Source organism: Bacillus rossius (assembly GCF_032445375.1).
Source record: "Bacillus rossius redtenbacheri isolate Brsri chromosome 4 unlocalized genomic scaffold, Brsri_v3 Brsri_v3_scf4_1, whole genome shotgun sequence".
NCBI lineage: Eukaryota > Metazoa > Arthropoda > Insecta > Phasmatodea > Bacillidae > Bacillus > Bacillus rossius.
Window position 1 is genome coordinate 8861058 of NW_026962010.1, and position 144179 is coordinate 9005236.

The following is a 144179-nucleotide window of genomic DNA, read 5'->3' on the forward strand; positions in this document are numbered from 1 at the left end:
GAAAAAACGCTACGGAAAATGGAGAAGTATAGGAACTCCAAAATTCTACGCTAATATCATTTATGCAAATCAGGAACTCAGGACAATAATAATATTTGTTTCATATAAACAGGTGCTAAATATGTATGTTGTACAGTAGATGATTTCATTTCATTATTTTTTTATTGGAAGAGAAACAATAATTTGTGCCTATTGACATTTTTTTTGTAAATAACATTTTATTTTATTTTATTTTAAATAAATACTAACACATGCAGTTGTACACCTACGATGTTAGAATCCAAATATTAATGGAAAACGTGATATTAATTTTTTTAAATTTATATCAAACTGCTGTTTATCCATAATTTATAGTCAAAATAATCTTTCTTCATGTTTAAGTAACTAACATTTCTTAGAGTCATCACATAAATATTACGTTAGTAGTTTATAATTACTATAAATATCTTACATTGTAATATACATTCGTTTGTTTAATATACAGTTTTTGGTATAACCTGATAGCAGTTATAGGTCTCTCCTGAAAGATCAGATTTGTGGAGAAAGTGCAGTTTAGTTCTAGGCAACTCATATATTCTAAAATAACGGACTGGTCCACTAACACCTTTAAAACACATCTAACTCTTACAACAATGCAATGAGATTAAACTTGATTTAAAATGTATAAAATACGTTACTTTTATGTACAAATATCAACATACTCAAAGTTTTCCAAATGGCTGTGTTTGGCAAACTTTAAGTTTTATACAAAATATATCTGGATACTCAAATAGTGCATGTGACCATTTACCACTCGAGTTTTTATGTACATTAGAACACTTTACAGTACTTTGGTATGTAATTTAAATACATAACATACCCCGACGTTTTTAAATAATCACTGGTTTACATAACTTTTACATAATATTTTGAAAACACAGACATTTATCGTACATAAAACAACAAATTATTAGTTCTAAGTTAACACTCCTTGCTATCTCATTTACAGATACTATGCTATACGTATTTGAAATATTTTATTCACAGACAAAGAACTCGTGGCAATTGTTAAATACAAAAACAGTTTAGATACATACATTTGATATTTCCATAGCAATCAATGTTTTACTGGTTAATATAGATTATTATTACACAAATATATATTTTGAGATCTTACTGCAACTAACTAATTCAACACACATATTATATGTAACAAAGAGTCAAATATACTGTATTATATGGAAATATATTTCTTTAAAATTGTTATTCTATAACATATATTGTGGTATATAATATTTCATTATTATATTCGATGTTAGCAGGAAACATTTAAGTGCGGTGCGACTTATTTCCATAGGCTATGAATTTTATAAAATGAATTAATACTTACACGATTTAGACACAGTAATTATTCCTACTTGAAAACACATGCATTCTAACTAATAAATCAAACCATTATACTGTTATTTAGACAAACTGCAGCTGAATAGACACTTATATTTTACTACTATTTCTTACGCGAATATATTCCATGAATTTAATGCTAGGGGTTGATTGTTTAGCAACGAAAAACTATGGGATAACATTATTTTAATGAATACAGAGTCAAATTTAAATGTTAATGTAGTCACACACTAATTTATAACGGTGGTACGTAGGTAGGATGGACTCTGAAACAAAACAAAAAAAGTGAAAATTTGATTGTTACAAGATTTTTCACTGACAGAGTTTATTTGCCTATATTTCACAAGTATTTGCATGCAGTCTACTTTCATACTTAAATCAATACCACCTGCTTAACAATATACATTTGCAGTTAAGGCAAGGGTGCAATCTATTTATTCAAATTACAAAAAAAAATCTGCATTTATATTAAATGAGCACTCTGCTGTGGATTTCACTTAGGTTCAGAAATTACATAAAAGGAGACGTAATATAATTAAAATAATATAAAATTATTATTACATTTTGTAAAAAAAAAATTGGTTGTCTGTAAAGTCGGTTTACGGACGATAGTTTAACGTGACGTCATAACAAAACATTGATGAAATGATTGCATACTTTTATGAATAGAATTGAATAATTTTTATTTTAATAATAAAAGAATAAATGCTTGAAATTATACCAGTAATCAGATTTTTAAAATGCCGAAATTTTTGTTGTAATAAGCAATGAAAACCACATTAACTTTTCACTTCACTTTATAAACAGTCGACGAAGCAGTTCACGTGTATATGACTTGTAATTAATTTAAAAACTGGCGATTAGCTATAAAGTTTAAATATAATTATGAACAAGTTTTCATATAAATAAACTGTAATCAAATATCTATCATCAATTATATGAATCACAATAATTTTTTAGTCAATTGTAACATAACCTATTATTACTGCACTCGCCGACAGCGTAACGGAACACAGCGTAACGGAACAATGAGCGTAACGGGATACAACGTAACGGAACAATGTGCTTAACGGGACAATTTTTCGTGCGTGCAGCCGGCGTTAAGCGATTTATTAGACGTCACGTCAAAAAACACCATGGAGTTCCCGGTTTTAACCCGACTAGGTCATTCGATTAAAAATGGTGACGGTTCCTTCTTCCACCGAAACCACTAGCAAACTGACCTCCCACCACCAATGCCAAGGGATATATTACATCATACAGTATGACGTCATAGTGGCCATCTTGTTTCATCTGTTGGAAGGTGCTGCCGACAAATAGTTTTCTTCTAGAGGCCGTGTGCCTTAATATTTTAATTTTTATCATATAGAGTGCAAAACTATTTTATTTCCAGGGCACTCGTCATCTTTAAATTTTTCGCCATCTTGGAAATCCGAAAATTTAAGATATAATTCGGAAAAAATTCCATAAATAATTAAAATTTACTTATTAAAATAACGATTGGTTTGACCACCTCGGTTCAATCCTTTCTGTTGGTAAAAAAGGCAACTTAAGGAAAAATCACTTATTAAAAATACACGGTGATACATCCTAAAAATTGGCAAAATTATTCATTTACCAGACTCCAGTAAGCCGATGGTGACCCATTGACCGCCTTAATGGAAATTCGTAATATTTGACCTAGAAATTAGGAAAAAAAAATTCCAAAATCATTAAAAAAAAATCACTCATTAATGTACTAATTGATTCGAACTATTCATGTCCTGTGTTCGAACCTTGACGGATGCAAAAAAGTTAAATGTCAGAAATCCTTGGGTCGAAGATATTTCTTGAATAAACAACGCAAGACCTGTACAACCAAGCTGACCAAAGATAATGAGGACGGGTCTACAACACCGTAGAAGTGGAAATAATGCAAAATATTAGGCAATTACAATAATTACGAAGAATGTAAAAATGCTAGTGCTATAAATACTATCTAATATTTTGCTAATGATTTAAAATTGAAAACTAACGGATAAAGTAGCATCTTCATGGGAAATAAAAATATATCTACACCTAATTATAGTTGAGTCCATGTAATTATGAACAATAGAGAACGACCTGAGGCTGACAAGATCGAAGATTGCGATGACACTTTTGAGGCTGACACGATCAAAGACTGTGATGAAGCCCTGATACCAAAACGATGGAAACGTCGTGATAAAATAAATTATTTTTATAATGCTTACGATGATCACTGGGTCGATAATGGTATTAAAACTATTTATAATAAACCTGCAAGGAAGATGACAGCAGCATAAGAGATTGTTTGTACATCATGGGAAGATACTAACACATTGGTTGACCATCTGAGACTACTGATGGCTTCGCTATGTGCAGGAAACTATTCGAACCTCAACGATGTAGTCATCATACTCAAAGATTTGAGGGAAGCTGTCTACATTCAATAATGACTTGTTTTACTTTCATGTGAATAAAATTGTGTATGTGTGTGTACATATATATAATTGATTTAAAAAGTAATTGTTTTATTTCACGAAATCTGATTCGTAACTAATGCTGAGTTCTAAACATACATATTTTAACTTAAAGAAGAATATATCATCAACAATGACTAACTAAATGGAGAGTAATAATAAAGACAATCAAACAATCGGGGCAAGTTTGATCTAAATTAAATTGAATTTATTTGCAGCCAAAAGCAATTTGAGCTGTTGGAGCATTTAGAGATATTGGAGCATTTGCAACAATTGAAGCTGTTGGGGGCACTTGGAGCGATTGGAGATATGGAGCAATTGGAGCTGTTGGAGCAAAATACTTTTGGATCCAATGCCTTTTGTAGCCAACGACTTTTGAAGTCAATGAATTTTAGAGCTAATGACTTTTGGAGCTGAAGACTGTTGCAGCCAAAGACAGTTGGAGCCAAATACATTTGGATGCATGTATCATACTGCATCTTGCGCCCGAAAGTATCCTACTAATGAGATCGTATCCTACCAAGTTGAATTTTCGTACAAAAGTGTGCCTTTTTCGTTAAATGTGCTTCCTTTTTTTAATGTACTTTCTTTTTGACGAATGTTCTTTCTTTTTAGAATGTACTTCCTTTTTGACGATGACTGAGCATCGATAAGTCTGTACTCAGGAAACAAACTGCCTCGTGGTGCTGAAATGACTGGTATATACACCTAACATTAAACATGATCTTTTTAAAATATTGATCGCATATCGGTGTGTAATAACTCTTGGTTCGGAGATGCTTGACTCGTGCGCATGATTCTGTACATGAACTGTTTAAAATGTGTGCCGAGTATCGACGAAACATACCTCTTGGCTACTGACTGTATGTGTTTGACAACCTACTGGGCGCCTGGCTGCCAACTGAATGTGTCTGGTCACCTACTGGACATGCGTTCCTGGCCACTAGGTTACTTTTAGACATGGCTGGCCACAGAGTGATGTGCCAACAATTGTGCTTGTCTGTTCGCTGACTGGACATGCCTGGCCACCAACTGAATGTTTCTGGCCGCTGATTTAATGCCTTGCAGCTGTCTGGAAGTATCTAGTCAACAAATAATAATTGTGCCCTGTTAATCGACTGCAATTTAGAACTGCCCTAAAAACACATGTCAAGGCATGTAAAAGTCTCGGTTCGCCTTCTAAGAAGACTGCAGAAAACGAGTAACGATTATGTTTTGCTTGTTTTTTTTTTTTACTTGTAAAAATAATATATTAATTTTCTTTTTGTAATTTGTTGTTTTATTTCTTGATCCTTTCACTCTAATGGTATTTTAAATCTAATTAACTTTTTTTGCATCCGTCAAGGTTCGAACTGAGGACAATAATACATCGAATAAATTAGTACATTAATGAGTGATTTTTTTGTTGATATTTTGATACTTTTTCAGAATTTATAGGTAAAATATTGTGAATTTTGAAAACGGTGGACAATATGTCAACATGGCTTACCGGAGACTGATAAATGAAAAAAATTAAGCCAGTGTTTTAAAATGTTTCACTTTTTTTTAAATTTATGATATTTCCTAACTTTACAATTTTCTCACTTAAAAGGGTCTAACCGATTTGATCGATCAATCGTTATTTTAATGAGTAAATTTTAGGATTTTTTTTTCGAATTTATATCTTCAAAATTTTTAGATTTCCAAGATGGCGAATAATTTCAAGGTGGCGGGCGCCCTGGCAATAAATTATTCCTGCACTCTAGAGAGTAAAAATTAAACTGATATGGCACAGTACCCTCCAGCAGACGAAAACAAGATGGCCACCACGACGTCTTACAGAATGATGTAATATATTCCTTGCCATTAGTGGTGGGGGATCAGTTTTCCGGTGGCTTCCTTGGAGGAAGGATACGTCGCCATTTGTAATCAAATGACCTCACTGGGTTCTAATAGAGGACTTCATAATGTTTTTTATCAACATTTTATTAATACATTTTTTTTAATTTAATTTTTTTCCCGAATTTCTAGCATAAAAATTACGGATTTTCATTATAGCGGCCGTAACCAAAATTGCAACGATACTGGCCGAGGTCAAGGTCGAGGTAAAAGCTCCCCTCCAGATGCTTATTGGAGGCTTGACGACGGGTCATTTAGTCCTCAATGGAGAATTATCAAGTTCTGAGGCTTTCTTCAATGGGAAATTTTTCCTCAAAGTGGGAATTATTCAACGGAATAGGGACATTAAAAAAAATTTCCTATTTTTTTGTTCAGTTTTTTTTTGGTGAATAATTTTTCTAATAATTGGAAATTTTTGGCAAATTTTGTAGAATTTTTAGCAAATTTTGGCAAATGTTGAGTAATATTTTGGCAATTTCGGCAAAAATTTCAAGCCATGTTGAAAGGTTAAGGTCAGGTAAGATGGCCGCCGTGGCGTTACAATCCAAGATGGCGGCAGCTCCTCGACCGAACTTAGCTTTTCGCGAGAAAGCAGCTTCCGGAAATACTATTATATAGTACTAATTATAATTATTTTTCGTAAAAAGTATCGAATTAACTGTATAATTACTGTTCTTCTAAAGTAACACATTGCAAAATTATAATAAATTACTTATAAGATTACCTTTAACGGAAAAGTTCACAGGTTCTTTTTTTATGAAATAATGTATGAATTAATAAAAATAATATTTTATCAACTGTATTGCATGGTTATGAGAACAGCTATCTGCTTTTCGTAGTATAGCAAAAGTTGTACCTCAAAGTTTTCACTTATGCAGCTACGATTTGATCGGAGACACAATCCGCCAGATCTAAATAACATTTCCACTCCCGCTCTGGCTGCATTGAATGTTAAAATCATGGATGTTACTGTAGGCAGGGAATTGAAAACATACATACTGCAATCTTTACTTTGATGTAGGATGCATGATGCAGGAGGCAGGAGGCAGGAGGCAGGAGGCAGGAGGCAGGATGCAGGAGGCAGGATGCAGGAGGCAGGATGCATGATGCAGGAGGCAGGAGACAGGATGCAGGATGCAGGATGCAGGAGGCAGGATGCAGGATGCATGATGCTTGATGCAGGAGGCAGGAGGCAGGAGGCAGGAGGCAATATGCAGGAGGCAGGAGGCAGGAGGCAGGATGCAGGAGGCAGGAGGCAGGATGCAGGAGGCAGGATGCAGGAGGCAAAATGCAGGATGCAGGAGGCAGGATCCAGGAGGCAGGATGCAGGATGCAGGAGGCAGGATGCAGGATGCAGGAGACAGGAGGCAGGATGCAGGATGCAGGATGCAGGAGGCAGGAGGCAGGAGGCAGGATGCAGGAGGCAGGAGACAGGAGGCAGGAGGCAGGGTGCAGGAGGCAGTATGCAGGATGCAGGAGGCAAGATGCAGGTGGCAGGAGGCAGGAGGCAGGAGGCAGGAGGCAGGAGGCAGGAGGCAAGATGCAGGAGGCAGGAGGCAGGATGCAGGAGGCAGGATGCAGGAGGCAGTCGGCAGGAGGCAGGATGCAGGAGGCAGGAGGCAGGAGACAGGATGCAGGATGCAGGAGGCAGGATGCAGGAAGGAGGAGGCAGGATGCATGATGCATGATGCAGGAGGCAGGATGCAGGATGCAGGAGGCAGGATGCAGGATGCAGGAGGCAGGATGCAGGATGCAGGATGCAGGAGGCAGGAGGCAGGCGGCAGGATGCAGGAGGCAGGAGGCAGGATGCAGGAGGCAGGAGGCAGGAGGCAGGAGGCAGGATGCAGGAGGCAGGAGGCAGGATGCATGATGCAGGAGGCAGGAGGCAGGAGGCAATATGCAGGAGGCAGGAGGCAGGAGGCAGGATGCAGGAGGCAGGAGGCAGGATGCAGGAGGCAGGATGCAGGACGCAAAATGCAGGATGCAGGAGGCAGGATCCAGGAGGCAGGATGCAGGATGCAGGAGGCAGGATGCAGGATGCAGGAGACAGGAGGCAGGATGCAGGATGCAGGATGCAGGATGCAGGAGGCAGGAGGCAGGAGGCAGGAGGCAGGATGCAGGAGGCAGGAGACAGGAGGCAGGAGGCAGGGTGCAGGAGGCAGTATGCAGGATGCAGGAGGCAAGATGCAGGTGGCAGGAGGCAGGAGGCAGGAGGCAGGAGGCAGGAGGCAGGAGGCAAGATGCAGGAGGCAGGAGGCAGGATGCAGGAGGCAGGATGCAGGAGGCAGTCGGCAGGAGGCAGGATGCAGGAGGCAGGAGGCAGGAGACAGGAGACAGGATGCAGGATGCAGGATGCAGGAAGGAGGAGGCAGGATGCATGATGCAGGAGGCAGGATGCAGGATGCAGGATGCAGGATGCAGGAGGCAGGATGCAGGATGCAGGAGGCAGGATGCAGGATGCAGGAGGCAGGAGGCAGGATGCAGGCGGCAGGAGGCAGGAGGCAGGATGCAGGAGGCAGGATGCAGGAGGCAGGAGACAGGATGCAGGATGCAGGATGCAGGAGGCAGGATGCAGGAAGGAGGAGGCAGGATGCAGGATGCATGATGCTTGATGCAGGAGGCAGGAGGCAGGAGGCAGGATGCAGGAGGCAGGATGCAGGAGGCAAAATGCAGGATGCAGGAGGCAGGATCCAGGAGGCAGGATGCAGGATGCAGGAGGCAGGATGCAGGATGCAGGAGACAGGAGGCAGGATGCAGGATGCAGGATGCAGGATGCAGGAGGCAGGAGGCAGGAGGCAGGAGGCAGGATGCAGGAGGCAGGAGACAGGAGGCAGGAGGCAGGGTGCAGGAGGCAGTATGCAGGATGCAGGAGGCAAGATGCAGGTGGCAGGAGGCAGGAGGCAGGAGGCAGGAGGCAGGAGGCAGGAGGCAAGATGCAGGAGGCAGGAGGCAGGATGCAGGAGGCAGGATGCAGGAGGCAGGCGGCAGGAGGCAGGATGCAGGAGGCAGGAGGCAGGAGACAGGATGCAGGATGCAGGATGCAGGAGGCAGGATGCAGGAAGGAGGAGGCAGGATGCATGATGCATGATGCAGGAGGCAGGATGCAGGATGCAGGATGCAGGAGGCAGGATGCAGGATGCAGGAGGCAGGAGGCAGGAGGCAGGATGCAGGCGGCAGGATGCAGGAGGCAGGAGGCAGGATGCAGGAGGCAGGAGGCAGGGAGTGCTCACCGGGGCTTCACACGCTCTCGGCGGTGGGTGACTGGGCCAGCTTCACTTGCGTGGCTTCCGTCTGCACGCCGTTCAGCGCCGTGGGCTGGTGGTCGCGCCACGGCGTCGTCAGGTGCTTCAGTCTCTGCGGGCAAACAGGCTCGTCCAACTCCCGCACGGCCTTCCCCAGCTCACGAAACTTTTCAAAAACACGAATCCTCACGAAAATCTAGGTAGAGTACAAAACTTCTGTCTGATCCCAGTATTAGTTTCTCGCTGAAGGTCACCTTAAGGAAGGGCCCCGGCGTGATGACGAGCAGGTAGACGGCCATGCAGGGGATCATGGAGACACTGGAGCCAGCGATGACCCAGCCCAGCACGTTGGCCCACAGCGGGTACACGTACTGCTCGTAGGACAAGGGCTTGTAGTCCACCAGGCCGTACACGATGATGAACTGCGGGGCAAAGACGACAACACTAGTAGGAGGAGCGATCTGGTTCTGGATCACACATTCTCTTTTATCCTCCTCTTTCCCCTGTCTCTCTCCCATTCTTTCCCTCTGCCACTTTCTCCCTTCCTCCGGCTCCTCTAATTTCCCCCTCCTCTCTCTCTCTCCACTATTCCTCTCCACCGGCGACAAGAGCTCATAGCCTACCAGGCGTACATGGTGGGGCAGATGAGACACAACAACACTCGCTGGCATGCACCTGCAATCACCCTCTTTACAGACACAACTCACCTGCTGCAGTATGCAAGTTTAAAATGTCAAATTTTTAATGATATATTGCTTGAGGTTGTTAAAATAAAATAAAATGTGTGCATGATAACCCACGATTGTTCAGAATAACGATTAACAAAAGTGGAATATTGTAATACTTGTAAGTAATTTTTATATCTAGTAATAAATATCGTAGGCTTTTACGACCATTGGCTGGATTTACCTGGCTTCTAGTTTTTAGCTGCATAAGGCCACTTTTTGTCCAGTCGATGATCTGCACCATATTTGTAAAATACCTTAAACATTGGTTGAAATGCATGGGTTGCCTCGAGGAAACAGTTTTAAAGGACTATAGTATTTTTTATGAAACTTATTTTGTTTAACGATCGAGATTATAATTCCTACTTTTTAAGCAACATCAGGCATGATCGGGCACCAGCTCTACAATTACTTGTTATGTCGCAGCATGCCATTTCCTGACGGTTAATAACTCGGTGGTTTTAGTACTGCCAAAGAAATGGAGAACGGTGCAAGGTGTCAAACGGGTGGTGAGATATTGTGAAATGTAAAATCACAATGAACACAGCGCGAAGACAAGGCTGCACATCGCAAGAGCGAGTATGCGAATGCCCCAAATGCCATGAATGGCAAGTTTTCGCAGTCAGCAAGCCTCACTGCCATTGTAAATGATAACTCTTCGAGGAAAGTGTATTTCACCACCAGCTTGTTTCACCTAGTCTTCGCTCTAGCATCTGGTTTCATGATCGCACCAGGCATCGACCCTCAGGAAGGCTAGTGTCGTTCGTCGAGCGAATGTAATAGTTTGAGCTTAACTTCTCAACCGCATCAGGGGTCATAAGAGACTATGAAGGGTGATAGCTGCTAACAGAGCTCGGAGGAATTCAATGACAAGAGAATGGGATTATCCGAAGGAAACTCAATGGCACAGCAACAACTGTCATATTTCTCTCTTTCAAAAGACCCGGCTCGCCTTGTTGGGAGGTGAGCAATCCAACCACATCGACCACCATGTTTCCTGTTTGTCGATCGAGCCAAGCAATTTAACATCACGCTAAGAATGATGGCAAAATCAAAACTTATTCAGCCAAACATCACGATGCTGAATGACACAATGCTAACACATCGTACTAGCGTTTGGGCGTGACCCCAATTCGAATCCCGATTCCAGCCATCCTGATATTGGTTTCAAAATAATTTTCCAAATTTATTCTAAGAAAATGCTGATATAGTAATTTACCATAGGCCACAGTACATTCTTTCCCCAGCTGTGTTAGTTGTTTCCATTCATCTTTAACGACTTTGTTGAGATGCAAGGCTCACACGGAAAATCAAAGCTCGTTAGCTATCCTCTAAGCGATTTACATTTTAACTAGTTTATGATATGCATATCATTATTATTTAATTAATAGGTTGCATAATAGAACACACAGATATGCTCCACAAACAATTAGTATATATCAATCAAGAACTCATATCATGTGGTTACTGAAAAAATGGTAACTAACAGAAATAGGTACACATATATTGACAACAATATAAATAAATATATGGATAATATATTGACAGATAGCCTAACACTTGCAAACTTTGTTAATGTCTAAGACATCCAATAGAAATGTACTATGAATATTTGGCTTCTTCCCAATGAAGAAATTGTTTTGTATACCTTATAATATGGTAAAAAAAATTACATACCAACTTTTCCCCCCAATAACTTCACGATATGCAATGTGCAGATTTGATCCTATTTTAATTTACTGATTATTTTTCAATATTATCACCACCTTATCTCTTTGAGCAACATAATGTAATATAATAACAAATACTCGCTGTTGCACTCACCATTAAAAATGCTGGTGCTACAAATTTCCAACAGACTCTCCAGTAGATTCCTGGAGAGAAGCCCACCATATCTCGTATATCGTCACAGAACCTCTGGGTGCCTGTACAGATTTAGGATACTCATTGACATGGCACCTTCTATTGTAAGCTATTTATACCAATTAATTTTATAGGAATTAATTAATGCAGCTGTCTCATGTAACTTGTCTGAAACTGGACAGTTTTCAAAAGTAGTACCAGTTTTCTATGTATCTTTCTACCACACTGCAAACACTGTAAACAGTGTGACAATTTTATGTTGTTGTCAATGTTTGTAAATGTAAAACAAACATTATATATGAGATGCTTTGAAAGTGATTGTTGTGAAATGCGTACAATTGGCACTACTTTTAATCTGTAAAATTAATTTAAGTTATGTAACAAAGATTTTAATTAAACACAAACTTATTGCAATGACAGTACATTTATTAAAGGTTGGCTAAATGAGTTACTACTCCAGTCACTAAACCTGAGTTATGATACAAATTATTTCTTATGGTTAAACAAATAGTAAATAATAATTTACGTAGAGTGGTAATATGATTCTGGTTTTGGTACAAACTTTAAACTCAATTTACCACCATTTGAGAATTTGTATTTGGTTTATTATGGAATCAGAGTCTCCAGTTGTGCCCCGAACAGTTGTATCTGTGATGAATTAAGGGCTTTGCGCTCAATAGCTCCTTGACCATTAGAGATGGGCGAGATTTGCAAAGGCATATGGAGAGCGATGGGTGGGGTAATGGGAGAACCCTGAGAAAAAACTTCAGGGTGCCTAAATGATACAGCTGTCTAGTACAATATTGGTTTATTTATATCGATATTGATAGATAACTATTATTTATTGTTTTCATATGTTCTAGGTAGTAAACCTGTCTGTGACACGACAATAAACTAGTTGTTCAACTCCAACTTTAAAGAACATAAGTCGAATTATGTTTTCAACTTTTTTTTGTGATGCATCAACAGCCGAAGCTTGTCGGTAAAATTCTAACTCAACATGTATTATTATTTTAGCCTTCATGACTCATCGCCTGTCAAGATAACAATTGCGGGAAGAAATCAATTGCGAAATATAGTTAACAACAGCTATACAGTTTTTTGTTTTGCATAATTTCATGAATCCACGAAAGACCAGAACTAGGCTGGCGTGCGTGAAGCCCAATGTTTTTACAACAGCACCAGCTTGCTCAATTTTAACGAATGTTTTTGATGGTCGTTTGGTTTGATCTCAACAATCCGTTATGATTCATACTTGTAATTTATATTTGCTTATTCGGTGGCCAGGTGGTTCGGAGTCCAACATAATCTTGAAGGTCACATTGCAATAAGCTGGGTGTATAAACTATACAAAAATAAACCTCACGATGTAACAAATTAGTTAACCACATTTTAAAATACTCGTTTATAAATATTTTGCAAGATTCTAACATGCTTCTATAGCACTGCTCATATTTCAGCTTGTAGCATTCCAGCAAGCGATTCCACCTTCCATATTTGAAGAGAATTTATCTAGATATTTTTGAACATAGAAACTTATGTGTCTTGAAGGCCAATATTAAATTTTATAAAATCCAAAGTATTCTTCACTTATTAAACTTTCCCACAGTGATAGAAAAGAAGCACTTTAAAACAGAATTATTAATAATTTCACATTTTTCGAAAAATATGAATTACTAAAGGAAACCCAGGGAAGAAATTTTTTTTTCCAAGTTCTGATATTTTATAGTTGTAGTGTTGGTAACGTTTCATGACTTTCGTGGTTTTATGAAGGACTGCGCTTCCTTGTGTTGGTTACATGCTGCGTGCTTGCACTGTTGCGCTGTTGCGCAGTCGCACAAACCCAACGAACAAAGAGAGTGCGTGTGCGCGGGGTCGGACCACGGTACCGTATATCCACGACACGGCGATGCTCTCGAAGAAGACCGCGAACAACATGGAGTAGCCGGCAGCGTAGCGGTCCAGCAGGTGGAAGAAGTAGAAGCCTCCCTGCAACAGGACAAACACAACATTCTCCAAATATGGCGCGTTGGTTTACACAGTTTTTAAGCCATGACTATTTATAATGGTACATCTTATCTCTTGTTATACAGCATTTTGTAGAAAACATTTTCGCGAATGCCACAGAAGTCAAGGAAATGTGTAACAACCACGGCAATGTCATCTGTGGCCATGGCACAAACCAGAGTTCACAAAAGGAAAACTTTATAATATTAACTGTTTAATGAATGTTAACAAGTTGGGCAGTATTTTAATGAAATTTATGGTTGAAAATCAGGTCAAAAGCCGGGGTTCAGTATTTTTAAAAAGCCTTTTTTTTCTTTTTTTCTTTTTATCGGAGTCATTTAATTATATAGTTTAAAATTTTGGTCTGCAAATGGAATGATTCATTAGTCATTGTAGCTGCTCAGGAAGCGAATTCTAGTGGCAGGTGTGAAAACTATGCTTGATTCACATGAATAAATATAGTTGAAAACACAACTTATGTATATTCATTATAATCAGCATTATTTTAAAGAATTCCACATTTTATTTCGTGTCAGATTTTCGTATTGTAAGTTGACGTCGTACCTCCTGCGGCGGTAAAGCCCGGTCCTTACCCTGTCAGCACCGGATCCAAATGGTGGAACACACCCCTCACATAGCCAGCATGGAGGAAGTTCACAATGCTGCCACCAGGCAGTAGACAACAGAACATGGCCTAGGGTGGACGCTCCGTTCCACGGAAAACAAAAAAAATGGCGTGTCCTGAGTAGTATGACGATTGCATTCGCGATTGTACTCCACAGTGCATGTTAATAGCGATGTACGTTAATAGTGTGGGTGGTGAAGAACTATGTAAAGTGTGTGGTGGCATCCACCCCAGTGTTCCAGCTAACACATCTGGGAGAATTATGTTTACCGTGTAAGAACAGTGCACATGAGCAGGCTTTATTTGGAAACTCTTGTAACCCTGTAAATTTGTTTCGCTGCCTAAAACTAATACGTTAGTCATCGCTGCGAGTCCTGTGATTTACGCTGGGACCAACGACTCACACAACTGCAACGACTAGCCTGATGCCCTCTCATAACAAAATCCACGAAATAATCCCCACCAGCAATCACTGAGCTTATTCCTGGTCACAAAGGAGAGACCTCGAGTGACAGCAAATGGCGCCCCTGCATGTAGCAAAAATGCAAGAACAAAATCAAGGAACTTGATGGAAATTCAATGCAAAATGGCCAAGGAGCAAGAAAATGGCAATTTTTGAAGTGCTAGGGAATCGAGGCCAGACAAAGCGGCGACGGAACGAGGTGGACAAAGGAACTCCCCTGGTGGTTCCTCGTGTTTTTTCTCTCCTATATTTTGCCACCCCCTCCCCCCTCGTGCACTTCACTCACCCTTCTTCATGCATAATCCCTTCTACTTGCGCTTCCTCTCTTTCCTCCACTTTGGAATCCCCCCTCCCACACACACACACTTCACATTCACTCCTTCATGCATCACCCTCCAACTCCTCAATTCCCCACCAACGAGTCCGCCTCTCGGCAAGTGATAAGCTGAGAGATGTCAGCAGAGCAACCATGTGCAACCTAATTCCTCATGTAAACATACTGAATTCTGCCACGTAAGATACTGGCAGTGTGTCCGCAATTTCTCAGACCACAGAACATCGATGTACTGATAGGCCCCTCGCAATGTCGGGACACATGGACATGCCCACCAAAGTCAAGCCTCGTGCAAGGTAAATGCGAACCAGTAACCCAACAGTGGGAAATTAACTGGGATGACATCTGGAGAGGAAAACCAGGAACCAAACTAACATGGCCCCTACAACCCGAAACAAAACCACAGCTCGTGGACACCATGAAGCGCGAAACCGGAATGCAGACGAATGGCAAAGTAGACACAAACCCCAACCTCGCCTATCCCTTCCTAAGAGTCAGCCACACACCAACAGTAGAGGACTACGTCCAGCAGGTGGTAGCGACTGAACGCAACCATCACAAGATCTGGCACCGACAACCACCTGAAGCACTCAGGGGAGACCATGGACCACCCAGCAACTGGAGACAACCCATCCTGCAGGGCACACCATCATCCCAACCAGGTCACACCTGGGAAATTAACGAGGCGCCACCACCACCACCCGCAATCCCAACACATGTCAGGGACCCCACCACCAGGGACAGCATATGTACTTCAGTCGCGCCCCTCCCTGCCATCAAAGTTGCTCTCAATGGACACGCTGCTAGCATAACGACTGCTCGCAGACGCTAGCCGAGCCACAGGCTGGGACCACACAATCACTACAAGAGCGACCACAACAACTGCCTCCGGGAAACAGGTCACATGGGAGGTGGGAGTAGAACCCTCCTTCCCTGCTCCAACAGGAAACTACCCGCCACCGATATTGGGATAGATCTGTCAAACGCCGTACAACCTACTCAGCATCCCAGTGGAAGTGAACAACCAACTCACAACCATCTTGGTCGACACAGGGGCGAGCCACGTGTTGTTCGTACATTCCTCTGTGGTGCTACCTGGAATGCTTCGCCTACACTGTGACGAGCTGCTCCTGGCCATCCCCACCCACGCTGGCCAGATGATCGGGCACGCAGATGTCAAGTTAAGCCTACGGAAATTCATTACTCAGGTCACTCCCATGGTAATGCAGAAATTACACAAGGAGCTTATGTTGGGACAACCGTGGTTGGCAGAGCACGATGCAGTGCTGGAGACGGGAGTCACTCACATCCATATTGGCCTGACAAAGCGACTCACAGTTTACGCCATGGAACATGTGCCTGCACCAACTGGCGAAGTGTTGACTTTGACCGACCTCCAGCACAATGTTCCCCCGGAGTTCCAAGACATGGTAAACAAGGCTCTTCCTGAGCAGCAGGACATGTTCGCCATGGCCGACCTACTTTAGGCGCACTACAGTAATTGAGCACTCTATCCCTACCACCACAGACCAACAACTGTACGATCCCGCATGCGGGTATCGTTTTCGTGAATAGAGAATAATACAAGGACCAGTTATGGAAATGCTGCATAATGGCATCATAGAGCTCTTGAATAGTCACTACAGCTCCGACACAGCACTAGCCTCAAAAAAGGACAGGTCCCTCTGGACCTTAAGTCCAGTTACTGGCAGGTGCCGATCACACGGGAAGATAGGGAAAAGGTGACTTTCACCTTGCTGGATGGCAGGCGTGACCAGTTCCGAGCGATGCCGTTCGGCCTGAAGTGTGCCCCGGCCACCTTTCAGGCCATGATGTCCCGGGTCCTAGAGGTATACATAGGGCAGTTTATTATAGCCTATCTCGATTATGTGATTATTTTTTTTCGGAAATGTGGCAGGACCACTGCCATCACCTGGCCCTAGTGATGGAGCGATTTGCCACCCACCATCTTACGGCGAACCCCGCTAAATGTCAAATCGGGGCCTCGGTCACATCGTCAGCGAGAGTGGGAACCGTCCCCAGCTAGGCCACCTGAAGAAGACCACAGAAGCCGAAGCTCCCCGAATGCAAAAACAACTGCAAAGATTCATAGGCTTAATAAACTGGCTATGCAGCTATATCCCGGACTTTTCTCAAATCATATCGCCCCTCATGTACTTGCTCTCGCCTCAAACACGCTACCACGCACGCGCCGGGCCTGGTCCGGCATGCATCCGCATCACCACGGGCATATTCGAGGCAGACATGTCCCCCTTCACGGCAACCGACGTGGCCCGGCGTGTGCTCGAGATGTAGTTTAAATCACTTTCTAACCACACCATCGCCCAGAACATTGCGGATATTGTGCTTGATCAAGTCTGAAAAAGGTTAATATGTATGAATTAGAATCCTCGTCGTAAAAGACAGTCACATCCATAAAATACAGTGTTTCCACAATACAAACTCCACACTTCAACCCACATTTGCATGATTACAAGGTAGAAATGTGTGAAACAATTTTTTTCTTTAGTTAATCTTTGCAAATATTGGTTTAACACTAAAAAGGTTGGCTGAATTGTAGTATTTGCAATCTGTATACACTTTGAAATAACTTTTTTAAAAAGTGAAAGTGACTGTTTTTAACGGCGGAGATTCTAATTCACACTTACGAACCATCATTTGACGTTATAAAGCACTATTTACACAATGTTATGGACGGAACAATATAGCGATAGCGAGGTTAAAAAGTGACTTCAACTAAGTCTCCTGAAAATTTTAAAATTCACGTTTCAGCCAATGTTTTACGTGTCTAACCAATATGACGCAGGCCTTTAATTTATAAGAAACCCGCATCATCCGGTTATAATGTAATCTATCTGACGCTGCCAAGTTTGCTCCTGTACGTCCACTTGTTGATGTCTGCTTGAAGATGCCGGGATGTCGTCACTGCGTGATGGTCACACAATGTTAATTCACTTTCACGGAGTGGATGGTTAATGGCCCGTCTACAATAGCAATGTCCTAAACTGTGTCCGAAGGACACTCGTCGCTGATTGGTCCACGTGACCCTCTGATGTCATGCGTCAAGTGGGCGAAGGTCCGAACCTACCTGGTCCGAAGACATTCGTCAATTTGAACTTTTGTTCCCAACCTGTGTACTTCGGACACAGAAAAAGTACAGAACACTCACGATATTTGAATTTCCGGTTCCCGTTTGAAAACGTGGTGTTTGTTTTTGTTATTGAAGGAAATGGAAGGTGTTGTTAGTCACTTATAACTTACATAAATTTCATAAGATCAATCTCAAACTACAAAGCATCAAAACAATAAACAAAAACATTTGGTTTGGCACATTTACTGCGCTCTGGTGACAACTTTAGAAATCAATACATTCGGACGTCGGACATCGCAATTGTGGACAGGGCAGTTTTCGGTGAGACAATGTGACGTCACTCACATTCGGATAAGGACACGGACCACGTACAGGTTCGGACTATTGTAGACGGGCTCTTATTGGTGAGAGACATGAATCTAATGTCTAAGCACCGAGTTTGTTTATCCTACCATCTTGATTTCTCTCTCTCATAAATTTTTAAATTGTTACAGGCAAGTACTCAGGTGGTTCATTATAATATTATACTTTTTATATTAAAATCTAGAGGCTGGAATACCAGACAAACCGACTAGCCGACATAGTTTGTTCTGTTGTAAATAATGGTAATTTTAGTTCGGGACGAGGCAGTCATTGTAATTTTAAAACCTTCTCTAATATCGCCATGTCAAAACTGGCATTTAACGTTATTTTTATAGGGTTAATCCGAGGAAATGCGATAGGAGAATAGGAACACTTAGAAGTCTACTTGATTTCAAAAGCTTTGGAGCAATTAGAATATATTTTTATTTTTAACTTTCAATCAAAGTCTGGCTTATAGAAGGTACTTATTTTTTGAATACTTGAATTTAATATTGAATGACTACTACATAGAGTTCTCCTTGTGAAGTTATTGGCAATACGTATAAAACTTATAATTGAGAATGACAAGTGTAACAATACTAGCATTAAATTATTTTAAATATTTAATAGCCTCAGAACATTCTTTAAGGGTCCCGCCTCGTCAGGGGTGTATGTGTCTTAGTGAGGCGGGATGATAAGCGCGACGCTCGCTGGTGCTTCTAGCGCAGTATAGCCTCTAAGCACAAGGCTCTGGCATGCAGTCTTCTCGTCGTCACAGGATAACTGTGAAATTTGAGCGGTGACCGTAACATTATATGGCCGATAAATTATGATAAAGGGATAATGAAAGTCTATTAAGTGCTTTCAAGAATCTGTACCGGTTGTTTTACGCCTAAAAATTACTCTGAAAACATGCGTTTTAGCCATTTTAACTCTTCTAAAACTACAGGTTGTGGCCGGCAGGGCCACATTTTTACTTGTAATTTATTTTTGTTGCTGGTCTCTAGTTTTATATGGTTTTTTATTTCACGTATTTTTACGCCTTTTTTAATTAATGTTAATTTATCTGTAAATTTTTTTTAAATTATATTTGTTTCTGTTAATTAGTTATACGCCTTTTGGTAGCTATCGATTATGAGTTTAAGAACATCGATTGTGTTTCACGTAAATACCACTTGGTGAGCGCCCGGCGGTTGGCTGATGACGTCAGACATTCGGCTTGCCGGGAAGAAAAATTCAGCTGGGGCCGCGGAGAGTGGGTGCCGAGCGACCGTCGAGGAGAGAGCTATGTGACGGCGCGGACTGGTGTGCCGGACGGCAACGGGCGACGAAGAGTATTGGGATGGAGGCTCCACGCTGGGTGACAGGGCAATGGATTGCCCTGTGATACTGAACTTATCAAGGTAAAGAGAGGCCGCAATTTTGATTTTTACCCTCGTGGTGCTGCAGTGGTTTTTGGCAAACCTAGTGAACTGTGTATTTTCCCATACTAAATTTTATTTGGACGGAACTTTTATTAGCCAGTTTGGTGAAGAGGCCCATTTGTTTTCACACGTTGTTCCAGTGTGGGATTTTTTTAAAAAAGGTCGCCCGTTTGCCTGTAGTTGCAATAAAAGTATAAGTTTGGAAGAAACGAACATTTTGCAATTTGTTTTTGAGACTTTGTCATCGGAATTTGCATACGTAAAGTTGCATTTAGCTAATATATCAGCTGTTGCAGTATTATTAAATGTATGCGATCGGTATTGGACTACATGCGCAGCCTGATGTTGGTTGGTGCGGCCATTCTACGTTTTTATAAAATCATTGGCAAGTTAATAAAGAAGTAAGACTTTGTTTGAAGTATATGATAAATACTTCTGTGGTAACATAGTTATGTTACGTGAAGAGTTTTTGCTACATTTCCCTTAAAAAAATAAGATAATTTTTTTTGATCATCGTTCACGCCTTTGTGAATTCGTACCTATGGCCCGGCGTGGCATTAGACTCTGGAGTTGGTGAGGAAGGTCAGGAAGCCAGCGCACGCCTAGGATATTAACTTTGTTTTTTTGGCAAGTCTTTAGCAACGAACGTCTGAAGAAAGACTAAACCGTTGATTGAGAGTTTAAGAACTTTATTTAAATAATTTTTTTGTACTTCAGTTTTTATTATTGTAGAATTTTTTATATATTTGTATTGATTGTCTTGTTTGATTTTTTTGGTATTAGGGCAATCAGTAAATTTTGATATTTTATAGTGGCCACGCCTCACGCCCTTATATATTTTTATACTTGTTGTTATCAGTATTTATATTTTTACGATTTTTTAAAGGTTATTGTTAGTATCGCAAATGGGGATAAGATGCTGCCATTATTAACGTCAGCTTTTGTAACTAAGCTTGTATGGTTATGTATAGTAAATACTATTTTTGCAAATTTCTATTTTTTAATAACATACGTCCAAAGTCTTGCCTCTTGTTTGTTTAATGGTTACTCTGCTATTATATCCTTTAAATTTTTTGGCCTGACCCCTGGGCAGTGGTGTGGGGAATTTATATTGTTTAGCTTTTTATGCCTGGTTTTAATATTTATTTTTTCCCTTCGCGCCCAGAGTGAGTCGGGGACGCAACCCCTCTTCCAATTAAGGAGGAAGAAGGGTTACAAGTTTAAAAACTTAATCCAACATCAAAAGTACTTTTCGGCCCTCAGCGAACTCTTAAATGCTTTTCGTAAGCAGATCCCACTCGGATATCTTGAGTAGTTTTTAAATCGCGTTGTTTTTCCCGAAGCTCTGTGCACCGTGTGTGTGCCCGGGTAGGTGGAGCCCTTAACGACAGCAAATCTCAACATGAAACGGAAAGCGAGCTCTGGCTTGAAGTGGCGCGGTTGCACGCAGAGGCAGCGACTCTGAGAGACATGAAGGGCGCAGCCATAGGCACCTGGGAGCAGGAGGCGAGTCCCACCAGGAAGTAGAGCGTGAAGAGCGCCGCCACGAACAGCTCCCGGTTGTGGCCGATGACGGGGAACTCGTCGCTCAGCGCTGTGATGATGGCCTCGGAGCCGCCGAACTGCAAGCATCACCGCCGCACCCCGCACTGAGATTATTTTATTTTATTTCCTAACCTAAATTAAAACTAAGTGTGTTAAGGAGGGGTCTGGGTTAGGGAGGAAGACTAAGTGCGTGTCAGGCCGAAGCCTATACGCTCTAATCATGCAGGGTTTAAGCCATGCGGGAGAGGGAGCATGCATCATGTGCTAGGAGGGGGATTGGCCAGCCATGACTAACTCCCCTCACTGACTATTCTAGACTATAATCTAGATAAGTTGGACCCAGGTAAAACCTGCATAGACACAGGGAAAACCCTGGGCACTGACATGCGGGATGCAAAATTTCATGCATTATTGACAAGCAGGTTGATTACAGGAGACAGAAGGATGGATCCGGAAGAAGAGTTGGACAGAGTAGAAAAGAGTCTACCATGCGAGGGGGTTGGGGGCTTGCACATTGCTGTGCGCATTGGTTTGGGTGGCACTGGTTGTTTCGGGGGCGACTTTAGTCGTTTCCCGCCGGGCTGCCAGCCAGCCAACGCACTGAGACCTGGCGCACATCGGGGCACAGGAGCTGCGCAGTGCAGTTGAGACCCGCTGCACGCTCCGCGCGAGCTCTTCAGACCCGCTGGAGAGATAAAATAAAAAAATGGCTAACAAAGTATTAATAATTAAGATAAATAGGAAGTATTCAATATTAATACTTATAAACGCACATCTAAAATTATTTATTTATTTTATTAAGTAAAATATTCTAGATCAATTTGAATAACTAATGAAAATCAATAAATATGCGGAAGTTTATTATAATTTATTAATTTTAATTGTTTATTAAATAATAATGTAATAATTTATAATGTATGTAAATTATATATACGGGATCATAACCTCACTTCAATTAATTCATATGGAAAAGCTTGCAAGCACAATTACTATCACTAATATTCACAATAAATAAATGATTTCATTATAACGACCAGTATTCAATGTCAATCACTAAATTATAAGATTTAAAAGCACACATATAAATTTTATTTGTAGTTTTTTTTTTCATTCTGTGAAAAAAATTTTATGCGTGGCGCACACGCTTCGTGTAAATTCGCTCATTATTTTTCCATGACGCTTCTAAAGGAGTATAACTACAGACCGGAAAAATTCGCGAATTCATTTCACGACAGGCTAAAATACAAATAGTTATACCTAAGTGCTGCCTCTGCTATTGGCTCACAATTCACCTGGACGACTCTGGGCCAATGAGAAACACCCAACCGTAGCTTTATCGAATCACAGGCTGCTACGTTGTAACGTCTCAAAACACAGCAGCCAATGAGTGGGTGGGTGACATTTGACCGAGTGTACGCAGAACTATGGAGTTCATCCTACAGGTCATTGAACCCGCGAATTTTACCTGTCTCTAAGTATAACTATATATAAAAATTTGATGAGAGCGTTGTGAAGTTTTGACCGAGACTCCTGTGGTTTCCGGGCATCGCCTATCGCTAGGGACATGCATATTTCGCGAAAAAATTCCGAGACAAGGTGAAAGTTGAAACAGACTGTATCATCGTCTGTGTTTCGTGATTGGGCGAGTTCCTTTCAGGAACATGCCGATTGTTAAAAAACCAATCACAGTGATTCAGTGCGGAAGCAAACGCGTCCTATGTGGCTCGGTCAAATAAGGCAACGACTTCTCTCGCAGACGGCCGCCTATCACAAGTGAGAAACCGTTGGTGCGGACATACCTTGTTGCAGTCTAAGGCTGGGTTCACAATTAAAAAAATTAAGCGAATGCACAGCAAGCCATGCACACGACCTGTGCACACGACCTGTGCGAACTGCGAAATCGGTTCACAATTGAATTCTTACTGTTAATTTCAGCCAATGAAATTTCGCGGACTATGCGACATCTGTTAGCAGTGTTAGTAAATAAACATATTAACTTTCAAAATAACGATAATACTATTATTATCTCGACATTTTCTTACCACAATATGGTTAATAAATATAAACATATTTCCAGTCCTACCAAAAAAGCACCCTGCTCTTATCTCATTGGCTGTTGTGCCATGCGTACGCGACCGAAATAAAAAATATATTCATTCCACTCCTATGCGCACGACCTCGCTCCCATGCACACGACCAACTTTCTGCTGTTGTGAATCGTCAGGTTAGGAAACATGGCGTTCATATCCTATGCACACGACCTACTGTTACTGTTACTGTTATTTTTTTCAATTGTGAACCCAGCCTAATAGGCGTTCCGATTTATTCGCGAAAAAATGCCTGCCCCTGGCTATCGCCTGCCGGCAAGGCGCGCCGGACTCACCGAGCTGTCCAGGCCGAGCGTGAGCAGCATCATGAAGAAGATGAGCGCCCAGAAGATGGAGCCCGGCATGGTGGCGATGGCGGCGGGGTACACGATGAACACCAGGCCGGGGCCCTCGGTCGCCACATCCTCGATGGGGCGGCCCGACGCGTGCGCCATGTAGCCCAGCACGGAGAAGATGACGAAGCCCGCCACGAAGCTGGTGCACGAGTTGATGAGGCTGGTCACCAGCGCGTCCCTGCGCACCGCGACGTGCGCGCTCGCCTTTTTCCCACCGGAGGGAAGCCTTCCTTCAGCAGACCAGACTGCCGAAACCTCAAGTTCCCCCAAGTTCACGCTTTTTGACGTGACAACGTCTAGTAAATCGATGAACGCCGGCTGCACGCACGAAAAAGTGTCCCGTTACGCTCATTGTTCCGTTACGCTGTGTCCCGTATCTATCTTGCGCTGCATCTATCTCTCTTCCACTCGACTGCTTATAAAGTGAAGTGAAAAGTTAATGTTGTTTTCATTGCTTATTACAACATCAATTTCGGCAATAAAGGTTAATTATTATTCTTGCATTTTAAAAAATCTGATTACTAGTATATTTTCAAGTATTTATTCTTTTATTATTAAAATAAAAATGATTCAATTTTATTCATAAAGTATGCAATCATTTCATCAATGTTTTGTTATGACGTCACGTTAAACTATCGTCCGTTAACCGACTTTACAGACAACCAATTATTTTTTCCGTATCTTTTATGTAGCTATCCTAACCAAATCAACCGTCCACAATGTTTTAAAGTATTCATAATGTAGCTAGCCTAACCTAATTGACCATTAGTATCCTTTTATCAACACCACCATATTTATTTACGATTTTTTTTTTCCTAACCTAACTAAAACTAAGTGTATTTTGGAGGGGTCCGGGTTAGGGAGGGACCTAGGTGCGTCTCAGGCCGAAGCCTATACGCCTAGTCATGCTGGGATTAGCCATGCAAGGACAGGGTCGCATGCATCATGTGCTAGGAGGGGATTGGCCAGCCATGGCAGCGATTGGCGCCATGACTAACTCCCCTCACTCTTAAATCTAGACTATAACTAGAGATAGGTTGGGCCCAGGTAAAACCTGCATAGACACAGGGAAAACCCTGGGCACATTCATGCGGGATGCAAATTGGCATGCATTACGTGTAGGAGTTTACAGGAGACAGAGGATGGTCTGGATGAAGTGTTGGACAGAGTAGAAAAGAGTCTACCATGCGGGGGTTGGGAACTTGGACTCGTAGTCCGCTTTGCTTTTTATCCAGGACTGGATTTAGTTTTACAATGAACCAAAAAAAACCGAAGATGCACGATCGGGCGTTCGGCTCTCTCGTCTGTGAATTGAAGGATTCCCGTTCACCGAACACGCCTTTGGAAAACCAGCTTGCAATACTACAACACTGAGTGTTGCCTATTTATATATAGTCCAACCCCAGTCAGGCGTATTAAAAAAAAATCGACTTTACGTTGTTGTATAATGCATATTACGTGCGCAGTTGATACTGGAAAGTTATTCAGGGAACTGTTGACGAATAACTTTGAACTATTGGAGGTACTGGGACAACATAAAGCATAAATGCAAGGGTAGGATCCCGAAACCAGTATTTCTGCCAACACTAATTTGAAGTGATTCAGTTGTTTTTTTATCGCGTATATATATGTAATTTTACATTATTAACAAAAAAAAAACTACCGTGTAGGCTTAATTTATTTTACACCAGATTCAGGGTCTTTGACAAGTGTGTGTGAGGGGGGAGGGGGGAGGATACATCAAAAAATTATATCTGACTTAAACACTTAAACCTACACCTCCAACCAGAGTAAATAATGATTTTAGCCCTACCATACCTACCAAGCAAACAATACTTTCTTTTTTAATTGAATAGAACTTTGTTACAAACTCTTAAAGGCACGGATTTTCTTTTCACATTGTTCGCATTTGAGATTATAGTCACTGGAGTTATTTGATGCGTGTGCAAGTAACTCTGATAATACTTCATTCAAGGCCGTACCCAGGATTTTTTTTAAAATATGTTTCTCTATAACTCATTATTACAAGAAAATTTATTGTCACACTTAAATAAAATCTCAGGGAATAGCAAACGTTTTAGAACTCCAACCTTTACAAGTAGAAATTTCAGTAGTGATTTTGCTTGAAGGAAAAGAACATTTTATTTATTTATTTTGGTTTTTAATTAAATGAATATTAATACTTTGTCTTTGAGTTAATTATTTGATAATTTCTTTAAAATAATTCATGAATACACATACACAAACGTTATTTAATTGGTCAGACACACATGTCAATGTAAGAAAGACATGCTTACAGTAACAGAATTCTGTGTGCGAGCCATGTCGGGGTATAATTGGGAGGAAATGCATTATTGTAGCCCAATAATTATTACGATAATTGTTATGCTTTTTTAAATTGTATCTTTGCTTTTTTTTTAAAGCATTTAGCTAGGTATGATCTACAACTTATTCAAATAGATTAAATAATATGTTTATTAGCATATAATTTTTTTTGCTCCAGTAATTCATAAGAACCATTAATACGTTAACTTTTGTTGTTATCAAAGTGGAATTAGAATTTTCATTTTAAAAATTAAGATATTCTACTTGATGTAAACTTTTGGACATACGCCATTGCTAAGCACATGTATATCTGAGGAAAAAACTACAAAAAACACAAATGACAAAAACACAAATGACAAAAACACAAATTAAGCAAAAAAATTGCTGTTTCAGGATATAAACACCACATAATATTCCATAACAGGAATATGGTCAACAAACAAAGAAAAACACAGAAAAATAGACTAACAGAACGAAAAAAACCCACAAATGTTGACAGCAAACAAACATTGAACCCAAAATATTCAGCACAACAGTTGAAACGAAACAAAAACACAGCAAAACGAAACGACGAAACAAACAAAAAACAGAAGAGAACGAAAAAAAAAAAAACCCACAAATAATGACAGCAGTTTGTTGACCATATTCCTGTTATGGAATATTATGTGGTGTTTATATCCTGACAGCAATTTTTTTTGCTTAATTTGTGTTTTTGTCATTTGTGTTTTTTGTAGTTTTCTTCTACAGACATACATGTGCTTAGCAATGGCGTATGTCCAAAAGCTTACATGAAGTCATGCACTCCCATTGCACAAATCTTTCAAAGATAATAAGATATTCAATTAAAAAAAAAAGCTTTATTTTATTTCAAACCATTTGTTTTAAATAAACCCTGGTCCAACCATTGTGGTTGAAACTAGCCAACGCCGGCACAGGACAACGCACAGATCCCCGCTGGCTACAGACCAGTGTCAGGGGGAGCGTGGGGGGACTCACTTGTACACGTTGTTGTGGTACTTGTTGTAGGAGGCGTAGGCGAGCAGCACCCCGAAGCCTGGGCCCAGGGAGAAGAACACCTGGGTCGCCGCGTCCACCCACACCTGCGACCCAGAACCCGCGCCCAGGTCACGTGACTGCACCCGCCATGTCGGCCTGGGGAAACCTTCTTCTCACAGACGAGAGAGCCAAACGCCCGATCGTGCATCTTCGGGTTTTTTTGACGTGAAAACGTCTAATAAATCGATGAACGCCGGCTGCACGCACGAAAAAGTGTCCCGTTACGCACATTATCCCGTTACGTTGTGTCCCGTTACGCCCATTGTACGCTTGCGCCGCATCTATCTCTCTTCCACTCGATTGGAACAACCATCGATTTGACTTTTTCGAGGCACATTAAACTTGAAACACTCCCATTCGTTTCCTACTTTTCCTATCATCGTCCTATCCTTAACAGAATAACACAGATTGGAAGAAGTTAAATAGCAAACATGTATAAAAATTATAGTTAAATTAATCTCTTCGTTAAAGTGATAAACATATTTAAATTAACGAGTGCAAATAAAAGTAAATTTATCAATTAAATTGTATATTTCATTTCACTCCTTCTTTGTATTCATACAAAATAGTGATAATTCAATAAAAATTATTCAATTTTATTCATAAAAGTATGCAATCATTTTATCAATGTTTTGTTATGACGTTGTCACGTTAAACTACCGTCCGTAAACTCGACTTTACAGACAACTAATTTTTTTTTGTTCATTGTAAATAAGTATGGCGGTGCTACATTATAAATACTTTAAAACATTGTGGACGGTTGATTTGATTGGGATAGCTACATTAAAGATACGGAGCATACGAGCTTGAGCTTCGGGGAACTTCGGGCGTGGCTCTCTCGTCTGTGGAATGAAGGCTTCCCGTCGGCCTGAGGCCCCAGGGGGGGGGGGGGGGGGGGAACTTCTGCAATGGAAAACTACCGTAAGTTAAAAAAAAAGGAAGAGGGGGGAATTGTGGATATAAAGCACGACGGCTTCGCTCTCAGAGTAGAGTGTAGAATACGTCGGTAGGTAGCGTTGGGAACTCTTATCACTTACTTACGTCAATATAAAAAGACTGCAGCTTTCCCTGACGGTGACTTTCTGTTGTTCCGATCGTCAATAAACTCAACAGATCGCGCTAGAGAAAGAAACAAATGTTTCCAAAAAAAAGTGTTTTAGGGAGTAGTATGGTAGAACTAATTCGCTTGGTACATTTTCTTTATGGTAGTTTTCCATTGGATCACTCCCTTCCCCCCCCCCCCCCACCCGCGGACATGCCTGGCCAGAGTCCGACCTGGTGACGTCATGGCCAGCTCTGCGTGGCGATAGGTGGCTATAGAAAACCAGCCTCCTCATCACTGTGTAATTGGATGGAAGATTAACAGCTCCCGTGAACCGTGCCACAGGAAGTGGAAACAGCCATCTTATAATTTCTTCGTAAAACTCATTCATTATATAAATATATATAGTTTCAAAAGCAACACATGGAGATTCTAAAATTCAAGCCAATCATCCGTGATGTAAAAATTAATCTCGAGCCCTAACATACCTACTACAGAACAAACAATAAGTTTGCTGGTGTAACCGAATTGAACTTGTTACACGATTTATGTATTGAAGTTACGTGTTTTCATTTCACGTTCGCATTGCGATTATAGTCAACGTAATTTTTTTTTTTTTTGCTTGTGGAAGTAACGCTAGCAACACTCAAATAATTTAGTCCAAATGATGAAGACACAGTTGTATCGTTTTGAAGTCAGTCAAGACGTTTTCGATTAGTGGGAAGAACAGGAAAATGTTGAGACAGCAAGTTGGACGTCCACAACAGGTGGGAAGGCACAATGACTGAAGAAGAAGAGGAAAAAGAAGGAGAAAAAAGGAGATGAACAAAGAAGAAATTGTATCGTAAAACGTCACGGAAGACGTGTGAAGCTTAAGAATGGTCATTTTTTCGTTACCAGACAACAACCTGGTTCCTCAGTGTAGTTCAGACATAATGTATGTGCAAGAGTGTGCTGGTAAATGCTTATTACAGACGAATCGCATTCAAGAGGCATGGTGGCGCACCGGTAATTCGCCGCACTCTCGATCTGGAACACTCGGGTTTGCACCCCGGCCCGACCAATCCGTGTTATCTCGAGATTACTTCAAGCACATGCTAGGTTAGTTTGTCATTACATGTCATGACAAATTTCGTTGCCAGTATCCCTGGATGTGCTACCGTCTATGAAGACCTAATGTAGGTATACGACACGTGGAACCCAACAAATTAAATAAAACAAAGTTAAAACCATTAGGTTGAAAAGTGAAGCGATGACCTTTATCGGCTCAGGGTCGTCGGGAGAAACTAATGTACCACTTTTCAAACCCCAAAACTAAATAATAATAATAATAAATTTTAAAAAAGCAAGTATTCAGTACTCGCCAGAAATGCGCAACATCTAAACTTTAATGTTGGAAATACACTTATAACACGAAACTCGTACACGAAATTTAACGTAGAATTATTTTAAAAAAATCCGAACGTGATAAAATATATGCAAATACTGTTTTAAACTACATATCGAACGTAGTTTCCGCACCCGCTGTTATAACTCGTTGCAGGAGCGACTACGTCAACTAGCAAGTCATTCGAATCACAAAGCAAAATTTAAAAATATATATATTTATATAACGAAACGGCTCCAATAGAAGCGAAAATGACTTGAAAAAAATACTAAACCCTGAAGGTGGACCAGATTTTCGACAAGGAAATTTATTTAAACAGCCCATCTGGTTAATATTCCTTAAACAGTTAACAATTTGAAGTTTAATTTGGCTTTGTAAACTTTAGTTCGCGCCATCCGCCACAGATGGCAGCACCGCGTGGTTACACATTTACGTTCCATGCGACTTACGTTCCATTCACGAAATTACTCCTACCAAATGCCGAACACCAAGATCTAAGATGTTACACATCTGAAATAATAATCTAAAACTGTAAACTTTACCGTGGCCATAACGGTAAACATTACCTGCATGTATCGCATGCCTTTTAAGGTATCCAATGAACTGCGTGTGTTTTTTCCTACTATGACACAGGCAGTAAAAAAAAAAAAATGTCGAAAATCATCCGAGCTCCCCTTGCGCCAGGGCCAGGGGATTTTGTCCCCTCTCCCTCCCGTCTTCAACCCCCTTTCGATGGCCCCTCCTTGACCACGAGTTCTGACTAATTCTCTTTAGGTCGAGGCCAAAGAATAAATTATGAGACATGTAGGGTTAATACTGAAATTAATGCCGCCTAAATGTGTTGAACTCGTAAATGTTATTATTCCCTCGCCATTAGTTTGTGACGCCGGCACAAACAAAAAATAAATAAAAAATTTGGAGTAGTTATGATCAGCACATCACATATATGAGCAAAGTTAAAAGTAAATTCTAACATGGATCATTGAGCATGACTTACATTAATACCTATCTGGATTTTACATACCCAGTCCGGAAATATGATATTTATTTTTGACCAGGAGAAACAAACGCAGGACTGGCACACAGATAAAGCGCCTCGGTCTGTTAGACTCCTATGTGGGAATAAAAAGAGTACGTTTAGCATCGAATGCTGCAAGTGTTGGAACTGTGAAAGTCGCAGCAGCATGAAGTGTTTGGAGAATAGTGTTGGAGGCGAGCGAGGTGGTACGAGTGCTGCGACGGTTCCTCATCAGTAGAGATCTGCAAAATTCGCGGTTTCTATGACCTTCAGGATAGACTGCACATACCCCTGTACACTCGGGCAAATAACGCAAGTTCACTGGCTGCCGACTTGTAAGTCGTCTCAGCTGGTTTGTCTATGATTCGATCCTCCTTTGGTTGAGGGTTTATAACTGGTTTGGATGCATCCAGATGAACAGTAAGCCAATAGCAAAATCATCTAAGAAGTATATGTATTTGAATTATAGCCTATCACCGAATGAATCCGCGAATTTTGCAGGTCTCTACTCATCAGATGTTTTACTACCAAGGAATTCGACTTAGCTGATACGAGAACCAAGCGGTTTCTCACTACAGAGCATGGACGAGCTGATACGATTATCGAGAGCCGGAAATGTTTCTCACCAACGGACAAGGGCGAGTTGGCACAACGTCACGCGTTCTTGCCAAACTACGAGAGCGAGCCGGTGCCAAAGGACAAGAAGTGAAGTGCTCAGATTGTTTTTCAAGTCATCAGTATTTGTGCTAGCTGTCTGTGTGAGGCGTCACGATGATCAAGTTTGAAGTCACGCGGGATGAAATTGACTGCAGAGATCCTACTGGCACCGGGATGAACTCCACACACAGTTAAAGGGGTGTCTATTGTCTATTGGCTGCTGTCACATCGTACCTAATCCGCAGGATTTCACACCACTGATGGGTAGAGACATGCAAAATTCGCGGATTCATTTCGCGATAGGCTACCATCAAAACTATACCTTCGTACCGCTTCTGCGATTGGCCCACATTTTATCCGGAGAACTGTGAGCCAATGGGAAACACTAAACCAAGAAAGTGCCGAATTACGGACAGCCTAGTTGAGACGTCTCACGCGTCAGTAGCCAATGAACAGTTGTCATTTCCGCGAGTATTTAAAGGACTGTGGAGTCTATCCTAGAGGTAAATGAATCCGCGAATTTTGCAGGTCTCTACTGATGGGTCATTCGAATTTTGTAATGTTGTCAGTGATCTCTTTTCCTTGAGGGTGGGTGAAAAAAAACTGCCTGCGGTCCAACGAGGACGCAGTTCAAGCGTGTGGTGGCGTGCAGACAATAAGGCAAGTGTTTCAGGTGTCCACCCACTGCTCGGGGATCTCCGCGTGAGAGGGGGGTGGTGGACTCTTGGAGAGGGACTGAGAGAGAGGGAGGGGGGGGGGACGCCCGCTGATCCGCGGAGAGAAGCGAGGGTCGAGCACGACCGACCCTCCATCAGTCTCCAGCCTCGTCAGGCCCGAGTGCATACCTCTGTCTTCTCGCATGATCCCAGATGAAAAAGTCTCCACGCCGATGACAGTGATAAATATTCCTCCCGACCTCTAGAATCCTGAAGTTTTAAAGTGCATGTTACCCTCCTCCCCCTCCCCTCCCACCCCCCGGTCCGACGGGTTAAAACACAGAGTAGGCAAATAAAACCTCCTATACTATAATTTCTCAAAAAAGATTTCCTCACTATGTATCACGTATTAAATTGCACCCTTTTCCCTACGTTGCAAACTCTTGTAGCAATTCACTTGGACTGTAATCCTAAAAATGCTAGCTTTTGTTCAGGATTGACGAGACATTAAACTATAATTCAAGTTATACGGTTACATTTTTTTTTGTGTACTAAGCAGTATCTTGCGAGCCTTGTACACCAATGAACTAAGTATCTGTCTAAAATATCTGTGGCAGAACAGCAAATGCAAGTTAGGTATCAAGTTAAAATTTTTATAATAATCCTTAAATAAAAGTAACGACGAAAAAAAAAGAGAGAAAAGAAGATGATGCGTGAGACCAGGCCTTAAGGACAGCTGAGTGCTGTTGTCGACAGGAATGGCTGCTACAAGTAGATGTCAAAATGCCGAACATAGCTGGGATCAGGGGCGCAAATCTTTAGGATTCGCAGGGTGGCCCCCGGAAATCCTCAAGGGGGGGGGGGGGGGAGACAGGGCCCAAGAGTTTTAGCGTGTGTTTTAACCTTGAACTATACAAAAAGTTTTCTATGAAACATAGTTTTGACGTTTGCGTTTATCAACCCCGTTTCACATTCACGATTTTGAAAGGGCTTCTTAATTCCAAGAGGGCACCGAGATTTTTGGAATTTTTGCTTCCAAAATTTGTAGTTATTATTCCTGAAAAGTATTGAAAACAAAAAATTATTTTCAAATAAAATAACATGTCAATCTTAGGCTGAATAATTTAACTGATGAAGAGATTCGTGTACTATTTAAGTACAATTTTATATACTGTAGTAATTTATGTACTTGTACTTTTTGTCTTTTTTATGTATATATATTATTCTTAAACAATTTTATACTTAAACTTGTATTTAAATTAAATTCTCTTAACTTAAAATTTATAAAAAAGTATGAAAGATATCTTGTAAATTTATTTATTTACTTGTCAGTTGTTACAATATTTAAAATGTGTACATTAGTCAAAATACCGCACGTAGATTAAATTGACTAGATGCACTCATACAAGCTTGCTTCTGTGAGTGCTGAATTTTACTGTTCAAGTAACTCTGGTAATACTTCATTCAAGGCCGTAGACAGGATTTTTTAAAATAATTTTTCTCTATAACTGAATAATAAAAGAAAATTTATTGTCACACTTAAATAAAATTATAGGAATAGCAAACTTTTAGAACTCCAAACTTTACAAATAGAAATATAAGTAAAGATTTTGCTTAAAGGATAAGAATATATATTTTTGTTTTTATTCAATTTCAATTTTTATTCAATAATACTTTGTTCTTAAATAATTATTTGATGATTTCTTTAAAATAGGCTATGAGTAGGCTACACATACGTACACTAATGTTATTAAATATGTGAAACATACGTGTCAATGCTTACAGTAACAGAAAACACAATTTTAACCAAAGGGTGAATAAAGAGGAAATAAAACCTGTGTCCGTCAATGGCAAGGATGACTAAAGGAGGGAAGCCTTCTTTTCACAGACGAGAGAGCCAAACGATCGATCCTGCATCTTCAAGTTTTTTTTTGGTCATAGTAAATAAATATGGCGGTGTTGATAAAAGGATACTAATGGTCAATTAGGTTAGGTTAGCTATATTATAACATTTAAAACATTGTGGATGGTTGATTTGGTTAGGATAGCTACATTAAAGATAGGGGGAAAAAATTGGTTGTCTGTAAAGTCGGTTTACGGACGATAGTTTAACGTGACAACGCCATAACAAAACATTGATGAAATGATTGCATACTTTTATGAATAAAATTGAATAATTTTTATTGAATTATCACTATTTAGTATGGATACAAAGAAGGAGTGAAATGAAATCTACAATTTAATTGATAAATTTTACTTTCATTTGCACTCATAAATCAAATATGTTTATTACATTAACGAAGAGATTATTCTAACTATAACTTTTATACATGTTTGCTATTTAACTTCTTCCAATCTGTGTTATTCTGTTGAGGATAGGACGATGATAGGAAAAGTAGGAAACGAATGGGAGTGTTTCAAGTTTAATGTGCCTCGAAAAAAGTCAAATCGATGGTTGTTCCAATCCAGTGGAAGAGAGATAGATGCGGCGCAAGCGTACAATGAGCGTAACGGGACAATGTGCGTAACGGGACACTTCTTCGTGCGTGCAGCCGGCGTTCATCGATTTATTAGACGTTGTCACGTCAAAAAAAGCGAGCATGAACTTCGGGTGCGGCTCTCTCGCCTCTGAGATGAAGGCTTCCCGCTGAAGGAGGGACTCAGGGACTGACCTCCGCCTTGGTGATGGCGGCGAAGTTGGGGCTGAGGTAGTAGCGGATGCCCTCCGCCGACCCGGGCAGGGTCACGCCTCGCACCAGCAGGATCAGCAGCACGGCGTAAGGGAACAGCGCCGTGAACCACACGACCTGCGGAATACCCGCGAGTGGAGCGCCGCCGGACAAACATGCACCTCGCGCTCAACAGCCTTCTTTTCACAAACGAGAGAGCCAAACCTCCGATCGTGCATCTTCGGTTTTTTTTTTTTTGGTTCATTGTAAATAAATATGGCGGTGTTGATAAAATAATACTAATGGTCAATTATGTTATGTTAGCTACATTATAAATACTTTAAAACATTGTGGACCGTTGATTAGATTAGGATAGCTACATTAAAGATATGGGGGAAATAAAAAACATGACGTTCGGGGAACTTCGGGTAATGGCTCTTTCGTCTGTGAAAAGAAGGCTGCCCCAATACATCACTAGCGTCGCCTAGAAGTCTGTGATGCCAGCGTTCTCTAGTAGACTTTGCATGATGGATTGTGGGTAATAGCTATATTAGAACACTAGCAAATAAAAAAATGGGGGGGGGGGGGAGTTTGTCTGTAAAGTCGGTTTACGGACGATAATTTTACGTGATAACGTCATAAGGAAAACATTGATAAAAAATTGCGTACTTTTTAATTCTCAAATATTATTATTTACAGTTTTTTTTGCAAATTTAATTTTAAATAATTTGTTTAAATATAATCACGAACAATTAGTTAAAAAAAAGCCCGCCTTTAACCTGTTTGATATTATAGAAGATTTTCTCGCACGGTGGTTGTTGGCCGGTTCTTGCACGCTCGGCTCTAGGCGGAACGTGACAATGAGTCATGCTTTTTCGTTCGTGCAGCCCCGGCGTTCAACGATTTATAAGACGTTATCACGTCAAAGAAAAGTACATGTACATAGCTAAAAACAAACAAACATATGTTCCAATAAAGGGTCAGTTATTAGTAGAGATCGAAAAATTCGCGGGTTCATTTCGTGTTATGCTAAAATTCAAATAATTATACCTAAGTGCTGCTTCTGCCATTGGATCACTGTTAATCTGGAGGACTGAGGGCCAATTAGAGACCCTCACTCAATATAAGTGTCGAATCACAGGCCAACCCAGTCGAGACGACTCACAAGTCAGCAGCCAATGAACAGTTGGCATTCGCCAGAGTGTGCAGAGGATATTGGAGTCTATCCTGGAGGTCATTGAACCCGCGTATTTTCCCGGTCTCTAGTTATTAGAAATTACTAGAGACCTGCAAAATTCGCGGTTTCGATGGCCTTCAGGATAGACTGCACATACCCCTGTACACTCGGGCAAATAACGAAAGTTCATTGGCTGCCGACTTGTAAGTCATATCAGCTGGTTTGTCTGTGATTCGATCCTTCTTTGGTTGAGGGTTTATAACTGGTTGAGATTCGTCCAGATGAACAGTAAGCCAATAGCAAAATTATCTGAGAGGTATATGTGTTTGAATTCTAGCCTATCACCGAATGAATCCGCGAATTTTGCAGGTCTGTAGAAATTACGAAGAACTCTTCGTTTGTTTGATGTTAATTGTTGGTTGAGAAGTCAGTAAAATGCACAGCAAGGTCGGCGGCTGACCTTGCCGGAGGTGGAGATGCCCTTCCACAGGCTGAAGTAGCAGATGAAGTAGACGGCGAGCAGGCACAGCGCGATGTCCCACTTGACTGCGCCCAGGTCGTGCAGGCCGGAGCTCTTGTTCAGCTCCAAGATGGCCCGGCTGCAGCGAGCACACCCGCTCTCACCATCTTCACTACACTCACCACTTGGAGAAGCCTGAGATGAACATCAAGTTCTGTCCCTGCCCGAACACGCCCGAATATTCACATTCGGCCAACCTCTGGATTTGTTTTATTTTTGCGCAGGATAAATGAATTCAAATATTAAAAGTGGTCGGTTAGGTTAGCTACATTAAAACAATTTAAAACACCATGGACGGTTAGTTAGGTTAGTTAGTGTAGCTACATTAAAATAAACAGAGAAAAAAATATATATATATAAACACGAGGTTGGCCGAAGGTGAATATTCGGACGTGTTCGGGCAGGGACAGAACTTGATGTAGGTACATCTTAGGCTTCCCTTACACTTGTAGTGGCACTGATCGGGGGTCAGTGAGAACGTAGTCTTCCCCTCGAGTGAACGCACTGTGTCAGTGCCAGCTCGCGAGCTCTCCGTCACCGCTTGTTTGTGTATCTCCTTCCACGTCACCCTTCAAGCAGGCAGCGGGCTGCTACGAACACCCTCTTGGAGTGTGATGGCGCTATTTCCAGTTCAACCTCATAAACAATAAATATTTCCCTTTTTATCGAATGCAGTTTCTCTCTCTCTCTCTCTCTTTCTATATATATATATATATATATATATATATATATATATATATACTAGATAATCCCCGGCATGCGTTGCAATGCCTCAATCAATTTTTTAATTTATTAATAATGTAATTTTTTAAACGTATACTAAGCATCTCTCTTTATCTCTCTAATTCTCTATATCTCTCTCTATCTTTCTATTTATATCTCTATCTCTCTATATATCTTTCTACATATAGTTTTTGGTAACGGCAGTGGCGTGCCCAAGAGGAGGGGTATGTATAATGAGAAGATACAAAATGTCCAGCGTAGAAATACTTACCGCCATATCCATATCTCACAAAAAGTACATTTGGGCAGGACAATGTCTGTCGGGACCGCTAGAAAGATATATAGAGATATATATCTGCCGTTACCAAAAACCTTTCCCATGTTTACGCAGAAGGCAACAACAATGCAAAAGCCCGTTGCCATGGAGGCTAATTATCAACAATGCTTAGTTTTTTTGCTTTTAAAGCGTGTTTTTTTAGTTTTTTTTTAAAACTCAGAATCGAGATAAAATATCCAATTGTGAATCTAAACCATCCTCGAATCCCCGTGAACTCACACACAAAATTTCATCAAAATCGGTCCAGCCGTGTAGGAGGAGTTCAGTGACATACACACGCACACAAGAAATATATATAAAGACTAGATAATGCCCGGCATGCATTGCAATGCCTCAATCAATTTTTTTTGTAATTTTTTAAACGTATACTAAGCATCTCTCTTTATCTCTCTAATTCTCTATCTCTCTATGTATATCTCTATAACTCTCTCTCTATCTTTCTATTTATATCTCTATCTCTCTATATATCTTTCTAGCGGACCCGACAGACATTGTCCTGCCCAAATGTACTTTTTGTTAGATATGGATATGGCGGTAAGTATTTCTACGCTGGACATTTTGTATCTTCTCATTATACATACCCCTCCTCTTGGGCACGCCACTGCCGTTACCAAAAACCTTTCCCATGGTTACGCAGAAGGCAACAACAATGCAAAAGCCCGTTGCCATGGAGGCTAATTATCAACAATGCTTAGTTTTTTTGCTTTTAAAGCGTGTTTTTTTTAAAGTTTTTCTTAACTCAGAATCGAGATAAAATATCCAATTGTGAATCTAAACCATCCTCGAATCCCCGTGAACTCACACACAAAATTTCATCAAAATCGCGTACAAACAGACAGAAAAGTACTGTTTTATTATAGTAAGAAAGATAGATAATTCTTACATGTTCGCATCCATACAGTATATGAAAAATCAGCATGCATAGCCCCACACCTATAACTATACGTATCTGCTGCCCACGACTTTTTCCGCATGGAATTTTATGAGAGCATATTTTCATTAAATAAATCATGAAATCATTCAACGATAAAAGCTGTTTATTTAATTAAGCGGACGGGTTCGCTCCAAGGAGAAAATTGACGCGGCGAGACCTCGTGGACATAGAGAAAAGACACACACTCACTATTTGTGTGGCTATGAAACATGATTAAAAAGGGTATTGAAAATTGAAACAAATATGGCGACACTATAAACTGTCAGGATCTTTATTTTTTTCTTACTCTCTACTTAGTTCCTTACAATAGCAAAACTTAATGGCTTCTAATAATGCGTTGCAATTTTTGCTTTTAAAGCGTGTTTTTTTAGTTTTTCTTTACTCAGAATCGAGATAAAATATCCAATTGTGAATCTAAACCATCCTCGAATCCCCGTGAACTCACACACAAAATTTCATCATAATCGGTCCAGCCGTCTAGGAGGAGTTCAGTGACATACACACGCACACAAGAAATATATATATAAAGATATATATATATATATATATATATATATATGTGAAACCAGATATGAAAGTAATATTGTAATAGAGCTATAAAATAAGGATTAAATGTTAGAAAACGTGGTTCGATTGAAAATTGTGTTTGGGATTGAAGGTAATGTATAATAACTTTTTTTCACAAAACTAAACAGGAAAAGTTAAAAAAAAAAGAATAAATACTTCTTCATAAAATTCCATAGAAGAAAGTGTGCGTGTGTGTGTATATATATACATATGTATACATAACTGGTGCATTTGCTCTCCTAATACTGCTAATTCATCCGTGTTTAAATTCTCTTGATTATCTTCAAGATCGTAATTATCAATGTTCTCAAAGCCAAAAGTTTGTACCCAGTATTGGAAATTTCGGCCTTCTGTTGCTTCAGTGTTTAATTTTCTAGCAGTAATCCTGTGGTGTGTGTGTGTGTGTGTATACCTACACATACAAGAATTGCTCGTTTAAAGATATAAGATATAGGAACTGCATTCGATAAAAAGGGAAATATTTATTGTTTATGAGGTTGAACTGGAAATAGCGCCATCACACTCCAAGAGGGTGTTCGTAGCAGCCCGCTGCCTGCTTGAAGGGTGACGTGGAAGGAGATACACAAACAAGCGGTGACGGAGAGCTCGCGAGCTGGCACTGACACAGTGCGTTCACTCGAGGGGAAGACTACGTTCTCACTGACCCCCGATCAGTCCTCGAACATACCCAGTTCGCTGCCTGCTCGTGCAAGTTCGCGGTCGGAATGGAAATAAACACCACTTTTCCAGAGTTATACGTTTTCAATAATATTAATTGTTTCAAACTTTGCATACCTAAATTTTCAAATATATATTTTTTAAATTACAATCACTTAGACATACGAAAAGGCTACGGTCTCAAAATAATAATAACAATAATAATATAGAACGAAGTTTTAAAAGATTATGATTTATGTAACAAACATAGACATAACATTTTTTTTTAACTTTAACAACAGAGAAAAACTCTGTAGATGCACGAACCTGGATTATTCAAGCATCTGGCCTGGGGGTCAAAGAATAGTAGTAGGTTTCCCTCTCTCCGGGATTGATTCTGCTGGTAATCAAACGTGTATCGCCTTGGTGGAAAGTGAGAAATTGCACCATTGTGGTCTCTATCTACGATGCAGCAACAAATATAGTCTGTCTCGCTAATGGATTGCAGTATATAGCAATTGGAACCCACTTTTGCTTGATAGATACTATCCAACTTATTAACATTATTATTTCGCATACTAGCGATAAAACAAGTTTTAAGTATATTTAAAATTATACTATTTTTTATTTTTATGACTATATAATAGTGCCTTTTGATAACTATTACTTTTCATAGGTATGAAAGAAAAATACACCAATTCCAAACACCACAGGAGAAAATAATTATAGCTGTCGATCTATATGAATAACAAGGCATTACATTAAATAGTTTCTACGGTCGATCAGAGCACAAATTTTTGATATTGAAAGATATTTAAAAACAAATGATGATCAAGATGGTTGAAACCAAGATGACGTCTTGCTGATAAATTTTCTTAGATAAGAGAATCGAATATTATCAGATGATGCTCTGGCTAAAATACAAAAAAAAAAAAAAAAATCCGAAAATTACATTCCAAATTTTACGCTTTAAAATAAAATAAACATTTTCTTTAACACATTGAAAACTTTTTTTTTAAATTGTAAATTTATTACTAAATTTTTTTTTTTTTTTTTACTCTTTGCATGTATCTGGCAACAGGGCACAGATATCGTGCATTGGAAAGAGAGAGTAAACGCCCATTAAGAAAGCTCACTGCAATTTAAGAATAAGGCGCGCTACAGACGGGGACGCACCACAACGCCGAAATACCATAACGCCGAAAACCATAACGCCGAATGTCAAATTGACTACAACGCCGACAGCTAGAAAACCGCTGTGTAACACAACGCCGATTTACCACAACGCCGAAATACATTAACGCTGAAAAATGTCATTGCAGGACTGCCACAAAGGTTAGGTTATGTAAGGTTAGGCTAGCCTAGGTTAGGTTAGGTTGTGGTATTTCGGCGTTAAGATACATTTAAGAAACACACACAAATTCACTCAGTTGTTTTTTTTTTTATTTTTCTCCTGTGGCCCCCCTCCCCGCAGCAACATTTTTAGGCGTTACTGTATTTCGGCGTTGTGGTACACAGCAGTTTTCTAGCTGTCGGCGTTGTGGTATTTCGGCGTTGTGGTAACGACCCGCTACGGACCCTCGTCGTGGGAGGCGCTGGGGTTGGCACTCACTTGAAGTACTCAGACGCCGGCGACGTGAAGCCGGCGGTGACGTTGAGGGCCGCTCCGCTGTGGTTGTTGCCGTGGTAGAGGTCGGCCTGGTCCAGGTAGGCCGTCAGCGCGAAGGGAGTCATGACCACCGTCCCGTTGTCGCCCTCCGCCTCGGGCCCCACCGAGATGTCCAGCTGCGCACGAGCCGTCGACACTCCTCCAGTGACCAGCATCCCCACATATCCCTACACCCCTCAGCCGCGATGCAGAGCACGCATTCCTGATGGTCGGACTGTACCTTAGCCGCGATGCAGAGCATGCATTCCTGATGGTCGGACGGTACCTCAGCCGCAATGCGGAGGACACATTTCTGATGGTTGGACGGTACCTCAGCCGCAATGCGGAGCACGCATTTCTGATGGTTGGACGGTACCTTAGCCACAATGCAGAGTACGCATTTCTGATGGTTGGACGGTACCTCAGCCGCAATGCGGAGCACGCATTCCTGATGGTCAGACGGTACCTTAGCCGCGATGCAGAGCACACATTTCTGATGGTCGGACGGTACCTTAGCCGCAATGCAGAGGACGCATTCCTGATGGTCGGACGGTACCTCAGCCGCAATGCAGAAGACGCATTCCTGATGGTCGGACGGTACCTCAGCCGCAATGCGGAGGACACATTTCTGATGGTTGGACGGTACCTCAGCCGCAATGCGGAGCACGCATTTCTGATGGTCGGACGGTACCTTAGCCGCGATGCAGAGCACGCATTTCTGATGGTCGGACGGTACCTTAGCCGCAATGCAGAGGACGCATTTCTGATGGTTTGTATATTTCGAAAAAAATATCCATAATCACCCCTGCTTTGGAGGTGGGCAAAGGATACGGAAGAGCTACGAGAACAAATATAAGCTTTTGTTATAGCCCGTCTACATCTCGCAGCAGAGAAAAGGAGCAAGAATCACAAGAAGAAGAAGCGGATTTCTAAGCTCAGTGTAGGAGATAAAGTTCTTAAGAAGACCAACCCGATTAGTAAACTATGGGAAAACGTTACTAAGAAACTATTTTTTTCTTTATGAAGGACCGTATGTAGTACCTATGTGACAAAGTACATGAGAATTGTTACACTCTCAAGTCAGTAAACAGCGAAGAGATAGTAGGTAACTACAACTTGACGCAGCCACGCCTGTACAAGCAGCCAGTTAAGTAGAAGTCGAGACGAAAATCATATCGTTTGAGTCTACTTTTAATGCTAGCACCACATATTGGACAGATTGTCGTACTAATGTGCACGCGGCCATTTCGAATATTCAGCATAATCTTAAATAAAAACGACCAATTTAAACAAAAAAAAGTAGTTTGACTGTTGCATTGTTATGAATCTAAAAATATTAAAACTACCTATAATTGGAGTTAAATACCGCTGTAAGCTTAAGTTTACTTTTCTGTAATTTTTTTATTAAGGTCTGTGCTTACAAAGTTCTAAACAGATGTTATGCCGAAAATCTGAAATAATGTTATATGCAAACAAAGTAACCGCGATTCCGAAGCTAATGGATGTAGGGACGCATTGGATGAGAGTGTTGTAACTCTAGACATCTCGGTTTTAGTGGACGCATGAAAGGATGCCGATGGATCCCCTGTGAGAATTCGGAAGCAACAAAAATATGGCCGCGTCCAATACGATGCACTTCTAAGGGATCCAGCAGGCTAGTGTTCGGATGTCGCTATGGTCTTCTCGACGCTGTACTTGGAAAGGGGATGTCCCCGTCTCCATGATTACATTGTGGCCGGGGGAAGCAGTTTTTATTATCAGTTCATGGCCTTCGCTATGTTGGTCGGACGTCCAAATGGTAGAGTATTCATATTGGAATAAAAAAATTTAATAACTGATATTTTATATGACCGTTTAACGACGAATATTCTAATTCATATCTTCTAATCATCCCCAGAAGTGATCAAGCACCATTTCCGCAAAGTTTTGGGCGTGACAATATGGTGATAACGAGGTAAAAAAAAAGTGACTTCAACTACGTCTCAGAATTCAGTCTTTACAAACAAAATAAAAATAAATTTGATTTAACTATACATCAGTTATTTTTACATGACGAAAAGAACATAGAAAATTAGTCTATATGTGGGTTACCAAACAAAACATTTTCAAAAACAGCTTCGTCACAGCATTTAGTTTTGTTCAAGTTACAGATATATTTTTTTAAATGTTTTTGGTGGGACACCGCCCACCGAGGCGTTACTTTGCTCGTTTCCCAATCAAACCACACCGGCGTTGAGCCCTAGAGCACACGGAGAATCATACCCAACGACACCTGTAGCATGTCACGCCGCCTTATACACCGGAGAAACTTTGACGAGCGACAGTGGCGACGCTTTGTGTGAGCTGTGTGTCGCTAGGCACGTGTGTCTGTTTGGCATTCAGCGTCGATCTCATCACACGCATGTCAGGAAACACGTCGAACAAAACACTGTCACAACGGTGTTGGCGTGGTTTCGCACTTGCATAAAAGTTAAAACTTGGAATTGTCTGACAGAACTAATCTATCAAGACATAAAATATTTCTTTTTGTGAGGATACTCAAGTTTGGGGTTCCTAACCGCGTGGAAGGCGAAGATTTCACCGACTTTTCGATAGAAAATCCAGTCGCCATATAGCCTACTAATAGTATCCCTGAAGATGGTACTGAAATATCGACCAAAACGTTGGTACATAAACGCCTGGCTTAAAGCGCAGCTACTGACAATTTCTGAAAAGGCCTGCAATCCTTATTTAAGTTTTATTATGTAGAATTATGCCTAGTGTTCATTTTCTTATTATTAAGCGACGTGGTTAACGAAGGAATCTCGACTCTCTACACACGTGAGGGATGTTGGGGAAGAAATAAGGAATCACTCCAGCATTGCAAGGAGAGATTTCGGGAAAACAAAGAAGACGAAATGAGGATTGTCCGACAGGGGTTCAAACACAGGACCTCGGGTTTGTGAGTCCAGTGTAGGTATCATTTTTCTCTCCAGTAGACCAGACTCCGTTCAACTTTGACGACGTGCACGTGATGTATAGAAATTTCAAATATCCTTTCCTTGACACCAGGCGGAAAGTACGTGGGGTGTTTTTCAATGAAAGTATGCTCACTTGAAATTGGACAAGTGCGTGAAAGCTGTGATGCTATGCAGGCCACGACGTTAAAGCACGTACACCAGTCTCATAGCTAGAGACCGGAAAAATTCGCGAATTCATTTCGCGATAGGCTAGAATACAAATAGTTGTACCTCAGTGCTGCCTCTGCTATTGGCTCACAACTCACCTGGATGACTCTGGGCCAATGAGAAACGCCCGACCAAAGCTTTATCGAATCACAGGCTGCTACGTTGGGTCGTCTCACAAGATAGCAGCCAATGAGTGGGTGACATTTGACCGAGTGTACGTAGAACTATGGAGTTCATCCTGCAGGTCAGTGAACCCGCGAATTTTTCTGGTCTCCACTCATAGCGAATTGAAATAGGGGATGTAATGTAATCTTCAAATGGCTGTAATGCTGCTTGCTCCCGCAGTGAGCGCTTTAAGCGGTGGTGAGGCAGGTGTTTACTGACAAGCGTTTGTGACAAATATAGGGGAGGACGGGGCAAGTTGACGAGCGGGGCAAGACGACGAATGACTTAGTTCCACGTCATGTTATTAGATAGCACCACCTAACAGACACTACTAGCGCTCCACACTGGTGGGCACTAAAGAATCGCACAGTGAAGCCGCTGCCACCATTTAGTTGTTTGTTAGATGATGTTCGTACATTTGGTCTGACGTATTGTAATTTTCAAGAACTTCGAAGTAATATCTCATGGACAAACAGGTAAGATATTTGGTTATTCAATGCCACACATTATTACCTTAGACAATATACTCTTCTTAACCACTATATATTGTTAACCTTTTATATTTTTTCCTAGCGAAAAAAATCCAATACTAATAACATTGCTGATCGGGGCAAGTTGACTGGGGCAAGATGACGACTCGTCATCTTGCCCCAAGTGCTTTTTTACAGTTGTTTTTTAATTGTTCATGCCCTACAGGCTTTCATTAAACAAAAATTCTAATTAAAAAGTATTTAGCCTACCTAATTGTATTTTCTTCCTAGGAAATGCCTATTCATGGTGGAAGATTTCGAGAAGTTTTCACTGAAGAGCAGCTAGAATATTTAAGGAACTACTCGACAGCAATGGATAACATGTTTTTTGGGATGACAAAGCAGCAATGTAGAAAACTTGTGTTTTACTTTGCAGAATATAGTGGAATTTCGCATCCGTTCAATGTGGAGACCAGGATGGCAGGTGAGGATTGGTTGGCTAGTTTTATGAAAAAATGTAAGTTCAGTTTTCGGAGACCAGAGGAAACATCCATTGCCAGAGCAATGGGCTTTAACAAGCCAAATGTTGACAAGTTTTTCTTAATTTTGAAATAAGTGCGGGAAAAACATAGATTTCCAGCTTCTGCCATTTACAATGCAGATGAATCTGCACTTTCCACTGTATCTAATAGGCTACCAAAGGTTATTTCACCCACAGGAAGTAAGAGTGTTTCCAAGATCGTTTCGGCAGAGAGAGGAAGAAATGTTACTATTATTTGTTGCATTAATGCTTGCGGATATTACCTGCCCCCTTTTTTGATTTTCGCAAGAAAACGGATGCGACCTGAACTTGTGGAAAGAGCCCCTCCGGGAACCGTTGGACATTGCAGTGATAATGGTTGGAGCAATTGAGAAATATTTGTGTTGTTTTTGAAACATTTCGAACTACATGTGAAACCAACCAGTGAATTTCACGTGCTGTTGCTTGTTGACAACCATAAAACACACGTAACACTGGAGGCTATAAACTTTTGCCGGGAAAATCACATCGTTATGGTCGGATTCCTACCCCACACTACCCATCGTCTTCAACTGCTGGATGTTTCCTTTTTTGGGCCATTAAAAACCTATTACACTCAAGCTTGTGACAACTTTATGGTCACTAATCCAGGGCAAGCCATAACTGACAAAAAAAATTGGTGAGCTACTGAGCACTGCTTATTTAAAAGCAGCTATAGTCGGTAATGCAGTCAATGGGTTCCGAGAATATGGAATCGAGCCTTATGATCCCCTTGTGTTTGCTGAGCATGATTTAGCTGCAGCGAACCCCACCGATCATGATCTTGCGATGGAAAAAGCAGTTAATGAACATCAGGCATAGAAAACTGAAGAACCAGGACCTTCAAGAAATGCTACTTCCATTGAGCCAGGACCATTAAGAAATGCTACTCCCATTGAGCCAGGACCTTCAAGAAATGACATTTCCATTAAACCAGGATCTTCAAGAAATATTTCTCCGATTGAGCCAGGACCTTCAATAAATACTTCTCCCGCAGCTTCCATTGAGCCAGGACCTTCAAGAAATTCTACTCCCGTTGAGCCAGGACTTTCAAGAAATGCTACTCTCATTAAGATAGGGCCTATAAGAAATGCTACTCCTGTTGAGTCAAAACTGTGCCGAAGTGTTTTCGATTTCAAACCATTGCCTAAAGAAAGATCATATGTGAGAAAAAGGATAAGTCATAAGCAATGTGCAAGTGTCATCACAAGCTCACCCATGAAAGCGATGCTGGTTCAGAGAAAAGCTCAGAGGATATAACAAGAACGTTTGAAGCAATAAAGACATGAGTCTCGAGATGCAAAAAAAGGAACTGTTACTAAGAAACTGAAGTTCGATTCTCGAGAAAAATCCAAGAAGCTCCAACTTTCGCCAGGCATGACTTCAGCTCAAATATCCGAAGTGCAGTGTCTTGTGTGTGATGAGATTTATGTCAACCCTCCATCATAAGATTGGATCGAGTGTTGCAAATGCCACATATGGTGGCATGAGGACTGCTCGAACTTTGAAGGAGGAAAATTTGTTTGCGATTATTGTTTATAAAAACACCAACTCTGAATTAGTTATGTAAGTTAACTATTAATTGTAATTTTCAACAAACCAAGCCTTTAATAATATGCCATATTTATGTAAAATAAAGCATGTAACAATGTTAAATTAGTTAATTTACATTAGTTTGCATTTTAAGAATAAATATGTTTAAACTTGTGCAGAAATGTCATCTTACCCCGTAGTCAAAGTCATCTTGCCCCGGTAACGGGGCAAGATGGCACATTTGCATTATATTTTTAAAAGGGCAGAATTTTGGAGATAATATAGAAATATAGATTTTTCCATGTAGTTACACCACGACAAAAGACTATTCTAATCGTGTGTGGAAAGAAGGAAATCGTATTTCCAAAATTAAAATTATAAAAAATGACGAACTCTTAACATCGCCAACTTGCCCCGTCCTCCCCTATATATTTTTTTCCTCTGTTAAAAATTTTATTTGTTTTAGTATTTCACGAGTTTGTATTTTTCTGAGCGAAAATGAAGTTATGAATAATATCTTTTAACTTTATACTTAAAATGAATAGATATATTTATTTTACAAACGACCAATTGTTTGCACCAAAGCAGATCGATTTAATTATGCGAACTACCACTGTGAGCGCTAAACGAAGCAGCAGTTATCGCATCAGGGGTTTGCCGACATATACGAGGGGAAAGTCATCAAGAAAGTCACAAATTTATAAGATTTATATTAAAGTAATAGAATGTACTTTGCAAGATTATGAATATAGATCAGCATCGTCTTGCTTTATGATATTTATTTAATATTAAGTAGATATAATTCGAACGCATGCACGCATTAAGTTTCTAAACGGCGATTCCGGTAGATAGTTGTACGATAGAATAGCAGCGAGTCATAATTTGGCTGAGACGGCAGCCCGAATATTTATAGACAGCTGGTATTGGGGCACTGCTAAAGCAATAGTATACGTGCAGAAGTATTGGTGGAGATCATGTTGATAAATAAAAATAGTATTGAAGTGATTCACATTGTAAGTAATTTTTTTTAATTATCTCGGTGACTTACTTAAAGACTTCCCTTCGTATATTTGTACCATGGGCGGGGGGAAGGGGAGTATAAAGTTCGATTTTATAGACGAGAAGGAATGTGTGTGAAGCCAAGAAAGAAGGCGGATGCTGCTGCAGCACTATGTTGAGATTATAATATTTTTCCGTGAAGATCGTGACAACCACATGGAGTAGAGAAATAATCCCGTGGTTGCCTGGCAACGCTAGCACATGATTCACGTGTACGTTGATGCGCACTAGGGTTCGGAACCGGGATTTCCCGGTACTCTTAATGTAGAAAAAGAACCTGGAATTTAAAATCTTTTCCCGCTTATTTCGGTACTTTCGGAACTCGACAACAACTTGACTTGTTTACTGGATGGCACTTCAATTGATTCAATTGATTGAAAGTTTTGGTTAATTAAGCTTAAAAGTCTGACTTTATTTTAATTTTGACTAATAGTTTTTTCTCTAAAATAGATAGATACTAAACAGTGGTTTGTCGTTGCCAATATTATTTAAATTACTATTTTTTTTCAGTTTCATGTAAAAAGAAGAAATGTTATTTTAAGTTAATAACTCTGCGATTTTGCGTGTGTTAAAGGATTTTTGTCTGTAAGTTTTCTTTCCAAAGTTGAAGATTGAGAGTAAGACTGAGAATAAAGTGATTTGTTCAGGTTAGTGGATACATTTTGCATTAAAGATATTGCAACAAAAATGTTTATATTTTTACTTTTAGTCATTATAACGTATTGAATCGTTCAAAACTAACTATTACTAGTTCAATCACCGACTGCTGCATTATTAATATATAAAAAAAACAGTCTATTACCGAAAGTACCGGGAATTATCGGTTCCGATGAAGACTAGTACCAAAATTTCCTGTTATGAAAATCTGTTACCGTTGCGAATACATTAAAAAAATTCCCCCCCCCCCCCCCACATGATCAGTTCAAACTGTCAGTTCGGACTTATCAGATGGAACTTAACAGTCGGAACTGTCGTGTGTGAGAAAGGACGATGGAATCATCAGTCGGAACTGACGGACCGACGAACTGATGCCGTTCCATCAAATCGGTACTCTGGGTTCGAGAGCACCCGGTACGAACTACCGTGTGTGTGTTTGGAAACAGCGTCTCACCAGTCCAAACAATCAGTCCATCCGCTGAGTGTCGCGGCGGACATCTTTAGTTCGATACTCTTTGGTTGTTTTATGTTTTTTTGTTTTCCTTCTTCTGAAAATGAAAGTGCAACTGCGCGACATCCACAGTTTATTCCATGTTCTACGATGAAAAAAACGAGGGAAGCCATCTTTTCACAGACGAGAGAGCCAAACGTCCGATCGTGGATCTTCGGTTTTTTTTGTTCATTGTAAATAAATATGGCGGTGTTGATAAAAGGAAAGACCATAAACAAGGCAACCGTATTTATTTGTACGCCGCCATATTTTTCGTTTGCCGTGTGTCCGTGAATGTTTCTTTTGGACAACTCATGATAACTAATGGTCAGTTAGGTTAGGTTAGCTACATTATAAATACTTTAAAACATTGTGATTTGGTTAGGATAGCTACATTAAAAATACTGTGAAATCATGTAAACGGTTTCCTAGCGCTGGATAGCTACATATTAAAAAGTTATTTGCTAAGCAACCGTAACAACCGTAAAATGATTTTACAGTATTTTTAATGTAGCTATACTTACCTAATACAAGCAACCATCCACAATGTTTTAAAGTATTTATAATGTACCTAACCTATCCTAATCGACAGCAAAATTTAATGCCACACCGGTTTATACAATGAGAAGAACGGCGTATGACGCATGAGTAAGCTACATCCTAAATAAATACACCTGTTGTGGCACGGAAGAAAAAAAAAGGCGAGCATGGAACTTCGGGGAACTTCGGGTGTGGCTCTCTCGTCTGTGAAATGAAGGCTTCCCGAAAAACGACACACCCGACAGCGAGCAGGAACCACGGGGGGAGCTGAATTGTTGCCCCTTGGAAGGGCAGCCCTTCAAGATTTTTCTGAGAGTAGTGTTTTTGAAAGGTTGTCTAAATTGTTGCACCTTGGATGGGCAGCCCTTAAAGATTTTTCTGACAGTAGTGTTTTTGTAAGGTTGTCTAAATTGTTGCCCCTTGGATGGGCAGCCCTTCAGGATTTTTCTGACAGTGGTTATTTTAGGTTAGGTTAGGTTAGGTTAGGTTAGGTCAATTTACAAATTAACCACTGTCAGAAAAATCCTGAAGGGCTGCCCATCCAAGGGGCAACAATTCAGACAACCTTTAAAAAACACTTCTGTCAGAAAAATTCTGAAGGGCTGCCCATCCAAGGGGCAACAATTCAGACAACCTTTCAAAAACACCACTGTCAGAAGAATCCTGAAGGGCTGCCCTTCCAAGGGGCAACAATTCAGGATTATAAAATTACGAAAATAGACACATTTTAAGATACTGGAAGGGCTGCCCTTCCAGTCGCTTTACAAACTAACCATTGCCAGAAAAATCCTGAAGGGCTTCCCATCCAAGGGGCAACAATTCAGACAACCTTTCAAAAACACTACTGTCAGAAAAATCCTGAAGGGCTGCCCTTCCAAGGGGCAGCATTTCAGTCGCCCCGAACCACGAGCCTGATGGGGGAAGGCTGGCGGGGGCCTCACCTCCCGGCAGAGGGGCGTGTTCCAGGGGTTGCCGCACGTGGTCCAGGGCAGGTCGCTGGTGAAGGAGGCGAAGAAGTACCGCAGCGCCCACGCGATGATCACGTTGTAGTAGAAGTCCACGTAGAAGGCGATCAGCACCACGGCGTATCCTATGCCTGCAAGAATCCAGCCGTCTCCACCTCGCACGGACTGTCACAGGTCCCACCAAACAGCTCGACACCACCAATAGATAGACACAGGAAAAATTCGCGGGTTCAATGACCTGCAGGATGAACTCCATAGTTCTACGTACACTCGGTCAAATGTCACCCACTCATTGGCTGCTGTGTTTTGAGACGTTACAACGTAGCAGCCTGTGATTCGTATAAAGCTTCGGTCGGGTGTTTCTCATTGGCCCGGAGTCATCCAGGTGAGTTGTGAGCCAATAGCAGAGCACTGAGGTATAGCTATTTGTATTTTAGCCTATCGCGAAATGAATTCGCGAATTTTTCCGGTCTCTACCAATAGATAGAGACCTTAAAAAATTCGCGTATTCATTTCGCGTTATGCTAAAATTCAAATAATTTTACCTGAGTGCTGCTTCTGCCATTGGTTCACTGTTAATCTGGAGGACTGATGGCCAATTAGAGAGACACTCACTCACAGAAGTGTCGAGTCACAGGAAACCCAGTCGAGAGGACTCACAAGTCAGCAGCCAATGTACAGTTATGGCATTTGCCCGAGTGTGCAGAGAATACTGGAATTTTTCCGGTCTCTACCAATAGTTTCAAGATGACATTGGTGTTTGGTTACAAACTTCTGGTAGAAATTACTCGTTAATTTTCATAACGCTTCAAAATTTTCATTTACACATTATTGAATAGCAAAATAATCATCAGTAAAAAACTTGTTACACAAAACAAAATTTAGAGCTTTATGCAATATTAACTACTGTTGACAATTTTTTTTAACTAACTTAATTTTTCGTAAATACTTGACTAATCTGTATCTAGTAAAAAAAACCTTTTTTCGAAATAATACGGTGATATTTTTTAAAAATTGTAATTAGTAAAAAAAAAATACGTAAACGAATAGTAGTAAAGAGAACAATTTTGTATTACCTTAATTTACTTTACATAAAAAATGCTAACTAGGCGTCAAGAGCAAAAAAAAAAATAGTTTTTGAAAATATGTATTACTGTTAAGAAGCGATTTCTAGCAGGACTTAAGAAATAAATATTATTATATTAAATTTATATTGGTATTAAACTTTTGGTGGTACCTGAAGTCTATGTCACGTAACTTCCTAAATTAGACAGTTCTCAAAAGAAGTAAACAATGATATACGTTTACTTATGCCACAGTTTTTCTGTCGACAGTGTTTAAACTTCTTCACGTGGTTGTCAGTGCTTCTACATAAACATCACCCGACAAGCGACGAATGGGAAACAGGTACCGCAGTTACTTCTTTTTAAATATTTCAATTTGGAGTCAAGTTACATGACACGGAATATTACCCGACGTTTAAAGACCTATTTGCCACCAGAACTGTTTAGATAGCTTTTGGAGGGTATTTACGTCTCACGCTTATGCACATGGAGTTAAGGCGACGGGACCTTTAATATAATAGTGGGCTTCGAGCCACTTAAAACTATCGTCAGTTTGTCTCGCAGCGCTTCAAAATCTCTTGATGAATGTGCTGATGGCTAATGAAAGAAGGCGATAGCTGAGTGACAATCGAACAGTGTCATTAGTAGAAAGAAATAAAAAAATAACAGAAACAATTTAATATTTTATGGTAATTTTTTTAAGATATCAAAGTACACTGATTTATTCTCAACTTATCTCCAAACAAATAAACAATAAAGCACAAAGTATTTTTGTTTCCTTTCCGAAAAATCGATTAAAAAAAAACATTTTGTTTGCACAACCACCAATGGGCAACTGTGGTGTCAGTGACGTGTTTTATTTTATGTCGTGAATCACTATACGCAACGCATAACGTAACGCTCTGTGTTTTGCATTATTACTCGTGGCTACGAAAACACATTCAGCACTTCCCTGGCTTTCAGACCCAATGCGTCCAGCAACGCCACTTCTCTAGTGAGAACACAGTGGTGTGTTTAACCCACTCATTGAACAATATTGTTAAAACAAGGACGATATTAGATTTTTTGCACAAATTAACTTAGTATTTTTTGTACTAACGAAAGCCCCTGATTTAAAATGAACTAAAAAAAAATAAATTTGAAACTAAAACCATAGCAGACTAGGCCATAGTTTTGCAATATATGTATATATATATATATATATATATATATATTTTTTTTAATTGGCATTGTTACAGCATATAATTTTTACTCAGTTCAATAAAAACCTTCTAATAAGTTCGGCGCGAGACACTGCCCACTCAATGCGTTATTCTGTGCTGTTCACGTTCGAAACAAACTTGATCCTCGACCGCTTTGAGGGATCCGCCCAATCAGGGGTGTATGTGTGTTAGTGAGGTGGGATGATAAGAGCGATGCTCGCGGTTGTTCTAGCGCGGTATCGCCTCTAACCGCAAGGCTGTGGACTGGCGCGCAGTCTTCTCGTCACCCATAAGGACAAATGTGAAATTTGAGCGGAGACCGTAACATAATTTTGCATAGAAATGATGGTAAAGGTATGATGCAAGTCCCTTTAAGTGCTTTCAAGAATCTGTATCAGTTGTTTGTTTTTTTGCCTAAAAATTACTCCAAAAAACACGCCTTTTAGCCATTTTTATCTGTTCTAAAAATTAAAGTTTAAAAAATTTAATCTGAAAAAAAAAACTACTGATCATCTTCAGCGAACTCTCAAATGTTTTTTGACGTGACAACGTCTAATAAATCGATGAACGCCGGCTGCACGCACGAAAATGTGTCCCGTTACCCACATTGTCCCGTTACGCTCATTGTACGCTTGCGCAGCATCTATCTCTCTTCCACTCGATTGGAACAAACATCGATTTGACTTTTTCGAGGCACATTAAACTTGAAACACTCCCATTCGTTTCCTACTTTTCCTATCATTGTCCTATCCTTAACAGAATAACACCGATTGGAAGAAGTTAAATAGCAAACATGTATAAAAGTTATAGTTAAATAATCTCTTCGTTAAAGTAATAAACATATTTGAATTAATGAGTGCAAATAAAAGTAAATTTATCAATTAAATTGTATATTTCATTTCACTCCTTCTTTGTATGCATACAAAATAGTGATAGTTCAATAAAAATGATTCAATTTTATTCATAGAAGTATGCAATCATTTCATCAATGTTTTGTAATGACGTTGTCACGTTAAACTATCGTCCGTAAACCGACTTTACAGACAACAAATGTTTTTTTTTCTCCGTGAACACTGGGATGCACTGAGCAGTTTTATAATCCGCGCACGGCGTGTGTGCCCGGGCAGACGGGGGCCCGAACACGCAGCGCCGCGGCTCTGCGGGGCTCTGCGCTCCGCCGACCACCTGCGCCTCAGCAGCGCCTCAGGAGTGCCGCCGTAAGCCGCCTCGAGCCCGGGAGACGCGCGGCCGTAACTCAGGCGCGAGGCAGCCCCCCCCCCCTTCCACCCGCGAGCCCGCGGCCTCCGATTATATTGTTATCTTTGTCGACTTATAGGTAGAGTCCCGGAAAATTCGCGGGTTCATTTCGTGTTATGCTAAAATTCAAATAATTATACCATAGTGCTGCTTCTGTCATTGGTTCACTGTTAATCTGGAGGACTTGGGGCCAGTTAGAGACCCTCACTCATAGAAGTGTCGAATCACAGGCCACCCAGTCGAGACGACTCACAAGTCAGCAGCCGATGAACAGTTGGCATTTGCCCGAGTGTGTAGAGGATATTGGAGTCCATCCTGGAGGTCATTGAACCCGCGAATTTTCCGGGTCTCTACTTATAGGTAGAGACCTGCAAAATTCGTGGATTCATTGACCTCTAGGATAGACTCCACAGTCCTTTAAATACTCGCGGGAATGACACCTGTTCATTGGCTACTGACGCGTGAGACGTCTCAACTAGGCTGTCCGTAATTCGGCACTTTCTTGGTCTAGTGTTTCCCATTGGCTCACAGTTCCCCGGATAAAATGTGGGCCAATCGCAGAAGCGGTACGAAGGTATAGTTGTTTTGATGCTAGCCTATCGCGAAATGAATCCGCGAATTTTGCATGTCTCTACTTATAGGTAGAGACTGGAAAAATTCGCGAGGTCAATGTCCTTCAGGATAGACTTCACTATCCTCTGCCTACTCGGGCAACTTGCGCCTGTTCATTGGGCGCGGAATTTTGAGGCGTCTCAAGTGGGTAACTTGTGATTGGATAGTTTTTTGACTGATGGTCTCTAATTGGCCACGAGTCCTACATATTAACAGTGAACCAATAGCAGAAGCATCACAACGGTATAATTATTTGAATTTTAGCATATCACAAAATGACCCCGCGAAAGTTTCCGGTCTCTACTTATAGGTAGAGACCTGAAACATTCGCGGATTCATTTCGTGATAGGCTAGAATCCAAAAAAAAAAAAGTTTGCATTTTTACTGCGTCAGTGATTGGGCCACAGTTTATCTGAAGTACTCTAGACCAATGAGAAAACCTTTAACAAAAGAAGTATCGAATCACGAGCATCCCAGATAACAGCTGTTACGAGTCGGTAACCAATGAGCAAATGTAATTATTTTCCCGCGTGCATAGAGGATCATGGAGTATATCATACAGGTCATTGATATCGCGAATTTTTCCGGTCTCTGCTTATAGGGTATGTCATGTCTGTTAACAATGGTTCTACGTATGAAATGAATTACATATTTTATTCGTTACAGTTATAAGCGTAACAAAACTCAACTCCAGTTTTATTTTAACTAAATTTTTAGGACATTCGCAATGTTATGTATGTCCTGATGTGAAAACGTGACTAAGATTGTCGGGATCTGATCTCTCAAACTACAAAGGCGTGGGAGCTAATAAACTTGAGACTAACACCGGACAGCTCTGTACTAAAAACGCAGACGAGAGTGTGAGAAATACCCTAGTGGCAAGACACATTTACGAAAAAAAAATCGCTACATTTTAAGTGTATTATATTATCTGGTGTCAAATATAATCGAATTCTTTTTAAGAAAATCGAAGAGTTTGAAGTAAATTTGTAAAAAAAAAAAAAATACAAAAATGTTCTTCTAAGAGAAAATAAATATTGTTACGATTTACCGTGGGTTCGTAAAGGATAGCCCAATTAAATATTTTATTACACTACACAGTTTTATTTATTGCCACTACTTATGTCACTTACAAAAATCTTCTAAAATTTCAAATAATTAATTACACTTAAAGAAAGGTCTATTTCACTGTCACTGGATCCACACACCTCGCTGGGCCGCACCTCTGGCGCACCTCTCGCCTCAGCACCCCTCGTGGGTCTCCACCGCGGGACTCCGTCGCCACACTCCGCCGCCGCCGACGCACTTCCCCTTCGCCGAGGATCCGCTCGACTCCTCGCTCGCAACTTCGCTCGGGACTCCACCGCGCCCGCGACTCTATCGCCCGGAAACTCCGCCGCGGGAAAACTCTCGACTCCACTGAACTCACTCACTCCCTGCCCTGGAACCTTCGTCCAAGGACTTCGCCACTCTGCCGCACCCGCGGTACTATCGCCCGGAAACTCCGCCGCGGGAGAACTCCCGACTGAATACTCCGAACTGACTCCTCTGACCTGACATCCTCGGGCATAGACTATATATAGGCTCCGGCGCAATTCTAGAACTCACGAGAGCGGCCGGGGCCATTCGCGTCATCGCGAGCCGTCCCGACAGCAGAAATCTCTCGAAAACACGTGTCGGCGGCTCGTGTAACTCCGCAGCTGTCAGGTTTCGGATGTCAAACTAACAGCGCCGCGCGGGGAGCTGAGGGCTGGAGGGAGATAAAGCGGCGACCCAGGTGCGCACGGCACATCTCATGTTACGGCGGCATGTGATGCAGCCCAGCTAGCTCTGCACCTGCACGTGACTTGGGTTGCTAACGTTCGTAACAATATATTTTCTTTGTCATGATGTTGGTACCATATGAATTAAACAGATACATGGTTATTACTAGGCCTTACTATCGGACTGAGGTGACAACAACACCACTATTTCAAAAAAAAATCTTAGAAGAGCTGTTCAGTATTAGTCTGTAGTGTATTTTACGGGTGCGTTAAACAACAGATCCCTTTAAAAGACCGCAGATATCACGAGAATGGATTTAAGGGCCCCGCCTACCTTGGCATACACACGGTGTGAAGAGCTTGAGGGAAAAAAAAAAAAAACAAGAAAAAAACACGCGATTTGAAAACTGCTCGAAACATTCGATGGGTGTCTGTTTACGAAGAAAATTTAAGAATACGTAGAGGTTGGACGAGTAGTTTTGTTTGCGAATTCCGATTTCGAGCTATATTTTGAGGAGAGTAGGGAATGGCCAAAAGTCGTGTTACCAGAATAATTTTTAGACATGTAACGCCAGGTACAGATATTTGAATGGAACTTCCATTACGCCGTCGTCTTCATTTCTCCGCCATAAGATGCTGTGGTTACCGCTCAAACATAACAGTTGTCATTCGCACGACGAGAAGACTGCGTGCCAGTCCAGAGTCTTGCACTCGGAGACGACACCGCGCTAGAAGCAGCAGCCAGTTATAGTCCCGCCTCACTAGCACAGATACGCCCCTGACACAAGTCGTGCGTGGTGTGTGTTGGCCCACAGTGAACGTGTCGAGGCGTGAGGCCTATAGACGCAGTGGGTCGCGCTGTCCCCTGGGGCGTGAACACTGTAGGGAGTAGTGAGCCAGTTTCTTAACAGCTCAACGCTAAATCAAAATTTGCAAGAATAAATCATTATTTTCGTACTATTGCATTTTACGTATATTTAAGTCATTAAATACTTTATTCTATTCAGTTTAACATTTATAAAAACCTCTCATTATTATTATTATTTTTTAAATTAAAAACCCAATCAACCGGCAAAACGATGTGATGAAAGTGATCGGCATGCTAGCCTCAATTAATCTCATGCAGTGATAGGAATTTGTGATATGTAGGTACTGTTTGTAAAACTAAGTACAATGGCAAAAGACTAAACCACTTTGATATGCTATCCTTCAATATCCCATAGCTAGATCAGCTTAAAATGCAGGGCTGCTAATACTCCACATGCTCACAATAAATACGTAGTTTCCTCATAATATGATTAACACATTTTGCCTATTTATTGGATATCTACCTAAAAAGTAGCATTCAGACCTACAGTTTATGCATAAAACACATCATTTATTGACTTGTTAGTGTGACCCGTTTATGAAAATTATATGGTGACAAAACCAGGGATTCATACATAACTTAGAAACACACAACTTAGAACAGTTATAACTTAGAATACTCAAAAAATCCACATAACTCAGAAATGCCATAAGTTAGAACGATCATAACTTAGAAACGCATAATACTGAAACACACAACTTTGAAACTTCGTAAGTTAGTAAATCGTAACTCAGAATTATCCTAACTCAGAAACACACAGCTCAGAACTGCCATAACTTAGTAATACGGAACTTAGAAACTCACAACGCCGAACCACATACATAACTTAGAAACATTATAACTTAAAGACACAATTTAGAAGTATAATAACTTGGAAACACGCAACTTAGAACTATCATAACTTAGAAACACAAAACGCCGAACCACGTAATTTTATAATCGTCGTAACTTGGAAACACACAACTTGTAACAGGCATAACTAGAGACCGGAAAAATTCGCGGATTAATTAGGCGATAGACTATAATTCAAATACATATACCTCTTAGATGATTTTGCTGTTGGCTTACTGTTCATCTGGACGCATCTCAACCAATTATAAACCCGCAACCAAAGAAGGATCGAATCACAGACAAACCAACTGAGACGACTTAAAAGTCAGCAGCCAAATGAACTTGCGTTTTTTGCCCGAGTGCACAGGGGGATGTGCAGTCTATACTGAAGGCCATCGAAACCGCGAAAATTTTCCGGTCTCTAGGCATAACTTGGAAAATTCTACCTTGTGTGTTTATGAGTCGTGTGTTGCTAAGTTGTGACAGTGAACCAGCAAAAAACGGTATTGGTGTCGGTCGAGTGTGCGCTCTGGCAGCAAGAAGGAAAAGGGGGAGGTGCAGTAGCTGACCTTTGAAGAGCGGCACCAGGCGGCCCCAGCACGTGATGGCGCCCTTGCGGTTGAACTGCCCCAGCGCCAGCTCCATGTAGAAGAGCGGGATGCCGCCCACCACCAGCATGATGCCGTACGGCACCAGGAAGGCTCCTGCAAGTCCCTTCCCGCTCCTCACAACAGCTCACAGCAGCTCACAGCAGCTCACAACAGCTCACAATCCGCACCAGCGGAGCAGCGCAGCGCCGCGACTGGCCGACAGTCGGACAACGCACGGCATGGAACAGGGGGGACCTGAAGGAAAATTTCCTTGAGTATGTCCTAGGGGCAGTATGGCGGATCCAGAAGTTCACCTCGGAGGGGACACTCTAGGATTTCAGAGTAGCCAGAGAAAAAAATGTCTTAAAATTACTACATTTGTATTTAATCTACTCACACTACACATAACATCCCAACCACCAGATTTTATGATTCTACAAGAAATATTCATTAATTATATTAAAATATTTTATTGGTTTCAGAAACAATCATTTTTGTCAGCAATATTAATGTAGCAGACAACTGGTTTTTCGGGGGGTGGGGGGGGGGGGGCACTTGTCCCTGGTGCCGCCCCCCCCCCCCCCCTTGGATCCACCACTGCCTAAGAGTGCACTAAGGAGGGATTTTTTTTTTGAAATTCCACCCCTAACGGGGTAATAAGGGGTGTTAAAGTTTGTGTAAAGTAACTTTTATTTTCAAAGTCACCATGATGACACATTGTAACTATAATCTTCAAAATGAATAAAATAACACGTTGTATTGAAAGTGCTGCATTGTGGTAGAGGTGCATATTGCAAATACCTTACTTGTGTAGCTTTAACGATACACCTGGGATGTGGCGGACACTACGCTACAATCTGATGTAACAGCCATTGTTGATTATTGACCTTTTAATTAAGATAATATGAAGATATCGAAACATATAAGTAATATCTGATATCTGACCGTAACAATACAACTCCGTGCATGTAATAATTGCATGTATGTAATAATAATTTACACAAAAGAAACAGGCACGTTAGAACAAAATTATTAAATTATTACGTTTTTATAAGTGTCTTACAGTACTCAGTTGTCTTATCCTTAACATATACGTTAACGTAATATTTATTTGCATTAAACACGGGAGTTACGAGGAGAAAGAGCACAATGATACTTAAACAAACGTTCTTATTACACTGAATGTTATTTTTTACTTTGACATGAAAGAAAATTTCTCGTAATTTAGGGTCACCAAATTTCTAGATATATTTAGAATTTAGTTCGGCTTTAAATCTCAGGGTAGTTTTTCATGGAATCCGTTACAGGACCTCTGGTTTGCCACGATAAATATGGACCAGAATTATATATCTCAATAAAATGATTAATTTTTGTGAATTCCTTATAACTTGTAATTTCTTTTTATCGAAAATTGTACGCAGAACACGAAAAACAACAATACATGTCTGTCAGACTTAGAGTTTAAGTACAAATACCGGGCGTCACTGAGACTTTACAGCGTCTAAGGCTTACGTTAGGAGCCGCAAACGAATTTGTAGTCTTCTCACTCCTAAGTGAGATATCGAGAGATATCTGCCTCAAATTAAGTAACTAACACATCTAGGCCACTAAAAAATAGTTTTATATCAATTCATGCCTAGATAGCGTCACTTTTTTGATACAATATGGACGGAGGCCTTTTTTTTTGAAGTTTTTTAAGTCACCGTTAAATCATCTTACCGTAAACAATGATGACACGGTGATATTGTTTAAATAAATTCCATCAAAGAAAACTATATTTGTTTACCAAATAGAATTATTACGATTACAAACATAAAATGAGGGTTTATGACAAATTATAATTATGTATAAAATGTTTATATTAAGTTAATTTCAAACATCGTCCAATATTAAGGTTTTTTTTTCTATACATACATTGGAACAAGCAATGGCGTGTGTAAAAAAATTAAGTAAATCTTACCCATTGTAAAAATCATTCAAACAGCAACATTTCGTGTAGAGACCAGCAAAAATTGGGACAGAGAAAGAGAGAGAAAATAAACGGATAAGTTTATTTTAACAGAAAAAATAAATTAGTAATATGTCATAATATTTAATATTAGTAAATGACAAACGTTTCCCATAAAATTGGTTGGATTGAAACATCAATAATTAAAACCACAGAGCTGCTATTTCAAGAGACGCAGAGTATCGATCCTCGGCGGGGTCGAACTCAGATTTCCACGGGTTCGAAACGTGGCGCACACTGCAGTGGCCTAACAGGCTTTTCTCGGGGTACTCCTGTTTCCCCCAACGATTCATTCCTTTCCTTCTCCACGCCCCATCTCTCCTCACCTCGCGCATCATCCAGGCTGGCCGGAACGACAGGTCTGCCCCTGGCAGGGCAGCCGGCTCCTGTGAGTGTCAGACATATTCCAGACACGTAGACCCTGCCCCAGGCGGGAAACTACGTGTCGATTATCGTTTTTCAATTCCTATTTCAGTGGCACCATTTTTTAAATCGTATTGTTTAAAAGAAGATACAGCCTTAAAACTCTGCCCCAATACGCACGGTAATGATTGAATGAGAACCGGCGTCAGTCAAGGATGAAGATACTGCTCCGCGGGAAACGACGTTACTAAGGAAGAGCGCCCGTGATATGACGCGACCGAAATCTAAAAACATCCAATTGGGTGTCCGGGAGGCGGTCGTATCGCATTACCGTCCGGCGGCGGCGCGAGCGGTGCATGTTTTTGAGACGGCTCGCGAGCCGCCGTGGAGGGTGGTTGGGGGGGGGGGGGGGAGGGTTGTAAAGGGACGTGGCGCGCAGTTAAAATCCAATAAGAATACGAAAGCTGAAAGCTTTTACCGGAGCGGCGGGCCGCGCGATCTGCAGCCTCCGCCAGTCAAAGAGTTCAATTATGCCTGCCGCGGAGGGGGCGGGGGTCGGGGAAAGTGTCGCCGCGGGGACTTGGTGACGGGGGGGGGGGGGGGGGGGGTTTGAAAGACGGGCCGGCGAGGCAAAAAAGAGGGGAGGGGGTGTGGCAATTTGTCTCATTCGGGTTCACCGAGCGTCGCCCGAACAATCGCGCGCCGGAACAGCTCTGAAAGCGTGCGGCCTCGCCAGTGGCTGAAAGGAGGCAGTGGGGGAGAGGAAAAAGAACTTTTAGCTGCGGTAAAGGTCTCGCCGGAGAGCGGGATAAGGGGCTTAACACACCGTGTCTTCTCAATGTACTCGATACAGGCCAACAGAAGCCGGGGACGAATCACGGCGGCAGAGGCGCCACAAGCAGATTAAGGATCTCGTCGGAGTGAAACTGTGATGTCTCAAAACTCTAGTTGACACACATTGTACAATTTTATTTGTAAAAATGTTGTTCGAGTCTTTGCTCGGGACTGCACGATTAACGCTACATTGGAAAAAAAAAAGTGTAGGTATTTGGTTTACGAGGTCAAACCATAAATATAATTAAATTTACTACCGTATTATAGTTGTAGTATTAATTTTTAATTGACGGAATTTGTTTCCACTGTAGTAAAATAAAAGTTTTTTTTTCAAATGTTTTGAGTCAATGGAAAATTGATTATATATATTAGCAACCTGCAGTTGCTTGGCTACATATCAAATATCGACCAAATAAATTGTAAATCTAACTGACCGCGGATGCCAGGCGTTCTGGAAACATTCGTTCCGCCTTGTTTCTATCTCGCGGTACACCTGGGTTCGACCCCGGTGCAAACCGAACCTGTAGCGTCGTGTTTAAGAGGCTTGCGAGCTGTCCATTGGCGAGTTTCATAACCAACCAGCCGATACCCCCCTCCCTTTATATTCACTTGTTGCTCGACTGTTTAATTCAATTTTTAAAAAAAAATTGGTTGTCTGTAAAGTCGGTTTACGGATGATAGTTTAACGTGACAACGTCATAACAAAACATTGATGAAATGATTGCATACTTTTATGAATACAATTGAACCATTTTTATTGAATTATCACTATTTTGTATGGATACAAAGAAGGAGTGAAATCAAATCTACAATTTAATTGATAAATTTACTTTTATTTGCGCTCATTAATTCAAATATATTTATTACTTTAACGAAGAGATGATTTTAACTATAACTTTTATACATGTTTGATATTTAACTTCTTCCAATCTGTGTTATTCTGTTAAGGATAGGACGATGATAGGAAAAGTAGGAAACGAATGGGAGTGTTTCAAGTTTAATGCGCCTCGAAAAAGTCAAATCGTGTGGAAGAGAGATAGATGCGGCGCAAGCGTACAATGAGCGTAACGGGACACATCGTAACGGGACAATGTGCGTTACGGGACAATTTTTTGTGCGCGCAGCCGGCGTTCATCGATTTATTAGACTTTGTCACGTCAAAATATATATTGACACGTTTGGACGTGCACATATGTACACGCGTGCCTTACCCGGGGCTCGAACGCGGTACTCCTCGCGTTCATCCGACTGCTCTACGGCGACCGACTCTACGTTCAAGGTGGTTCGCCGAACGGCTCGCAGAGCTACAGCTGTTTAACGCGCCGTTTACAAACCGCTCGAGGTCTACTGGTAGGGTGCGATTGCGAATAACAACAACATTTAAGAGCAGCACTGGCCCTGGGCTTTGCGAGGCCCATGGTCTATTTAATTTTTTTTGGAGGTCCTGCCCCGGAAAATTTTGTAACATTTAATATTTCAAACATTTTTAACCCAACCTGTAACTTAAAATTTCGACGGCGGTTTTCCTACTTTATTTAAGGATATTTTCCCCTGTTAAATTATCCTCGGGTCAGTTTTATAAATGCTTGAGATAAAATTTCCTGTTTAATCACATCATAGTACGTGGCAATACAATCTTTGATTTATTACAGTTTTTTTTAGACATATGCCATTGCAGTTTTGCACTGTTTGTCATGAAAAAATACAGAAAATAAAAAATTATAAAAAATTATGAAAATAAATCTATACTAATATTATAAATCTGAAGAGTTTTTTTGTTTGTTTGAATGCGCTAATCTCAGGAACCACTGGTCCGATTTGAAAAATTCTTTCAGTGTTGGATAGTACATTTATCGAGGAAGGCTATAGGCTATATTATATTATCAATAACATTAGGGATCCTTACTAAAAGTCCAATTTAGAATCAAATGCGTTGGAGGGGGTTAGATACAACATGCAGTACACGTACGAAGTGTGTGTTGACAATGCCGCAGGCGCTAGAAGTTTATTTCAAATTGCCTATTAACATTGTTGCCACGCACTAGATGCCTTATCATTCTTAATTTTCCCATACAAGTAAAAAACACCCGTGTGATATTAACAACGAAGCAATCAGTACCCTCATTAGAGTTCAATTAGTATTTAAATACTTTTTATCACTTATAATCGCAAACCTAAATTATTGTTTTTTTCCTCTCTCTGTGTTTAATTTGTTTTTTTTTTCTTTTACTAGAATTATTTTTATTACTTTTAATTAATTTTCATTTTTCAGACTATTAATAATTTTCCTCTCCCGTTACAATTCTGACAAGGACTTTTGTGTGTGTGTGTGTGTGTGTGTGTGTATATATATAAGCGAAATACCACTCACTGACTCACTCATTACGAGATCTCTAAAACTATACACCCGATTGACTTGTAATTTAGCATAGTTACTTATTTTGTGATGTAGACGCTCACTAAGAAAGGATTCTGCGGAAATCCGATCCCAAGGGGAGTTTCCGGGGCGTAATATATCAAAATTTCCATTTTTTGGTAGGAAATCACCATGGCAACGGCTGTTGCTTTGTTGATGCTTGATTCGTCTCTATGGCAACGACTATTTCATTGTTAGTGCAGTCCTCATCACCGTTGAAATTTTGCGGGTACTTTAAATATAAAAAATTGCCTTTTTTTTCCAAGTATATATATTTTACAGACTTGAAACTTCACAGTAATGTTCCTTATGTTACGCAGGATGACATTTTCCGAAAATTATATCCCATGGGTGGTTAAAACCATGCAACAATGGGTACTTTGTCTGCATGAGAACAGGATTTTGCATTGTTCATGCCTTCTGCGTCTCCATGGCAACTGGCATCGCGCGGCAGTGGCGTACCCATAAGGAGGGGCATGTATAATGAGCGGCGCAAGAGTGATCTGCCTGTAGACTGCCGTAGCGAAGTACGGGTACATCAGTTGTACGTTGCGTGCACGAGTCGGGAAACCATCGGTGCTATTCATTTTCTCTCCGGTACATTATACAGCATTGTAATAAATTTTCACTGAATATTATTTTATTTACCATTACTGTAAATGGGAGATGTGGCTTAATTTTTTTCCATTAGTATAGCCGTGCGAAGCTGGGTCGGGCAGCTAGTATTTACAGAAAACAAGACTGAATCAGCTGATGTCGGACAAACGGAACCAACAATGAAACTGTACAAGTATTATGGACAACACAGCGACCACAGGACAAAATATGTTCAACATATAAATATCAGACAGCACAAGAATTCCGTTGAAGGAACTTAGTCATAAAAAATAATATAACAACATTAATGAGCACAGTGGACTAACAACGATGAGACAGATTAAATGCAGGCAGACAAGAAAACCTGCACAACGCAAAAAAAATATAAACACAACAATGAAGATAAAGAAGTACAACAACAAGTCATCGTTGTTATGTCCATAGTTCTTGTTTTGTTTCATTTTTGGTTCCGTTTGTCTGACATCAGCCGATTCAGTCTTGTTTTCTGTAAATATTTATTTTCATATTTTTTTAGAATTTTTTATTTTCGGTATTTTTTCATGACAAACAGTGCAAAACTGCAATGGCGTATGTCCAAAAAAGCTGCATGAAATCTAAATTCCCCATTTCATGAATTATTTAAAGAACGTAATAATTTTTTTGAAATTTTTTCCTGATACGAAACCATGAATTGAAAAATTGAAATAGGCATTGACCAGCATATTAAGTTAAAAATCAATTTTCCTTTTCCTATCTATGTGTATATTTTTAACAGAACACTAGACAAAATAAATAATACTTAATGAAAACCACCGGCCGAGACCATGGGCGATTGCCCTGCGAGACACTGCTCTTGTCTGTACATTGTTTCGTCTATAACATGCATTGTTTGGACAACTAAAAAAGGCTAAATGAGTGTTTTCACTGGCGTTTTAAGGTATGGCAAAATTTAAACATAGTATTGTTAGTGGTATAGAGAAGTGCAGGGATACTTTATCTTTATTATTTCAGCATGAAATTATAGGATCGCTGCTTAAAGTCCCACAGGGCCGCGGTGCCGACGCGAAGACTGCACGTCAGTAGAGGCGAAGAGGTGTGTGCTGAGCGAGCCAGTGTCGCCCTTAGCGCCCCCCGCGGTTTTCAGATCTCGTGCGCCCGACCAGGCGGCCGGCCAACTTAACATGACGGGCAAAACCCGAAGGCTTGGGTTCGGCTCAGCGACTTGGGGGAAACCAATTCTTGCACAGCAGCGAACTCCGTTTCCTGTCTTGTTTAAGTTCCGTCATTTCTCCAGCCACACCATTACTCATCTCATCCATTCTCCTGGCAGCGCTTATGGGCTCCGCCTACCCGGGCACACACGGTGCGCAGAGCTTCAGGAAAAACAACGCGATTTCAAAACTACTCAAGATACCCGAGTGGGGTCTGTTTACGTAAAGCATTTAAGAGTTCGCTGAGGGCCGATAAGTACTTTTGATTTCGGTTTAAGTTTTTAAACTGTATTTATAGAAGAGTTAAAATGGCTCAAACGCGTGTTTTCAGAGTAAGTTTTAGGCGTAAAACAACCAGTACAGATTCTTGAAAGCACTTAAAGAACTTGAATTACACCTTTATCTTAGCTTTTCGGCCATATAATGTTACGTCCACCACTCAAATTTCACAGTTAGCCTGTGACGACGAGAAGACTGCGCGTCAGTTCAGAGCCTTGCGCTTAGAGGCGAACCGCTCTAAAAATACCATCGAGCGTCGCGCTTATCATCCCGCCTCACCAACGCACATACACCCCTGACGAGGCGGGCCCCTTAAGCTCTACAACTTCAACTGCCAGCTTCCGCCCATCCATGCTGACCCCTGCTACACGTTAACCACCCAGACAAGCATGAAGGCGTACTACTTTCGAAACTGAGAGAAAATACGGGTTGTACAATTCAAGTGAAATGTTAGGGAGAAGGTGTGTGCAATCTTTGTCATGTTAATAATTATTGAAGTCTAAACCAGAACGAACCCCTCCCCTTTTTAACATTTTTTTAGCAATACATTTTCCCCTTTTAATAAACGTAAACGTTAATTCGTTTCTGATGTGTCGTTCAAATGTTTGTTCAGAAAAAATACCCTCGCATTAAGATAACATTTTCACGCTTCCTCCCAGAGAGTTTCTGGCACGCCATTAAACAAACTTCCAGCATTGGCCTTTATAGAGATACTGTATGTTTGTCTTACCAATTGCTAACCAGAGTGACTTCGACATCAGGACATACACCGGCTCCATGGTTTGTACAATCATTATACTGTCTGTTAGGCATTCACGCCTAAAAGACGCAAAGCATTAAAATGAAATTTTGCGTGTCATTAAAATATGACCAAAACTAACCTTTAGGATGTATTCATTAATTCTTGAAACTCAAGAAGTTGCTTGCAAATTATGCAAAAATTATAGTATAATAATACATATTACACAAATGATACAATAACTAACCCTTTCAAGAGTGCAGCTATGCAGAAAAAAAATTGTCAAAAATAAAACAAGTATTTCTAAAAGGACATACATTAGGTCATTGGCAAAACGTACTTTATTATATTACACGTAATTAATAATACGTGGCATATTATGTGATTTGTACACTTATAATGTAATAATATGTACAAATAAAGTTTAACTCAGATGCGTCAAGTCTAACTTATTAGACATATGTTGAAATGACAGGTGTATTTTGTGCAATGATGCACTTTTCACAAGTATTTATATTTGGATACGGCATTTGAAATTAGTTTTGAATTGGCTTTCTTTCCACTAGCAGCGTAAGTATGATTTGTTTAAAGCCTCGTCTATAATAGATAAAAAAAAATTTTTTTTCGTGTTTCTGCAGTTTTCTTTTAGAATTAGTTTAGTGAAATTACTTTCCCGAAACAACTCCGAACTGAAGAAGCCGTACGCTATCTGGTGTTGCAATGGAGTGAGCCCTAGGAGGAGGAAGGGAGGGGAGAGAACGACGACTTCCAGCTCGAGTTCTTGTTCCCTCGACTACGTCTGACATGTGATATAATTATCCTCCGAGCCAGAAATAAAGGCAGTCCATCAGGGCGGGGTAAGGGGATACCCGCGACTCCGGATGAAGCACCAATCCGATCCCTCCCGGGAAATTCCCCTGCGCGGATCCGCCGGCGGTATCGGGGGCAGATGCTCGGGACGTGAACGTCGCAACTGCCCGGGTGCGTTCCTTGTCTCAGTTCCAGGGTCGGCGCTCTCGGCTCGAACATTATTTTTTTTCCTAACCTAAATTAAAACTAACTGTATCTGGGAGGGGTCTGGGTTAGGGAAAGACTCTAAGTGCATCTCAGGCCGAAGCCCACACGCTCTAATCATGCAGGGTTTAAGCCATGCGGGAGAGGGAGCATGCACATCATGTGCTAGGAGGGGGATTGGCCAGCCGTGGCAGCGATTGGCGCCATGATTAACTCCCCTCACTGACTATTCTAGACTATAAACTAGATAAGTTGGGCCCAGGTAAAACATGCATAGACACAGGGAAAACCCTGGGCACTTACATGCGGGATGCAAAATTTCATGCATTATTGACAAGCAGGTTGATTACAGGAAACAGAAGGATGGTTCCGGAAGAAGAGTTGGACAGAGTAGAAAATATCTACTAAGCAAGGGCGGGCACTTGGACATTTTTGTCCGCATTGGGGGTTTTGGGCATAACTGGTTGTTAGGGGGCGACTATCGTCGTTTCCCGCCAGGCTGCCAGCCAGCCAAGTTAATTGAAAGAACATAATTATATGACCACAGCAGCCAGGTTGCCCCAGTCGCCGCGGCCATGTATGCCCGACACATTGTGCTGCCAGCCTGGGCATGTCAATCATTGGCTAGTCCAATGTTGGGCTCGAACATCCTTGCGGACACGAGAGGAAGTTCAGAGCGCGCCGACAGATGGCAGCTGCTGTACCTACTGGAGAAATAGCTCGCGCGAGACGCACAGAAAGTTATCGAACACGCAACTTCTCTCTGTGCTGTGCGCAGCTTTCCGTTAGCGACCAGTCAACGTGCACTACTTAAGCGGCACAGATTTTTTTTGACACGTTCATTTAAAAGGCAAAAGAAAGTTAAACTAATTTCAATATGCATGTAGTATTTATTTGGCTGCCCATGATTTGTAGTTGACAAACGAAACAAAACTGAGAAAATAAATCCATGTTTTTTTGGTAAAAAATCTTCTTCATATAACAATAGATAACAAAATTAAAACATTTGAAACAAAAAATCCACGGAAGTAGATGAGGATGAAAAAAAAAATTGGAATGCATCAAACCGCTCGCTGTATTGTGTGCAAATGTAGCTTCCATTTATGTGTTATGTTTAAAAATGCTATTTACATGCTGTTTGCGTGCTATCGTGAATGTTATGGATAATGATGGCTTCGTATTGACGTAATGTTCTGCGTACGTAACAGGACCGATTGCCTGTAACCATACAAGTGAATAACCAAACGAAAGTATACCTATAGATTATCCCACAGTAATTGTATCAAAATAGCATAACTTTTTCGCAAGAATCAAAATTAAATTTCCATTTTTGGGATCTTACAACTATAATATACTTATGTTAGAACAGTAAATCTAAATTATCCTTAAAGCAATCAATATAGCCCCGCATTTAATTCGCGTGAAGTTGAATCGTACATTGAAAAATCGCGCAGTTTGTGAGGCGAGAGAGTGAAAATCTGTTTCATTTTCTTAAAAGTACATCCCAAAGACGAACAGATGAACAAGCAAACATAACTACCATTTAGACCTCATGTTGACCTCAAGTCTCAGCACCTTCAGTAAACGGACATCACTGAGTTATCCTGAGCGATGCAATTAAGTACGTCGGTGGAAGTAACTTCAGACGTCACACTACCTCCATAACCACGGAAGCCTTCCCTGAGTAACATGCGCGAGGTGGATGAGGCGTGAATCGCGGAATGCCTAAGTACCAAGCACGAGGAACTGTTACTGTCCTACGATACCTACACAGAAAAAAAAAATGGGTGCGTGTACTTAGGTACGCGCGTGAGAAGTTATACTTCTTTGACATCATTAAAAAAATAGTTTTTAATTGCCTGCAAATAATTCTCCATGGTAGCGTTATTCTCCATGGTAGCGTTAAACGTTTAACGCAACCTTGTTGGAAGTCGCATTAGAAGTATAACTTCAAAAAACAATTCTGCACTTAAACAAAATATTCTTTTGGAAACCTGTTGCCAAGAAATAATTGTAATACTACAAGAAATTAAATTGCAGCTTTGTACAACACAAGACTATGGTTATTTTTGTGTACATGAAATACGTTTACGAAAATCGGCGCATGATTATGTATTTTAATTGACATTTCATTCAAGCACATATTTTTTAAACCATGGAAAAGTTAATCAACTGTTCAAAAACCTGATTCATTTTGTTTTATTATACAGTTAATTCCGGAAAGATATTCAGGAAACTTGAACCATTGAACATACTGTGACAACACAAAGCATAAATGTCCAAGTATGTATCCGAAACCAGTAGGCTATTACTGCGAACACATTTTTTTTTTTTTAGTGATTCAGTTGTTTTCATGTAAATGTAAAATTTTACAAATGTCTGTAATTTTACATGGATAATTCTGTTCCACTCACAAAAAAAATAATGTACAGTGCAACGTGGCTACTAGGCGCATTCGAAAAGGAATCTCGTGGTAACCCATATGTAGGGGCAGGCATTTTTCGCGAATAAATCTTAATCTGCGAGAGAAGTCGTTGCCTTATTTAACCGAGCCACTCAGGACGCGTTTGCTTCCGCACTGAATTACTGTGATTGGTGTTCAGGACATGTTCCTGAAAGGAACTCGCTCAATCACGAAACACAGACGATGCTACAGTGTTTCAACTTTCAGCTGGTCTCGGAATCTTTTCGCGAAATATGCATGGCCCTACCCATATGTCTCACTCTGCCCGCCTGTCCTTAGAGGTTCTTCTCATATAGTGAATATGTAAAATTACAGACATTTGTAAATTTTTACATTTACATGAAAACAACTGAATCACTACAGTAATACTGAAGAGGCCGAGGAGAGGTCCTCAGGTGCCGTCGTCCTGCCGTCGTGTCCTCGCGTCATGCATTGAGGTATCGAGATGGACCGGCCTCCAAGTGAGACGTGGGGTTATGTCAACATCCGCCATGTTTCACTTCGCAACGCTACACGCAGTAATAAGTCATTCCGTTCGCTGCTAGCGAAGATATCTCAGGAAACACTGCCCTCACCTCAACAAAAATCTCTTACTTTTAATATTAATAAAGGGTTTAAATAACAAACTACAAAAAAAGAGAAAACATTGTATACATACGTAATAACGCAAATAAACTAAACTTATTATTAAAATATCCTTTTCAAGCCCCAAGTAAAACAAACAATAAGAGCCATAAACAAAGGTATTAAAATTAGACAAAGACACAGTTCAGGACTTCTTGGCGAGGTTACCCTTCCGTTGTTTTGGATTTTGAAAACATGTCGTAGCTGCCAGCACTTTATAATGGGAAAAAGTTGTTTACAACATTGATACTCTTGGACCCAGCTGAGATTCAAAACGTGTCAGTGACCCTGAACGCAGGCTGGAGGTCAGCCGTTGGTGACCGATGAGGTGAGCTCGCCACAGCGGCTTGGCGGGAGAGCTCTGGGGCGGCGAGGTCTGCCAACAGGTGGGTTCCCGGGGCAGTCCTCTCACCTGTTGATCCTTCCACCTCGCGTCTCCCCCGAGTTACTCCCGCGCGTCACCTCCTGGTAGTCGACGAAGAGTCGTTACCACAACGCCGACAGCTAGAAAACTGCTGTGTACCACAGTAGTATGTAAATGTATTTTCTGGAACATGGCTTCTGGCTGTGGAGCGGGGAGCCGACCGCCATCTCGGATTGTGACGTCACGGCGGCAAAAATTCCTCAAAATTCCTCAAAATTGACTCAAAATTCCTCAAAATTGACTCAAAATGACTCAAAATTTCCCGTTTTAAGAAAAAAAATTCCCGTTTTCGAGGGAAAAATTCCCGTTTCGATGGAAAATTAGGATTTCGAAAAACCACAAATGTCTTTTGCCTTAGAAAGAACACAAATTCCTAAAACTGGCTTAAGCATCCTTAACTCAAGCCAGCGTTAAGCCATTTATAGGATTATGACGTCACCGTTGCAATTTTCGTTACGTCCGCCATCTTGAAAATCCACAATTTTTATGTTAGAAAATCGGGAAAAATTTTAAAAATCATTAAAAAAATTATTTAATCGAATTAAAAAAATATTAAAAACCACTGTTGCCGTTATCGTTACGGTCGCCATCTTGGATTATATAAATGTTACATATTTTGTTACACCCGCCATCTTGGTTGAGTACCATGTCATTCTTACACTTTACGTTACGACCACCATATTAGATCCTATTAATGTTGCAATTATCGTTATGCTCGCCATCTTTAAATTTAGACGCCATCTTGGAAATCCGTAATTTTTATGTTAGAAAATCGGGAAAAATTCCAAAATTCATCAAAAAATTAATGTATTTAAATTCTGTATGATTATATCGATGTACTTCCTTGGTTCGATTCCCGACGAGAGTAAACGGTCGATCCTTCCTCCATGAAAGCTACCTAGACTGATCTACCACCACCAGTACCAAGGTTTATATCATCAACTAGTATGACATCATGTCCACCATCTTGTCTTCATCCGCTGGAGTCCACCATCTTGTTTTCGTCTGCTAGAGTGTGCCGATACCATGTAGTATAATTATCTGGTCACCATACTTTTGTCCTCAACTGTTGACATTGATCATTGACCTTGGCCTTTAAATTTGACCTTGACCTTGAAATTTGACCTTGACCTTGAAATTTGACCTTGACCTTGAAATTTGACCTTGACCTTGAAATTTGACCTTGACCTTGAAATTTGACTTTGTCCTCGAAATTTGACTTTGTCCTTGTCGACCATCATGGATCCGACATTTTATGTTCAGTAGATGCTACCAGGAGCTACCACCTGCTGGAGTATGCCATCTTGTGTGTGTGTACTCGTATTATAGAGTACATTTCCATCTGGATAATTTTATTCTAACCCGATACAGTGCAGTAATCATTTATTACTGTGACACACGCCATCTTGAAATTTGGACGCCATCTTGAAAATCCGTAATTTTAATGCTAGAGATTCGGGAAAAAGTTCAAAATTCATTAAATAATTCACTCATTAAAGTAATGATTGATTAGATCGATTCCCGTCCTTGGTTCGACCCCTGACCGATACCAATCAACTTTAATTTTAAAAAAAATACCACAAAAGCGACAGGTTTGAGAAAATAAAAAACACCACAAGTTCTTTTAAAAACTTTTATTACATACATTCTAATCTACTACAAGTACATAATAAACACAGACAAAGTACTAAAGTCTTGTGGATTCCTCGATTCAAACAGTCTTCTTATTGTACGGACAAAGCCTTTTACATGACTTTAAATGTCTATCCGATCCGTTCATCACCGCAGCCAGAGACGGACTGAAGTTCATATCACCAGGGTCCCACTTATATATTCTCATTTGCTGGTACAACACACGAGTCAAAACAATAACCATGTTCATTATACTTCTCGGAGCATTTTTTATAATGAAGATGTAAGCTATCAAGACGTGAAATTAGTTTTTTGCACTTATTGCACTGAAATTGTATTCTTTTAACATTATTAGAACAACTGCTTCTTTCATGTCTGCGAGCATTTGAGGTAATAGTAAATGATGCGTCACAGTATTTGCACCGACGCAATGTATGCTTTTCATTAGTGGAAGAATCCATTGCTGACGATGAAACTTCGGATGATGGTGGTATCACATCTGTTGAAATCTCCTCCAATGTTGACGTCGTCGTTGCCAACGGGATCTGCACCTTCTCCATCGTAGCTGTCGTCAAGGTTCCCGTAGACGATGGTACAACCTCCGAGTTCGACGTTAAAGACGGTAAAGATGCCATCGAGGTCTCAAGAACAGCTAATTGACACGTCTTATGCACCAGAAGAAACAAACTAGGTGATCCTTACACCGCCGACGTCAGTAACTAACTGAGCGTCCTGCTGTCTAGGACTCGCTTATATACATGCACCGTATGGAATAATACGCTAGTCAAATCAAGAACCATTTTCAATAATACTAGAGTCAAATCTACAAATTAAAAAAGAGGATCATTTGATCGAAAAAAAAATTCGATCTCTCCAATATACGCCAGGCTCCAAAAGGCTCCAACAGTCTTTTTGCTCCTATATTCATTGGCTTCATTATTAATTGACTCCAATATTCATCGGCTCCAATATTCATCGGCTTCAATATTCATCGGCTCCAATATTCATTGGCTCCAATATTCATCGGCTCCAATATTCATCGCCTCCAATATTCATTGGCTACAATATTCATCGCCTCCAATATTCATCGGCTCCAATATTCATCGGCTCCAATATTCATGGGCTCCAATTACTCCAAATGCTCCAATATTCAACGACTCCAATATTCATCGGCTCCAATATTCATCGGCTACAATATTCATTGCCTCCAATATTCATCGGCTCCAATATTCATCGGCTCCAATATTCATCGGCTCCAATATTCATCGGCTCCAATATTCATCGGCTCCAATATTCATCGGCTCCAATATTCATCGGCTCCAATATTCATCGCCTCCAATATTCATCGGCTCCAATATTCATCGGCTCCAATATTCATCGGCTCCAATATTCATCGGCTCCAATATTCATCGCCTCCAATATTCATCGGCTCCAATATTCATCGGCTCCAATATTCATCGGCTCCAATATTCATCGCCTCCAATATTCATCGACTCCAATATTCATCGGCTCCAATATTCATTGGCTCCAATATTCATGGGCTCCAATTGCTCCAAATGCTCTAATATTCATTGACTCCAATATTCATTGGCTCCAATATTCATTGGTTCCAATACTCATCGGCTCCAATATTCATTGGCACCAATATACATGGGCTCCAATATCAATTGGCTCCAATTGCTCCAAATGCTTCAATATTCATTGGCTCCAATATTCATTGGCTCCAATTGCTCCAAATGCTTCAATATTCATTGGCTCCATTAATTTGCTCGCTCCAATATTCATTGGCTCCAAAAGGCTCCAACAGTCTTTTTGCTCCTATATTCATTGGCTTCATTATTAATTGACTCCAATATTCGTTGGCTCCAATATTCATTGGATACATTATTCATTGTCTTCATCAGTCATTGACACCAACAGTCTTTTGGTTCCAAAAGTCTTTTGACTCCAAATATATTTGGCTAGAATTCTTCGAGTCTAAGAGACTATGAGGCCACATGGCTACGAGTCTAAAATAATCTAGCTGGTTACAAGTTATACATGGCTCGTGAGGCTACATAGCTACGAAACCTCTAGAAAACGAGTTTACGTGACTGTGTGGATACAGGAATACAAGTCTACATGACTACTTGGCTACGAAGCTACGAAGCTACTCGTCTACAAGGCTCCAATTGTCACATCTGTCTTCGACGGAATTTTCTCTTTTGCTCCAACTGCACCATCAGCATTGTTTTATAAGATTATAAGGCTACTTGCTTACGTAGCTTCAAGTCTACGAGGCTCCAATACATCATGGCTACGAGACTACGACTCATGAGGTTACGAGACTATGCGATTGCAAGTCTTCAAGGTTACGTGATCGCGAGGCTATAGGACTACGAAGCTTCCAGAACGCATGGTTACGAGACTGCATGTCTAATTGGCCGCGCGACTACGAAACTTCATGTCTCTAACTGTCTACAATAGCACTATTCAGTGGTGAGAGTTAATTTATCTCATGAAAAATATCCTGTTTAAAGTAGTGTCGATTATTGTCATCAGATGTCATCATGTGTTGCATGCAGGTAAATAATATTTATTTCTTTTATGCGGGATGCGGGATGCTCACTATCGATCGCAATAGAACGATGGCTTCGCTAGGCTCTATGGAAAAGGAATTTTGTTCTTCCAGTAAGTGTTTCACAGATTTCTCAAAGCATATTATTAATTTGACTGAGTAATGATATTTTTTTAAATTCCACCTGATAAAAATATCGCAAGTTTTGATTTAGTAGCAGAAAGTAACGAATTAAATGTAACTCCAAATAAAATGTCATGTCTCATTAGAAAAAAAAAATATCCATGCAGAGAGCGGTTTCTCAGAATAGTCAGAAGCACTTGAAGAAACCACAGGAATGATCGCAAAAACACGGGAAAAATTATCAAAATATTGACAAGAATAATCAGGAGCACACGGAGAAAACCACCATAATATTATCAATAATAATCGGAAAAACACGGAGAAAACCACCATAATATTGACAACAATAATCGGAAGCACACGGAGAAAACCACCACAAGTTTTCTTTGATATCATAAAAATTCAGAAAAAAATATTTAATAAATAACAAAAAAAAATTAATAAAAATTTTTAAATGACAAAATAAAATACAAAAATACATAAAATTCTGGCTTGTACTAGAACTATATCTTTGCTCAACAATGAGAAGTTCACAAGCTAGCAGAATCTGTTTATGTATTTTTGTATTTTATTTTGTCATTTAAAAATTTTTATTAATTTTTTTTTGTTATTTATTAAATATTTTTTTCTGAATTTTTATGATATCAAAGAAAACTTGTGGTGGTTTTCTCCGTGTGCTTCCGATTATTGTTGTCAATATTATGGTGGTTTTCTCCGTGTTTTTCCGATTATTATTGATAATATTATGGTGGTTTTCTCCGTGTGCTCCTGATTATTCTTGTCAATATTTTGATAATTTTTCCCGTGTTTTTGCGATCATTCCTGTGGTTTCTTCAAGTGCTTCTGACTATTCTGAGAAACCGCTCTCTGCATGGATATTTTTTTTTCTAATGAGACATGACATTTTATTTGGAGTTACATTTAATTCGTTACTTTCTGCTACTAAATCAAAACTTGCGATATTTTTATCAGGTGGAATTTAAAAAAATATCATTACTCAGTCAAATTAATAATATGCTTTGAGAAATCTGTGAAACACTTACTGGAAGAACAAAATTCCTTTTCCATAGAGCCTAGCGAAGCCATCGTTCTATTGCGATCGATAGTGAGCATCCCGCATCCCGCATAAAAGAAATAAATATTATTTACCTGCATGCAACACGTGATGACATCTGATGACAATAATCGACACTACTTTAAACAGGATATTTTTCATGAGATAAATTAACTCTCACCACTGAATAGTGCTATTGTAGACAGTTAGAGACATGAAGTTTCGTAGTCGCGCGGCCAATTAGACATGCAGTCTCGTAACCATGCGTTCTGGAAGCTTCGTAGTCCTATAGCCTCGCGATCACGTAACCTTGAAGACTTGCAATCGCATAGTCTCGTAACCTCATGAGTCGTAGTCTCGTAGCCATGATGTATTGGAGCCTCGTAGACTTGAAGCTACGTAAGCAAGTAGCCTTATAATCTTATAAAACAATGCTGATGGTGCAGTTGGAGCAAAAGAGAAAATTCCGTCGAAGACAGATGTGACAATTGGAGCCTTGTAGACGAGTAGCTTCGTAGCTTCGTAGCCAAGTAGTCATGTAGACTTGTATTACTGTATCCACACAGTCACGTAAACTCGTTTTCTAGAGGTTTCGTAGCTATGTAGCCTCACGAGCCATGTATAACTTGTAACCAGCTAGATTATTTTAGACTCGTAGCCATGTGGCCTCATAGTCTCTTAGACTCGAAGAATTCTAGCCAAATATATTTGGAGTCAAAAGACTTTTGGAACCAAAAGACTGTTGGTGTCAATGACTGATGAAGACAATGAATAATGTATCCAATGAATATTGGAGCCAACGAATATTGGAGTCAATTAATAATGAAGCCAATGAATATAGGAGCAAAAAGACTGTTGGAGCCTTTTGGAGCCAATGAATATTGGAGCGAGCAAATTAATGGAGCCAATGAATATTGAAGCATTTGGAGCAATTGGAGCCAATGAATATTGGAGCCAATGAATATTGAAGCATTTGGAGCAATTGGAGCCAATTGATATTGGAGCCCATGTATATTGGTGCCAATGAATATTGGAGCCGATGAGTATTGGAACCAATGAATATTGGAGCCAATGAATATTGGAGTCAATGAATATTAGAGCATTTGGAGCAATTGGAGCCCATGAATATTGGAGCCAATGAATATTGGAGCCGATGAATATTGGAGTCGATGAATATTGGAGGCGATGAATATTGGAGCCGATGAATATTGGAGCCGATGAATATTGGAGCCGATGAATATTGGAGGCGATGAATATTGGAGCCGATGAATATTGGAGCCGATGAATATTGGAGCCGATGAATATTGGAGCCGATGAATATTGGAGGCGATGAATATTGGAGCCGATGAATATTGGAGCCGATGAATATTGGAGCCGATGAATATTGGAGCCGATGAATATTGGAGCCGATGAATATTGGAGCCGATGAATATTGGAGGCAATGAATATTGTAGCCGATGAATATTGGAGCCGATGAATATTGGAGTCGTTGAATATTGGAGCATTTGGAGTAATTGGAGCCCATGAATATTGGAGCCGATGAATATTGGAGCCGATGAATATTGGAGGCGATGAATATTGTAGCCAATGAATATTGGAGGCGATGAATATTGGAGCCGATGAATATTGGAGCCAATGAATATTGGAGCCGATGAATATTGAAGCCGATGAATATTGGAGCCGATGAATATTGGAGTCAATTAATAATGAAGCCAATGAATATAGGAGCAAAAAGACTGTTGGAGCCTTTTGGAGCCTGGCGTATATTGGAGAGATCGAATTTTTTTTTCGATCAAATGATCCTCTTTTTTAATTTGTAGATTTGACTCTAGTATTATTGAAAATGGTTCTTGATTTGACTAGCGTATTATTCCATCCGGTGCATGTATATAAGCGAGTCCTAGACAGCAGGACGCTCAGTTAGTTACTGACGTCGGCGGTGTAAGGATCACCTAGTTTGTTTCTTCTGGTGCATAAGACGTGTCAATTAGCTGTTCTTGAGACCTCGATGGCATCTTTACCGTCTTTAACGTCGAACTCGGAGGTTGTACCATCGTCTACGGGAACCTTGACGACAGCTACGATGGAGAAGGTGCAGATCCCGTTGGCAACGACGACGTCAACATTGGAGGAGATTTCAACAGATGTGATACCACCATCATCCGAAGTTTCATCGTCAGCAATGGATTCTTCCACTAATGAAAAGCATACATTGCGTCGGTGCAAATACTGTGACGCATCATTTACTATTACCTCAAATGCTCGCAGACATGAAAGAAGCAGTTGTTCTAATAATGTTAAAAGAATACAATTTCAGTGCAATAAGTGCAAAAAACTAATTTCACGTCTTGATAGCTTACATCTTCATTATAAAAAATGCTCCGAGAAGTATAATGAACATGGTTATTGTTTTGACTCGTGTGTTGTACCAGCAAATGAGAATATATAAGTGGGACCCTGGTGATATGAACTTCAGTCCGTCTCTGGCTGCGGTGATGAACGGATCGGATAGACATTTAAAGTCATGTAAAAGGCTTTGTCCGTACAATAAGAAGACTGTTTGAATCGAGGAATCCACAAGACTTTAGTACTTTGTCTGTGTTTATTATGTACTTGTAGTAGATTAGAATGTATGTAATAAAAGTTTTTAAAAGAACTTGTGGTGTTTTTTATTTTCTCAAACCCGTCGCTTTTGTGGTATTTTTTTTAAAATTAAAGTTGATTGGTATCGGTCAGGGGTCGAACCAAGGACGGGAATCGATCTAATCAATCATTACTTTAATGAGTGAATTATTTAATGAATTTTGAACTTTTTCCCGAATCTCTAGCATTAAAATTACGGATTTTCAAGATGGCGTCCAAATTTCAAGATGGCGTGTGTCACAGTAATAAATGATTACTGCACTGTATCGGGTTAGAATAAAATTATCCAGATGGAAATGTACTCTATAATACGAGTACACACACACAAGATGGCATACTCCAGCAGGTGGTAGCTCCTGGTAGCATCTACTGAACATAAAATGTCGGATCCATGATGGTCGACAAGGACAAAGTCAAATTTCGAGGACAAAGTCAAATTTCAAGGTCAAGGTCAAATTTCAAGGTCAAGGTCAAATTTCAAGGTCAAGGTCAAATTTCAAGGTCAAGGTCAAATTTCAAGGTCAAGGTCAAATTTCAAGGTCAAGGTCAAATTTCAAGGTCAAGGTCAAATTTAAAGGTCAAGGTCAAAGGCCAAGGTCAATGATCAATGTCAACAGTTGAGGACAAAAGTATGGTGACCAGATAATTATACTACATGGTATCGGCACACTCTAGCAGACGAAAACAAGATGGTGGACTCCAGCGGATGAAGACAAGATGGTGGACATGATGTCATACCAGTTGATGATATAAACCTTGGTACTGGTGGTGGTAGATCAGTCTAGGTAGCTTTCATGGAGGAAGGATCGACCGTTTACTCTCGTCGGGAATCGAACCAAGGACGTACATCGATATAATCATACAGAATTTAAATACATTAATTTTTTGATGAATTTTGGAATTTTTCCCGATTTTCTAACATAAAAATTACGGATTTCCAAGATGGCGTCTAAATTTAAAGATGGCGAGCATAACGATAATTGCAACATTAATAGGATCTAATATGGTGGTCGTAACGTAAAGTGTAAGAATGACATGGTACTCAACCAAGATGGCGGGTGTAACAAAATATGTAACATTTATATAATCCAAGATGGCGACCGTAACGATAACTGCAACAGTGGTTTTTAATATTTTTTTAATTCGATTAAATAATTTTTTTAATGATTTTTAAAATTTTTCCCGATTTTCTAACATAAAAATTGTGGATTTTCAAGATGGCGGACGTAACGAAAATTGCAACGGTGACGTCATAATCCTATAAATGGCTTAACGCTGGCTTGAGTTAAGGATGCTTAAGCCAGTTTTAGGAATTTGTGTTCTTTCTAAGGCAAAAGACATTTGTGGTTTTTCGAAATCCTAATTTTCCATCGAAACGGGAATTTTTCCCTCGAAAACGGGAATTTTTTTTCTTAAAACGGGAAATTTTGAGTCATTTTGAGTCAATTTTGAGGAATTTTGAGGAATTTTTGCCGCCGTGACGTCACAATCCAAGATGGCGGTCGGCTCCCCGCTCCACAGCCAGAAGCCATGTTCCAGAAAATACATTTACATACTACTTACCACAACGCCGAAATACACTAACGCCGAAAAATGTGGCTCTGGGGAGGGGGGGCCACAGGAGCAAAATGAAAAACAACTGAATGGATTTGTGTGTGTTTCTTAAATGTATATTAACGCCGAAATACCACAACCTAACCAAACCTAGGCTAGCCTTACCTAGCCTAACCTAACCTAACCTTACCTAACCTAACCTTTGTGGCAGTCCTGCAATGACATTTTCGGCGTTAATGTATTTCGGCGTTGTGGTAATTCGGCGTTCTGGTACGCAGCAGTTTTCTAGCTGTCGGCGTTGTAGTCAATTTGGCATTCGGCGTTATGGTTTTCGGCGTTATTGTACGTTCGGCGTTGTGGTGTGTCCCCCCCCCCCCCCTCGGTCACACGTCCCGCGCGCCACCTGACATTGGTCATCTTCCGCGAATCTTACCTGTATGACATCACACACGATCGCGCGCGTGTGTGAGACGTATGTAGTGCTTCACTCTCCAAAAATTTCATTTTGAGACGAGTGTATTTTTAAATAATTTTTAGGTATGGTAGGTACGCTACCAAAATTGTTATGGGTTTCAGCGTAAATGACTGCAGCATTCCAAACCAGGTAGCATAATGGCGCCTTCTTAACGTTTACACACTGCGCTTATTTTAAGTGGGAATTAATTGCTAAAGAATGTGAGTTCCGGGCTATATTGATTGCTTCTTGGAATACATACCTTTTTTTTTCGAGATGTTTGTGAATGCGATTGTCATACAAGACTGTCCCACGACAAACTGAATTTTCGTGATGTTATGTAGGTTTATGTGACAAGACATCGTGGAACGTTAAATAAGTAGTTCATGGCGAAACATATATTTCTTAGTTAAACATACGCATTTTTAACAGATAAGTAACGGTTCTAATTTTTGAGAAAAATGCATAACACACTAAGTACCTATATACTTTCATGAGCCTTCACGGTAGGACTGAATTCATGCAGTTTACATACAATCCTGTTTCAGTTTGGAAAAATGTGAGGAACGGACTGAGATAAACGAAGCACAGCCGGTAGGCAAATAAAATATAATGTATTTTTTTGATACTACTGACGTATAATTATTTCAAACGTGTAAGATAATATCCACACGAAAAATAGGATCGTATGTCAATACCATAACATAATCGGTTGTTACATAACTTCGTAAGTGAATACAGAGAGAATAGAGGACGCATGTAAAAAAAAGAATGGTTAACGGGTTGGATAGGTTGCTGCAATATTATTTCAAAAGTCGTCACGGCTGTTAATTTGAAAATTTTGAAGGTCTATGTCAAGGTCAATATTGTCACCGTGATGTCACAATCCAAGATGGCGGACACCGGCACTTGGTACTTCAGCCTGCAGCCTGGAGCAGGAGGAACCAAACTATACTTACTTATATGTATATGTGCATACATCAAACTTTAATATCCTCTTATAGTATTTGCAAGCTATTTCTTGGCAACTGGGTACAAGGTAATCTTTTGTAAAAGTGTGTGTGTGTGTTTGGGAATGCTGGGGAATACTTGCACGGCGCAGCGGGAGCTCAAGGCTGCTGTGCGCGCGAAGCAGGCGTCGGGAAGCCTACGATTCACTCGTCCTTCTGGACATACCCGAATACTCACGTTGGCAAGCCTTCTTTCAACAGACGAGAGAGCCAAACGCCCGATCGTGCATCTTCGGTTTTTTTTTTTTGTTCATTGTAAATAAATATACAACTCATGATAACTAATGGTCAATTAGGTTAGGTTAGCTACATTATGAATACTTTGAAAAATTATGGACGGTTGATTTGGTTAGGATAGCTACGTTAAAGATACTGTGAAATCATGTAAACGGTTTCCCCCCAAATATATACACCTGTGATGGTACGGGAAAAAAAAGCGAGCGTGAACTTCGGGGAACTTCGGGTTTGGCTCTCTCTCGTCTGTTGAAAGAAGGCTTGCCAACGTGAGTATTCGGGTACGTCCAGAAGGACGACTGAGTCGTAGGCTTCCCGCAGGCGTCGAGTGGCGACGCCTCCATTATCGGGCGCCGCGGCGCGCGTCAAAGGGGGGATGGCATGTCCCCGGGCGGGGTGTTGGCGCCGACAGCCAATCCGGCGGCGCGCCCACCCCAGTCACAGAACAACCTTCAAACGGAGACCGTCTTCATCCGCCGCGCACGGAACACAGGAAGTTGGAATTTCCACCGACTAAACATTGGCACCGACTAAACATTGGCTGCGGGTTCGTCACGGAAAAAAAAAAAAGTATGTCGAATTCATTTCTACAACTCACGGTATGAGACAGGATGGTAAATGCTAAGTCTTTGGAGTTGGAGCTGAATAACTGGTATATTGCAAACAATATATAACAGTTTTTGACGTGACAACGTCTAATAAATCGATGAACGCCGACTGCACGCACGAAAAAGTGTCCCGTAACGCACATTGTCCCACTACGATGTGTCCCGTTACGCTCATTGTACGCTTGCGCCGCATCTATCTCTCTTCCACTCGATTGGAACAACCATCGATTTGACTTTTCAATTATGTTTTCGTCGTTTTAATTATTAATATTATGTAATTTAACAATCGTCCACCGATTTTCAGCACAATCGGTACGGTTATTTAAAAGTAATGTTGAATTTTCAAATTCGTTTTTGTACGAACAATGGTGTTTTACAGTTACACATAATTCAAATTACACCCGGGATCTTTTGCACAATGTTTTCAAAAAAATATTGTAACACGTTATAAATAAGTTTGGTGTATTTGGGATGCGTATTTGTTATAAAATCGTATTATAAAAACCAAATAATATTATTCCCCTACGGTGCTGCCATCTACGGTGACGGACGCGAAACGAACGAATCGCGCAATCTATCCCCTTCCGCGGCAACCAGGCACTCGTTAATACATATTTTCCTTTGTTTATCGCGAGGGGCGTTATTATTAACTAATTATAAATAAAATTTCGTGCCCGGGACCACAAATGCATATCATTTTGATCACTGGAAGACATAAAAACGTAAAATATTCTCGACGAATTTTAATATCGGCTCCAGCGCACCATGAGCGTCTGGGTTGGAGATTAAAGCCGAAATTCTTTCTTGAACTCACTAATACTTATTTTATTAACTGCAAGGGCATTTTTATTAAATCTATGTTTAATTTCACGACGAACAAACTTCGTCGTTAAATGTGTAATTGCGAAAAAGCGTAAAACATTCTCGACGATCTTGAAGTTTAATAGCAAACATGTATTTAAGTTGTAGTTAAAATAATCACTTCGTTAAAGTAATAAACATATTTGAATTAATAAGTGCAAATAAAAGTAAATTTATCAATTAAATTGTAGATTTCATTTCACTCCTTCTTTGTATCCATACAAAATAGTGATAATTCAATAAAAATGATTCAATTTTATTCATAAAAGTATGCAATCATTTAATCAATGTTTTGTTATGACGTTGTCACGTTAAACTATCGTCCGTAAACCGACTTTACAGACAACCATTTTTTTTTTTTTTTTTTTAGATTGAAATCCAAGTGGCTGGATCGCTTTATTTAGAGACATGCCAATCAAATCCTCAGAGCTTCAAATACCATAAAATCCTTAGTATTCGAATGGTTTGATCTTTAAGGAAACAGATTCCAAGAAAAATAATATTAGAGGGAATGTAAATTTAAAAAATTTACACTTATTATCTCTGAATTTTACAGGCTAAATGTTTTTTCGTGCCACCTGTTACCATTCCCCAAGATATTGTAATTATATAAATAATATTACAATATGTGTTGATTCTGGTAACTCAATGTGTGAAACAACAATGTAAAGGGTAGAATGTTTCAACACCATAGATAATATTTTTCATTTTTTGCACGTTATTTTATTTTTACCCTTGACACCTGGATTCGAATTCCGAGGGGTATATATGAGGAAATATCAAGGACTCGAATTCAAGATACGAGTAAATTGGGATTTTACCCATCACTACTTTTAATCAAAGAATGTTCTACAACCTTTGCAATTATTTCATTTTTCATTGCGACAAAAGGAATCAACACTTGGCGGTAAGCAACCCCCAATTATTTCAGCGAAATAATTTTACAGCTACAAATTTTGCTGTGTTTGCAGATATTTTTGGTCAAGGAAAGCTTGGTGTTTCAGCTCAAATACACTCCATGTTATGTGAAACTAACAGTTGTTCAACTCCAACATAGTTGTTAAGGGGGTGCTTTCCATTTCAGGTCATGATTTTATATTTATATCAGTCACTGATAAACTTTTAGACTTTTTTCCATTGTTTAGCTTTCACGAAATGAAAAATATATACAGCGCATACTTTTTGAATCATTAGCTGCCAAAGTTACATTTTTAACTTTTTTGGGTTGTACAAATAAGGAGAATTAAATTTAATGCAAAACTGAAACTTTTTTGGTTTAACTGCAATGCCACTGGCTACTTCAAGATATGGTTTGCATTTCTATCACAAAAACTCATTTCAATGTTTCTTCGCTGTCAAAATCGTAACAAACTTGAGAATTTTGAAATGCCAGGTAAAATTAATTAATTATTTTTTTGAAAGAAATTCAAACCATTTCTTGAAGTAGCCAGTGGTATTGCAGTTAAACCTAAAAGTTTGTTCTGCTATAAATTAAATTCTCCTTATTTGTACAACCCAAAAACGTTAAAAATGTAACTTTGGCAGCTAATTATTCAAAAAGTATGCGCTGTATATATTTTTCATTTCGTGACAGTTAAACAATTGAAAAAGTCTACAAGTTTATCTGTAATTACTGTAATTATAAAATCTTGACCTGAAATGGGAGGCACCCCCTTAACGGGTAGGTTTCTCCGTAGATAAACCGGTTTAATTCGGGATTATATCCACGTGTGGCTGTCCACTGCGCCGAGTATTTGCTCGTGAGTTGTGTTACCCGCTCCCTCGTGTATGGCTGCAATCACGAAGTGCTTTGGGAAGAGAAGGGTTGAGGGTCGCTGACAGAGAGAGAGAGAGAGAGAGAGAGAGAGAGAGAGAGAGAGAGAGAGAGAGAGAGAGAGAGGAAGGAAGGGCGAGGTGCTGTTAATAGCGCTGTCAGCGACAATTAACCCCGTAAAATTGAGTTACTATAGGCAAAGGATACATATTTTTTTCCCGTCGTCGGCGCACTCCCTCGCCTAGACTAGTCGAGCAGTTTGGAAGCAAGCGGAACGAGACGTTATTGTGTGTGGCACACGGGGCCTTTTCTGTTAGCATACACTGTTTAAAACAGGATTTTCAGGTAGTCTACGGAGTAATGTTATATATTTTTTGTAACGTTTAAAACCTTTTCCTAAAGCAAAATATCCACTAAATTTAAGATGTATTATCGCGAACATCACGAATGTTTTACGAAGAGTGCATTTTTAAGAAACATGAGTCAGTGTCGATGCACTTTATTCCGTTTAATATAAAACTGGACCGCGGTTGATTCGATGACGTAAAATATAGAGCGTGGACTTAACTGAATTCAGTGTCGTAGTGGTTAAATCAATCGTCTCTCGGCAGGGCTGTACCTAACTTTTCGTATCGGGAAATGTGGCGGATGTTGCGTGCTGGCACGTGGGTGTTCTACTGGTTCTCCCGTTCCCACGTTCCATGCGTTCTTTTCCCGCTGCTTGCAGGCAGGGACTGGAAATATTGGGAAGCCTAAGATGTACATCAAGTTCTGTCCCTGCCCGAACACGCCCGAACTATTCACCTTCAGCCAACCTCGAGTTTATTTATATATATTTATATTTCTCTGTTTATTTTAATGTAGCTATACTAACCTAACTAACCGTCCATAGTGTTTTAAAGTGTTTTAATGTAGCTAACCTAACCGACCACTTTTAATATTTGAATTCATTTTTCCTGCGCAAAAATAAAACAAATCCCGAGGTTGGCCGAAGGTGAATATTCAGGCGTGTTCGGGCAGGAACAGAACTTGATGGACATCTTAGGCTTCTCGGAAATATTAGAAGTTTATTTTCGTGATCCGCTGGCATGAAATCTCACACTGGTGTCATTCTAAAAGTTAAAACCGTGTTGTTGTGACGCGTCGCGCAGTTATGCCCCCCCCCCCCCCCCCCCCGGCCCATTAAAGGACTTTCCATTTCCTTCGCTAACAGCGAGCTGCAACGGTAGTTTACTGTTTATAGTGAGTGGCATTTTGAAATGAGTGACAAAATTAAATAGGTATTTCACCAAGTGTGAGGTTGGTAGTGCGATATGCTTTTGGAACGCGGAAAAATTCCACCCTATCTAGATGTACACACAGATAACCAAGGTTTATGATAATGTGATGAATGAAGCTTGATTTCGAAAATGGTGCATCATGTTTAGAGGCGGGCGAACGAATATTCGCGACGAAGAACGCTCGGGCCGACCTTCAGTTGTGACTGACGAACTCAAGTCCAGGAATGAGGAAAAAATTAAACAGGATGTACGCTTCATCAAATCAGTTCAACGAACTGAAAGAGTACGTTAAGAACTAGTTCAACAACTTGGCATAGAAAAGCTGGCGATACGCTACGACAAATGTTTAAATTTAAACGGTGACTACGTAGAACGATAGCTTAGGTATTATATATATGTGCTGTAAAATAAGTGCTGTTTCATTATTGTAAATAAAAATATACAGGGAAAAAATACTTTTTTTTTAGAATGACCCGCATATTATGCGTGTTTGTTCTGTGATCGTCCCATTGATTATGGAAATAGTTTGCAGCCGTTTTCAAGCGAATCACAGACGTTTGATAGCACTGCAACCGAACTCTTATTGTTATAGTCACTAGCAACAAGGTTTTGCGCTCACCGATTCTAGATACTGAACACAATACGCTGGAGTATATCAATCAGTCACATTTTCCCACAAAATACAAGTACAAACAGGACAAATTAACGGTTTCATTTCGCGATAGGTAGAGACCGGAAAAATTCGTGGGTTCATTTTGTGATATGCTAAAATTCAAATAATTATACCGTTGTGCTGCTTCTGCTATTGGTTCACTGTTAATATGTAGGACTCTTGGCCAATTAGAGAACATCAGTCAAAGAAGAATCCAATCACAAGTTACCCACTTGAGACGCCTGAAAATTCCGCACCCAATGAACAGGCGCGCAGTTTGCCCCAGTAGGCAGAGGATAGTGAAGTCTATCCCGAAGGTCATTGAACTCGCGAATTATTCCAGTCTCTAGCGAAAGGATATAATTCAAATGCCTCTACCGTTGTGCTGGTTTTGCTATTGGCTCACAGTTTAACCGAAGGACCTTTAGCCAATGATAAAACTCTTAACCCAGCAATAAGTAGGGCCATGCATTTTTCACGAAAAGTTTTTTGAGACTAGCTGAGAGTTAAAACACTTTAGCTTCGCGGGTTTCTCTCAGGCACATCTACTGTTAGAACACCAATCACAGTAATTCAGTGCGGAAGCAAACGCGTCCTGAGAGGCCTGGTCCAATGAGGAAATGGCTTCTCTTGCAGACGGCCGCCAGTTGCCAGGAAGGAACTGCTGGCCAGGATTTTGTGAAGGAGGCAGGCCAGTATAACCATTAAAAAGTTTTCAGTACATTTTCTTTTTAATTGAGTTTTAAAAGAAAAATGTCACACTAAACTATTAGGGAACAGTACGCTTTAAGAAGATAAACGTTTACACATATAAATTTAAGTAATGATTTAGCTTGAAAAAGATAACTGTACATTTTATATTTTGGTTTTTTATTTAATTTTTCAATACTTTTTCCTTAACTCAATTGTCAGATGTTTTCGTTAAAATAAGTCTTAAATACATATATATTGTTATTTAATAAATGAAACACACATGTCGAGTTTGTAAGAAAGACATGCTTACATCTAACATGTGTGCAAACCGACATTAAATATAAACTTCCATAAAACAATTCCTGCCGCCTAATGTATGAAGCATGATGGACTATATGTGGAAGGAAATGCATATTGTAGCCCACTATAAGCATTACAACAATCCTTCCAAATAAAAGCGCTCTGTAACCTTATGCTAGCTAAGTTGCTGTAATTTTCTTATTGTCTTTACTGGTGTTTTTCATTTAAATCCTTGAAGGGAGGGTCTGGACCCACAGACCTCCTCCTAGCTACGTCCTTGCCCTGGCGCAGACATAGGCCTACCTTATTGCAGTCTAACCGACTTTCAGTTTTTTGTCACGAAAAAATGCCTACCCCTACCAACCAGTATCGAATCTTAAACTATCCAGTTGAGACGTCTCACACGCCAACAGTCAATGAAAAATACGTATTTACCCGAAAATTTGGAGTAGTACAAATTATGGTCTAGAGGTCGTTGAAACCGCGAATTTTTCCTGTCTCCAAATAAAACTATATCCTCCCATATTTCATTACCATTACTCTAACACACTTGTGTTGCTCATTTTTTACATCCCGGAGATGAACTTTGTTATCAAAATACACCTTGATAATTGGCAAGACTACTCTCTCCTATCGATGGATTTGAAAGTTGTCAGCTCGTCAGATTCTTCTTCCAGCAACTCTAGTAGATATCTCTATCCGTGGCCTACCTGATTCTCTACATAGTGTTCAAATCACCGCACCGATCAAGTTCCGTGTATTGGAAGTGGATTTTTAGTGAAAGTATTAGCATAAAAATTGCTGTCGAAAACTGAACAAATCAAAGCTTTGTGCTTGAATAACATGTTTTAATCCTAGTGTTACATGATCAGTTTAACAAATATTGTTCGGTTCCATTCTTAACAAGAGGATATTTAGTGTGAAAAGATATATACGTATTCTCAATTTTTAGAAAACATAATAGTGTTCTTTAACACCTTGATCCTAAATTGTAACATACTTCGTCTACTGAAGGTTGACATTTATAAAAAAAAATTGTTTTTCTGTAAAGTCGGTTTACGGATGATAGTTTAACGTGACAACGGCATAACAAAACATTAATGAAATGATTGCATACTTTTATGAATAAAATTGAAACATTTTTACTGAATTATAAATATTTTGTATGGATACAAAAAAGGATTGGAATGAAATATACAAGTTTCTTTTATTTGCACTCATTAATTCAAATATGTTTATAACTTTAACGAAGAGATTATTTTAACTATAACTTTTATACATGTTTGCTATTTAACTTCTTCCATTCTCTGTTACCTATTCTGTTAAGGATAGGACGATGATAGGAAAAGTAGGAAACGAATGGGAGTGTTTCAAGTTTAATGAGCCTCGAAAAAGTCAAATCGATGGTTGTTCCAATCGAGTGGAAGAGAGATAGATGCGGCGAAAGCGTACAATGAGCGCAACGGGACACAGCGTAACGGGACAATGTCCGTTACGGGACACCGCGTAATGGGACAATGTGCGTAAAGGGACAATTTTTCGTCGTGCAGCCGGCGTTCATCGATTTATTAGACGTTGTCACGTCAAAAAAGATATGTTTGATCTGCTCCTAATAATTCACAGAACTCATATACCTAGAATCAAGACGGGTTTAGGTGTTCAATGTGCTACACTTGTAAACTAACCGTATTCCATGAGTACAGACGAGCCCCAAACCCTTAGATAGGATACGGCCAGTCCCTTATTTTTAGGAAACGGATTTTGGTGACTAACCGCAATTACTTTCGTCATAACTGTGTGGTCACCGTGGAACTTACACGTATTTAACTGTGTAAACGAATACACCCACAAGTGGGTTTGGCGTGTCATTTAAATGACACGCATGTTGTTGTGTGCTAACGGGGCAGCAAATTGTACCGCCATGTTGAGATACAGCAATAGATTACCTTTACGCTTTACCATTATTTAAAAATAAGCTGCACAAAGTACCCTACTACTTACGCGTTACTTAAGACCTGTAAATATGGATGTATGCAACTAAATACTTGGAGTCGGGGCGTCGAACAGTTAGGAATATATTTATACACTAGCTGCCCGACCCGGCTTCGCACGGCTATACTAATGGAAAAAAATTAAGCCACATCCCCCATTTACAGTAATGGTAAATAAAAAAAATCAGTGAAAATGTATTAAAATGCTGTATAATGTACCGCAGAGAAAATGAATAGCACCGATGGTTTCCCGACTCGTGCACGCAACGTACAACTGATGTACCCGTACTTCGCTACGGCAGTCTGCAGGCAGTACACTCTTGCGCCGCTCATTATACATGCCCCTCCTTGTGGGTACGCCACTGCCACGCGATGCCCGTTGCCATGGAGACGCAGAAGGCATGAACAAAGCAAAATCCTGTTCTCATGCAGACAAAGTACCCACTGTTGCCTGGTTTTAACCACCCATGGGATCTAATTTTCGGAAAATGTCATCCTGCGTAACATAAGGAACATTACTGTGAAGTTTCAAGTCTGTAAAATATATATACTTGAAAAAAGGGCAATAAAAACAAATTAAACACAGAGAGAGGAAAAAAAACAATAGTTTAGGTTTGCGATTTAAAGTGATAAAATGTATTTAAATACTAATTTAACTCTTATGAGGGTACTGATTGCTTCGTTGTTAATATCACACGGGTGTTTTTTACTTGAATGGGAAAATTAAGAATGATAAGGCATCTAGTGCGTGGCAACAATGTTAATAGGCAATAGGAAATAAACTTCTAGCGCCTGCGGCATTGTCAACACACACTTCGTACGTGTACTGCATGTTGTATCTAACCCCCTCCAACGCATTTGATTCTAAATTGGACTTTTAGTAAGGATCACTAATGTTATTGATAATATAATATAGCCTATAGCCTTCCTCGATAAATGTACTATCCAACACTGAATTTTTTTTTTTTTTAAATCGGAGAAGTGGTTCCTGATATTAGCGCGTTCAAACAAACAAACAAACTCTTCAGCTTTATAATATTAGTACAGATTTGAATAACAATTATTTTTTGCAGAGGCACCTGTGTGTTATTCAAGCTGGACAAGGTTTATTGTAGTTTTATATTTTTTTTTTTTAAATTAAACGTGCATATATAAAATGGTCAATTATAAAGAAAGCATGAGACTGATTAATTTCCACACTACTTGACTCCCGATTTTGTTTAATTAAAGTTGATGAATGGTGTGGTGAATTAGTGTACCGTTTTTTCAAGAAGGTCTTAATTGTACAAAGTCCGCCTCAAGTTTCTGAAATCGGCAGCATGCTACAAATACTTTCATGCCCTTTTTTAAAACATTGTTATTTATTTTCGTTGTTTTATAGTTTTATATAGATAGACCTAACGTAAAAATTAAACCATTTTATTGAACTGTTTTTATAATTATAAATTTGTCATACATTTTTAGAGGCTTCATGGTACACTAAAGTGCCGCAGCACAGAAGTTGAGAAACTTTGCTCTAGTCTCTGAGGTAGAGGTGGGTTGGGACAGCAATTTTCGGTATCAGTCCCAACCTGATACTGATACAGTGATGTACCTAGGTACAAGTCTCTGATACTTCTGTATCAGACGGTCCCAGGAGGCAACAAAGCTCCGCGTACGCAGACCGTGCGACCGGAAGGAGAATCTGATACATTATTTATCACGCCCGGTAATTCTCTACCTCTGTTACTCTCATGCCCGCCTGATACAGCCAGTATCAATCAGTTCAACATTCACTGCAGTTCGTCCTGGCCGTGTATCACCATGTACATTGTTGCCGGCTGTCATGCTTTGTAGTTAGTATCTTTATAGTGAAATAAGGAATGGATAAGTGCACGAAAAAGACTTCATTTGTGTGGAATTTTTTCACGGAAAATAATGAGTTTGCTAATTGTAATTTGTGTAAACAAAAACTGAGTTATAAATCATCGACTAATCTGAAGAAACATTTGAAAAAACATTGATATAGTATGCTCACTAATGTACCTAACTGTTTTTTTTATTTTTGATAAAATCGTGAATTTTTAATGTATAAAAAAAATGTTACTAATTGTTTTCGAAAAAAGAAAGTCCATATGTTGATTACATCTGTTATTAGTGTCAACTGAGAATTTATTTGCATTTTCATAGCTGTTAGGTGCACAAATATAAATATTATATCTTGTATTAATGTACTTTTTAATATTAAAATTTCATTAGTTTTATTATTGAACGAGACGGTGCACGCACTGCGCACTGAGCGTACTTTGAAGTAGGACAATAAACAAAACGACTTGTAACCAGGGCTGCCACTCTGATATTCATGAAAAACCTAGATAACCTACAAAAAAACCCAGACACATGGGTAAAAAACCCAGATGCGTCTAAAATGCTATCGTTGAAAATGTTTGCGTACTAATTCAAAAATATAAACATAACTGGTTTTAATATAAAACAATTAATTACCTTACAAGACTGAAAACGGTTAAATACAACCAATACAAGAAAATTACACTGCAGCAAAATGGCTGTATAAGTAATTCTTGGACCAGTACATATCATAAAAAAACCTACAAATATATACATGACAAAACAAACACCATCACTGCATCCTTTAAACCAGTAATTGTTTTTATAAAACTGCATCATGTACGTTAGTCTTTATTCAGAGTCTGATTCTACAAGATTGGTTTGAAGGTTAATTGTTGCATTGGTTTTGTGTTCTGCAAGCCTCTTTGAAGAATGTGTCTAATTTAATATTCGACTTAGCTTCTTGAAAACTAGTTTTGTGTTTATATGTATTTTTGTGTGTGAAACACATAGACTTGTTTGCATTTATCAAACAGATATTGCAACAGATACAGTAGCTACTACCTTTATTATTGTTTTAGGTATAAAAATAATTAAAATTATAAAAAACCTAGAATTGTTGGAATTCATTATTTAAAAACCCAGAAACCCAAACACCATTGGAAAAACCCAGATCTGGGTGGAAAAACCCATGAGTGGCAGCCCTGCTTGTAACAATATCGCTTTGCGCCTCTCCTTCAAGGCTTCAACGCCTTCCCCTGCACTTCCTCCCCTACATTCTTTCCCTTCTTTATCCCTTATTCGTCGTTCCTGCTCCCTCCCCTTTCACAAGCTCCGCCCAAGTGACCGTCATCTGCGATCGGGTACTGTATTCATTGGCCGTGGTGTTGTTCCAGCTGAATTCTGAACTGATACTAAAGTCTCTGATACTTTTCAAGTGTACTCGTTTGCCGTTCCTGATACAGGCGCGTATCAGTGCCAAAGTATCAGGTTGATACTTTTCGACCCACCTCTACTCTGAGGTAACAGATCAAATTTAGATTTAAGAATATATATTCGTATAATAGATCTACGAAGACATGTTGATGATTTGCCATCAGCAGTGACAATTTTTAATGGTTATTTTTAGTTCAATTTTGTTTTTAATACAAACAAATTTGGTATTATGATTTATTTTTACAAATTATTTTGTACTGATTATCACGTAAAAATAGTGTTGTATTGACATGCTGTATTTTTAAGATAAAATAATTTGTAGTAACAGTAAATGTAAGTCTGCGACCATTTGATTTTAAAAGAGATGCACAATAAAATAAATTATTTTTTATCTATGCTCTTTGGTACGAATTTTATCCTTGAATTTGAATCATTAAGATGTTTAACTTGCATTTTAGTGCTAAACGATGCATTAACTTGCCATTTTGGTACAATGCGCAAGTATTGACATGATTTCGGTGTTATGGGAATTCACCTTTAAAATATACACTCCCCAGTTATCGATGACATTCGTTTATCTCAGGTGTAAGGGCCTAGTTGGTAGAGACCGGAAAAATTCGCGGGTTCATTTAGTGATATGCTAAAATTCAAATAATTATACCTTAGTGCTGCCTCTCACCTGGATGACTCCGGGCCAGTGAAAAACACTCAACCGTAGCTGTATCGAATCACAGACCGCTACGTTGGGACACCTTCACAAGACAGCAGCCAATGAGAGTGTGACATTTGACCGAGTGTACGCAGAACTATAAAGTTAATCCTAGAGGTCATTGAACCCGCGAATTACTCCGGTCCCTACTAGTTGTGTTTTAACGTGGTTTGGTCGCGGGTGAAATCGTGCATCTGCACCCAGGTATTGTATTCCACCAACGCGCGTCTCGACGCCTCCGAAGTGCACGAGCCCCGGACGCTGAAGAGCGCTCGCGACAAGCTCCGGGGAGACCAGCCAGCAACGTCTCTCCTCCCTGCAGCCGGGGGGTCGCGGCAGGCATTTTGCAGCTCGTCATTACCCGAGCGTGCTGATAACCCGGGTGGGGTGGGGGAGGAGAGGGAGGGAGATGGGGGAACTGGCTGATGAGAGCGCTGTCCGCGCAATCTGCGCGCCCATAATGGGCCCGGGTAACCGGGTTAGCGCCTTCCTCCGTGGCGCCGGAGCTTCGGGAGTCCCTCCGGCCTCTGACCCCTGATCGCTGACCGCCGTCGGGCCCTCCTGGTGGTGGAGGGTCGCACACGCACACCCTCGGTGGCAGCAGCACCGCGGTCATAACCATGAGGTCGCGTGCTACCACAACTTTCCTTTGTCAGGAGTCAACCCGACTCCTTTGGGAGAAGGTGCTGGCCTGACAAGCACAGGAGCTGTTGCCGGCTCCGGCACCGGAGACAGAAAAGAAAAGAAAAAACAGTTCGGTAAAACAACAGCGCAAAATCATCGAAGTCTTTCGTGAAAAGTATACTTGCTTGCGAAAGAAACACCACAAACTACCTGCGCGAAGCGCTAAAGGAAGAATTGTTAAAAACCTTTAAGAACGCATCTCAGTACATTCATAGTTGGACGAAATGAATAATAGAAGCCTGTGTAATTCAAAATTAAGGAGAGATTTCATACTTGTTATCGGGAAATAAAAACGAATTTCCGATCATACAGGGACGACTTATCACCACCAAAGGCAACTCTCTGCCTTCTTGTGGCAACGATATTGATTACTAGATGTTGTAAAGAGGTATCTGATGGAGAAGAAAGAATACATAGGGCATAGTTCAGACTCCAGAATCCTCAGGCCACCATATCTCAAAGTACTGGTCTCACAGTGAAGAGACCAAGTTATCATGGTGATAGCGAGGACTGACGTGAATGGTGTCTAAAGGCATACAATGGGGACCGTGAACTTTCTCGGGTGCGGTACTTGGAATCTATGGCTGCTCGTTCTTTCAGTGACGTGATTCTCTGCCTCTGAGCACAGTGATGAAGGTGAATTGTTGGCTTACAGCCAGGGAAAACAAGCAAGTGACATGAAAATTGATAATTCCATTGGCTGATGCCGTGAAGGGACCGGTCTCTGATGTTCTCTTACTGAGCTCGGGATTGAAGATGTGTCGGGCTCCTGGTGGCAGTGGCTGGCACAGGAATACCCACTCCAATGAAAAGTGGACGCAGTGAGAGGCGATACATCTCCAGACTGGCTTGGAGAGCTAGGAGTGGTGGCATAAGCCACACTAGATCACAGGTAAGAGGTTAAAGTGAGTGCCATCTAGAGCTCAGGTGCGGGTCTCGAGTCTGAACCAACTATCTGGCTAGCGATATGTCTCAACCGCGAAGAAAAGTTATATCTGTTTCCTCTACATAGTGGGAGGCCGTGCTTGGCCACAACCTTTCAATGCAGACACCATATTCATTACAAAATTTATGATGCAGTGTGAGCTGGATTGATGTTAACACGTTTCCACCCCAATTATGAAGAATGCTGGATACAGGTGATTAATGGATAAAACTAAACTTAAAAAATCTCATTTTAGAATTATTTCTTATATCTGGAACTAGCAAGAAACCAATAATTAATTACCCAACATAAAACCATGCCTGACAGGAGGATAGGTCAAGTCACATGGTCGAGATTATGTACGAGAATTCTGGGATTGGGAGTTATTCCAAGAAGGAAGGAGAATGCAGCTTTGCACTATATTGAAAATATCCACTATTTTGCCCATAATAAAGTGTTTAATGGGTTATTATGACCACCACACATAACAGAGCATCTGTTGCCTGGCAGCTAGGGAGTGGCCATGCATGCATTCATTATTACATTAATACTGAGTGGAGCCGCTTTTTATCCAGTCGATAATCTGCGCCATGTTTATGGGACAACCGAAACATTGGGTGTAGTGGAGTAGTGTTTGAGGTGTGGAAACAGTTTTAAGATATTGTATTTAATTTCAATGACTGTTTTTAACAAAAAATAATTTTTCTCCGTAATGCTAAGGCATGATAAATATTTATAGAGCATCCCACTCTTAGGGTGAAGTCACATGGAACACCGATCTACTTCAAGTGAACAGGTTTATGTAAACATGTTTACGAATGCGAAAGTGTACGATCACACAGCAGTTGGTATAAAGTGTGTCCTACTCCAAAACCGAGTGTCTTATATCATCGAATGAATGTGTTGTGGATCCTTTTTATTTGAGCAAGTGTAGAGAATTAACGTCATAATCAATTTTAAAATAATAATATAATTTCCTTTTGATTTTTTTATTGCAATCGGTAAAATATTACACGAACTTGCGTTTTTTTCCACAAAGGACTGTTTATACTGTCAATATTCAAGAGCCAATAGAATACTTATGTAGAAGAGATGTTCTGAACTACTTTGCCAACCTGTTTAGGTTGAATGAGAAATGGCCTCGAACGAAACATGTTTAGACTGTGTGTCACCGCACGCAGAAGTTGACCCTGTTGACCTGAAGACAAGCTGAAAGATGTTCACATGAATGGAACTTGTTTTTAAAAGCAAGAAAATTTCAATTACTCCTACAGTTTTCGTGTCCATAGCTGTGAAGTCTTGTCTTATCAACGCAAAAGTGCGCTGTTATAGAGGCTCACTTAAAAACTCTTATACGGCCATGTTTTTGGAGAAGTTTGGTTTTTTCCTGCAATCAATTTCAAAGATAAAGGCTTTCTTAGTTCAACTATTTCTTTCGACACGCATTTCTGAATACCAGACTGCTAGTCAGTGCCGTGTCTCGCAACCAAGCGAGGCGTTGTTTCCGGTGATTCATTACAGTTACACTTTTGATGGGTTATTTATTCACATATGTGATTTTATTTTCTGCCTTTATGCAGACTACATAAATGTAAACTATGGAAGGTGGAACATCAGAAAGAAATTACATTCGTAGGCAACGAGGGAGGGAGTGTAAGATTGTTTGAAAGTAGTTAAGTATTTTAAAAAAAGAGTGCATAAAATGCAATTAAGGAAGTCTTGGTCAACTTCAGTCAGTGGTAGTGATAGTGATTAAAAAAATGTGTTTTTATTAACTTATTTATCAAGTTTACTTAAAAGATATCACATTAATTCGTACCAATGAGTGTGTATGAACGATTTCTTGTTCTAAGTTAAAGTAAATAAAAGTATTGACTTAATACAAATTGATGAGCATGATAGTATAAAATATTATAAATTACGATATGAGTTCTTAAAATGATTCTTGTTCAATCAGAATTCCAAATAAACACATATTCTGAAATTCGTAATGTGTTCAGAGATTTTCCACCAGCGCGTGCCGTAAGCTGTGTACTGCAATCTAAGAATGAGACGGTCTATAGAGGCTCGGAAATTTCGGGGATTCATTTAATGTCAATCTGAAATTCACATTTGTATGTAAAATGTATCTACATATGTTTTCGTATTCGCTTATTCCTTACTGTAGAACGGGGTCAGTGTCACTCGGTCACGCTAGCTGATATTTGTCTGATCCACAGTACAAGAGAAGAGAGGGAGGTGTCCAAACAATTGTGATTCAACCATCAAATCAATACAGAAGGAAACATAGCTTATTTAAAATTAACCCTGTGACAAAAATAATATACGAAATTTCCATGCATTTATCAATAACCATATACACAGTATTTTGAGTGTTGCAATTTGGAGATGGCTAGGTAGAAAGTGACCAGCTACATCACAGAATGCCACCTCCTGACAATTCCCGACTCCTTGCTTAGCTTCACTTTGGCCAACACGTGCAACACCATGACCACGCCGGGAAAATGTTTTGGGTGTTTCAATTTGGAGATGGTGAGATAGAAAGTAACCAGCTACATGACAGAATACCATCTTCTGACAATTCCCGACTCACTTGCTTAGCTTCACTTTGGCCAGCACGTGCAGCACCAGGACCTTATTGGGAAACATTTTGGGTGTTTAAACTTGTATGCGGCGAGGTAGAAAGTGACCAGCTACGTTTTCCTTGCTCAGCTTCACCTCGGCTGGCACGTGCTCCACCAGGGACACGTCGGGGACCGGAGCGACTCACCGCCGCCGTTCTTGTAGCAGAGGTAGGGGAAGCGCCACACGTTGGCCAGGTCGACGGCGAAGCCCACGACGGACAGCAGGAAGTCCACCTTCTTGCCCCACACCTCGCGGGGCTCGGCCTCCTCGCCCTGGGGCCGCCGGGACCCCGAGTCGGGCGGCATGGCGGCCTCACTCGGGCCGCGCGCTGCGAACACCGGCCCCGGACACTCAGCAGCTGCAGCACATCCACGGCCTTTTCAACCAAGAAGTTACCTCAGTTAAAGTAGGCATGTGTCATTTTGCCTAAAGGCGTTTAGCAAAATACCGTTTGGCAAAACGCCGTTAGGCAAAACACCGTTAGGAAAATCGCCGTTAGGAAAAAAGCCGTTTGGCAAATCGGAGTTAGGCAAAATGCCGTTAGGCACATCGCCATCAGGCAGAACTCCGTTAGGGAAAACGCCGTTAGGCAATCGCCTTTAGGCAAATAGCCGTTAGGCAATTCCACGTTAGGCAAAACGCCTTTAGGCGAAATGACTTTAGGCAAACCGCTGTAACGAATTCATGTTTAGGCAAACCGCCTTTAGGCAAATCGCCTGTTACTCGTTAAAGTAGCTTGACTTCTGGGTTATAGCCATGTTCTTGGCGAATAATTCACCGACGTTTCGGTCGACATTTGCAGTCGCCATCATCAGGGAGCAGTTACCTACTGAGGTAAGAAACTCAGTACGTAACTGCTCCCCCTGATGATGGCGACTGCAATGTCGACCGAAAACGTCGGTGAATTATTCTCCAAGGACGCGGCTACAACCCAGAAGCCAAGCTGCTACTTCAGAAAATGGCCGTGAAAGCCTGCGAACATTATTAACTCAGTTAAACGAAAAGTTCTTCGTGATGTCAAACAACTGAATCTTCGTTCCAAACAAAGGTAAACACACACGTGGACAAAAAGCATGAGTGTTCTTGCTGTAGACTTAAACTTTTTTTTAATATTTTGTTAATATACCAAGACAATTCTTTTCGATTCATCTTCTAAATGAGTGGACCCAGTGTCCGTAAATTTAACAAGTTGTTTATAAATTTACGAATATCCCAAGATGATTTATTCGCAAAATTGAAGGTGAAAAATTTTTAACAGTGAAATTACAAGTGTGTTGTAGTAGTTAGGAATAGCCGATCCGGGGACAGTGGTGCTTGGTGCAGGATTCAGGATTGGTGACCCTTGACCCCTGACGTCACTGTTATGACCTTTGACCGATGACATCATCACCGATTTCCTGGAAATTTCCCGATTTTCCGCCAATTTTCCTCAAAATTTCCCGTTTTTCCCTCAAATTTTCCTCAAAATTTCCCATTTTCCTACAAAATTTCCCTGCAAATTTTCCCCATTTCAGGAATTTTCTAACAACCCGCAAATCTCCGGATAGCGGGTTGGTATCCTCCTTACCTACCCACCCACCCATAGATGACATCACCGCACCCCCATCTTGGATTACGACATTTCCGGCCACCATTTTGAATTCTAGAACTTTCAACCATTTTGTTTTCCAGTATTTAATATTATGAATTCATAGCCGCCATTTTAATCACACCTGTTGCAATTTTCGTTACGATCGTCATCTTTGTTTATGAATTCACAACAATCATTTGTTTTCGTCTGCTGGAGGCCGCCATCTTGAATGTTGTTACTATCGCCATCTTGATTTTTTTTTCTTCTGTGCTGGGGCCCACCATCTTGTTTTACATTATGTTCCGCCATCTTGGATTTCCCCATCTATGTTTCTGATGTTTTTTTTCCCTAGAGAGTATCATCGCCATCGCTCTATTCATACACATAAGGTCGATATTGCGTTACATACCAATGTTATTATGGTACTTATCAATATATTAAAATATTTTTTTTTTATACAAAATACATTCGGAACTGCTGAGATTCGAACCATCACACAGCTCTGACCTTTAGGTTAGAAAACATACGCCTTTAACCGCTCGGCCATCAAGACAATTACCGATGTAAGAATTAAATAAGGTATATATATATATAAAACATTAACACACATATTCGGACTTGTAATATTTTTATTGAAAGTAATAATAGCATCATCTTTTCGAGAATTATACGACATATATATTTTTATTATTGTTTCAATCCTTGCTACCAGGAGCACTAGTGTCTAGCAGAGTGCAGCCGCCATCTTGTTTTCCGTATTCGCTACCAGGAGCGCTAGTGTCTAGCAGAGTGTGCAGCGGCCATCTTGTTTTCAATATTCGCTACCAGGAGCGCTAATGTCTAGACAAGTGCAGCCGCCATCTTGTTTTCAATATTCACTACTAGGAGCGCTAGTATCACTTAGTACACACATTAACTGCCAGAGGGCGTCATATTAGTTTGATTCTGCCCTGCTGGAGTGTAGTGCTGTCTTGACCTATAACATCTTAAATATGTCCCTCACCTTGAACTTTCCACTATATTGGATTATAGCATTTATGTTCGTCATCTTGTCACCAACACTATCTTGGCATCATCACATTTCACATTACTGTCGACACCCTGAACTTCCCGCCATCTTGGACTATATCATCACATTTGACTTATAACATATCCACACCGCCGCCAACTTAGATTTTGTTATCACACACTTTAATCTTGACCACCAACATATTATATTATCATCTTATGTATGCACCCACCATACTTGATTATATTAGCATACTAACTTTCATCCTCTGCTAGAGTATGTAGCTTAATTATTCGTAATGAGCATCACCTGATCCTCCCAAATACTAAGATTTAAAAAAATGTATTGTCATTAAACTTATCACGGTCCTTATACCAAAGTCATACTGCAGACTGTGCACTGTAGCACCCTACTCAAACTGACTTACATAGCTTATGTTTTCTTTACATGCTTTCATTCGCGCTTACAATTTCTTTGAGGGCTTTCATTTGCGCTTACATTTTCTTTGCGCTTACATTTTCTTAACATGCTTTCACTTGAGACTACAATTTCTTTGAGGGCTTTCCTCTACACTTATGTTTTCTTTGAGTGTTTTAAGGTTCGCTTATGTTTTCTTTACATGCATTCCTTTGCGCTTACATTTTATTTGTATTGTAACTCTGTATTTCATGTAAACAATATTTAAGTATCCATATATATTATTAATCTTAATAGCAAATGTTATGGTCATGCATGCATCCTTATTTTTATAGTTGTCACCATAAAGTAAGCAGGATAAATTAAGGGAAATTAAAAACATAGTATACATGAAACATTTATTTTATTTATAAAGTTTATTATATACACAGTCTTTTTACACAAAGATATATACATCTATTTATCTAGTGGGTCGAAATGGCTAATTCTCAGCTCCAGACGGTTCACCGAATTCAGCGTCCAACCAGATCCTTTACCCATATATTCTTCTTCTTCCTTGCAGAGTTTTTCAATACTCTGTTTAACTGACTGCTTCACGTCGTTTGAAGTATAAATTGCAGCAGCCGATGTCTTGAAAGCACGCTTGCTCACTCGATTCTCGTGCGGCTCCGGTTTACCATATAGACAATCCAACCATAAGTTATATTTTAAAGGCCCATGCGATGCTGTATCGTCCATAAGCTGTTGTATTATATTCTGCTCAATATCACTCAGAAAAGTGCAAATATCTTTTGCCTCACTAAAAGTATTTAGATAGTAATAGTCTTTCAGAACTCCTCCAAATGCAGATTGTGCCAAGTAAAATCCATTAGCATTTGTCTGTAACTGACCAAGCACAGTGTTAGATTTATGTCCAGTTGACGATGCGGGTGGTTGTTGATGCTGATTTCCTTTAATGCCGGAGCCTGTGCGCATGGGTACCTCTAGTTTAAATTGAGGTGTCGTGACGTTCACATGCTGTTCTACAGGCAAGCGAACTACACCTTTACAAATCTTCATATGTCTTTTCAAATTATCTTTGCGAGTAAACCACTGATTGCACTTAACACACCGAATCTTTATACGAGAGGGACTCTTCATACATTTACTTCTCTAGTGCCTTCGCGCATGATGAGCAAATGCAAACATCATGTCGCAGTAGTTGCAAGGATGTCTATTTGATGTGCCTTCCATGTCTCGGTTAGCTGTGTCCAAGACCGATGGTGCTTCACTTAAGTTTGGTGTGCTATTTTCAAAATCAATGCAACGCTGTTGTGCTGATGTCCTAACTTTCGACCGCTTAGCTCTTCCTTTGCATATCTTCAGGTGTATTTTCAAATCATCATTGCGAGTAAACTTCTTCCAACATTCATCACATCTAATCATAGTGCGAGACGGATTCTTCAGGCAATTACTCTTCTCATGACGTCTCATATTAAAACCTGTTGAGAACATCATATTACAGTGCGGACACCGATGCTTGATTGGTGGCGATGGCTCCATGCAGGATTCCGAAGAACTCGCGGTAGGATCCATACTCTCCCCAGATGTCTTTGTAGTTAAACAAGAAAGATAGCTCCCAAGCGATGTTCACTCTTCGGAGTCAGGATGACAACTAAGCTACTAATTCCGTCCACATCCCTACATATATAAAGACAACACCTACCCCCACTACGGCACTCTTCACATCATCAAAATGTTTACTTAGGACTCAGCTTACACAGGGTCTCTCTCTCTCTCTCTTCTACTCCAAATCATTCAACTATCATAGAAGTCTTGAAACTATCTAGATGATGCAGATTCATAACCTGACCAATTCAATCATGAGATGATTCTTGGTATGGTAAACACAACTAAAATACATCTCCTCCAGCTGCCATGATATATTATTAATAAAAAAAAGCCTAGCATCCTCTTAAATATTAACATCCTTATAGGACTTTGCACACCTCATTTAATTTCAAAAACTCCCAGCCACTATATCTACGCGGAACAATAAATAATTAATACTATCCCAACTCAGTCTCACACCAGCATATTTGTGTAATATTATCCACTGTATTTTTTTCGTAAAGTTAGCATTCCAACATAACCTACTGACATAATACTTAAATAATGTTATGTAGCATTCCGTCCCATTATATCAGTTAAAGTTGTTACCGTGCATAACTTTACTCTAGCCATTGTTCCAAAGCAGCCAGAATTTAATACTATCAGTCCATCATCATCAAACTACTTAATATAATTCCATAAACATTTACCATATGCAAACATTAACTACACCATATTAAATATGTACTTGGTCCACTCAACAATCCAAAATGAATATCGGTCAAAAGGCAGTTTTAAATCTACGAGCCATAACATACATTCCTATTCCTCAGCCTGCAGTACCCAACATTCTTCAGCTTACAAACTCTTTAAATTAAACATTTATACATTTATGTACTTTCTTTCATGCTTTGAATGATTCTTGCAGTAAAGAATTTTGAGTCAAATACCACTTACAGACATGACCAGTCACATCATGCCATACAAAAAAAATCACAGCACATCTCGACTTAACCATAGGATAAATCCATACAACATCTTCAACTAAATAGATAATACTTAAGATATGTACAAAGTCCGATCTAACATTCTGGTCGAGTCATTGCATATGAATACAAATATGAGGAGGGTACATACAAGCTAAGTCATTACATACGAATACAAACATGAGGAGGAGGGATCGTAGCATACATAAATTACACCCAACTTTACTCAAATACCAACTATATCAACCAGAAAGTAAATTATAAGAGTTCTGTTTCCAATTTAAATTACTTTCCGATCAATCATTCAGAAACCAAGGCACAAAACAAAACATAAAAATTTCGTCTAAGATCAAAAGAACTGCAAAGTCAACATATAATAAAACTGATGTCACAGTCTAAGCCATAAGATCTATGTCCATCGCATTTTTATCAACCTTTTCCCTTATCCACCTAAAGTGTATGAAATCTAAGGCCAGCAAAAAGAAATACTCGATACATATCGCCCATTTTAATTGTCCTTTTTCACAATGAAAATACCTGTAATGATTATGCGTAGAGATTCCGAAATCAATTTCTTACTTAAATAACAACTACTATGCCACCAATTCATATTATGAGTACTGGTAATACCACATCTCCTTACCCACATAATACGAACGTAGGGTCAAAAAAAAAATAATCAACCATCATTCTCAGTTCTCATATTCCTCAACATGTTAGTAGATCTACATAACAACAATATGTAAAGTCATATGTATAAGTATTTACAAAACTTGCACGAATCTAGAAGTTAAACCATACAGGCTAAACATCACTTTAAGACTTTTAAAAGCAGTTCACAACGAGTTTTCCCGAACGATGGAACATATATTTAGCTTTTGCATTGTTGCTAAGCTACATACATACACCCAAGTTAATGACATTAGCAATCATTCGATTATTGAGTAACAATATTGAAGCAACATCTATAATGTAATGTCAGAAAAAGGAGAAGTAAATGAAATGAGAAGAATCTAGAATTAACAACAAATGCTGGAATTTGGCGCATAGCTTAATTTTACTATCTATCACTGATACAGGTAGGTAAATTATACCAGGAACAAGTTCTTGCACTTTCAATTACGGCCGATAATATTCGGTGATTCTGGATTCAACTGCGAAAACATATCATGAAAGAAAATGTTCTTTATCAGGTTCTTGTAGTCGGACATTACTTAATGTGCCAAGTTAAATCTCTTTAGGTGAATATCTATTACACACCGTTAGTGAACAATCATTTCCAACTGCTTCACTTGAAAATCACATCATCATCATCATCAGGAAGCTGGCGAGATCTTGTAAACTGGAGGCCAGTCTCATAGTAGTTTGTGCTGGGCTGGATGCTTTCATAAGAATGAAATTATATGTTGCAGCGACTCATGTGCACATTCAAAATATCGCTTCGTGAAAACAACTTTCCACATCTATCACACTGATGCGACTTGGAGGTAGGATTCACAAGACAATGATGTTCTTCATGTCGCCGAGCACTACTGCTGCTTGCAAACTTCTGCTTACAATATCTACACAAAATTCCGGATTTACACTTCACAATATGGAGGTTAAAATTTTCTCGTCGCATCAACAACTTTCCACATCTGTCACACAGAAGTATTATATCGGGGGAAGTCTTCATACATTCATATTTTCCAACACGTGATGATTCTGGTGACACTATAGGTGATGTAGGCGTTGGTGATGACGGGTGCGATGACCTCGGCTTCATTTCCTGTGTAGTAGAATGATTCACTGCTAGTGATCTACCACTAAATATTTGGCCCATTGCAGGAGAAAAAATAACCCGGGAAGGCTATCCCAAAGAGTCTCCGCTATTTAAAGCCCAGAAACAAACTGATGGATTGCTATTTACATTGCGCCTTATATACTCTCGAAACCATGATCACATCATAATAACCAATTAAAGAGAGCCAAGTTCTCTTACATACATAAATATGTATTCACATGGACATTCACTGCACTCACTGAATACACACAATGACCATACAATGAGACTAAAAACTAGCTCCAAATGGATCCAAATACCTTCAGTAGCTATAATAGCTCCAACTGCTACCATAGCTCGAACTATCTCCAATAGCCCAAATAAGTTCATTAGCTCCAACTAGCTCCAATAGTCCAACTAACTTCATTAACTCTAACTAGCTCCAATAGTCCAACCAACTTCATTAGCACCACCTAGCCCCAATAGTCCAACTATCTCCAACTAGCTCCAATATCAACAACTGCTACATTATCCCCAACTAACTTCATTAGCTCCAACTAGCTCCAACAGCTCCAACTAGCTCCAATAGTTCCAACTATCTCCAATAGTTACAACTATCTCCAATAGTTCCAACTTCTATAATAGTCCAACTGCTGCAATGACTCAAAATGAATCCAACTGATAAAATAGCTGCAAACGGCTCCAACTATCCAAATAAATCCAATAGCTCCAACTAGCTCTAATAGCTACAATAGCTTTAACTAGCTTCAGTACTTACAATTAGCTCCAACCTCATCTGAATCTAGCGCCTCAATTGCCCCATAGACTCCAAAGCACCAACCGATTTCAGATATAAGATTACACGAAATAAAAAAGTTTATATTCATATTAAAAATTTATTTCACAATTTTATACACGCTTCGGTAAAACATATTATTGTATGTAGCCTGCTCTCCTTAGTTAACGAAGTATAGTCAATGTTTCTTTGGTTATGAATACTTTTTCAGCATTTTGAAAAGCAAGTAGAAGCCTTAACCTATCGACCAATACATTAGGATCAGCTCATGATGTTTAATCTATCTCGCCTGCTGCTGCAATCTTCCTAACATGTTTGTTATTAATATTTTTAAGCTATCTGAAGTCTTCTGTTTAAGCAACCATCTCATTGTCTTCCACGCAGTGATCATCATAAGAATGACCAGGTTTATTTATTTTAACACGACGTTTCCATCGTTTAGGTCTCACCGCTTCAACATATTCTTTAATAGTTTTATCTTCGGGTGCTTCATCAAAGTCTTTGATGTTTTCAGTAACTCAACACTTCCCTTGTTTAGATCTCACAACTTCATCACATTCTTCAATCTTGTCAGTTTCGGACACTCCATCACATTCTTCAATCTTGTCAGTTTCGGGCACTTCATCAAAATCTTCGATACCTACGGTTCCATCGTTTAGGTCTCAAAACTTCATCACAGTTCATAATCTTGTGAGCTTTAGGAGCCGCATTACAGTCTTCGATATTGCCAGCTTCGAGTGCTTCAAAGATTTTGATGAAGCACTCGAAGCTGGCAATATCGAAGACTGTAATGCGGCTCCTAAAGCTCACAAGATTATGAACTGTGATGAAGTTTTGAGACCTAAACGATGGAACCGTAGGTATCGAAGATTTTGATGAAGTGCCCGAAACTGACAAGATTGAAGAATGTGATGGAGTGTCCGAAACTGACAAGATTGAAGAATGTGATGAAGTTGTGAGATCTAAACAAGGGAAGTGTTGAGTTACTGAAAACATCAAAGACTTTGATGAAGCACCCGAAGATAAAACTATTAAAGAATATGTTGAAGCGGTGAGACCTAAACGATGGAAACGTCGTGTTAAAATAAATAAACCTGGTCATTCTTATGATGATCACTGCGTGGAAGACAATGAGATGGTTGCTAAAACAGAAGACTTCAGATAGCTTAAAAATATTAATAACAAACATGTTAGGAAGATTGCAGCAGCAGGCGAGATATATTAAACATCATGAGCTGATCCTAATGTATTGGTCGATAGGTTAAGGCTTCTACTTGCTTTTCAAAATGCTGAAAAAGTATTCATCACCAAAGAAACATTGACTATACTTCGTTAACTAAGGAGAGCAGGCTACATACAATAATATGTTTTACCGAAGCGTGTATAAAATTGTGAAATAAAGTTTTAATATGAATATAAACTTTTTTATTTCGTGTAATCTTATATCTGAAATCGGTTGGTGCTTTGGAGTCTATGGGGCAATTGAGGCGCTAGATTCAGATGAGGTTGGAGCTAATTGTAAGTACTGAAGCTAGTTAAAGCTATTGTAGCTATTAGAGCTAGTTGGAGCTATTGGATTTTTTTGGATAGTTGGAGCCGTTTGTAGCTATTTTATCAGTTGGATTCATTTTGAGTCTTTGCAGCAGTTGGACTATTATAGAAGTTGGAACTATTGGAGATAGTTGTAACTATTGGAGATAGTTGGAACTATTGGAGCTAGTTGGAGCTGTTGGAGCTAGTTGGAGCTAATGAAGTTAGTTGGGGATAATGTAGCAGTTGTTGATATTGGAGCTAGTTGGAGATAGTTGGACTATTGGGGCTAGGTGGTGCTAATGAAGTTGGTTGGACTATTGGAGCTAGTTAGAGTTAATGAAGTTAGTTGGACTATTGGAGCTAGTTGGAGCTAATGAACTTATTTGGGCTATTGGAGATAGTTGGAGCTATGGTAGCAGTTGGAGCTATTATAGCTACTGAAGGTATTTGGATCCATTTGGAGCTAGTTTTTAGTCTCATTGTATGGTCATTGTGTGTATTCAGTGAGTGCAGTGAATGTCCATGTGAATACATATTTATGTATGTAAGAGAACTTGGCTCTCTTTAATTGGTTATTATGATGTGATCATGGTTTCGAGAGTATATAAGGCGCAATGTAAATAGCAATCCATCAGTTTGTTTCTGGGCTTTAAATAGCGGAGACTCTTTGGGATAGCCTTCCCGGGTTATTTTTTCTCCTGCAATGGGCCAAATATTTAGTGGTAGATCACTAGCAGTGAATCATTCTACTACACAGGAAATGAAGCCGAGGTCATCGCACCCGTCATCACCAACGCCTACATCACCTATAGTGTCACCAGAATCATCACGTGTTGGAAAATATGAATGTATGAAGACTTCCCCCGATATAATACTTCTGTGTGACAGATGTGGAAAGTTGTTGATGCGACGAGAAAATTTTAACCTCCATATTGTGAAGTGTAAATCCGGAATTTTGTGTAGATATTGTAAGCAGAAGTTTGCAAGCAGCAGTAGTGCTCGGCGACATGAAGAACATCATTGTCTTGTGAATCCTACCTCCAAGTCGCATCAGTGTGATAGATGTGGAAAGTTGTTTTCACGAAGCGATATTTTGAATGTGCACATGAGTCGCTGCAACATATAATTTCATTCTTATGAAAGCATCCAGCCCAGCACAAACTACTATGAGACTGGCCTCCAGTTTACAAGATCTCGCCAGCTTCCTGATGATGATGATGATGTGATTTTCAAGTGAAGCAGTTGGAAATGATTGTTCACTAACGGTGTGTAATAGATATTCACCTAAAGAGATTTAACTTGGCACATTAAGTAATGTCCGACTACAAGAACCTGATAAAGAACATTTTTTTTTCATGATATGTTTTCGCAGTTGAATCCAGAATCATCGAATATTATCGGCCGTAATTGAAAGTGCAAGAACTTGTCCATGCTATCATGTACCTACCTGTATCAGTGATAGATAGTAAAATTAAGCTATGCGCCAAATTCCAGCATTTGTTGTTAATTCTAGATTCTTCTCATTTCATTTACTTCTCCTTTTTCTGACATTACATTATAGATGTTGCTTCAATATTGTTACTCAATAATCGAATGATTGCTAATGTCATTAACTTGGGTGTATGTATGTAGCTTAGCAACAATGCAAAAGCTAAATATATGTTCCATCGTTCGGGAAAACTCGTTGTGAACTGCTTTTAAAAGTCTTAAAGTGATGTTTAGCCTGTATGGTTTAACTTCTAGATTCGTGCAAGTTTTGTAAATACTTATACATATGACTTTACATATTGTTGTTATGTAGATCTACTAACATGTTGAGGAATATGAGAACTGAGAATGATGTTGATTTTTTTTTGACACTACGTTCGTATTATGTGGGTAAGGAGATGTGGTATTACCAGTACTCATAATATGAATTGGTGGCATAGTAGTTGTTATTTAAGTAAGAAATTGGTTTCGGAATCTCTACGCATAATCATTACAGGTATTTTCATTGTGAAAAAGGACAATTAAAATGGGCGATATGTATCGAGTATTTCTTTTTGCTGGCCTTAGATTTCATACACTTTAGGTGGATAAGGGAAAAGGTTGATAAAAATGCGATGGACATAGATCTTATGGCTTAGACTGTGACATCAGTTTTATTATATGTTGACTTTGCAGTTCTTTTGATCTTAGACGAAATTTTTATGTTTTGTTTTGTGCCTTGGTTTCTGAATGATTGATCGGAAAGTAATTTAAATTGGAAACAGAACTCTTATAATTTACTTTCTGGTTGATATAGTTGGTATTTGAGTAAAGTTGGGTGTAATTTATGTATGCTACGATCCCTCCTCCTCATGTTTGTATTCGTATGTAATGACTTAGCTTGTATGTACCCTCCTCATATTTGTATTCATATGCAATGACTCGACCAGAATGTTAGATCGGACTTTGTACATATCTTAAGTATTATCTATTTAGTTGAAGATGTTGTATGGATTTATCCTATGGTTAAGTCGAGATGTGCTGTGATTTTTTTTTGTATGGCATGATGTGACTGGTCATGTCTGTAAGTGGTATTTGACTCAAAATTCTTTACTGCAAGAATCATTCAAAGCATGAAAGAAAGTACATAAATGTATAAATGTTTAATTTAAAGAGTTTGTAAGCTGAAGAATGTTGGGTACTGCAGGCTGAGGAATAGGAATGTATGTTATGGCTCGTAGATTTAAAACTGCCTTTTGACCGATATTCATTTTGGATTGTTGAGTGGACCAAGTACATATTTAATATGGTGTAGTTAATGTTTGCATATGGTAAATGTTTATGGAATTATATTAAGTAGTTTGATGATGATGGACTGATAGTATTAAATTCTGGCTGCTTTGGAACAATGGCTAGAGTATAGTTATGCACGGTAACAACTTTAACTGATATAATGGGACGGAATGCTACATAACATTATTTAAGTATTATGTCAGTAGGTTATGTTGGAATGCTAACTTTACGAAAAAAAATACAGTGGATAATATTACACAAATATGCTGGTGTGAGACTGAGTTGGGATAGTATTAATTATTTATTGTTCCGCGTAGATATAGTGGCTGGGAGTTTTTGAAATTAAATGAGGTGTGCAAAGTCCTATAAGGATGTTAATATTTAAAAGGATGCTAGGCTTTTTTTTATTAATAATATATCATGGCAGCTGGAGGAGATGTATTTTAGTTGTGTTTACCATACCAAGAATCATCTCATGATTGAATTGGTCAGGTTATGAATCTGCATCATCTAGATAGTTTCAAGACTTCTATGATAGTTGAATGATTTGGAGTAGAAGAGAGAGAGAGAGAGACCCTGTGTAAGCTGAGTCCTAAGTAAACATTTTGATGATGTGAAGAGTGCCGTAGTGGGGGTAGGTGTTGTCTTTATATATGTAGGGATGTGGACGGAATTAGTAGCTTAGTTGTCATCCTGACTCCGAAGAGTGAACATCGCTTGGGAGCTATCTTTCTTGTTTAACTACAAAGACATCTGGGGAGAGTATGGATCCTACCGCGAGTTCTTCGGAATCCAGCATGGAGCCATCGCCACCAATCAAGCATCGGTGTCCGCACTGTAATATGATGTTCTCAATAGGTTTTAATATGAGACGTCATGAGAAGAGTAATTGCCTGAAGAATCCGTCTCGCACTATGATTAGATGTGATGAATGTTGGAAGAAGTTTACTCGCAATGATGATTTGAAAATACACCTGAAGATATGCAAAGGAAGAGCTAAGCGGTCGAAAGTTAGGACATCAGCACAACAGCGTTGCATTGATTTTGAAAATAGCACACCAAACTTAAGTGAAGCACCATCGGTCTTGGACACAGCTAACCGAGACATGGAAGGCACATCAAATAGACATCCTTGCAACTACTGCGACATGATGTTTGCATTTGCTCATCATGCGCGAAGGCACTAGAGAAGTAAATGTATGAAGAGTCCCTCTCGTATAAAGATTCGGTGTGTTAAGTGCAATCAGTGGTTTACTCGCAAAGATAATTTGAAAAGACATATGAAGATTTGTAAAGGTGTAGTTCGCTTGCCTGTAGAACAGCATGTGAACGTCACGACACCTCAATTTAAACTAGAGGTACCCATGCGCACAGGCTCCGGCATTAAAGGAAATCAGCATCAACAACCACCCGCATCGTCAACTGGACATAAATCTAACACTGTGCTTGGTCAGTTACAGACAAATGCTAATGGATTTTACTTGGCACAATCTGCATTTGGAGGAGTTCTGAAAGACTATTACTATCTAAATACTTTTAGTGAGGCAAAAGATATTTGCACTTTTCTGAGTGATATTGAGCAGAATATAATACAACAGCTTATGGACGATACAGCATCGCATGGGCCTTTAAAATATAACTTATGGTTGGATTGTCTATATGGTAAACCGGAGCCGCACGAGAATCGAGTGAGCAAGCGTGCTTTCAAGACATCGGCTGCTGCAATTTATACTTCAAACGACGTGAAGCAGTCAGTTAAACAGAGTATTGAAAAACTCTGCAAGGAAGAAGAAGAATATATGGGTAAAGGATCTGGTTGGACGCTGAATTCGGTGAACCGTCTGGAGCTGAGAATTAGCCATTTCGACCCACTAGATAAATAGATGTATATATCTTTGTGTAAAAAGACTGTGTATATAATAAACTTTATAAATAAAATAAATGTTTCATGTATACTATGTTTTTAATTTCCCTTAATTTATCCTGCTTACTTTATGGTGACAACTATAAAAATAAGGATGCATGCATGACCATAACATTTGCTATTAAGATTAATAATATATATGGATACTTAAATATTGTTTACATGAAATACAGAGTTACAATACAAATAAAATGTAAGCGCAAAGGAATGCATGTAAAGAAAACATAAGCGAACCTTAAAACACTCAAAGAAAACATAAGTGTAGAGGAAAGCCCTCAAAGAAATTGTAGTCTCAAGTGAAAGCATGTTAAGAAAATGTAAGCGCAAAGAAAATGTAAGCGCAAATGAAAGCCCTCAAAGAAATTGTAAGCGCGAATGAAAGCATGTAAAGAAAACATAAGCTATGTAAGTCAGTTTGAGTAGGGTGCTACAGTGCACAGTCTGCAGTATGACTTTGGTATAAGGACCGTGATAAGTTTAATGACAATACATTTTTTTAAATCTTAGTATTTGGGAGGATCAGGTGATGCTCATTACGAATAATTAAGCTACATACTCTAGCAGAGGATGAAAGTTAGTATGCTAATATAATCAAGTATGGTGGGTGCATACATGAGATGATAATATAATATGTTGGTGGTCAAGATTAAAGTGTGTGATAACAAAATCTAAGTTGGCGGCGGTGTGGATATGTTATAAGTCAAATGTGATGATATAGTCCAAGATGGCGGGAAGTTCAGGGTGTCGACAGTAATGTGAAATGTGATGATGCCAAGATAGTGTTGGTGACAAGATGACGAACATAAATGCTATAATCCAATATAGTGGAAAGTTCAAGGTGAGGGACATATTTAAGATGTTATAGGTCAAGACAGCACTACACTCCAGCAGGGCAGAATCAAACTAATATGACGCCCTCTGGCAGTTAATGTGTGTACTAAGTGATACTAGCGCTCCTAGTAGTGAATATTGAAAACAAGATGGCGGCTGCACTTGTCTAGACATTAGCGCTCCTGGTAGCGAATATTGAAAACAAGATGGCCGCTGCACACTCTGCTAGACACTAGCGCTCCTGGTAGCGAATTTTGAAAACAAGATGGCCGCTGCACACTCTGCTAGACACGAGCGCTCCTGGTAGCGAATACGGAAAACAAGATGGCGGCTGCACTCTGCTAGACACTAGTGCTCCTGGTAGCAAGTATTGAAACAATAATAAAAATATATATGTCGTATAATTCTCGAAAAGATGATGCTATTATTACTTTCAATAAAAATATTACAAGTCCGAATATGTGTGTTAATGTTTTATATATATATATATACCTTATTTAATTCTTACATCGGTAATTGTCTTGATGGCCGAGCGGTTAAAGGCGTATGTTTTCTAACCTAAAGGTCAGAGCTGTGTGATGGTTCGAATCTCAGCAGTTCCGAATGTATTTTGTATAAAAAAAAATATTTTAATATATTGATAAGGACCATAATAACATTGGTATGTAATGTAATATCGACCTTATGTGTATGAATAGAGCGATGGCGATGATACTCTCTAGGAAAAAAAACCATCAGAAACATAGATGGGGAAATCCAAGATGGCGGAACATAATGCAAAACAAGATGGTGGGCCCCAGCACAGAAGAAAAAAAATCAAGATGGCGATAGTAACAACATCCAAGATGGCGGCCTTCAGCAGACGAAAACAAATGACTGTTGTGATGTCATAAACAAAGATGGCGATCGTAACGAAAATTGCAACAGGTGTGATTAAAATGGCGGCTATGACTTCATAATATTAAATACTGGAAAACCAAATGGTAGAAAGTTCTAGAATTCAAAATGGTGAATGGAAATGATGTAATCCAAGATGGCAGCCGGAAATGACGTAATACTATATGGTAGCCGGGTCATCCAAGATGGCGGTCAGATATGATGTAATACTATATGATTGCATAATAATAATGGAATGATAGAGCATGCGAAAATTGAATCCAAAATGGCGGTCGGAAATGATGGTGACCGGATAGGACATAATCCAAGATGGGGGTGCGGTGATGTTATCTATGGGTGGGTAGGTAAGGGGGATACCAACCCGCTATCCGGAGATTTGCGGATACTTACAAAATTGCCAAGCCTCTATCCGGAGATTTGCGGATACTTACAAAATTGCCAAGCCTCTATCCGGAGGTTTGCGGGTTGTTAGAAAATTCCTGAAATGGGGAAATTTTGTAGGGAAATTTTGTAGGAAAATGGGAAATTTTGAGGAAAATTTGAGGGAAAAAACGGGAAATTTTGAGGAAAATTGGCGGAAAATCGGGAAATTTCCAGGAAATCGGTGATGATGTCATCGGTCAAAGGTCATAACAGTGACGTCAGGGGTCAAGGGTCACCAATCCTGAATCCTGCACCAAGCACCACTGTCCCCGGATCGGCTATTCCTAACTACTTGCTGTTTTGAAAAATAAAATCGCAAATTAATATTTTATTTTTTTCATGGTTTTGAGGGAATGTGCGAACTTCAGTGACATTTGTTTTACAACCATTTCTGAATTTAAAATTGTATTATTTTGCGAACCTAGCGTATTGAAACTATTGAGGGCATTTAACCATATTTTGTAGTTACCTAGTGGTAGTATTAACAGATTTCGTAATAGAACAATATAGTAAACTTTGGGCAATTATCAGTGGTGAAGCGCGAGACTCATTACTGCATTGTTTTCTAGCCACGTTCCACCCCACGCAACTCTCAAGCACTTGTACAAAAACGTAGGGACACCCCACGCCACCACGTTCGCTGACATCTCTTGTCTTGCATTTTTCTGGCCGGTTTCCTATATTGTCCTTATTACGAATATTGGCACTAAACCTTAATTTGTATACAACGCACAAAAAAGGGGAATTATCGTCAACATTCAACTGAAGAAAAAGAAGTTCACTGAAAACATGAGATAACGAAGAGAAAAAAACATTTCTCTAACATACCCACTAAAGCTTTATTTTGCACACGTGATGTTAAACATAATAACACTACTAACTGCATCTGATTTTTAACAAAAAGTTAATTGAATACATGAGAATTTGGTATACTGCTTTCCTCCGGTTCTTTCTTCCCCCTCCCCACATCACCCTTTTTTTTACCCCTTGAATCAGAATTTGGGTAACACTTGGTGAGATTTTGCACCACTTTACATTAAAATTAAGAAGACAATTTCTGTCTACATACAGTTCAGACCGGGAAAACCCGGTTACTTCAGCTAGTTTTAAATATTTTCTCTTTTTTTGCAGTAACCTGTGGTTTCAGCTCTTAACTTTCAAGTAGTATACCAGTCTTGGGACGTAATGCACACCGTAAGTAGTTATGAACTGTTTTTTACGTAATGAATATACAAGCGAAGTTGTCGGCCGACTTCAGACTTATTCTGTAATGTCTAGTTAATTTTCCTCGTGGTCGGCTTTAAGCATTTATAAATCCTCAGCGACAGATTATAAGTTTTAACTGATTATTATTTTTTGATTTAAATAAAAATAAAATGTGACATTTTTATAAGAAATATTATTTTTATATAAAAAAATTAAGCTGTGTTATAAACTTTTACCAAGAACAAGTGTGTGCTACAACATTAATATAAACTTATTCTTCAAACTGACAATAGTAGACAACTTTGTTTTGTAAGCCAAATGCTCAAAGTCATGCCATTTTATTAAACGAGTTGTAGCCTAGCAGCCACAATAAGAGAAAGATTTGTTTGCCTCAAAAAAATTTCTATATGGATTATTATATGAATTGTGTTATATGGAAGATTTTTACTATAAAAATTAAATTATTTAGTCAATTAAACTATATTATTTTGTTAGGCGTACAACATCCTTTTTGATACACATGAACTTTAGTTAGCTGACAAAATTTGTTATTGAAGCAAGTTAATGTTGTTTTCGCCACATACAAAAAGTATTTTTTTTATCTGTGCACTGTTTCATTGCATGCTTGAAGTATAATGTATTAATCAAACATAATTTATGAATACGTTATAATCTACTACATAATATACTACTATTTCGACTGTATCGATCGTCAGCTGTCTACGAACATGTGTGACGTCGCGACTTGGGGGAGATGACGTAGTAATCCGCCGACCGAAGTGTTCTTCCAGGGGAGCGCAACTGAATAGGCAAAATATGGCCACTAAAAAACAGTGCGGGGGAGAAATGCCAACATCAAAAATTACGTTTTAAATATAAAGGAAACACAATCATTTCTTAAAAATAATTATTCAAATAAAAAAAACTAATTTTACAAACATTCCTAGTTGAGAATTTATGGAATGGTGTATTAACGGAGTGGCGTATTGAGTATAATTGCAAAATATTACCCTTTGGAAATACCGTATTTTAGACAGTTTTGAATTATCTTGGTAGCAATGAAATAAGCACGGCTGCCATGTGCACGTGTGTGTGTATATATATATATATATATATATATATATATATATATATATATATATATATATTGCAATTGTAACTGAAGTTATGATTTTCAACACTCATAATTAGCAGCTACACAGTTTTTTTTTAGATATGAAACAAAAGACAATGCACTTTGATGTTGTGTTTTAATTGTTTCGCATTGGAAAACAAAGATGATCTGAACCATTTATGGTGAATATACCCAGCAACAAACAAAAAAATAAAAAAATAAAAACAATGTAGCTGAAATTTTCTTTCTAAAAGTGAAAGACCATTAGTTTGTCAGGTTGCCTATGAATACCGCAAAGAAAACAAGAGCGTCAGTAACAGCACTGAGTTGCGACTGTTGTGCGCTGCTGGGACTCTTCTGCCGACAGGCCTGCTCCTCGTCCCAGCTCCCTCCCTCCCTCCCTCTGACAGCGACCACGGCCTCGTCAGAGCCTCGACATGGCCGCACTGGACACACTCCAGACGACCAGAGCCGAGATTACATCGCGGGTCCGTGGGGCGGTGAATCAGACTTGAAGCACACGAACACCTGCTTCGCGCTGATGACTGGCCTGCGGCGCTCTTGGCCAGTCCCTCCCAGGTGCCACTCACTCGCCCGTGAAGGTTTCTGAGACGGTATAACTATTCTGCAATAGTTGGAACACGAATCGTTAAAAAAAATGTGATTATTTCATATTATACATCGGCACTTCGTCTGTTTCTTGTATAAGAGCGCACGCATGACACAATTTATTTAAATATAAAAGAGAGACAGAAAGAGTTATATAAATATAGTGAGAATGAGAGAGACAGAGATAAGTTGATATAGAGCGAGGTATAGAGAATGAAATGTGTTAGATAAAGAGATATATAGATGTATAGAGCTAGGGGAACCTGGGGCAAAATGGGGTATCTAATGGTTGTAAGGTAATATAAGTAGTTAGAATTGTTACAAATTGATAAATTTGATGTTTAAATGATACTTTAGTCTATGAATAATAACTAAATCATAAATTGAAAGATAAAAATTACTATTGATTTTAATAATTATCATTTAAATAAGAAAGTGCATTTTACCCCATTTTGCCCCTAGTATGGGGCAAAATGGGGTACAGTTATAAAAAATTTTGAAACCAATTATTTGAATTTTCTAAATAATTTTAATATATAGTTAACATTTAGCATTAAATATGAGCATACAATTATGTTGAATGAAAATACAAAAAATTATTGCAGTTAGTGTGCACAGGGTTCACAGATGTGAACCACTTCGTCACCATCACTGTCAACACCAGCACACGAATTGTGAGCCAAGTTTAAACATCTTGAACAATTTATCCATCCTTCATTTGACTTAGAATAAAAGTCATTGCAGTACAGGCACTCCGCATCGTCATCTTGACTTTCTTCACTCTCACTTATTGAGCACTTGAGGAGAGGAGATTTTATGTTTTTCATTCTTTTCTTTTTTCGCTCATCTAAATTGAGCTGTTTCTGTGCTGTTCGTGTCAATTTTTTGGTCTTTTTATTCTGGATGACTAGTAATTGTGCCTTATAGGGAGATGCAGTAAGAATTGCTGTTGTTCCCCTTTTACGTGTTTTCCTCTTTTCGCCTTGTGCTACTTTGGGGACAGGTAGAATATTTTCAGAACAATTTGGGAAAGTGGAGAGAGTAGCTCTACTTTGAAAGGATGTTTGAGGCAAGGGCGTTGAAGTTGCTGTTTGGAGTTCTGCATCTGCCGAGTTAGAGCATCCTTCTTGGGGGTCATCTGTGGGAGGAATTTGCAGAGGTGGTACAGTGCTAGGACCATCAGCTAGTAAACCTATGTCAGTGGGATCTGCAGGAAGAAAATCTAATTCAGTGAACACATTCTTATCAACAGGCCAGATCCCAGTCTTCCGAAAACCATTGATGGCAGTCAACATAGTTGCAACCTGCAAGTAAGCTGATTCAAACAGAGATGCAAGCTGAAATAACGTCACTACGCGTCCAGGATGAGAACGCAACAATTTCCTCACTTCATCTTCGTAATACTTGCTGAGGGGCTTCATGAATGATACATCTAGTGGTTGTAGACGATGGGAACAGTGAGGAGGAAAGCACAGTAAAATAACACCATTTTACCGGGCTGTATCAATAAGTTGAAGGTTTTTAGTATGAGATGCATGCCCATCAAGCAAGAGAAGCACTGGTGATTGTTTGGATGCTCTAGAAAAGATAACAAATTTATTAAATCTCGAAATAAATGATTCCTTTATGATCCATCCTTATTCAACCTCAGCCCATGATCGAGGAGGTAGTCCTGTTTGAAACTCTTGTTGCATCCTTTTCCTTGGAAAGATTAGCATAGGTGGTATATAAACACCAGCAGCCGAAAAATAAATTTCTGCTGTTACAGTTTCCCCTCTTTCAGCTGAAGTCACAGTACCAACCAGCCATCTACCCCTCTGAGAAATAATTCGGGAATGACCTTTGGGATTAACCATGATTCCCGTCTCATTAACATTATAAATTTTATCTGCAGTGAGGCCATATTTGTTTAAAAAATTTAGTAAAAAAAACATGGGGCAAAATGGGGTAGTAGGTACCCCGTTTTGCCCCTTAAGAAACATTTTTGGTTACAACCTTCTAGCTAAAAAAGTACTTATCTAAAACAATAGATGGCATTCATAAATTGTTGCTAAAGACATGCACTTTTTTATTAGTATAAGTATAAATTTTAAATAAGTAAGTATATTTAGTTACCTTGGCTGGAATATCACTTAAACATTGTAAAACACACAGTCTGAAACAGCATACAGCCACTTCTAACGAATTGCAAACAACAAGATGACTCCGGATACGCTGTGGCGTTGCGTTTCACTTTGGAGTTTAAGTTCCGTCTACACATAACAGGTGGCAGCACGTTATTGACGATAAAATCGTGGTACCCCGTTATGCCCCGCTTCCCCATTCTGCCCCAGGTTCCCCTATATAGAGATTTATATATAGAAGAGATAGAGATAGTGGGAGGTAGCCTATATATGTAGATATAAATAGATAATTAGAAAGATACATATATAGATGTAGATAGAGATAAATAATTATTTAGAGAGATGAATAGATGATTTGTATATGTGTAACTACTTCAAACATATTACAAAACAAAACTGAATGAGGAATTGCAATGCATGCCGAGCATTAGCTAGATAACGGAATCTTTTCAATATTAGTAATCTCTTATTTTTCAGCTTTTTTCTATAGTTCTTTATAGAGTCTAGATTACATACAGACCACCAACTTTTAGATGTATACAGGTAAATAACTATACACTGGCAGAACAAATTCTGTCGCGATCTGAAAGTGATATAAATTATTTTGCACACTTGACATTCAAATTAAGAAGACAATTACTAACTACATCTGATTTCGAAAAAGGTCCCCTTCACCCTGTGTTCAGCCCGGGCAACGCCGGGTACTGCAGCTAGTGTTTAATAATCCCGATGATTTAATTAAGTTTCTGAGGGTTTCATTGTATGAAATAAAACATTTATGCTCCTGCTTAACCCTGATGTAAGAGCTATTACCAACAATTCTGTACTCAGGAGTACTGTAAGTTCCAATATAATATAGTTGTATTCAAATAATTTGAATATTTCTAAATATATAAGCAAATCTCACAAAACTAGTGTCATATAAATTCTCAGACTTCAGAAATGATCGATTTAAGGTCAGTACTATCATTAACTAAAATTTCGGCGATGTCAGTATGAGATATATCTTTTAATTTGAAATCTCCAACACTATCATAGATTTAGTATTTAATTTAATATTTTAAAAAGGCCTATTTACAAACAGTTGTTTGAATAGGTTTCCAGAATTAGTTGCGCATATAAAGCACGGTAAAACAAAATAAAACCAAAAATTATATTTAAAAAATGAATGCGTGTGAGAAGTTATACTTCTGTGGCATCATTAAAAAATAGTTTTTAATTGCATGCAAATAATTAATTACAATAAAATAATAAAAGGGCTGGAAAAAGATAGTCAACACAGTTCAGTTTAAATATGAAAAATTATATAAATAAAATTTAGAGAAGAATAAATATATGACATAATTTGTACTAAATAGTATAAGATTCTTAATTATAAATATTTATTATTGATTATTTAATATTTTAATAATAAGATTGGGTTGGAAAGTATAAAAGGCTTCGCTCATATTGAAATAAATACGGGCGCGCACGCACACACACACACAGATATATATCAGATAGTATCAAGGTTTGAATTAAGAATTTCAACTTGCAACTATAGAATTACTGACACTTTTAAAACATTAGTAACTAAAAAATTTGTAAAAAAAATTATAATTCTTTTTTAATAATCTAGAAACATTCATATTTATTTTGTATATTCCATTTAATTTTCTGTTTAAGATTCTTTGGAAAACCAATTATAACCAATTAGTTAATATAAACTTTATCAATCTTTATTTATCTGTATGTGGTGTTGTTTCGTGTTTTGTCGTAATGTATCAGTGTATGTCTTGTGTTAATGTTATTGTGTTGTTATTCTATGTGATTATATGGTACCTATTTTTTTTTAATGTAGGCCTATGTGTCAAAATTCGTTTATAAGTGTTGTAAGGCACGAAAAACTGAATTTCAATTTGATATGACAGTTTTAAAGAAGCAGAGTAATATGCTACACATAGTAACTTTTTTTCCAAATAAAAAATATTTAAATTTCAGCAGAGTTTATTTTTAAAAGACTGCAAGCCTTAAAAAGCCCACCAACATTCCATGTACGAGCCTATATCTCCCCCAGAGCGCCTGCGCTGCTTGTCCTGTGTCAACAAACTACACTACACTTCACAAAAATATTTCCCCCGCATTTCAGCATCTTAAAAACACATTTTGTAGACTTTAAATAATTTAATATGGACTTTAAAAATCTTAATATCTGAGTTTTTTGTGTTCTGTCACCCTAAATATGAAAACATTACATAAGAAAACCCTTGAATATTTTCGTTGGATTTGCACTCTTTCAATAATGATTACAATTACTTCAAGTATTCCAGCGTGCAAAAATGTAAATTCTATGACGATTTTACGAGTAAGGCCGTTTTCCTCATTCCGTAGAATGTATAAGAAATCTTGGCAGAATTCTCTTCCGTGCATGGAAAACTACCAATTGTATTTTTTTTTTTTTTCATCGTAATAAGAATACAGTGCTGCTCCCTACAATAATTTTTTGTAAACATTTCTTTCTTCTCGTCCGCGATCTGGACGTTATTTGTAATTGTAACTATCAGCGTCAGAAGCGCTATCTGTACACTTTTAAAGTTAACCTGAGAAACAGCTAGAGTGTTGACAGCGCTACCTACCGAGTATTCTATACACTACTACTTCGAGGACAATGCTGCTGTACTCGTTCCGTGGAGGGTGTAAAGAAAATGTGGCAGAATTCCGTCTCCTTCCTTTGGACTTATGGGAGGTTTCCGTTATGGTAGTATTTTCCTCCTTTTTCGAAGAGGCCAGGCGGAAGACTTCCACTATGGTGGTCTTCCATTCCCCCACTGGCGGCGAGACCTGGGCCACACCGCTGCCTCGGCCGCCGGCCAGTCGCCGTGTGATGACGCGGAGGAAGTGTGTCCGGCCGAGGAGGACCCCTGGCTGTGGCGGCGGCAGGAGGGCGCGGGAGACGGCCAATATGAAGAGTGGTTCCTGGAACCAGCTGATTGAATTATCCGCGGCGGCGGTCGTGGGCGGACTTCAAAGAAGCGCCCGACACACGGCGCACTCAACGTCGGTGGGAGCTACCAACCCCCTCCCCACCCCCTCCCGGCAACCACCGCGGCAACCAGCGCCCTGACCGAGTCCGCCGCGCATGCGCAGAGCACCGCCAAGTGTCGCGCACGATGTGCACGCCGCAGACTAAAAGTGGACGTTCATTTCGGGCCCCAACACGTATGCCACGGCGGATGCAGAATGCGCGTTGTAGATATTAAGGGCGTGGTTGCACCCAACGCCGAACAGATTTGAGTAAACAGGTTCACGAACGCGAAAGTGTACAGTGTAAAATGTGTTCAACTCCAAAACCGATTGTCTACTGTCATAGAATGACTGTTTGTAGATTTAAAATAAAATAAAAAATTTATATCTTTGCTGAACAAAGAAGTTCACAAGACGACAGAAGTTGTTTTGTAATTTTTTTTTAGTATAAATGTTGTGGTTTACCGATCTTGATTAAGCAGAACTTGCGTTGGTTTCCTCCGTGTGCTCTGCTGAGCTGGAGTGTTTCTAGTTATTCCTGAGAAAACTATCCCTGGCGAGTACTGAAATACTCGCTCACTATTTGTTTTTTTTTTTACTAGTGTTGACTGTCGCTGTCGGTAGGAGCTTTGAATATATATACTGTATAGAAGTCGCGAGTGGATAGGATTTACTCTACGTTTTTCAGAAGCTTATGATGAGCAGCTTGGGAACTTCACCGCTGCAGTGCGCTGCCGTAACGCCCTGTATCGTCTTAGTTGTTATGTACACGTTAGAGCGCAGAACTGTCGCCCGCTGTCATTCCCCGCACCCCCCACCCTTCATTCACTGCAGCTTAAGTGCGTTCAACGGGTGGGGGAAGGGATGTTTGAAGAGTTGGACACTTGTCCGCTAGGGACCACCACAAGTCGATGCCCTAGAGATGGTGGCGATTGCGGCGGTGAATTAACCAACTACCTCAAAACCGTATTAGAAATTTTAACCTGGGCTGGCGACTTCTATACAGTATATATATTCAAAGGTAGGAGTAAAAGCCCAAGTGTTGTTTTTTTTTTTTTTATATTTAAAACTGGTTTTAACGTTTGCACGTGGCTCAGCGAAGTCATTAGAGATGGCAACACACGGCACAGAACATGGAACGATCTGGAACCTGGAATGACTTGGAGGAGCATGGATGACTGGGATCCCGTGTATTACATGTGGGAGGGCTGGAGCAGCGCTGGGGACGTCGGGAGACGGGGGTGGGACGCACAATGGAGGGACCCGCGCATTGTCCGCGGCCGGCGGGCCGAGGTGCGACCCACCCCCTACACACGGGGGAGCCGCCGCCATTGTCTCGGCGATCCCCCAGGCGGGCCTCGTAGCCCAGGTGCGACCCTGCGCACCTCACCCGCCCTTCAGGTGTGCTTTGGGAGGGGGGGGGGGACGCACCACGACGCCGAAATACCACAACGCCAAAATGCCAAATTGACCACAACGCCGACAGCTAGAAAACTGCTATGTACCACAACGCCGAATTACCACAACGCTGAAATACACTAACGCCGAAAAATGTCATTGCTGGACTGCCACAAAGGTTAGGTTAGGTTTGATTGTGGTATTTCGGCGTTAAGGTACATTTAATAAACGCACACAAATTCATTCAGTTGTTATTTCGGCGTTGTGGTACACAGCAGTTTTCTAGCTGTCGGCGTTGTGGTCAATTTTTACATTCGGCGTTATGGTATTTCGGCGTTGTGGTAACGACCCGTGATGGGTCAGTTCGGACGAGTATCATTTCAGCTTTGAAAACCATAACTCGGCAGAATTGAGTGTACTCGCGCAGTATTTGATGTTTACGTTTCATGTGCCCACCAAATGTATCCTATATTGTCACGAGAGTTAACATATAGCTATGTTTACTTGTATTATTTGATGAACTAACATTAACTTTGGAAAACTTAAAAACTTGTCCCTAAGTATTGATTGGGAAATAAAAACAAGAATTTTCAGTTAATTAAATTAGAAGTTTCTGTAATGTTCACTTGATAGTAATAAAAAAATTGTGGTAGAAAAATTAAAAATATCATTATACTACCATATATTGTATAATATTATTATATTTGTTTTTAAGTAATTATTTTAATAATTTTATGAAAGAAAAATCTGAAAATCGTATTTTTGAGTTCCCTGCATGATATCTGAAGTTTCTATAAATTGGCATTTAGATATTTCAAGTAGTTTATAGGTACTTTTCCATTTTATTAGAATTTTGGGTTACGTTAGGTTAACGACATTACTGTAATACAGTACCATCTGAATGGTTGGTTATGTTTTATTAGCTACATTTAAAATACTTTTAGATCGTATGAATGGCTGGTTGGATTAGACGAGTCTGATTTAAAATGCTGTAAAATTGTGTGAACGTTATGTTACGCAATCTGCATTTAAAAGACTATAAATTGGGGTAAATGGTTGGATAGGTTAAGTTAGCAGTATTAAAAATATTAAACGACATTAATTAAGACACGTAGTACTGAAGAAAAAACCTTTTTTGCAATTGTATATTTTTATTTTATTTAAGTGGAGCACCTTCTGTGAGAAATAACCCCATTATTTTTAATAGGGATTCAAGCTGCAGGTAGAGAAGTCTGAGGTGTGTAAGGTAAGTTCAGGGAAGCGGGGTGGCAGATTTGTAGTTAAAACTGCAGAAAAAGAAAATGTGAGAAATTTTGAAAATTAAATATTAAAATGATTTGTGCAATGATAAGTAAAATAAACATTTTTTTATAATGTTTTATATCGCAATAATGACATGAGTATTAAATTTCTAACCTTAGGTTTTGAAAGAAGTGGCTTTTTCAGGAAGATGGTAAACGAATATATATATATATATATATATATATATATATATATATATATATATAGGGGAGACCGGGGTAAGTTGACGATGTTAAGCTTTGAAATGGCCTTTAACAGATAAATAAGCATTTATTATATCTTATTTGGTACCAATTTGAAGTATATACTATTTTCTACCTAAAAATGTAACAAGGTTGTATTAATGTGTGTAGTTCTGAAGTTATTAACAAGAAACCAATTAGGTAGCACATTCGTCATCTTGCTTCAGGTGTGGGGTAAGTTGACGAACCTATTGGGGTAAGATGACGAAACAAAAATATATACATTTATAGACAAAGTACACAATAGTTTAATAGATATCCTACACTAAACCACATGCAGGCTGTAAAGAAGATATATTGTAACATATTTGAACGACTTTGATAAAATTCCTTGCCACATAGTAACGAAAAACTGCAAGTTTTTACTTTGAATAATGTCATTAACAATAGTCACACACATAATTGGAACAGTTTTCGTGCCACCACTCAGGACATGTGGAACATTGAATCCTGTCTTCATTTGGAGGTTCCACGTAAACTTCTTCACATGCAGGGCAAGAAACACTATATTGGCTTGATGGTTTTGCTACAGAATGATCAGAGCTTCGTTTTTCAGTTTTCTTAGTTTTTCTTTCATTTTTATTCTCTTCTTTCTGCTTCTTCTCTCTATCTCTTTGTAACAACATGTTCTCGATTGGCGAGCTTGTTATTACTGAAGCTGATCCTGTACTTGTTTTCCTTGTCGCGGTTGTCCTGTGGGCCACTGGCAATGGTTTTAAATCATAAAACGATGCCTTTTTACTACATGAACTTGCATTGGCCTTCCCAAAAGAAGGCACTGCTTCATCGATAAGATCACTATTTTTTCTGGCTGGGCTAATTAATCAGTCAGCTCCTGAAGCATTAGGCATATAATTTAGCCACACATCGTTTGATGCATGATCAGATGAAATTGGTATTTAAGTGGACATTAGTTCTTCACTTCCGGGAAGTTTTCTTTCCAATGTAGCCGCAGCAGCAAAATCACATTCTTTGAATATCTGAGGGTTGTAATGCTCTATCCCAGTAGCCTCAAACCCTTTGATGGCATTGCCTACAGTTGCTGCTTTTGAATAAGGTGCAGCGAAGAGATTTCCCACATTTCGGTCAGTTATTTGTTGTCCGGGATGTGACACCAAATAATTATCACAGGCTTGTGAGTAGAATGTCTTCAAAGGCCCGAAAAACGAAACATCCAATGGCTGCAACCTATGCGAAGTATGTGGTGGCAATCCGACCATCACAATACCATTATCACGACAAAAATTCACAGCAGCAGTCATTTCTACGTCACTCCAACTCCTTTCCGTTCTCCTTTCCGTAATGCCTGGGCATCTACAAAAAAAAATCAAACAAAATCGTTACGACTATTAACACAGGAAATATTAAAATATAATATAATTTCATTATTATTTTTCTTTTACATAAATGTTATTCATATCTGTATATCATTGGTTTAAATAACACATTTAATACAAAATAATGCTCACACTGTCATTACCTATGGCAAGTTGACGATTGCAGGGGCAAGATGACGAATTCGTCATCTTGCCCCCGTCAACTTGCCCCAGCAGCCCTTTTTTTGCTTTACCAAAATCACTAACAACATTAAAATAATTTCTTCAACAATCTATACATTAAAATACTCCCAAAAGTAAGCGTTTCATTTTACATGTATAAACATGTTTATATAAATTGACTCTTTTCTTGTAATCGCTTAACATACGTACCTTCAATATTACAACAATGGCTCACGAAACAGTTAGCCTCTCAAAGCTGCCACATTCAAACTGACTGGAGAATTCCGCTGCACCTGCCTAGTAGGTGTAGATGGTGACACTCAAGGTCACAGGGGCGCCAACCTTCTATCTGTGTTTCTGGATTAGTTACATACGATTCGTCATCTTACCCCGTTCGCCAACTTACCCCGGTCTCCCCTACATACTAGCTGCCTGACCCGGCTTCGCACGGCTATACTAATGGAAAAAAAATAAGCCACATCTCCCATTTACAGTAATGGTAAATAAAAAAAAATCAGTGAAAATTTATTACAATGCTGTATAATGTACCGGAGAGAAAATGAATAGCACCGATGGTTTCCCGACTCGTGCACGCAACGTACAACTGATGTACCCGTACTTCGCTACGGCAGTCTACAGGCAGATCACTATTGCGCCGCTCATTATACATGCCCCTCCTTGTGGCTACGTCACTGCCGCGCGATGCCCGTTGCCATGGAGACGCAGAAGGCATGAACAATGCAAAATCCTGTTCTCATGCAGACAAAGTACCCACTGTTGCTTGGTTTTAACCACCCATGGGATCTAATTTTCGGAAAATGTCAATAGGCAATAGGAAATAAACTTCTAGCGCCTGCGGCATTGTCAACACACACTTCGTATGTGTACTGCATGTTGTATCTAACCCCCTCCAACGCATTTGATTCTAAATTGGACTTTTAGTAAGGATCCCTAATGTTATTGATAATATGATATAGCCTATAGCCTTCTTCGATAAATGTACTATCCAACACTGAAAGAATTTTTCAAATCGGACCAGTGGTTCCTGAGATTAGCGCGTTCAAACAAACAAACAAACATCACTTTATTTTCCGGCACAGTAGTTTCTTAGTAAATACAGTTGTTGTTTTTAATTTTATATAAATGATTTTATTTCGTATGTACTCATCGACGATTTGCACTCGCCATGGCCGCAGCAAACAATTAACTGGAGTCAATGCTACAAATGTATAGTTAAATTTTATCCAAACTTGTGTTGTATATGTATTTGACTAAAAAAAATAAAAACACTCCGAAAATTGAGCAAAAATAATAATAATTGAGCAATCTTAAATGCTCGCGTATATTTGAACATAGGGCGGATGGAGAAAGAGAAAAAAACCCGATAAAAAGTTATTCAGACGTAATGAGGAAATTAAACTAATTACTGGTATCAAATGTATCTTCTAATTTACTTTAATAGAAATCAAACTGCCATAAACTTCAGCATTTGTTGATAATCGCCGTTTCAACAATGTGTAAACACAGTTTAACGTACAGTTACCTATACCAACTAAACAAAGTATCTCCAGAGTGACGTCACAAATTTCTAGACAGAGACAGAGATAGATGCGCAAAACCACGCCGTTATAGTTTCACGATGGGTAAATATTTTTTTTTTCAGCTCCTGATTTGCATCCAAATGGTTAGAAGTCCAAAACAGTGGGTGAACTTTCGAGTTTTTATCATGGAAACAGTTTTAAATGACCTTATTTTATATATTTTATAAATTTGATTGTTGCTAACGTTAGAAATATTTTTGCATTTAAAACAGCGTCCGTATACATTATCAATGTTTTGGGAAAACTATAAATGACGATGGGAACGTAAAAAGTGACTTTCAACTACGTCACAGCAATTCATCTCCTAACACTTCGTAACTCCATGACTTGAAAGCCCCAGTGGACCTGTCCGAGACTAAATATGGATAAGCTATGTGGACCGCACGTGAAGGATTCCCAGGAAATAATTTTGAATCCTCCATTGAACAGCTGATTTGCCGTGTTTCATGGCGGAAGCAGCTACACTGTAATTTGTTTTTTTACATGGAACAGAAATATTCATGTAAAATTACAGATATTTGTACATTTACATGAAAACAACTGTATCACTACAAAATATTTTTCGCAGTAATACTGGGTTTGGATTCTTATCGGGGTATTAAAGCTGTATATTGTCCCAGTACCTCCAATAGTTAAAGTTATTTGTAAACATTTCCCTGAATAAATTTCCAGTATTAAATGCCACATATTAATAAGCATGATACAACAAAATAAAGTTCAATTATTTAATATTCGATTATGTTTTCCAAGGTTTCAAGAAAATATACTTGAATGAAACATCAATTAAAATATAAAAATATGCGCCAATTTTCACAATAATTACACAATATTATCTAGAAAAACGTTTATCATAAATGCAAAAAATTGGTTGACTGTAAAGTCGGTTTACGGACGATAGTTTAACGTGACAACGTCATAACAAAATATTGATGAAATTATTGCATATTTTATGAATAAAATTGATCATTTTAATTTTAATAATAAAAGAATAAATACTTGAAATTATACTAGTAATCAGATTTTTAAAATGCAAGAATAATTAACCTTTATTTCCGAAATTGTTGTTGTAATAAGCAATGAAAACCACATTAACTTTTCACTTCACTTTATAAACAGTCGAGTGGAAGAGAGATAGATGCGGCGTAAGCGTACAATGAGCGTAACGGGACACAGCGTAACGGAACAATGTGTGCAACGGGACATTTTTTCGTGCGTGTAGCCGGCGTTCATCGATTTCTTAGACATTGTCACGTCAAAAATAACCACACACATTTGTTGTACAAGGTTACAATATAGCCTATTTCTTGTAGTATTACAAATTATTTCTTGGCAGCTGGTTTCTTTTGTAAAAGTACAGATTGTTTTTTTTTTCTGTGTAGTGCGTGGTAGAGGTGATGGTCCTTGGTGCGTGCACGTTAAAGCCTTCAGTGTTTTATATTTATTTTCTAGTGGATTTAAATATGTTCTCCAACAAATTACCACATTACACTTTTTAACATAAACGTGTCTTTTTTTGAGGTCCCATTTGTAAAATAAACGCACATGGACTTGATGACATCAGATAAGTTTGGCAGTTCTGGGTGCAAAATGAACTCCAATGTTGCAGTCATGCGCAGAAACAATAACTGGTATGTTTCCATGTTCAGTCTGTAGTGTCAGGGCACCATCTTGCTGGAATATAACTAACTGTGCTTGCTTCTCGATCAGCAAGGTTTCAAGCAGGTCCAAGCCAATGGTTTACCCGCTATGATCTATGTATCTCGAAAACAAAATGTTACAAAAGCACTATCGATTGAATGAGTAGTGAATTAAAGTTTAACGTGTTGTCTACGTCTGGGTAATTTGACCAATGAGGGATAACTGGGTGGGCGAAACTATCCTGCTGGGAATCGAACCCGGATCACTTTTGTGGAAGTTGAGTGATCTGAGCACTCAACCAGCGTGGTCTTTTCAACTGACGAAGACAGAGTACACCAAATGTTTACAAGATTTTCACGTTCGTGCTTCACAATTTCATGTGGTTCTTATGATCCCCGTATGCGAAAGTCGTGCCTACTGACTTTCACCGAAACATGGAATTTCTATTCATCACTGAAAATGATATTATATTTGTTCATCTTGAGCCACACGCTCCAGGATGTCAACTGAACGTACTCATGTAATCATGAACGAACTGTCATCTATACTAATATTATAAAACTGAAGAGATTGTTTGTTTGTTTGAACGCGCTCATCTCAGGAACCACTGGTCCGATTTGAAAAATTCTTTCAGTGTTGGATAGTACATTTATCGAGGAAGGCTATAGGCTATATTATATTATCAATAACATTAGGGATCCTTACTAAAAGTCCAATTTAGAATCAAATGCGTTGGAGGGGGTTAGATACAACATGCAGTACACGTACGAAGTGTGTGTTGACAATGCCGCAGGCGCTAGAAGTTTATTTCCTATTGTCTATTAACATTGTTGCCACGCACTAGATGCCTTATCATTCTTAATTTTCCCATACAAGTAAAAAACACCCGTGTGATATTAACAACGAAGCAATCAGTACCCTCATTAGAGTTCAATTAGTATTTAAATACTTTTTATCACTTTAAATCGCAAACCTAAACTATTGTTTTTTTCCTCTCTCCGCGTTTAATTTGTTTTTTTTCTGGAATTATTTTTATTATTTTTAATTAATTTGCATTTATCGGACCGTCAATAATTTTCCTCTCCTGTTACAATTCTGACAAGGACTTGAAATTTAGCATAGTTACTCATTTTGTGATATAGACGCTCACTAAGATTCTGCGGAAATCCGATCCCAAGGGGAGTTTCGGGGGCGTAATATATCAAAATTTCCAGTTTTTGGTAGGAAATCACCATTGCAACGGCTGTTGCTTTGTTGATGCTTCATTCGTCTCTATTGGCAACGACTATTTCATTGTTAGTGCAGTCCTCATCACCGTTGAAATTTTGCGGGTACTTTAAATATCAAAAATTGCCCTTTTTTACAAGTATATATATTTTACAGACTTGAAACTTCACAGTAATGTTCCTTATGTTACGCAGGATGACATTTTCCGAAAATTAGATCCCATGGGTGGTTAAAACCAGGCAACAGTGGGTACTTTGTCTGCATGAGAACAGGATTTTGCATTGTTCATGCCTTCTGCGTCTCCATGGCAACGGGCATCGCGCGGCATTGGCGTACCCACAAGGAGGGGCATGTATAATGAGTGGCGCAAGAGTGTTCTGCCTGTAGACTGCCGTAGCGAAGTACGGGTACATCAGTTGTACGTTGCGTGCACGAGTCGGGAAACCATCGGTGCTATTCATTTTCTCTCCGGTACATTATACAGCATTGTAATAAATTTTCACTGAATTTTTTTTTAATTTACCATTGCTGTAAATGGGAGATGTGGCTTAATTTTTTTTCCATTAGTATAGCCGTGCGAAGCCGGGTCGGGCAGCTAGTTATTAGATATGTTTAAAATATATATATTAATTGTTGTCAGGTACTTTGAAAAGTAATCAAATTGAAAAATAATAACACAAAAATATGCAGCTGTGATGTAGGTGTATACTCATGTATAAAACCATGTAAAACCACAAAAAAATTTCTGTACTTAGTTCCTGATTTCACAATTGAATTTATTTGCAAACTGTGGGCGTGAGTTTTTTTTTTTTTTTTAATCATTTGGTAGCAGTGTCCGCTCTGTTTGCAGTTAGTAGTATGTGATGTACCTACTGCACGTGTGCAGAACCACTTGCGGAATTGAAATCATGAGTAGCGAGCGGGGGCCACATTGAAGTTACTTGAACCCTTAGTAAACCAATGTCGACGGCATTGTGACTTCTTGAAACGGGGTCAGGTAACGTGTGTGGTTTTTGTGTCAATGATTGTTTCGAGGCGAGCCGTGTCCGCTCAAGATGTTTGTTGTGACTGACAGGCGCTGAAGGCGAGGACAAAGCCCCGCTGGGAGGGACAAGGACTAGCGCCTCGTGACTGTCGACGCGTGAGGGGGCAGCCCGCCGATCGGGCGAAATAAAGCCCGCCCGCGCGCGAGCCGCGGCACAATGCGAGTAATCGATCAGCGCTCGAACTGTCACCGCCACCTCGACCCGTCGAGTGGGCCTCCTGTGTCGCCGGCCGGCCAATCGCCGCGTCGACTCGGGAGCGACGTGTGGCGTATCGATGTCGTCACCGGCGTGGCCTGCCGACCAGGCAGTGCGACTGGAACTGGAGAAGCCCAAGATGCCCATCAAGTTCTGTCCCTGCCCGAACACTCCCGAATATTCCACCTTCGGCCAACCTCGGGATTTGTTTTATTTTTGCGCAGGAAAAATGAATTCAAATATTAAAAGTGGTCGGTTAGGTTAGCTACATTAAAACACTTTAAAACACTACGGACGGTTAGTTAGGTTAGTATAGCTACGTTAAAATAAACAGAGAAATATAAATATATATAAATAAACCCGAGGTTGGCCGAAGGTGAATATTCGGGCGTGTTCGGGCAGGGACAGAACTTGATTTACATCTTAGGCTTCCCCTGAAACTGCCCTACACCCGTCTTCCGAATCTCACTCACACTTCGTTTTCATAGCACTGTCCTCAATGTCACCATAAACATCTTCAGCGACCGGTCACCCGGCGAGTGTTCGCCTCGAAACAAACATCGTCACAAAAGCCACACTTTACCCGTAAACTGACCCCGTTTAAAGAAGTTCACTAGGGTTCAGGCAGCTTCAATGTGGCCCCCGCTCCTTACCGTTACTCACAGGCGAAACAAGATTTCATTCCACAAGTGGTTCTGCACACGTGCAATAGGTACATCACATACTACGAATTGCACCGTAGTTACACATTTACGTTCCTTACGACTTCCGTCGGATTATGGAAATGACTCCTACCGAATGCAGTGTACCGAGAGCTGAGATATTTACGCATCATAAACATCGCTGCTCACGAAGACGTTCTGCATCCGACATGACTCCGCATATTGAAATCAGCTCGGGATGGGAGAGCTATTCAAGCTACTGTCTCTTCCCGGGAGCAAGATGGCGCGGCAGTAGGGGCCTGCAGATTTCGCGAAAAGATTTCGAGACTGGATGAAAGTTAAAACACTGTAGCACAGTCTGTGTTTCGTGACTATGGGTGGAGTTTCTTCGAGGTACAAATCGACTGTAACAACACCAATCAGAGTGATTCAGTGCGGAAATAAACGCGTTCTGAGTGGCTCGGTCAAATAAGGCAACGACTTCTCTCGCAGACGGCCGCCAATCACAAGGGAGAAACCACTGGTGCGGGTATACCTTGTTGCAGTCTAATAGGCGTTCAGATCTTTTCGCGAAAAATGCCTGCCCCTATGCGGTAGTAATACACTGCACTCTACTTACACAAAACTTACACGCGTTCGAGTCCCAGTCCGCTCAGTGTTTCCCGACGTCGCCTCTGTTTCCTCTCGTACAGACAGTTATCCTGAAGGTGATTTTCCACAACAAACGTCGATTTCGGCCGAACGAGTGTCGAATGGGTCAAAACAAAGATAAAATAAGAATCAACGTTACTTATTCTCACGAAACATAAAATAGGCTAAATTTATGCCTTCCAACAATTTTGCGAAATTTCGTTAGTTTCGAAGTTTGTTTCGTAGACCAACATAACTTTATTTAGATTTGTCATATGTCGTGAGGTGAACATTTCTTGGTAAGCTACAGAGGAGTAAGGCGAAATAACGTTAATATACTAATGGACACATTTTTAACAGTTATTTCTTGTTTTAAATCAGTGAGACACGTATATGGCTGTGTGACTGGGCTCAATAAAAGCCGTAAGTACGACCGGCGCCCCACGAAAGACAACTTCCAATCCGCTTTCGCCCTCTCCGTCGAGGCGTCACACCTCGTGCCCACAAGGTCCCTTCTGCAACAGCCCGAACCCGTGGGCGGTCCGTGTCCTTGTCCGAATGTCAATGACGTCACATTGTCGCACGGGAAACTGCCCTGTCTACAATTATTGTGTCCGAATCTACTGATTTATAAAATATTCACCAGAGCCCAGAGCGCAGTAAATATACAGCGCTAAAATAAGTGTTTTGCTAATGTATTTGTTTGTTGTTTTCATGCATGCATGTACGCAGCTAAGTTTTGAATATTCATTTTACTTGTGAAATTTTTAGGAGTTCAACCAAATTCAGCCATTCATTTCTGCTACCAAAGAACACGGTGAGCTACCAAAACACAGATTGGGACAAAAAGGTCAAATTGACCAATTTACTCAGACCAGGTAGATTCGAACCACTGTCCACACCAACCCTGACTTCATGGGGTTAATTGAGCCAATCTGCGAATCGTGTCCGTTGGGCACAATTCGGGACATTGCTATTATATACGGGGCTTGGCTGGCAATAAACCGAACCATGCTCGATCTGCAGGCAGGTGTTGAGATGGCACCTTACAACAGACCATCTCTGATTCCTTACGCGACGTCCTTGTTATCTGCAGTTGTGTGTAACCACCTCTGACGCCATCGCTGTTGAAGGGAGATTAAGCCCTGGTAAATACAGGATGGGACAACAGGTGTGTATCAGTTTTGAAGGGCTATTAAAAAGAACGGAGCAACTTCCGGAAATGAGGTTTGATTTATTGGAATCAGTATATTCCCAATTTTTTTGTCAAGCTCTGGAGATCACATCAGAAAGATGGTAGCCATCAGCAGTGATGCATTGATGAAGGCGATTTTTTTTATTTCGGCCGCTTTTCGGCACATTTGAGGGCCAACCCAACCCCCCCCCCCCACCACCCTCCCCACTTCACCTCCAGAACGTTTGGACTTCTTTCTGTGGGTTTACCGCAAGGAAAAGGTTTTCCAACATCGTTCTCTCACCTTGGAAGAACTGAAAATGTTATTTCGGAAGGGAATTACCGCTACACCCCTCGACATGTTCCGAAAAGCGGTCGAAGAGTTAACAAAATCGCCTTCATCAATGCATCCCTGCTGATGGCTACCATCTTCTTCATGTGATCTTCGGAGTTTGACAAAAAAATGGGGATTTATACTGATTCCAATACAATCAATATACCTCAATTCTGTAATTTACTCCGTTTATTTTTAATAGCCCTTTCAAATCTATACACACTTTTTGCCCCATTCTGTATTCATACAGGATGCGTCTGGAATCGGTCAACAAACTTCAGCCGCAGGTTCATCCCGAATTTTTTTTTAAAAATATACGATATGTAGTTTAAATCTTCCCAAGGCTGGCATATGCTTTAAATTTTGATCTGAGCAAAATTTTTTTTATTGTAAATAATAAATAAAGTATATAATATAGTAATATGAGCGTCTGAATATTGTTTTATTGAATGAAGTTTTACAATCTCAGCGGATATTTTTTTGTAGTAAAATTGTTTCATTGAAACAATAGCGGAACACCTTTATTGTCCACATATTTTGTGCCGTGTTACTACCCCTCATAATTTCAATGAAATAATTTTGTTACTGTGACTACATTTGCAGTGATTGCAGAACTTCATTCACTTGAACATAATCTAGAAGCTCATTATTCTATCTTAAATAATTCTTTTTTTATTATTAAAGTAAAAATTTTGTTCAGCGCCCACTTCATAAACGTATATGTGAGCTTTGTGAAGAAGCACTTTAGATCATAAGACGTATTGATGTTTTCAACTTAATTTGTCGTGACGAACCTGCAGACGATGTTGTAATTCGAATTCAGACTCGTCTCATAGACACCGCCCCACCACTCGTTCCGGCTCCCTCGCGCGTGGTACGCCTTCAATTCACAGACGAGAGAGCCACACCCGAAGTTCCCCGAAGTTCATGCTAGCTTTTTTTTCCCCCGTTCTATCTCATTGTATAAACCGGTGCGGCATTAAATTTTGCGGCCGATTGGGACAGGTTAGCTACATTATAAATACTTTAAAACATTGTGGACGGTTGTTTATATTAGGTAAATATAGCTACATTAAAAAAAACTGTAAAATCATTTTATGGTCGCTTAGCAAATAATTTTTTTTTTAATATGTAGCTATCCAGGGCTGGGAAACCGTTTACATTTTTTCACGGTATCTTTAATGTAGCTGTCCTAACCAAATCAACCGTCCAGAATGTTTTAAAGCATTTATAATGTAGCTAATCTAACCTTTTACAATGAACAAAAAAAACCGAAGATGCACGATCGGGTGTTTGTCTCTGTGGTCTGTGAAAAGAAGGCTTCCCGGTGCGGCGCTAGGACGCGGGTGTCGGCGGTGCCAACTGCACGGACACTCCATCAGGCCGGGTGAAGAGTGACGCCCGACTCTCGACGAGCCCGCGATGTGACAGCCTTCAGCCACACCTGGCGTCCCCCTGCCGCTCCCCCCTCGCGAGCAAAACAATATCACCTGCATTCCTCCAATAGTACAACCTGCATCCTTCCAGTAGGGCTGCACAGTCGACTCACCCATGCAACATTTCCCCCCATCAGTAGGTTACACAGTCTACTCGCCCATGCAAACTGGATACATTTTGTGCACTACCCCCGTTACTATATTTTCGTTGATATGATTATTCCTGATGCCTGCGAAAACTGCTGGGCGCGGGGTCCTGCTATTGGCGGGAGTCTGCTAGGCCAGGTGCCGTGCTGGGCGCAGGGTGTGCTAGGCCCGTGGACAGTGGCGGATCCAAGGGTGGGGGGGGGCTACCAGGGGCAAGTGACCTCCCCCCCCCCGCCTCGAAAAACAAGTTGTCTGCTACATTAATACTGCCGACAAAAATGATTGTTTCTGAAACCAATAAAATATTTTAATATAATTATTAATGAATTTCTTGTAGAATCATAAAATCTGGTGGTTGGGATGTTATGTGAAGTGTGAGTAGATTAAATACAAATTTAGTAATTTTAAGACACTTCTTCTCTGGCTACTCTGAAATCCTAGAGTGCCCCCTCCGAGGTGAACCTCTGTATCCGCCACTGGCCCTGGACCTGCTATTGGCGGGGTCCTGGTCGCCCAACCCTGCAGCTGACCCTGATCAATATCTCAGTAAATATCTGTCGATAATACTTGTATGATAATAACAAGCGCAAGAAATGTAGTGTAAAACTTAATGAAAGAGCCTTAACGACCGCGCCTTCTCTGGAACACACACGGTGTGCAGAGCTTTAGGAAAAAAAAAACCGATTTCAAAACTTCTCAAGAGATCCGAGTGGGGTCTGTTTACGAAAAGCATTTAAGAGTTCGCTGAGTGCCGAAAAGTACTTTTGATTTCGGATTAAGTTTTTAAACTGTAGTTTTGTAAGAGTTTAAATGGCTAAAACGCGTGTTTTTATAGTAATTTTTAGGCGTTAAACAAACAGTAGATATTCTTGAAAGCACTTAAGGGACTTGCATTACACCTTTATCTTCATTGCACCGCCATATTATGTTACGGTCACCGCTAGAATTTCACATTGGTCCCATGCACGACGAGAAGACTGCGCACCAGTCCACAGTCTTGCGCTTAGGGGCGACACCGCGTTATAGGCACCAGGAAGCGTCGCCCTTATACTCCGGCCTCACTGACACAGATACACGCCTGACGAGGCGGGCCATTTGCCAATACTGATGAAGATAAAATTTTAAAAAATCAACAAGGCGTTTGAGATCCCATCTTAAATGTAGCTACGTAGCAGTGAAGTGTGCGTCGCGGGTGCGTGCGAAAATGGTCGTTACCACAACGCCGAAATACCACAACGCCGAACGTACAATAACGCCGAATACCATAACGCTGAACGTACAATAACGGCGAATACCATAACGCCGAATGCCAAATTGACCGCAACGCCGACAGCTAGAAAACTGCTGTGTACCACAACGCCGAAATACAGCAACGCCGAAAAATGTTGCTGCGAGGAGGGGGCGCCACAGGATCAAAATGAAAAACAACTGAATTAATTTGTGTGTTTTTCTTAAATGTATCTTAACGCCGAAATACCACAACATAACCTATCCTAGGCTAGATTAATCTAGCCTAGCCTAACCTAACCTAACCTAACCTTACCTTTGTGGCAGTCCTGTAATGACATTTTTCTGGGTTAATGTATTTCGGCGTTGTGGTAATTCGGCGTTGTGGTACACAGCAGTTTTCTAGCTGTCGGCGTTGTAGTCAATTTGGCATTCGGCGTTATGGTTTTCGGCGTTATTGTACGTTCGGCGTTGTGGTGCGTCCCCCCGTGCGAAGTTGACCGGGGTCTCTATTCTTGACGCTGCCGGAATAATTCCGCCAGCGGTATTGCTTAGTTGCGACAGAGATTCGCTACACCCTATTATTGAACACTCGCTAGCGGAACTATATATTAGAATTACGTCGGAATTATACCGCCATATTCTTGGCTGGCGGAATCATAATTTCGATAGAGATTTGAGAGTTTGTTGTTCTTTGGAACTTCGATTTGTTGAAAATGGACGATCTGTTATAGTTTTGAAATACTTTAAAATCGCATGGATGGTTGGTTAAGTCAGGTTAGCTACATTTAAATATTGTGAAATAGTGCGGATATCTAGTTATATTAGGTTAGCTACATTTAAACCTAGTAAAACCTTATTCACCTCATATTGTGTGAGGTGTATTCAAATAAAAATACGCGACGTGATACAGTAGGCAGGCCTAACTAACACCGAGTCGTAGATTATTTGATTGAAATTTAATTTATTCCTAAAGGAGACAACAACATTATTTATATGAACTCATATGCAATAGTTTTAAGAATATGTCCAATTTATTGTATTTAAAAATTGTAAGATGAGTGCCATTCCAACTTTTAATATTTGTGTGTTCGTGACAAGAAATAGCTTGTAATTGAACTACAATTTAAAGTCTAAGAATATTATATTTGTTTCTGTGATTATCAATGTCAGTTTCTTAAATATTAGGTAACGAAAGTGATATTTACAATTTTTCGTTATTCGTTACTTAACATTTTACCTAGGTACTTTATATGAAAAAATATGGAAATTATAGCTGTGTTGAAATTTGATACATATTTGTTGTGTTTTGTAATAAGTAGGTTATATTACATAGTTTCCGTATAACGTAATTCGTTTTTCACACTAAATATTGCAAAAACATGTCATTTTTTGAGTGGATCAGGCCTATAGTGGCAGGCTTATATATGATATACACATTTATTCGTAAAAAGGAACATATATTACGGGATTGAAATACTATCGAAATAAGTCCAGTTATATATTAATTTTGCGCAAATACAATTGATTGTGAAAACAAAGTTTATTCTTTTAACCCTTCCTATCTTACAAACTTAGCCATCATTTCTGCCATGCAGAAAATTTAGTTGAAAACACACACAAAAAAACCCAAACAAGTATTATTAAATAAATAATGGCAGGAAATAAAATTGGTGAAAGATTTTTTGATAAATACATAGATTGTTTCCAAGAATCCCCTACTCCAAACAATTACATAATTTCTCCCCGAATTTCTCTGCCAAGAAATTGTCCATAAAAGTTATATTTTTGTTTGGACTTGCGTTGGTTATAAAAACCTTAATACACACATTATTTATAAATGATTTTCTGAACCAAGAAAAACTATATAACATTTATTTTCACCTTGAAGTATTCACAAAAATATGATACGAAATATGATGCCAATCATGCAGAAACTATAAACTAAATAAAAAGTTGTATTTTTAAGTGATGATAATTTAAATACTACAAAAAATTAATCTGCAAACATTTTCGTAAACATTTGTGTTTTTGTAGGCCTTTTTCCAACAAGAAATAACGTTTTCTTGCATTACGCAATAATATTTTTCCCTGCACAAAAAATTTTTTTTCATATAAGTCATAGAATTTTCCGTTTCCCGGGCGTAACTTTACAGCTCATTTTTATTTATTACTTACGTATTTTTACACACAACTTTCACGTCAATCAACTAAAGAAACATTAGGAAACAAATGAAAACACTTTCATGAGACACAGTACTTCCCTCATTGTTAGAGACCTGCAAAATTCGCGGTTTCGATGGCCTTCAGGATGGACTGCACATACCCCTGTACACTCGGGCAAATAACTCAAGTTCATTGGCTGCCAACTTGTAAGTGTTTCAGCTGGTTTGTCTGTGATTCGATCCTTCTTTGGTTGAGGGTTTATAACTGGTTGAGATTCGTCCAGATTAACAGTAAGCCAATAGCAAAATTATCTAAGAGGTATATGTGTTTGAATTCTAGCCTATCACCGAATGAATCCGTGAAATTTGCAGGTCTCTACTCATTGTGATTGGCCTTCTACCAGTAACGTCATCACTAAAAGCAACGTTGCCACACTTCCATGGAGACTTAAAGTCAACCTGACAATGTTGATTCCTATAGCCGCTATAGCAGTTTCTAGAACAGATATTTAACTGGCTATCGGAAGGGAAAATGGCGGCTCATTCCGCTGGTGGAATAGTTCCGACAGGGTCAAGAACTGTTCCCCGGGGTAGGGACTGGAAAAATTCGCGGTTTCAATGACCACTAGGATAAACTCCATGATCCTCTATGCACTCGTGGAAATTACATCTGCTGATTGGTTACCGACTCGTAACACCTGTTGAATGGAATTATCGTGATTCGCTAATTCTTCTGTTAAAGATTTTTTCATTGGCCCAGAGTCCTTCAGATAAACTGTGGCCCCAATCACTGAAGCAAAAATAATGTCAAAAGTATTTGGGACTCTATCCTATCGCGAAATGAATCCGCGAACTTTTCCTGTCTCTACCCCAGAGGGCTCCGAGGAAACTGGAAAATGAGCCGTACGTCAGCGGGCTCGTCGACGGTTAGAGGGTGAGGGGGGGGGGGAAGGAGTTCGGGGAACGGAAAGAGCCGCGCAAGTGGATAATCGCCGGGCGAAGTGTGAGTCCGGGACAAAGAAGCCGGCTCTTGACGACTGCCTTCCTCTGCTCCCACAGGCGTTCCTCCGGGGGTCGCCGGTTCGATCCCCGCCGAGGCCCGACCTGCTCGCAGTTGCGTCGCATTCACAGCAACAACTCTGATGTTAAACACATTGGAAACATATTTCTGTACCTCGGGGGCTGAGACCTGCAAAATCCGCAGGTTTCATTCGGTGATAGGCTAGAATTCAAACACGTATACACCTCTTAGATAATTTTGCTACTGGCTTACTGTTCGTCTGGACGAATCTCAACCATCAGTAACAAACCCTCAACCAAAGAAGGATCGAATCACAGACAAACCAGCTGAGACGACTTGCAAGTCGGCAGCCAATGAACTGGTGTTTATTTGCCCGATTGTACAGGGGTATGTGCAGTCTATCCTGAAGGCCATCGAAACCGCGAATTTTGCGAGTCTCTACTCGGAGATAAACACTCTGTGCCTCCAGTTTTGGGCAGAACGCACTTTTAACCATAAACTTCACCTCCGCTTGACGTTCTTTCTGTTGACATACAACACTAACATAATACATCACAAATTCGCATATTTTTGATACAAAATAGTTAAGTAAATACATTCTTTAAACTGCTCTCTTGAAAGTATTTTTTTTTTCTGTGACATATTATCTTATTCCTCCGAGTTACTTATTTAAATATTTTCTGAGCTTGAATCTCACGCTATTTGATCTAACACTTTCTAAAATACCCCAGCACTCAAAGTTATATTCAATCCAATTGTTGATGCTAACTACACGACGCTTCATTTATAAGTTAAAAATAAGTCAGTAATACGCACGCAAAGATTTATATCGAACGTTGTAACGAACATTGTGAATACATAGTAATGTATTTTTTTGACGTGACGTCTAATAAATCTATGAACGCCGGCTGCACGCACGAAAAAGTGTGCCGTTACGCACATTGTCACGTTACGCTGTGTCCCGTTACGCTTTTTGTACGCTTGCGCCGCATCTATCTCTCTTCCACTCGACCTTTTATAAAGTGAAGTGAAAAGTTAATGTGGTTTTCAT

The 144179-nt window shown here is 39.7% G+C and overlaps 2 protein-coding genes across 2 annotated transcripts; one reads left to right on the top strand and one right to left on the bottom strand.

Annotated features, from left to right (window-relative positions):
- The first annotated feature begins 6763 nt into the window (after positions 1-6763).
- Positions 6764-8829, top strand: LOC134541712 (golgin subfamily A member 6-like protein 2). Its single transcript, XM_063385359.1, has 3 exons — positions 6764-6926; positions 8359-8487; positions 8681-8829. The coding sequence occupies exons 1-3, from the start codon at positions 6764-6766 to the stop codon at positions 8827-8829; spliced, it is 441 nt and encodes a 146-aa protein (XP_063241429.1).
- Positions 8830-8978: 149 nt separating this feature from the next.
- On the bottom strand, positions 8979-119824 carry LOC134541713 (sodium-dependent dopamine transporter-like). Its single transcript, XM_063385360.1, is given in 16 exon segments — positions 8979-9095; positions 9238-9405; positions 11533-11633; positions 13461-13560; positions 21372-21500; positions 23807-24044; positions 27188-27291; positions 34680-34814; positions 36314-36452; positions 41204-41232; positions 41235-41289; positions 49215-49231; positions 50827-50975; positions 59011-59145; positions 99777-99959; positions 119806-119824. Coding segments are annotated over 16 exon segments (1818 nt in total).
- Between the last annotated feature and the right edge of the window lie 24355 nt (positions 119825-144179).

Coding starts and splice junctions, on each gene's coding strand:
- LOC134541712 (XM_063385359.1), top strand. CDS start 6,764: ATGCATGATGCAGGAGGCAGGAGGCAGGAGGCAGGAGGCAGGAGGCAG. Junction 6,927..8,358: donor CATGATGCTTGATGCAGGAG/GCAGGAGGCAGG, acceptor TGCTTGATGCAG/GAGGCAGGAGGCAGGAGGCA. Junction 8,488..8,680: donor CAGGATGCAGGAGACAGGAG/GCAGGATGCAGG, acceptor GGCAAGATGCAG/GAGGCAGGAGGCAGGATGCA.